The sequence below is a fragment of the Cyprinus carpio genome, chromosome B5 (genome assembly GCF_018340385.1).
Source record: "Cyprinus carpio isolate SPL01 chromosome B5, ASM1834038v1, whole genome shotgun sequence".
NCBI lineage: Eukaryota > Metazoa > Chordata > Actinopteri > Cypriniformes > Cyprinidae > Cyprinus > Cyprinus carpio.
In genome coordinates this window covers 11140477-11284655 of record NC_056601.1, presented here as the reverse complement: position 1 = coordinate 11284655, position 144179 = coordinate 11140477, and the positions used below count along the sequence as shown (strand labels likewise).

The window sequence follows — 144179 nt, the reverse complement described above, 5'->3', positions numbered from 1 at the left end:
CAAAACTATACAGGTATCCAAGGGCAGGCTTTAAGATGGTTTAGATCCTACCTGTCCGATCGCTACCACTTTGTTTATCTAAATGGGGAGTCATCTCATTTATCACCAGTAAAATATGGAGTGCCACAAGGATCTGTCCTAGGTCCTCTGCTATTTTCAATATACATGTTGCCCCTTGGTAATATCTTTAGAAAATACGGGATTAGTTTTTCCACTGTTATGCTGATGATACTCAACTATATATCTCAACAAGACCAGGTGAAACTTCTAAATTATCTAAGCTAACAGAGTGTGTTAAAAATGTAAAAGATTGGATGACCAATAATTTTCTCCTATTAAATTCAGATAAGACAGAGATATTACTTATTGGACCAGAAAACATTACACAGAATCTCGTAGATTACAATTTGCAACTAGACGGATGTACTGTTACTTCCTCTACTGTAAAAAATCTGGGTGTTATATTAGACAGTAACTTGTCTTTTGAAAATCATATTTCCCATGTTACAAAAACAGCATTCTTCCATCTTAGAAACATTGCCAAGCTACGAAACATGTTACCTGTTCCTGATGCAGAAAAGCTAGTTCATGCATTCATGACCTCTAGACTGGACTATTGTAATGCACTGCTAGGTGGTTGTCCTGCATCCTCAATAAACAAGCTACAGGTAGTCCAAAATGCAGCGGCTAGAGTCCTTACCAGGTCAAGAAAATATGATCATATTACCCCAATACTACAGTCTCTGCACTGGCTACCTATTAAGTTCCGTATCAGTTACAAAATATTATTACTTACTTATAAGGCCCTTAATGGCTTCGCTCCTGCGTACCTAACTAGTCTTCTACCACGCTACAACCCATCACGCACCCTAAGGTCACAAAACGCTGGACTTTTGATAGTACCTAGGATAGCAAAGTCCACTAAAGGAGGTAGAGCTTTTTCACATTTGGCTCCCAAACTCTGGAATAGCCTTCCTGATAATCTTCGGGGCTCAGACACACTCTCTCTGTTTAAATCTAGATTAAAAACACACCTCTTTGGCCAAGCATTCAAATAATGCATCTCATAATTTTGGACTGCAGTTATATCTGATCAAATGTGCATTATTATTCTTTAGCTTGGGTTAAACGAATTAATTTTACTTGGCTGGAACAGCAGCTACGCTAATTATGTCTCTATTTGTTTCTCTGCTTTGCCACGGGATTTACATCCCGTGGTAACTAGGATTTACACAAGCTCCAGTCTGGATCCAGAACACCTGAGAAGAGATGATGCCAGCCCCTCAGAGGACCTCAGATGATGCTAACCCAGAGACAACATACAGAACTACCACATTTTGCTATAAGTTTGATTGCATAATTGCTGTTAATAGTGTTAATCGTCTGTTTGTTTACGTCTTTTTATTGATTTTTCTGAAAATTTCTGCTATATGCACATGAAATGACAGTCACCACTGATAAGCTACTACTAAATATTGTAGAAACCTAATTTTCTGTAAAGTTGCTTTGTAATGATTTGTATCGTAAAAAGCGCTATACAAATAAACTTGAATTGAATTGAATTGAATTTAAGAGAGAGACTGGACAGTTTGCGAGCATGTCTGATTATACTAATTGAAAAAAGTAGTTTGTTACTGGAAAAACTGTCACATTACTGACAAATGCAGTTATAGAGTTAACAGCATCGCTGCCCCAACACTGTCTCACACACTACAAACATAGGATGCAAGTAATAATTCTACTGTACGAAACCTGTGATTGGAAATGATACATGATAATGCTTCACCTATGCTAAGAATATATTGTATGTGAATAACAAAACCGGTGCATGTATGTCTGTGCATGTATTTAGGCATAAACGTCTCCTCATGTCTATTGATTAAATCTGAGACCATAATTACCAGAGAAAGGTCCTCTTAAATCCATTGTGTGAAAATCACGAGGAACCTTCCAGAGCAGATGAACTAATGTAGCACTCCACCATCACTAGAGATCACATCTCGAGATTTGGAGACTGAACACACAAAACCGTCACATGGGCCCCATTACCATCCATATACACCGCTTTTAGAATTGCACGGTTGTTTGTCTTTATAGATTTCCAAGGCTAAATCTATTCCATCTTTGCTTTTCTCGTGAAAAATGAGTCGCTTTTGATGTCATCAATCAACAATTCTGCCTCTGACCCGCTTCAAAGGTCATTTGATATTTACAAAGGAATACTTCCTGTCTAATAACCCGCATCATTAAAAAAGGCTCACCCTGATGGCACATGCAATGGGAATGTTGGCGTCTTAATTACAATCATCAAATCTTGCATTTGAAAACAGTAGACGAGCACTCATTTTCTTTGTATTTAAATAGTAAAGATGAGCACTACCTGTAGCATAAGGGAAATCGCAGCTGGAAAACGTCACCTTTGGCCTAACGAGGAGAGAAGAAGACAATCACAAGCATGCAAGGGGAGAAAGTGACTCATGCGGATGAGAGACCAGGAGAGAAAAGAGAAGGAAAGAGTCAGTTTTCACAAGGCAGAGGGAGGCTGTGACGAGTTTAGGCCTGGTTTTGGAAACACTATAAAGACAAAGAGCCGTGCAACCCTAAAAATGCCTGTCTGTGACACGCACACTAAAGATTTTACACACACTCATGCATTTAGCAGATGCTGAAACTTTGTGGCCTGTGCAAGTCTGGAAGGGCAAGCATCTAAAGACTGATAGAGGTCACAAGGGTGAGTGCTTGTTGCTGATCTGAACCAATTTTCTCACATATTAAAGCCTTGAAGAGACAATCTTGACCCAAACCTCTGGATTCTGTTATGTGTTAAATAGCTGAACTTTGACTTGCTTCGTCTTATGAGGCAAAGTAAGTCTGGCTGTGTCCATCGGCAAAACAAATGACCTTGTAAGAACCCTGTCAAATACCTCAGACAACCTGAAGTTTGGAGAGTTCAGCTGGACTGGCTACACTGTAATAGTTTTTCATTTCATAACAAATATAAAACCACTGAACTGTTGAATATTGAGCAGGAACAGACAGAATCTGCAGACGGCTTTGGTTTAACATTTTCTGTATGGATTTTGCGGAAGAAATCATGGAATTCTGTGGAATGGATTTAAAAATGGTAAAATGTCTTATAACGCATGTACTGTAGGATCAATTTGTTATCTAGAACTAACAATAAACTACTTTTATGAACTATTTTTAACCTAGATTAAGATTGTTTATCCAACAAGGACACACTGAATTCAAAAGCAATAGAATATAAATGTATAATGTCACAAAATATCTTTTTTTGGGGGGGGGGGGGCCTTTCTATTCATCAAAGTATCCAAAAAAAACAGTTAGATTTTCCACAAAAATATTAAGCAGCACAGCTGTTTTCAACATTGATAACACTAAGAAATGTTACTTGAGTGCCAAATTAGCAACAATAAATCAAGTACTGAATACTAAATCAGTAGTAATGTTAAAATTTCAACTTTGCACTAATAAATAAATAGTATTAATGCCATTATATATTTTTATATATAATTTTGGTCAAATAAATTCAGCCTTGGTGAACAAAAGAGACTTGTTTCAATCATATCATTAACCCCTAATGATGACAGCAGTGTATACTTTTCATTGTTAATTCACGCTTTTTTTGTTGTACAATAAATGTTAATACTTAAAACGTTAAAAATGTATTTATGTAGAAATTAACATTTATTAATCTACTGTAGGTTATTGTTCATTGCTATTTCAAGATAATGCATTATTTAAATGAAGGGCCACTTGATTGTAGTGCAACTCAGAAAATATATACAGTACACATTTATTTATTTATTTATTTTTTGCCTCAGCAGCGAAATATTAGTCCAACAGACGTCCTTCACTCATGTTCCTGTTGGTGATCAAGGTCGGCATGACCCTGTTCTGTTCAGTGCTCTAAGTGCTCTATCAGACAAAGTCAGGTTGCTGAGGCACAGTCCAGAAATGCTCACAGCTGTTTTGAATCGGTTACAAAGCGAATTTCAGTCCAAAGTGAACTGCACCAATTCCCCCAAGAACAACCTGGAGTTAAGTGCCTTGCTAAAGGGCACAACAGCGATAGAGCTCTCTCAGCATCGCTGTGCTTTAGAGGTTCGCCCTGCCTGGAATTCAACTTGCCAGCCCAGAAGCTACTAACCTCTCACGTCAGAGGTGATCTCATTGGAAAGAGACTAAAAGATTTCACAGTGTTTCCTTATCCATGTGAGAGACAAACAATGACCCGGTATGTGTGCACTGGTGTGTGTATGTGACTGTTTATGTATATGCGGGAGGCTGCTCACGCTGAGGTAAATGGAGTGTGAAGACTTTTCCTCCCCAGACATTTGTGTCTGTCTCTATGAGATCTGATTACTCAGCTGCAATAGTTAAAAACACACATGCATACATGCATGCACACACAAACACACCCTTATAAACAGGAAGTCGGGTAGAGTTGTGGTGTCAGGGTGGATCTGTAGAGCCCAGGACACATGCATGTTTTTTTTTTGCATCCAGACCTCACACATACACACAGGACACCCTCAGAGTTTTTCCACTTCATTTGAAAGGTGCTCTGTTTAATCTGGTGGTCTGTTGCTTCAAAACTGACTTTGACTCTCTAAGAGCCCATCATTTCCAGCTAAACAGCCTGAACATATCCCACTGGAAAGACAGGAAGCATTCTACTGGAAACCCCCCGAAAAAATGAAATCAAAACATTTACTAACTCAGAGACTAAAGTATCCGTTCCACTCCCAAAAATCTCTCAACTTCAGGAATTTTGCATTTACACAATGGCAATATATCTTTAAGAAATTAAAACATTTATTCTGCTGGGTCAAACTCCAGCTGTTGGAACCGAGGACTGTTGAAGAAATTTGCAGTGGGGATCAGCGTGAACTCTTTTGTGCTAGCAAATGTTTTATAACAATGAATGCTGATTATAATTAGAATATTGATCCAATATTTGTTCTTCAAGTTTTACGCACCACGTTTTCTATTATACAACAGTTAGTTCCTGTCCACCAAGAGTGCTGATAGTGGTGGGGATTTCTCAGTAATTCTTTCTGCAAATTACATCATTACACCAGCAGGTAGATGTCTTTATGAATGAGTCAATGAATCATTCAGTCAAATGATTCGTTAAAATTCACTGACTCATTCAGGAATAAAACAAGCGTGAGTAATTGATAGATTCAGTCAAATGATTTATTCAAAAACACTGATTCTTTTAACAAAACAAGTAAATGTCTTTATGACTAAAACTATTTTTACTAAGGGAGCAAAAACCAATAAACTGAAAATTTTGTATTTCTAACGTAAATTACTATATATTAACTTCTTGGTTGAACTGTTGTATAAAAGCAATATCACACTTGCAATTAGGGCTGAATAAGGCAAACCCGTTTATATCGATATACAGTATGGTTCGATATTACGAGTACTTCTAAAAAAATAGCAGAGGACAGTGTGAGTTGCCTCGAGGAAAGTGTAAAATTGTCCTAAACATGAGACATAGTTTATATTAAGGGCTTCAAAAATCTTGTAACATAGTTGACGCGTACAGGTAAATATGCTATGTTTAATTCTTAAGACATCACAATATGAGTCACTTAGGTTCGAAAGCATCTGACAAGAAAAAAAAAAATCACACAGAATAATCTGAACCAGCAACACATCCCACAACATTTTAATTTATGCATTAGAATACTGGATAATACAGCAAATATGGAAGAGATTTGTAGAGAATAAATTTATAGACTGTTTTTGAGGGGAGTACAGGGTTTTATATATAGGGATGTAGACTGGACTATACAGGACTGTGAGAAAATCCATGTCAACTGTAAACCCTTAGAAACCTATTATGATATAGATCAATGTACTGAGACAGAGAGAACAGGAAAGAGAGCGAGAGCAACGGAGAAACAAATAGGACAGTTTGTTGCATTTTGTAGGTGAGACAAACACTATGGGGACACAAGAAAAATATGCAGTCAGCACAAACCTTACACGCACACACACACACCAGCAGACAGAATTGGGGCGAGAAAAAGGAGGAGGGAGCAAGCAGAACCGATAGGAGAAATGTCCTTATGAGGGAGGACACTATCTAGAGCAGTGTTCATTTCACCTTAACAAATTAAACTTGCCACACTTATCAGATTAAACCAATTGTGAGACCACATCAATAAATGAGACTACGTTGAACATTTTTTAAAACTATCTCTAAGGCTTTTCTTTTTTGGGTTAATCTGAACACTGGGCCAGAATCACTGACACACTCAAGCACACAGTGTCCGTTTGTCTGGATTATAACACTGTTGACACCCTGCTGTTTAATACAGGCCTAAGGTCTGTGATCCTGCAATTGACAGTGAACTCATGATTAGTGTTTATTTGCAGTCGGAGTACAGCTCTGCGGTCTGCATCCTGTGTTCACCTGCAGAACAAAAGCAACATCCTGAACCACTTTAGTGCAGTAGCACAAGCAATAAAAATACAGCTGAATCCATTACATTGTATGGACTGAACACAATTCAGAGTTTATAAACTGGCTCCCGTTTTATTTATGAGATGGAGGATGTTGAATTGGAATTTGAATTGGAGTGACAGGAAGATGAATTTTCTGAAATACTGAAAATTTAACACAATTTAGTAACATCATTTATTTGGGGATTAATATACACATTTGGGGAGTTGTTGTTTTTTCAGCATGGTTATTTAAATTCAAGTTAATTTAACTTAAAATATCAAATACTTATAGTTTGCCTTTCGTTTATTATTAATTTAATCTGTTTCTGGAAATACGCCATATATTGTGAATTTAATTAATGGAAATTAAAAAGCAATTCTTTCTTCAAATGTAAGTTTTATATTGATTTTACTTTATTCACTTGAAATTGTTTTCAATTTAATTCTGAATAGTCTGCAACAAAAACGTAAACATTAAAATTCTGTTATCATTTGACAAAGCTGTATGGAAGTGTTTCCACCACTGGATAAAAATAAATAAATAAATAAGGTAAAATAAACTCACAATTCTGACTTTTTTCCATTAGAATTGTGAGATATAAACTCGCAATTGTGACTTATAAAGTCCAATTCTGAGGGGGAAAAAGACTGATATTGATATAAGTTTATATCTCACAATTCTGAAAAAAATCACAATTGCGAGAGGTAAATTAGCATTTCTGAGAAAACAAAAAGTATTTTTGTGATTTTATATATATATATATATATATATATATATATATAGGGTTTGTGTGTATATATATATGTTTTGAACAAGATGAAGGTGAGTAAATGATGACAATTTAGAAACTAATTTACTATAAATGTAAATAAAAAAAATCTAAAGTAATATTTGCCACAACAGTTTATCATAACACAATTTTTTTTCAATAAAGAATGACATGAAATTTGCCATCTCAAGTTTAATCCAGCTAGCCAAAAGGCCACGAGTTAATATACTCAGTTGTACTTGAGGGATTCCAGGGTCCATGAAGGAGTAATTTGATTCACCGGTGAAGTTTAGCTCAAGATAAATGCAATTAATCAGCAGATTAAATGCAGTTGGCCCAATACTAATGCGGTTTAGCCCAAGACCACGTTTAATATGTCCAGAAAAACATCCAAACTTGAATCAGTGGAGCCTTGGAGCCAGTTGGTGTGTTAGCATGACAGGGGATTTGCATGATGATATGTGAGCTGGCATGCTAATGCTGTAGTGACAGGCTATGGTCAGTTAGCATTAGCCAGTGCTAATGATACCTCACTGATGTGTGAAATGTAATTATATCGCAAGCGCATAATTTGCAATATTGCTCCATATGGTACAGAATGCGTGTATGTGTGTGTGCATGTGTTTTAAGCAGGTCTACTTATGTTACTGTGGTGTATCAAGCATGTGTGTTTCATCTGGACTCTGAACTGGGACAAGCTCTTTCTGTCCCACGATGTATGATTGATTCATACCCTGAAGTGTTTAGGAGCCTGGACAACAAACCATATGTTCTACGCAAATGCAACAAATCCAAGCTCAAATTAAAGTAATTCTTGATCAAAAACATAAAGCCCCTAAGTATTCTGGACAAAACAATCCTTCGCCCTAATGAAGCTTTTGGCAAGCAGGACCTGACCCAAAAAATCTACTCACAAGTAATCAAGGTCCTCATGAATCCATTTGGATTTTGCATCATCTTATAGTAACATTAGCCATTCATACAGCCTGGTTTAAATGAATCTGGGTTAAATCAATCCAGCCCTACTGAAAACACAATGGGATGGCATGCTGGTGTTTTTGCCAGATTTTTAAACTAGCAAAGACTTCCTAGGTCCACTTTTTTGAAAGCGATTAATACTTTTTTTTTTCTTTTTTTTTTCAGCAAAAATGCATTAAACTGATCAAAAGTGACAGTAGACTATTTTACAATTTATTTATTTATTTTTTTTACATAAATTTCAACTTATGGGTGGCACGGTGGCACAGTGAGCAGCACTGCTGCCTCACAGCAAGATAGTCCCTTGAGTCCAGGAGCCAGGAGGCCTTTCTGTGGAGAATTTCCATGTTCTCCCCATGCACAATAATTAAAAGTAATAATAGAAAAATTTCTTGCTAAAACACATACAAAAGCAAATAATTAAAAAATAATCATATATTAGACTTTGGATATAAAATAATATGAAAACAAATAAATATCAAAATAAATGAATGAATGTATAAATTAATTAATTTTATGAAGAATAAAAAATAAGGAAAAAATAATAATAATAATAAAAAAGTATTTGCTTTAGCAAGCAATTTACTCCAGGTTTGTCCCTCCATGCATGTGAATGTGACACTGAAGCCTGGAATGATGTCTGATGAAAATTCAGATTTGCCATCACAGAAATAAATGACATTTTACAATAGATATCAATATAGTTATTTTAGTTTAGCTACTTTGAATGATACTAATACTACTACTACTAATAATAATAGGACTTCATTCAAAAACATTTTTAAAACTCTTAGTGACACTTTTGGATGGTTGTGTAGGTTAATGTTAATTTATAAATATACCATTGTTCACTGAATTTTGATTATTCTTAAGACATGAAAGTGCTAAATTTAGTGTATTTATGAATTAACATTACTGTAGATACAGTAAGTACTGTAAAAATATTAATTATTGATTTATAAAATACATCAACCAATTTTAAAGTATTAAACCAAATCACATATTTCGAAACAGTCAGCATAAGAAACACAATTAATGTATGAATATACTATAAAACTAATTATGAATTCTGAACAAAGACATGTCCTCTGTGTCTCTTTCATTGAGAAACAAGGTCCCTGTCTGCGCAAGTGTTTTTGGAGGGACTGCAGCCTGTTGAAAGCAGCTGGTGGTTAGGCTACCCTTGGCCCATAGCCCGAAGCGCGTTGAATAACACATATACATACATCCACACACACTCTGCATTCCATCACTGATCATCTCTGCACATGCAAAATATCCTCTAGACCCACTCACCAGAGCCTTAACCCAGCACCTGGCCTGCTATGTGTGTGTGTGTCAGGTCTTGGCCTTTTGCAGAGGCCTTAAACGTGAAGACTGCACATATCTTCTATATTATAACAGTCTGTGGCTATGGTTTTGGTCTCTGTCGAGAAGTTTGAGTTAAAACAGAAAAGATCTGGTCTGGTCCAGGTACTCGAACACAAACCATACTGCACATCTTTTTGAATTGACCTTTGAGCAATCTGATGTACAGTAAATGATGCTTAAAAAACGCTCAGCAGAAGTGTGCACAGTGCCTCGTTGTCCTCCTCCTTTCCCAGCACCTCCAGCCCATCAGGGTCACTCCATCAGCAAGCCACTTACAGCTCATTTTCCATCCATCCAAGCATATTTTTCTTCCCCTTCCTCCATTTATGTCTTTCATCCCTCAAACCATCTCTCCCTCACTTGCTTTCTATTATGCTCCTATCTTGTTCTGATAGTGCTCTATTCTTCCACTTTTTCCTTCTCTTTCTGTCTCTTACTCTCATTACATTGCCAGTAGCTGAAGATGATGTTTGCAGGCTTGTGATCTTGACCCTAATATGCTAAATGTCTGTGCCTGCGGGGTCTGTCTCATATCTCCCTTTTGCTCATGGAGAGAAGGCAGAATCCAGATCTCAGCTAAAGCACATATCCAGATTACAAACACATAATGTTCCATTTAAGCCAGAGAGGTTAGCACGTCAAAGAATCCTTGGAGATAAAAGATGTGGACTGAAAAATCGCTGTAGACACAGAGCCATATTTGGTCACTTTATGCATGACTTCCATTTTATTTTTTTTTTAGACATGAGAATGCTTTTAAGATTAGGCTACAACCCGAAATGACAATGCAAAAGCTCCTAACAGATGCCAGCATAAATATAACATTGACTTCTGGAGGCTTTTCATAGGCATGGGTAAGTGTGGCATTTATTTAAATTATTTTGTGTGATGTTTGTTACACCTTTCTTTAAAAGTTGTTAGATGTTTTCTATAATTTCGAAATGACAGCAATAAACAAAAATGTTATCATTTGCAGTTTAACCCGATTAAAAATACATAAAAATGGAAAAGCAGATTGGATAATATTTCAGAAATGACACAAATAATCACAAAATATTTTATTTTGATAATAAAGTTGAATTTTCAGCCATCATTACTCCAGTCTTCAATGTCACATGATGCTTCAGAAATCATCCTAATTATGCTTATTTGGTGCTCAAGAAACATTTCTTATTATCAATGTTGAAAACTTTTTTTTTTTTTGCTTCTTCTTTCATGCTTATCGTTGAATATATTGGAAAAAATATTATTAATCTCTTGCAAAGTACAGACAGACAGTCCAGACAGACTGGATGATGATAATGAGATAAGATCTGTTATTAGACTCCTTGTACAAACAAAATTCTCCCTGGATTATTATAATTAATAGCAATAGCACACTACAGCAAAAGATAGAAATAACTCACTTACAACCATTTCATTTTTTAGATGTTTAAAATACTAGTGTTATAATAATTTTGGCCACCACTGTGTGTATACAGTATATTAGTAATCTTGTGTATAAAAAAAAATTTCCAGACAGATCCTCAAAAATGCATATATACAAATATAATAATTACTAAATATAATAAATAAATAATCATAAATAAATATAAACCACCTACAGTATAAGAATGAATTTAATTATATAAATAAAACACACACACACACACACACACACACACAAACACACACAATTACTTATTACACAATATAATAATTACACAATATAAATATACAATATTTTTATCCTCATAGATCACAAAACCTGTTTCTGTTTAATAGAGGTATCAGTATCTGCTTTATTGGACAGTACTTGTTGTCGGATTCAAAAGAAATCAGTATGGCCCATTTTTTTGTAATCCAATTCATGTTTGCTCTTCTATGTTGTGCATCAAGTGGTCAGAAAACAGACTCCAATAATCAGTTTGGTAACAAACACTAATTGAGCGTTTCAAACTTTTGTGAAGGTTGTGTGTAGCAGTTTGACTTGAAAACACCGTGATGAGCAGAAATACACTAGAGACATGTAAATTCAGAGCTTTCCTACAGCATTACTTTAGAGAATTATATATGCTTTGAAACACTGACAACACGTCATTGTTATGTTCTCTTTTTGATCTGAGCAAAACACTCTGAAGTGCACTGATTTACAATGCTTCAGCTTTCAAATCCCCCCCATCAAATTCTACTCCAGAATCCCGACGTGTTCTCACATTCTACCACACACCCCCACATCCCTAAAACCGTGAGCTTGTAAAAATCAATAACATGAAAAACACTGTCAAAAGAATCCAGACAACTCATAAAAGAAGACATCTTACAAAATGAAAAACAAACACAAGCAGCTGTTCAGCTAGCATGTGCTCGTAAACATCACACGCCGGCCCCAGAAAAAAAAGTGTGTGTGCGTGTTGGGGGCTCCTAGCGATGAAATCCACTTCGCCAAAAAAAAAAAAAGTTATCAAGTGCTTGTTAAATACAAATCAGACATTCAATATCCCCGTATTTTCATTGCACTCTCTCTCTTTTATTTCTTTCTCCAACACAAAAACACACACAAAGTTGGCTATGATCCAGACATACTATTACGGGAAATGCGAAGAGGAAGAGGAAAAAGATCAATAGGCTAATCAATGAGACAGTGTGACAGAAAACGAGATGTGTGTGGGTGAGTGAAACACAAGAAGGGAGATTTAGAGGTGAATCCAACAAGCTTGTTAATGTTGTGTAGCTTTTAAAGGAACGAGCTGTTTTAGCCTAATAACAATCAAAGTAAAGATAAACAGAGCACTTAATTAAACAGCCATATCTCCCCAGTGCCAATGAGAAAGAGATAGCATTAGCGCTAGTTTGCTTGTTCATAAATTGATCTTCTGAACAACAGAACTCTGAAGTGATACTGCTTAATTATCATCTTATTTTAAAACTGCATACAAATCTAAAAAATGAGTGTAAAGCTCTACTGCATAATGATCAGTGCGCTGGAAAAATCACAGTAATTAATGCAGATTAAGGAGACCGCTTGTTTGGTTGTTAGTGGTGTATGAGATTTTAAACTGATACAATAAACTGAGATGTCTCAATAAACTGGTTATTAATTTGCAAATCCATCTAAATGATGGAGTAGACCGAGTAATGGTGTACTAATCAGGTAATCTCAGGTAACTACCGGGTTCTATTGTAGCTAGGAGAGACAATGACGCACAGGCTAAACATAGAACTCAGGTGTGCAAACTGTCTGCCCTACCTGTCAGTGGTTACCATGGAAACACCTAGAGATAAATCACCTAACTTCCTGAGTTGAATGAGGTCACTATTTAGCCACTTTTGAAAGGACGTTAATGGGACAACCTCTGGTCCCTCTGGTGTTGTATGTTCCCCAGTCAACCTCATACCTGATGACGCAGCATTTCTCGTTCAATATGGGAAAATTGTGCCTTTCTTCAGGAAATATAAGACACTGAGAAGTCAAAAAGTCAAATCAGTGGTGTGTATGTGTATGTAACACACTCAGTTGGATTTTCATTTCTCTGAAGTGTCTCCTAAACAGAAAAGAAACAGCATCTATATTATCTTATTTTTATATATTGTTATATTAAAAAATTTTATGTTTATATACATACACATATATATATATATATATATATATATATATATACACACACACACACACACACACACACACACCTATTTCAAAAATGTATATTTAAATTATTTAAAGTTAATCATTTATCATAAATCAAAGTAGCCAATCATTCATTTTTAATTATTAATTCAATTATTTTTATTAAATAAATTGTGAACAAACAGGAAGAATCTTTAAATGAATCATTAAACAAATCCATGAACAAATCATAAGATCTTTTTGAGAAAGAATTCAACTTGGGGTGTAATGCATATTCATACCAAAAATTTTGTTTGGTATGCATGTGTACCGAAAATAAATACAGTATTATTTTAACCACTGCATGAGTGGAACTTATAGTTTGACTATAAGTGGAAACTTATTTTCAGGAAATTCAAACAATAAATGTCATTTTGGCGCTCTTTGATGTGGCATGACAGATCGCTGTATAAATGTTTTCAGTTCAAACAGCAGCGCTGAGCGCGATCATCCCTTCTTTTTTACTAGTAGTTTTAACATGAAATACTGTAAATATAAATGAATATCCCATACCTCATGTAATCCCTTAATCAGTGTTTCAACCCGTCAATAAAACAGCTTGTAAACAAAATGTCACGTAGGATTTCATTCACCTCAGGCAAGTCATTAGTGTCACAGTTCATTAGTTTGCTAGAGAAAGGACGTCAGAAGACCATTTGGCAAAATATTAGACTATATACTCATATTTTACTTTACCTGTTAGTGATGTCTTATTTAATTAATGTTTAAATAAATCGGTTATGAAACAAGTTATAACAGTCACTGTGTAAATCAATATTTCTCAACAACAAATAGAAATTTTATAATTTAGAAGTTCATTTAAAAGCTACATTATGTGCAATTTACATGTTTGCATACAATAGTTTTTTTTTTTTTTTTTTTTTTTAGTTGAGTGTTGATTATTATATTTAAAAATAAATAGTAATTCAATTTAAGTTTGGGCTCTGTTGTTAATTGTAAACCTATGAATTTATTTAAAGAGAGCGATTTGTTTAGGAAACCACTGTTGAATAAAAAAAGAAGCAATTTTATGTTTTTTATGTTTTTTTTTTTCCCTGCTGTACCGGCATACCGTGAAGTCAAAACCGAGGTTCATACCAAACAGTCATGTTTGTGTACCGTTACACCCCTAAATTCAAAATATTTTGCTGACTGCAAAGTGTGTGTTTGTCTTTCCATATGTTTCTTTCAAAATGTGTCTGTCAGTTCACTGGGTGTTTGTGTGCGTTCTTTAGTTTTAGCGTTTCTGTGTGCCACATGGATATTACTGTTTGTGCTTATGTGTGTCTTAAGGGTATGTGAATCTGTTGGCACTGAAACTGCTAACAGAGAATGAATGCCAATGTGGACGTGTAGTCATTACCCTCTCCTGGCCTGGCAATGATGTGGTTAGTGTAGCGTAGCCTATAGCCTTGAGCTCTTACAGCATGGCCTAACCATCAGAGCACCTGCACAAGCCAGCATGTCTCATTGCCTGTAGCTCAAGCAGAACACTGAAGCTCTCATAATGCTCTTCTATCCTTCAGCTACTCTGCGCTCTCAAAGTGAATACTGCTTTGGTCATACCTTTACAAAAGATTGCCTTGATACAAATAATAATACTGCAAATATGATTATTATATTCATATATAATGTTTGTTACATGGTCTTTCAAAAGAATTCAGAGAATACCCTATATAGAATACCATATTATGGTACATGTTTAAAGAAACATGGAAGTAACAGGATCAAAACCACACAAAAATACTCACAAATGTGCTTTACATTTTCTTAAAGGGTTAGTTCACCCAAAAATGAAAATTAGCCTGTGTTTTACTCACCCTCGAGCCATCCTAGATGTATATGACTTTCTTCTTTCAGACAAATCCAATTGGAGTTTTATTAAAAATTGTCCTGGCTATTCAAGCTCTATCACTGCAGTGGGTGGATGTTTTTTCTTTAACAGTCCAAACTTCTAATTCACGACCGGCCTTTTGTTTTGTTCTCTCTCATTGTTCGACACCAATCACACAACGCCAGTGTCCTACGTCATCCGCCGTCACTGCTTCCTCATATGACAGATAGCAGAAGTGATAGAAAAGTGTTTTATTACGTTTGAAATATGGATATTTTTCTTACAAAAAATGCATGGATTCACTACAGGAGGCCTTTAATCATCCCCAGAAGCCATGTGAGGCACGTTTTATTATGGATGCGCACACTTTATTTAAAGTGTTTTGGACTATTGAATAGAAACACCTGCCCACTGCAATGATAGAGCTTAGAAGAGCCAGGACAATTTTTAATACAACTCCGATTGGGTTCGACTGAAAGAAGAAAGACATATACACCTAGGATGCATTTAGGGTGAGTAAAACACAGGCTAATTTTCATTTTTGGGTGAACTAACCCTTTAAGAGACACAAATGACGTGTTTTCTTTTGTAAGAACTGTCATTTGAATGAACTTGATGGAAAATATTTTTCACATAGTTCATTCATTGTATTGATATTCAAATAATTGCATTAAAAACTAATTTTTCTCACCAAAATTATAATGTTTTTCTGGTTCCCACATTATTGTAAAGTAAATCGATAAACAGTCACGCTTTACTTTAAGGTCCGTTCGTGTTATTAACAAACCATTAACTATGACTTTTGCCTAAATAAACTCCTAATTTGATGCTTATTAATAGCTAGTCAGGTAGTTGTTAAGTTTAGGTTAGGGTTAGATTAGGTTAAGATTAGGGATATAGAATATGTTTATGCATATGCAACTAGTTAATAGTGAGAATTAGTCTCTATACAAAAAGTATAGAGTCTATAAAGTGTTACCATGAAAACTATAAAAAAAAAAAAAATTGGGTTAAGACTTTATCATAGGGTCTAATTCTCAACATTAACTAATTGTTTATTAACATGCCTATTATTAACATATTGGCTGTTTATTAGTACTTATATAGAACATATTCTGCATGACCATATTCTAGATCCCTTACCCTACCCAATACCTAAACTTAACAACTACCTTACTAACTATAAATAAGTATCAAAATAAGGAGTTTATTGAGACAAATGTCATAGTTAATGGTTTGCTAACAGTGAGAATTGGACCTCAAAATAAAGTGTGACCAAAAATAGTTTTTGGTTATTGAAATTAGATGAAAAATTCAAAGAAAAAAGAAACATGTTTTATTCAGTTAGTTGCCAAGGTAACATTTTTAATTGGTTTAAGTTTAATTAATTACAAATAAAAACGAATAAATGGCAAAAGCACATAAAATGACTAAAACTTAAATAATATTAAAATGTTAAGTTAAAAGTTAATTAAAAATATTACTAAATACTAAAATTATATATAAATAAGACTAAAACAGTAGTGTGCAAACTTGTTAGTGCAAGATTTTCCCATCATAGACAATTTTGCATTCTGTAAAAATTAATTTACAGAAGTAATTTAAAATGATTTAACTTTATCGGTAACTTTAAATTAATATTTGGTTCTAAACTAGCTAACCACTACTGAATGAAGGCTTAATTAACGTTGTTATGTTCTGGTGCAACATATCCATGTTTGTTGTTTACAGCACTAAGTATTATTATACTGAATGTATCTGTGTTGACTGATTGAACATGAGTGGACATTTGTTGTCTGAACTCCTTACTTCTGACTATTAGCTATGCCACCAAAGTCCTCAGCCTTTAATCTCAACCCTGCACCTTGCTAATACTGCCTACAGCTGTACACCTAATCACACACACACACACACTGTCACTCTCACAAACACATGAAACAAACACTCTCTTTCTCTAGTGTCCGTCTTCATCTTCTTTCCACCTCACTTTCCTTCACACACACATACACACACGTCTGACCTGTAGAGATAAGCTATGTGGTAAAGGTAAAATATTCCTCTCTGAATGTTAAACAGTGGAGAGTTCCTCGGGAACATCATTTCCGAGACGGCCAATCGCACCTGCAGACGAGTGGACAGAGTTATCAGAACAGACGTCAACTCAATTTTCTCTCGCATCTCCAACATAAAACACGACCCTTTTCAAGGTTAACTTGCTACGGTGTAATAAGTGTAACTGTGAACTCCATCTTACGGTAAGTCTTAGTTGACTGACTGAATATTTAGCCTCTGTGTGAGACGGCAGACTGATTCAATAACGTGTGTCAAATATTTGAAGCACGCATTTGACTTGCTGATGCGTTTGACAGACTAATGTCTGGGGAACCGCTGCTGGATATAAACCTAAAGCAAAAGATTTAACAGATCCGAACTTGAATGAGTAAACCTAAAAAGTAGCAAAGAAGTGTTGACTCTAGAGCAGTTCAAAAGTTTAAAGCGCTGCCTCTAAAACGGAGGTCAACCACGTTAACAGATCTCAGATCAGTGTCAGTGACTTTCTTAGAATTTCAAATAGGAAACTTCCTTCCTTCAGTGTAAAACACTCGACACAATGGCAAATAATAACACTGTGGCTTCGACAGGAAATCTGAAATTGGGTTAGTTTACATGCTATCAATGCAGTGCATTTGTGTCATAAACAGAGCGAACTGCCAAAAGTGCATTTTAGCTGGTGTGTTGACAGCATATACATATAATGCTTCCTCCAAACCAAATATTTACAGACAAGTCTGCTATTTGGAAGCACTGATGGACTTCGCTAGGTTATCGTGACGTCTTGAACCTCCCCAGACATGAAACACATAGAGGACAAACATGCACACGCATACTGACAGTACAACACCAGATGGTTTCAGATGCTGTTTGTCCTTCATTTGGCCTCTGCAAGAGTTTACTGAATCTAAAACTGTTCGCAAATATTTAGAAAGGGTAGCTGGCTGAAAGGTCTTGGAAAGAAAAACGACATATTTATAATTATAAAAGTTCTATTAGTTTGCATAGGATCTGACCCAGCCCTCCTCAAACCCCTCTATCAGGCGTTTGTTTAAATAAAGCATGACAAATTGTAGAACAACAGATGTGCAGCACTGATAGCATAATGGAATCAGCCTATGACACAAAGGTTAAGACGAGACGTTCTTATCTGATGCCACATAAAGCCATTATTGATTTGATGTACGAACACGGAACTGCAGGGCTGTTGGATCATTCAAGCAGGAGCAGGTGTGGACTTTGGAAGGCGGAAAAAAAAAACACAATCAGCCAGACCAGGAGCTTTCATAATACATGAGAGTACAGTCTGGCAGTGTAGATTTCAGATAGATTGAGAGACACAGACGTATAGATAGATCGAAATAGAGGGCCAGACAAATGGAGGCATATATGATGCTGCTTAACAACCTCATGTGTCTGTCTGTTTCAGCGGGAATAGTGCCAGAAAATACCTCCATTACATATCATATCATATTTCATATGTAGGCGCTGACCTTTAACTACTTACTGTTTAGGAAAATCTTTTTTCTTTTTTTTTTCTGCCCAGAATATATTCAAATTTATGCTAAATATATGTTGTAAACAGCATAGCTTAAGGAAAAATATTTGTCAATTTGAAAATACAGTTTGTTTAAACCTTCAAATGTTTAAATATATTGCATTATATTGTGCAAGAAAATCCTTTTTTTTATACTGTATATGTTAAACAATATAGATATATTTAGTGGGGAAAATATATGGGCAGAAAATGTAGGTGAGTAAAACATATATTTACAGTATGTAAACATTTTAAAATGTATATGAGCAAAATCTATTTTGAAATATATTTAAGTAACAGTTTATTTTAAAGTGTCCTTGTTCGGTGTTGTCAAGTCCGCGGTTTTCCCGCTAAAACCGGGCTACTTTCACACTGTTGTCGTGGGTTGTTTTTCATGTCCACGGGTTGAAGTGACCCCAATAACGTGATATTTAGCCCCTGGAATGCAAATTAATTTAATTTGGGGCTAGTTTTGAGTAGCAATTGGGTGGGGTTTGTTGTGAAAACCTGGCAACCCATACATTAATAAAAGTTACTTGTACTTACTATTAGAATAACAATAAATTATAAATAAATAAATACAACTAACCACAACAAAAACCCTAATCCTAACCATATAGTAAGTACATGTAGTTAATTAATATTACTCAGTACTTCAATGTATAATTACACTGTAACAAGGACACCTTAAAATAAAGTGTAACCTATATTTACTTTGTTTGCAGTTTGAATACATAAGCACTGCATTCTACACAAGCATGTCTCATTTGCATTCTAAATGTTTCAGACCGTAATCCGTTATGCATCGCCAAACCCTGACCCATGGACATTCCTGTCCTTCACAGCACAGAGCCACACATTCATAGCCCAATGTTACCCATGACTTAGTTATTAATAATGACTTCTCAAAAATGAGTTTAACAATTCCACCTAATTCCTGTGCATATGAATACCGTTTGAAGATTGCAGCCCACAGCGACTATTATTACGTATTTCTAGCTATTACAGCATGTCTAGGACAGATCAAACACGCGACCTGTCAAACACACACGGCATGAGAGACATAAAGTGTGTGTGTGTGTGTCTGCACCGCTGCAAATTATCCTCCACAACCCTAGAACATTAGAGAACGTGCTTTGATATTGCTTCGAGCCTAATATAGTCAGCAAACTCTCTAACCACAATGAATGTATTATTTCTAAAGAGGAAAAAAGAATCCTCAAATGCAGAAATATTAGCTTATATAACAAGGCCGCTCTAAATCTCCGAGTCCCACCGCCATGACATTAATGACTTTCAGCTGAAGTTCAGGCCAGCACTGATCTATCGTTCCACCCCAAATGAAGACAGTGTTTTTGGCTGTCCAGGTTTCATTTCTAATAGAAAACTATTGATTTAGCAATAAGAGGCATTCTGCTGCCATACAGGTGGTCTATGTATGACAGCATGATTTACAGCAGAGCATTAAAACTGTATCAATATTTTAATGCTTTGGATTTTGATTCAGGACCATCATTTGGGCATTAATGTCTAAGAAACTAAAACAGACAGACAATAACGGTCACTGTTTTGTTAACTCTGTGTTCAAAGACAAAAACATTAAAGGTTGAAGAAAAAAGTATCATATTTCATAAATACGCTTTGCCTTACAAAAATCTCCTACACTCACACACAGAATAAACATGCCAGAAATTGAATTCATAAATAAGCTAACATATATACTCATGCACATACAGACACACACACACACACTTAGCCCAAAAAATAAGTCAAACTCAGTGCCAGTTATTGACAAGTGTCACTTATACACACAAACATACTTTGGCCCCTGAAGGCAAGAGTGAGAATCAGGCACTGATGAGACTCTGACAGGGCTTGTGGGGACTTCTGCCGGTGGCAATTACTTAATATAGCAAACTGACATCAAGATTATTAGAGCGGATATTAAACAAACACATGCTCTTTCTTTGTCTACCTTGTGCTATATTTCACTCGAGCCAGTTGATGCACAGAAGACATTTATTTAAAGGCAAATACATTACACGCAAAGATCTACATACATACAAAATATACTAACTTATATTAATAAAACAGTCACAAAGACTCTCTATCCCACATGCACAAATGTTTCAAAGACATTTGATACAAAAAACAGATCAAGGTCATTGTGTGTGTGTGTGTGTGTGTGTGTGTGTGTGTGTGTGTGTGTGTGTGTTGAAGATGATGTAAGTGTTTAAATAGGCAATTTCCTTCTCAAACAGTGGCTGTCCCATTTATTCAATGAGCTGCAGTCTCTCTCTCTGTCCTCTCGCTCCTCTATTAGGTTACAGTGCTGTGGCTTGTTGCTCTGTGTGCCTGTAATAATTGGGGAAGTAAATGTGTGATCATGCTCTCTTTACGGTCATCGTCCATTTCTCCATCACCGGACAGATAAACAAGTAATAGTATGCACACACACTGTTCCTGTGTTTAGTGGTGGCATGATCGACAGCTAGCCTTCATCATCATCTTCATCATGGCTTTTTGTTGAATGAAACTGACCACACAGGCCCCAAACATACTCAAACAAAAAACACATTTGTTTTTCTATCACGGTGGGGAATTTCCACTGACTTCTATGGTTTTTACTGAGATAAAATTATTTTATATTTTCAGATGGTCATTATTTATCAAGTTTATCATAATAAAGACCATAAAGTAAAATACATTTTAATTACTCCAAAACAGTCTACATTGAAATAAAAAATGTAATTGTTTTTAATACATGGTGTATTATACACTACTATTCAAAGTTTTTCTGTTTGTTTGTTTGGAAATAAATCAATGCTTTAATTCAGTAAGGATGCATTAAATTGATCAAACATGAATTCGGTTTCAAATAAATCCTGTCCTTTTGAACTTTTCTATTCAAAAAAGCCTGAAAAAAAAGCAGCACAATTGCTTTCAACATTCATAAGAAATGTAACTTAAGCATCAAATTGGTATATAACATATTTTTGACACTGAAGTCTCATTCCGCTGTCAAAGGAATAAATTACATTTCTAAATTTAAAATAAAATTTAAAAGAAAAATTAAAATATGAATTTTTAATTGTAATAATATTTCACAATATTACTCTTTATGTTTGAGTAAATAAATGCAGTCTTGGCAAGTATTAAAAATCTTCTCAACCCCAAACAGTAATGTAGAACTTGAAACCTTTACAATCAGCCACAATTAAATTAAATGCTATTAAACATTTTTACAAGGTACAGTTAAATGTATTAACTGTTTTTCAGTGCTAAAATACAAAAACTAAAAAAACATTTTAGTAATTTAAGGAATTTCAAACTATTTTATAATACGTTTAGTCCCCACAATGTTGGCAATACCTGACCATACACACGTTTGACTTGCTGAAGGTGATTACATTTTCTATAGCCTAACCCAACATCTACCTCTAAATATACACCTTACTGAAACTTTTTGTATTTTTAGATGTATTTGTTTTATAGTTAGTGACTTTATTAAGTTGTTTTCCTTGTCGGAACAGTGTAGGTGATGTCAGGTCTTACTGTCTTTGCTGGGACATTTGGTAGCTAGCAGACCCTCAGTCACACGCACATACATACAATACTGGTTGTTAGTGTGTGGGATTATGGGTAATGTCAGCTCTACTTTTTTAATATTTATAAGCAGGAAGGAGAGTAAATGTCCTGGTGTGTCATAAAGCAGAGTGTCCAGACACCTCATAGCTGTCTGATAACCTGCCAACACCACAGCAAAAAGCCCTCACTCACACGCCTCTCTTGTTGCTTCTGCCTCTATTCTTCCCTCTCTCTCACACGATCTCACCTGCAGCACACTGTCATTTTAACTCAGACTAAATTTACCTTAAAAAATCTTCAATAAAACTTTTACTTGCAAGAACTCCTACTTCCAACTCTCCCTTACTGATGTTTAAAGAACTCTCAATGTTTAATTGATGTCTAATGAACGCAAAAGAACAAGAGTTAACTAGTAAAATGAAGCTGTTATTTTCTGTACTTTAAAAGTGACTGATAACCATGACTGACCCGGACCTCATCCAATTTGACTGTATGACACAGAGCAGCACTCTGCTAATCTTTTGAGTTCAATACAGTAAAGTTATACAAGTTAGGAACGTCATGAGGGCAAGTAAAAAAAGAAAAAAGAAAAAAAAAAATCCTTTTTTGGGTGAACTTTCACGTCAGTGAAATCATATAAAATTTAATAAATGTCTAATGAGTTATATTAATATTAATAATGAATTATGAATTCATATTGAATCAAGATCAAGATCAGGCAGACACAACACTGATTCTCTCATTCGTATGTTATCTTATTAATAATGACATTATTATTAAGGGAATTTTATTTATTTACATTTTTTTTTTTCAAAATCATTTGATTGGAAATCATTTTCCAATTGCAATCAAATCATTTATATAATTTGATCTTTAGTCTATTGAAGCTTATGGAGGCAGGTTCTCTCAATGTCCCAAAGCCCCTGAAGTAAGTGCAGACAACCTGACTCGTTACACAACTCTCCTTATGGTTAAATATTCATAAAGCAGCATTTATGAATCAATAGATTATTTATAAAACCTGACTCAGAAAATTAATGTAGGTAAAGTAGTGAGTGGGTGTGTATGTGTGTGTTTATACAGTATGTCAGCATTATTTCCTTATATATGACAAAGCTTCATTTTGGGTACATACTCATCTGGAAAAATAATTCATAAATAAAATATATATTTTAAAATTATTACTATAAAAAATAGAAAATTAAATTAAAAAGTTATAAAAACAGTTTGGGATATCATGGTTAGTATATAGTACCTAACACACACACACACACACACACACACACACACACACACACACACACACACACACATATATATATATAAATAAGATGTGACCAAAAAGTTGTACAAGTATATGGCATGTCCTCATTTGGTTGGCTAAGTAAATTTTTTTAACAAACCAATAAAAAATCCATCAAGGTGGAGAGCCAGTGATCACCATGCAATTTAGTCTTGACATTTTGACATTTATATAAAACATCCTTGTGGTCCACAGGAGAAAAGGTCTTTTTAAAGCAACTCCACTGAGTGGTGCGGTGGTGAATGTTGATTTCTCTTATAGAATTTTTAGAAAAAAACACTTTTTAAACCTGTAGCTTTTATTTATTTATTTTTTTCTTGAAAGTTGTTTTCAAAAACCACTTGGCACAAAAACCTAGATGGTAATAATCACTTACATACATTGTGGGGACCATCCAAATGAATGACTAGGCTAGAATGCCAAAAGGTTTATGCGAGGGTTAGGTTTAGGAGTTGGGGGCAAGAAAATATCATTAACCTAGTATAACAAAAACAGAAACCCCATCATGATAGAAAACAAATCTGAATGTGTGTTTGTGTTTGAGAGAGGCAGAGGAAGAGGAAGAAAGAGAGAGATACAGATTTGAGATGACAAATTGCTCAGTGTGAGAAGTGAATGCTGGTGCGTCATGCTGTAAACCTCTCAGATAAGACAAAGCGAGTGAATTTGCAGAATTAACAATCCTGACAGAGAAGCTTGACTCCAGAGACACTGTCAGACTGACAGGACATCACCACAGCTCACCCTGCTGGCCACAGTAAAACCCTACAACCTCGCTGCACACAAAGCATCAGACTTTCACTATAACAGCTGACTGACACCCTCTGATATCCTAAAATCCAAAGTCACCCCAACTCTGTACAACTATTATTATTCAAATGACCATACTCTATAATTGGAGTTATTCAGAGTTCATTCCTCTTCAGCCAGTTTAAAATACAACATATCAAGCATATTTTAAGGAGTGAATAGAAATGAATCATCATCTCAAACACTACAGTATCACACTCACATATTCAACATGCTAGTATATTCATATCATATTGTAATGTCCAGCGTTGGTCAAGTTTTTATTATTGCACAAATAAGTACTTTGATATTAACACATAATTTAACTCAATACAAAAAGTTATTTCAAACATTCAGAATAACCTTTCATGTTATATCAAACACACACATGTCTATTGATTTAGTAACCCTAAACCTAACAGAAAACTTTCTGCATTTTTAGAATATAATTTTTTTTTTTTTTTTTTTTTTTTTTTATAATAATAATTAATGAGAACATCCCCGAAAGGAGGTCTTGTCAGATTTAGCTTACTTCTGGCTAATAATTTGATTTATGTCTTAAAATACGTTTTGTCAGATTTAGATCTTCTAGGGACAAATTTGTCCTCAAACTAAAGCTAAAATAAGTACATACATACACACAGCTCTGTGGTCTGGATATGATTTCCATGCTTTAGGAGTTTTGGAGGCCATGCCTATTTAATTTCCTCTGAGGAAACACAAACCCTGACTCTAATCACCCAAACACACACAAATAATACGTATAGAAACAAACACACACACACACACACACACACACACACACACACACAAACAAACACACACACACACACACACACACGTAATCACTACCTCACTGCACACAATATTATACTGTTTATTCCAAACAAACTACTAGAGAGCGTGTGAGTCTGAGCTGTGCCATAGGAGAGAAGAAAGACAAACAGAAAGAGTGATTACAAGCGAGTGAACAAGAAAGACAAAAGCAAAGAAAAAAGTAATATCCTGTTTGGCTGAGGGAAAAAAAAAACACATTAAAAAAAGAAGAAGACCGAAGAATATACACACATAGAGTTTCCACAGAAGAAAACAAGCCTTGATGACAGGCTTTTGTGCATTTATGATCTTTGGTAAGAATGTCTGTGTTTATATATTAATGTTTTCATTTTATAAATAAAGAAGGAGGTTGTATGTACGTGTATGTGGTTGTGTGAATGTATTTGTAGGGCAGCTAAAAGCAGGTACAAGGAGAAATTACCACACTCATTTATCACCCGTGTTATCTGCCCTAAAGGCCAGCACCTAAACACACACACATGTCCTCAACACAAACTAGTAACAGGAACATCCAAAAACTTTCACACCGAACTTCGAGCCTTGAGAACTCTCCATAAATCCTTGAGAGGCTTATGCATCAAGATTAACAAATTCTACAAATTTGGCTTTTCCCTCTGGAAAACATTCACAGTGACAAAGTATTAAACGTTTGGTATTAAGTATTAAGCTCAACTCATTTCTCTCTTACTTTCCTTCCTCGGCACAGGAAATGAGATATTTACTATTCATATTTCTACATACGATCAGGGCCAGATTGACTTCTTTTCGTGACATTGGCAAAACAAATTTTTGGGCTCCCCTCCCTATTAATATGATAGGCCTAATATTACCAAACAATCAAACAAAAAAAATTCTTAATTAGTGGAAACTGTAACAGTGTTTTCTATCACAGTAAGCGCTTATTCAGTCAATAAAAATCTAATGTAGTGCTTAATTTGTTTGAGAACTGAAAAAGACCATTCCATTAAAAGGCATGGCGTCATGGCGTCATGGCCAGTGGTCACATAACCACTTCGGGAGTGCATTATTTCTCTAATAATTGTAACAGCCTGGAGTCACAATCACACATATCAAGACATTGTTCAGATGATTTGTTTCATGACATTTGACATGTTTCTGTGGAGGCCCGTTTCCGCCACTGAATAAAAATCAAAAAAGGTTATTGCAACTTTTTATCTCACAATTCTGTTTTTTTTCTCAGAATTGTTAGATATAAACTCGCCGTTGCGAGTTACAAAGTCAGAATTGTGAGATAAACAGTCGCAATGTTTCCGTCCTTAAATCTCATGTGTGTTGAACTAATTTTTGAAAATGCCTATAAATAGAACTCCAAATAAAAATGAAAACTTCTGGTATTGATACGCAAAAATTAACTTTGGGGTTCATATGATGCGCACGTGTTTGGCGTGCATATAATATGCAGTTTTCACGTGCATATGATACAAAATTTGTTGCCGTGCATATGGCATGCAGTTTTCGCGTAGCCAACATATGATATAAGCATGTACCCCACAACCCTAATCCTACCCTACCCTACCCAAGTCAATTTTTGCTTATCAATACTAGGAGTTTTTGATTTTATTTGGCGTACTATTTATACGCACTTTCATGAGGTCGGGTTGAATTTTTTACATACCTCACCCCAAACCTTCCGTTACAAAATCCAAAACGTCATTTCAGAGCTAATAACAGAGGCTTGAGCCATTGATATGAGAGAGAGAGAGAGAGAGAGAGAGAGAGAGAGAGAGAGATTTAATGCGTGTGAATACCTGCGTCTGTGCGTCTCTCAGCAGTGTTCAGCAGCAGCGTGTACTAATAGCGAATCTTTAAGTTGAACTGCTTCAAGAGATTCGCTACAGCTGTGAAACTATTTTATTGATAAATTCGCGGGGCAGCTATGACAAGAAGTGTCTGTGCGCGTCTCTGCATGTGTGCACGAGTGGGTGTCTGTACTGTGTGTGCGTCTGTGAGAGAGAACGGGAGAAAGAAAGCGTGATTTCCGTGGAAGGTGGAAGACGTGGAAATAGTTTGTCATTTTTTACCCTATTGTGTGTTATTTTTAATTGCTCAATGTCTTCTGGGGTTTTGGTTCTTTTACTGTTGTAGATAGCCCATAGTATAACAAAAACATTACATAGCCTATCTGTTCATTTGCGAGCATAGGCATGTTCCTAGAATGCCTATGCGTAAATCCGGCTCTGCATACGATGCTTGATTAAAATCTTAGAAACCCTGCATAGTTTTAATTAAAAAATTATAACTATTAAATATATTTTTTAAATATATTATGATATCCATTTTGTGGATCCTCGCAGTCACAGTTTTTTGTAGTTTTGAGTTAGTTGCAAAGACTGTTCAATCAGGTTTAGTTAAGCCATATATGTTCACTTAAACCTAAATGAATCATTAATATGTTTAATCCACTTTTGACATAAAGCTAGGGCAACTCTGTAATTAACTAGTTAGACTGGTTAGGGAGGCTTGTATGCATAGTGGGATTACCTTAAGATAAAAACAGTGAATTATCTGGAGATCATCTAGACACCCCCGCCAAACCACATCTAATTTAATCCAAATGCACTGAATTTTAAGTCAGAGGTTGGAAAACACTGTCTATGTTCTCAGGCAAGGCCATGTCTGGGTCTCCAAAGCATTTTCTCTATTTATATTCATTTCTTACCAACATGGCCTGCATAATTATACTGACCAGTATATACTGCTTTATAATATCCTGAATAATAACTCATTTACATGTTTCATAATACTAAACAGATCAGTAATTGATACAATCAAATAAGACCTAAGGAGTGCACAATATATCATTACTACATCATTATAACATGTTTAATTCACAGGTAACAGTAGAGATTAGACATGCTCATCTGCATTATATTTACATTTAGTTGAAAAAATTGCTGTCATGTATTAAACAATTAATATTTAAAAACACTAATATTTTAATAACACTAATAAAAGCAATACCTAAATTCGCCTTCAATAGCACGAAGAAAATTAATTCAATAGCAAACAGAACAAATACTGCAAAATTAAACAACTTGGCAGAACCATTACTACATGCTGTAAACTAAATGCAAGTAAAGTCCCCTGCAGCAACCCGACTTGCTCAAGGGCAAAGTTTTGATCTCAGTTAAGTCTGCATCATGACTTACCTGAAATTAAATATCCTCCCTTTGTGTTAATACACCAGATCATTAACCATCCGGCCGTGATCTGAGCAGAGACTTTGAGGAGGAAATACTTGGGCACTATGCTGGAAGACTAAAAACACACTGGAGGAAATTTGATTTATCTAATCTTTTATGGTGATCAGTCAGTTTGGAGGGAAGCAGAGAGTCAAACAGTTTTGGTTGGTACAGTTCTGCGCACAAGATTTATTGATTCTTCACTTTCAGCGTACATTTAAGCCTCTGAGAAAATGTGTTCCTTCGAGTTATTTGAACCAAGTGAATTATAAAGCAAAACATGAAAACAAACTTGAGGTTGCCTTCCGTGAAAACACATGTTTTAATGTGTTCACTACAGTCATGAAAAGTATGTTTATATATTACTATGGCTTTGATGTGTGCTCCACATAATTTGCCAGCTATACTGTTGACACGATTAACATGCCGCACGCATCTTCAAATATTATTACGTATTATTAAAAATGTATCATGTGCCAGATGTTCAAATTAAGAGCATGACCACATTAAATACAAAGATTTCAGACTACAGACTCTATTCAGTATAGTTACTCTCTGTGAATACAAATGACTCTGCAGGTTATTTTAAGGTGTTATCTAAGAGTATTATCTAGTTATACACTTAACATATATACATATAGGCCTATACAGATTCAAATCCGTGTTTCCCCGGCCCGTCCTGAATACAGAGAGTCCATGAAGTGTACTTAGTCCCAGCAGACCCAACATCATCTGGGTCAAAGATTGAGTGGAAAACATGTGTTCCAAAGAGAAACACAGAAAGCGAGAGAAATGATGTTCAGATGTGAGCATACAAACCACTCACTGTGAGAGGACAGACAGATATGGATCAGCTGAAACTCAATCTGAACTGCATGTATTGAATTACATAAGAGATCTAAGAGACTATTGTTACCCCCACAGCAAAATACTTTTTCTTTCTTACACACACAAAACAGACAATTCACCAGTCAATACATTAGCACTGGGACCATTAGGAGTCATGTTAGATTGTCAGACGTGCTGTGATTCTAGAGCTTTTTAAAATAATAATAACTGTATAAATCAAAGAAAATAGACTCACTCACTTTGGATTGACATCTGATTCACACACACAAAGAAATATTACTGACTGCCTTTAACTCTATATTAAACACACACCCAGTCATCAATATTCTCTGTCAGACTAACATGAAATGAATCATTTACAGTCTAAACAGAGCCACCTCCTCGGTTCCAATGAGAAAGCTCAAATTCACACTTAATATTCAGTGCAGGTAATACGTGTGATGCATTTCTCTGAGGACTACGCTATTGTCTTTGTGCTTTCTGAGAACGTGTGGATCTGATGGTGGATCTGATGGAGGGAGAGAATGGGTCTTGAAGAAATTAAGCAGCAAAAAGTGGCAAGCCAAAATATGACATCCTAGTATGTCAAACATATGTTGTACACACCGACACACGCACAAATGCAACTCCTAAGCTTTGGTAAAGTTCGAGCATTTGAACATTTCTAAAAATACAAATATGCACCGTTGCTGGTTTCCTCATCTATTTTTTATATCGACAAAAAAAAAAAAGCACAAAGGGAAGAAGGGAGGTGTGAAAAAAGCTGTAATAGTGGCGGCAGGTTGAACTCTCCTGTGTACGCTCTAATACAGCAACATTTTCGCATATATTTTAACGCTGAAAATTGATCACTGGGGACCACAGTGTGCTGGAAAACAGGTCTACTGACCACACACACAACATAAAAATATGTTCAATAGCTATTGAATATATATATTTTTTTAAATGTAGTTAGTCTAAAGTTAACTCATTCATAGAGATCACCAGAGACCATATGAATGCTCACAATGCAATTCATGTTTATTTATTTATTTATTTATTTATTGGTTAAACTTTAGTATAGGGACCAATTCTCACTATTAACTAGTTGCTTATTAACATTCCTATTATTAACATGTTGGCTGTTTATTAGTGCTTATACGGCACAGCTTGTGCATGAACAAATTCTATATCATTTATCCTATCCAATACCTATTCTACTTAATGACTACTGCAGCTTATTAACTATTAATAAGAAGCAAATTAGGAGTTTATTGAAGCAAAAGTCGTAATGGTTTGTTAATAACGAGAATTAAAATACAGTGAAAAAACAAAGTTTGGATTACATTTATTTTATATTAGATGTAACTGTTTTTTTTTACAGCTGAAGTATTAAAGACACAATGGACTGATTTTCTTGATAAGGAATGATTCTCACAACAGTTATGGAAATTGGATTCTGAAATAATGTGTTTTGAGTTTGGAGGCCTGAATATTTTGGAAATGAAATGAGTTTTAAATTGAAAATATGAATTCTTTTGTGTGAAATCCGTTCAAACAATCAACAAATTTAAAGTACATCATTTACAGATGAAGGACTCACTAAACAGCCCTCTGTGTTCGTGGGTGCAGGGCTTTGTAGATTAGAGTGCGTATTGTCCCTTTAAGAGCACAACTAGGTCGGCGGTCGCTGTGGCGTCGGCTGTGTCTGCGAGGCTAGTGATCTGATTGGTTATGATTTGTGGGAGAGCTGATCTGATTGGTGGTGATGAGGTCTGTTTCACAGGGCCTGGCTCATGTGGGCCAGGTGTCAGAAAGCATCGTTTCCACGCCAACGAATTACAATGAGACTGGAACAAAAGGGCTGACAGCGCAACCTAGAGAGAGGGGGGGGGGGGGGTGTTGAGGGGACCGAGCGAAAGAATGGAGTTTAACTCCAGACTTGCCTGACATAATACTGAAAAAGCAGATTAACCCCTATTTTCAGAAGTGGAGCAGAACCACAAGAGGTCAAACTTGCCTCACCTTGAAACCAGACTAAACAACCAGATATCATCTACAGCTTCCTATCGAAAACACAGCAAATGTACGTTTAAGCTCTTTTACACAAGCAATTCTGTCACACACGGTCACAAACAAACAGCTAGGCCCAAACCCCACAGGAAAAAAGTAAGAAAACATCATACTTCTATCAACACTGATGCCCTAACAACAGCACTGTTGCTCCTTAATTCATTATCCACGCTAAAACGCTAAAAAGTATTTGGCTGTGTGTGTACACTTCCCATGAAGTATGAAGATGTCAGATAAGTCTTAACCATGAGGACAATTTCAGCCCACTATCACACTGAAATATTCTTGCACTGCCCCCTAATGGTTCACTCCCACAATGCAAGGCACATGGCACCTCTCCACAACAGATGGCAGAGCGTTCTTTGAAATATTCTTTAGATATCACACATCCCATCTATACGAACCGTCAGCTAATGCATGAAGTGATAGTGTTGAGGTAGGTGATAATGTCATTATCACTTAAGAGATGTCATTGACAGGGTGAAGTTTATTTACTGTACAGTGATCAAGCAGAAGAACAATATGTGTGTGCGGTTGGGCACATTCACACAGCGAGAGGATGGTCTAATTATCTAATCGTTTCTGTTGAACGATCGCTCATCCCCAGCGTGGCATTTGGAAGACAGGCATCAGAAACTCATTTTAATGCCTATTATTAGTGCACACAATACTGGGAGTAGGAGTGCAGAAGTGAGGAAAGGAGAAGGGTGGGCGGCTCTGTGAATGTCAGATTCTCTTTTATTAATGCCGGAATTTTGTAAATCTAATTGAATGTTTTCTCAGGTTGGGCTGAGGTGCTTACCTCAGTCAGCACAAACACACACACACACACACACACACACACACACACACACACACACACACACACACACACACACACACACACCACAAACACACACACACACACACACACACACACACACACACACACACACAAACACACACATTCAATGCCGTTCAAAAGTTTGGGATCAGTAAGATTTTTAATGTTTATAAAAAAATAAGTTACTTTTGCTCATCAAGACTGCATTTATATGATCAAATAAACAGAAAAAAAAATAATAATTGTGAAATGTTGCAATTTAAAATAACAGTTTTCTATTTTAATATACTTTAAAATATAATTTATTCCTATGAAGCAAAGCTGATTTTTCAGCATCACTACTCCAGTCTTCAGTGTCACATGTTCCTTCAGGAATCATTCCAATATGCTGAATAATTATCAATATTGGAAACAGTTGTGCTGCTTATATATAATTATTTAATTTTTTTAGATCTGTGATACATTTACATTACTTTGATAAATAAAAAGTTAAAAAGAACTATTTATTCATAATAGAAATTTTGTATTTTAACAAAAATTTTGTTAAAATATACACTATTCAAAAGTCTGGGGTCAGAATTTTTTTAAAGAAATTAATACTTTAATTCAGGAAGGATATATTAAATGGATAAAAAGTGATAGTAAAGACTTATATTGTTAGAAAATACTTTTATTTTGAATAAATGCTGTTCACTTTAACATTTTATTTTTTCAAAGAATCAAAGAAAATGTATCACAGGTTCCAAAAAATGTTAAGCAGCACAACAGTTTCAACACTGATAATAAATCAGCATATAAGAATGATTTCTGAAAGATAATGTGACACTGAAGACTGGAGTAACGGCTGATGAAAATTCAGTGCTGCAACACAGAAATATATTCTATTTTAAGTATATTAAAATGTATAAATTTATAAAAACATTACAAATTGCAATAATATTTTGCAAAATATTTTTTTCTGTACATTTGATCAAATAAATACAGCCTTGACAAGTATAAGAGACTCCATTAAAAACATTAAAAATCTTACTGATCCCAAACTTTTGAACGGCAGTGTATATATAAATTAACTTTACTTAATTACTTGATTATCTTTATTTTTATACAGTTTTTACGAATGAAGACGTCCTCAAAAAGAGGTTTTAGCAGGTTTAGCTCACTTCTGGCTAAATGTTATGTATTTTCTTTTTAATTATTGGTATTGGTCGGCATTGAGATTACCTTTGAAGTCATCCAACAATTAAAGTTATTTAAAAGACAGTAATAATTAAATATTTTAAATGTATTTTTTTTTCAAACTGTACATTATAAGGATGAAATGCTTAAATTCATTTGTTACATTTAAAACAACTTATTTTAGTTTTTATGTTTGCATTTTTAATATATTTAGACTAAATAAAATACATTTCAATATCAGCCATAACATGAAAATAATGATCAGATTATCAGTACCGGATAGAATTTTTATTATCAGTGCATAATAACAGTAATAAATACTGATTCAAAATTAAATACTACTATTAACAGAAACTGTAACACGAACAACCACTTTCTTCCCTTAGTAATATCAATGCAACATGTTCAGATCAGTTACTGCTTATCTGACACCCCGTACTGCATTGATTTGCTCATATCTGCATTGATTTTCTCCTCTATTCAACTCAATACCCATGTCAGGAACAGAAGCTCAAGGCATCTGATCATCATTTAGCACGCTGGGACGATTCCCATCTCCCAGAACAGTGAAAGATCCAGCACTCATATTGAACTGAAACATTCAGAGCACTTGAGTTCCCTCTTTTAATTGGTTCAAAAGGGTCTTTGGTTCAGGAAAAACGTCTCTCAGCAGTAGTTCTCCAGTTTCAAATATAAAACTAACAGCCTACTAACATAAATCAACACACACACACACATACACACGCACGCAGACCAACTGACATACGCTTGGGACCACTGATCTCAACTACAACCGTTTAGTACTCATTCAGGGAGGATCTGCAAAACATTAAACCTTAATATAACCCTAATATTAATCTTAATGAAAACAGTTTCATTTCTCGGCAATAATGAAAGATCTCTAGTAGAATAAACAAATAAACCAACCCTCAAATATGCCAGAGGCTGTTTTTCTTCATAAGCGAGAGCATGAAAACAGTCCTGAACGGTAAGCTCTTTCATCTTGAAGAGAATGAAGAGTTTCTTCTCCACGGATGCTTAAGCACCAAATATAAACTGAGACAGACACTGCGACAACATTATTGTGCTGCCTTCATGACTGCTTTTTTTAATATATAATAAAATAACCTTTTTGCTTAAGATTTCAATATTCAGGTTTTAACTTTCAGCCCTCAGATTATTCAATGCATATCCACACAAGTTTAAAAATAATGAATCTGTAATGACCTCTCGGTGCAACCCAGATCATCAGATCAATTCACAAATATGTGTGTGTGTGTGTGTGTGTGTGTGTGTGTTGATTTGTACAGTAGCCTGATTGTTGAATCTGGGGAGTGGAAAACCGATGATCATTCAATTAAACGTGCTGGTTACCGTGTGTACACTTATGTGTGTGTGTATGAAATGGGAATCAGAAGGAGTGTGTGTATGTGTGTGTGTGTGTGTGTGTGTGTGTGTGTGTGTGTGTGTGTGTGTGTGTGTGTGTGTGTGTGTGTGTGTGTGTGAATAATCATATCATGGTTGGATGCCTGTTCACTCACTGTGCAGCCAATGATGAGCTGATTAACAAGGATTTTAATTATTCATCAAAACAAGGTGCCCTTTCACACACACACTCAAACACAACAGTAGCAGACAGACGGTGGCATCCTCTGGCGCCACGGTTCTCTGCAGGCACTGAGATGTTCATTGTGCCCACCATTTTCTGTCTGGATTTATCAAATCACTGCAAGAAAATATTATGTAGGCTGCACGATTAATCGAACACGATTAATCGCGATTGTATTGTCAGTAAAGAGGGGCTACTTGTGAAAAAAAAAGAGGAGGAAGTCGTGGCCCAATGGTTAGAGAGTCGGACTCGTAACTGAAAGGTTCGGGTTCGAGTCTCATATTGGCGGGGATTGTTGGTGGGGGGAGTGAATGTACAGCACTCTCTCCCACCTTCAATACCACGACTGAGGTGCCCTTGAGCAAGGCACCGAAACCCCCAATTGACCCCCAACTCCCCCCAGCTTCTGCCCACTGCTCCGGGTGTGTGTTCACAGTGTGTGTGTGTTCACTGCTGTGCGTGTGCACTTTGGATGGGAAAAATGCAGAGCACTTATTCCGAGTATGGGTCACCATACTTGGCCACATGTCATGTCACTAAAGCCGGTTCTGTGATCAGTAGTAAATCTACACAGAGCCGTAGTTCTCTGACAAGCTATGCAAAATCACGTTCATAAGCGCAGACGATATAATCGTAGGATGACGAAATCGTTCACGATAATGACAGCTCTTTGTGTATCTTCTCAGTGACATGTCATGCCTATGGCTCTGTGTAGTAAATGCTGCTCCATCTGAGAGCACACGAAAATACCACATTTAATAATGTTTTTACTCAAAACTCACTTCATAACATCAGTTGAATGTTTGAAATAAATCCTTCTGTGAGATGATGTGGCTTCTTAAACAGAATAATTAAGGCACACGATATTTCACTGTATTCTAAGCAGTGGTAATGTCGATTAGCAGTTCATTATAGATATACTTTATTATGATGAAAATTATAATAATAAGAAGAACTCAGATAAACCATATATTGCCGTAGTCGTGTGTTTATTAGTCATGTTGAATCAATGAAAGCAGTTAAGTCTTCTGTTTATTTAGCGATAGGCATTTCCTGGATTTCTTCTTCGGGGCATATTTGGATTTTCAGCGTGAGAGCGCCTTCTGGCCTTTGGATGGAGATTTACTACTGATCACAGAACTGTGCTTGACTGAAAGATAAGCATAACAATCACTAATCGCGATTTATTGCCTTTGCAATTTAATTTCGATTAATTGTGCAGACCTTATATGATGAATGCATGCGCAAAACTGAACACATATGCACACACACATACTAAAGCGCAAGGGAACGCAGCTGGCAAATCCTCTGGTGTAACATCTGATGTAATTCGATTTTAGATAGGCTGCTGTATGGTAAAAAAAAAAATCATTTCTGTATATCTACATGAACAATTCACTCACTCGATACCCATCTGGGAAGTGTTGAGTAGAGATGGACTGGAGCAAATTTGTTTGTGAGAGACAACCAAATGAAATGAGCTTTGCTGAATGCTCGACTGCACATCATGACACTACAGAGGCTGAAATCATGATCTGGTGAAGACGTCAGCAGACAAATTTTTGAGTGCAATTGTGCAGCGAGAGCAAATGCTTAGGCGGTATTCTGGTAGCGGTGAGTTTTATTAAATGAGGTCTTGCTGAGCTCATCTGTTAGAAAAGATGTGCGAGTCTAAATGTGACTGAAGAGCTTCCTAAAGAGTTGTGTGAAGTTTTGGGGTGTCCAATTCTGTGGCTGTGGTTTTTGCTTCAAAGCAATGTGAATGACTGGAATATAGATTTGCTAGAACAGCAGAGTTCAGTGAAACTGCTTTCAGCAGCTTTTGTAACCCATGTCTAAAACTGGATGGATGACAGTTCAGTTCATGAATATATTATTTAAGGCAGATGTGATGTGAATGAAATGAAAAATAAAAACAATGTTTTCATGAATTAATCTAATTTAACATATTTAGATCATATTCACACTTTTCTCAGGGTGGGCAGAGTGGAACCAGAAACAAAAACTGCTGCTGTGATCAATTTGTTGCAGCCCTAGACAGGGTCATAACGTTTTTAATTATAAATTACATTTTTAGGATAACAATCCAAGTGAAAATTTGAATTGACAGATTTTTTAAAAGAAAAACTTTTTTTTTTTTTTTTTTTTTTAATGGCCAATCAAAAATATGATTGAAAAATTGATTTGTGACCTGGAAATATTATAATTTTTTCTTGGTTTTAAACAGAAATGAACTGTCTATGGTTATGGAAATTTGGATCAAACTAAAAGGCCAGTTCTTCTAATGGAGAATTCCTGAAATTCATTAAATCAATGCAGAAGAGTGCATGCATGCCACTTTAACTGCCCTTCAACAAAGACATGGTGATTAGCAATTTTCAGTGTCTTAATGAATTAATCTAATTACATCTATTTTTAGATCAAGCTAAAATAATGACTCTTAAATATACTTACATTTGATTTGTGACCTAGAAATAGTATTAATTTTACATTGTTTTAAACATTAAAAAGACTGATTACATTTATGTGGTTTCAAAATGTCTATGGAAATTTGAATCAAACTGAAATTGAGTAATTCTGTGATTAGTTGAGGTGAACCCTGAGTGAACCAAACCCATAATTAGTTGGGACCACCCTGCCCCAGATATAATTGTAATGGATGGTATTGTGGAGGTCAGAATAGGTGGGATGGAGCAGAGCAACCAGGCATGTCTGCTGGCATGCATAGTCACTCAACGAAAGAAAACAAGAGGAACGCGGAATGGAGCTGGTTCTTCTAAATATATGTTACTAACTCCCTGAGTCCCTGATCTTAATGGCAGAAAGAGCTCAGGGCTGTAAGTCTGAAGACAGCAGACTCGCAGATTAGTCAAGACGTTCAGCCAAACACTAAAACAGATGTTACAGTGCAGGGTTTCCCAAAAGGTGGCCCATGGCCTTCATCAGGACAAAGTCAAACTGCTGGCATGTTGTTGACTACAACTAAAATTAATCAGACTAGACTACCGTACTGTATATCAACCACAAACACCACAATTATATAGCAGTTTTACTGTAGGTTTGTTGACTGCAGTACAGTTTAAATTTGTAGAACTTACTTTCAAATGAACAGGAAGCCATGTGGTGTATGTATTTATGTATGTATGTATGTATGTATGTATGTATGTATGTATGTGCATATACATATTTATATATATATTTATATATACACACACACACACGCACATACATATACACACTCAAACACAAAATCTTTGTGTACTATAGAAGTAAATTCTTATGGAGGCTTGTATGACATTACAGTGAGCAAATAAATGATAGAATTTAAATCACTTGGCCTTGGAAAAGTCATAACTGTTATTGATGGAGCTCTGTGGGTGGACAACACAAGGGTCTGTTAAGCAGACTAACTGCTGCACTCCCAGCACTAATAGCATTTCACTGCATTATTGATAAAGCAGTGTAGTGTGCCAAACTGTGCGAGAAAATAAAAGACACCATATACACTGACACATCTCACAAAAAATCCACCACACAACAACACCACTTCAAAACCTCTCCACACTCTCTCCACAAAAAACAAAAAATTAAAAACAAACTCATCATAAATAACAATGCGTGCTGGCTTATGAGCCGAATGTCGGTGAAAGAGTGTGAACTCAGAGAGACCTTTGTTCTTTTTAGGCAGCCTACTGAGCATAAAGCCATAATTCTTTCACAGTGATTCACTGCCCTCATCTCAGTGTATCTGAATGTGAATGTCTCACCTCAATCATCTTAATTTGCAATTGGAACACAAGAACCACAAAGTATGAAGCCGACGAAGCTTTCCAATTCCAGCTCGCCTTTCCTGTAGTTCAAACAATGGAGTACTCTTCAACAGTACATTGGTTCAATTCCCAGGGAACGCATGAACTGATAAATTGTGTACCTTGAATGCAATTTAAGTCTATTTGGATAAGAGGATCTGCCAAATGCATAAAAGTAAAGCTGGCGTGTTAGAATCAGATCCAGACAGAATCTGAAGCACTGTGTGAGCACTGAAAAAAAGAACAAAACACGGGACACACACTAATGCATATGTTCATGACAAGACTGACAGAGGATTTCAAGGAGAATCAATCTCTTAAGTGAAATCCTCTGGTCTATGCAAACAGACGTTTTCCATTTCCATGGCCTGTAGACTGCTGAGGCCAAAAAGCCTGGAGGAAACATCTCTTATTCTGGAGAATTCTTGGAATTCATTAAATCAAAGCAGAAGAGTGAGCCTGGGTGCAACTTTCACTGTCCTTTAACAAAGAGGGGGTTTTACAGGTGTTTTGAATGGACAGCTAGGGTTAAGAGGGTCTTTTAGGCCTGCCCTTCTCCATTTGTCAGAGATTATAAAGCTTTATGCACTCTAGACTGATGATTCAGGTACCAGTTGCGCTGTCCTGATCTCAACCATGCCAAAAACTGGACGTAATAAAAATAAACTGCATGGTCATGGAGACCCTTGTTATAAAACTGGCACACTACAAGCTATAGAATTACCTGCTGGGTCACTGTTTCTACATTAATAACAATGTCCTCGAAGCCAAGAAATAAAACGCAAGGTAACCCACAGCTTCTATGAGATTCAGTAGATTTTATCACATTCTGACAAACCTGAACAGGGAAGGCAAAAGGGAATGCAAATTGCCTTTTGCCTCATGACTGTGAGGAGAGAGGGCTTATTCTGGTATAACCCATAAACCATTATGTTATTGGCAATAACCATTAAACTAAAGATTTTACTCTGATTTCATTGTCTAAAACGCTAAAATGCATGTTCATTCTGAGAAGAGCTAAAAATTACATTTGCTGGTGTTAAATTATTAGTGTTTTACAAATTTTAAGAACTTTAAATAATGGCAAAGGTAATCTAAATGTAAAAATAAGGGTTTAATGAGTATGCACAATGAAACATCGAACATTTAATTAAAACCATTGACCATTATGGTACAGACTGATATAATGGACATCATGCAGTTTAAAACAAATACTAAAAACCAGTAAGTTCTGCTCTTTTCTTAATCATTTATGGGTTCTCATGCTGCCAAGATGGTGCTATTTTTATGATTCACAAAAACACACACAGATCCAGCTTCCATCATCCATTTTTAGTATCTCCCCTTCATTGTATTTCAGGAGGATTGATCTGCAGTGTCAGCAGTGACTCACATTTCATTCTCTCAGATGGGTAAAATATGATCAACGGGAGGGAGAATATAATACGGCCAAGAAGATACTCTACTGAGTAGACAATGAAATTAATTGCAGTGTGATCGAAGCTAAAATTAAGTTCTAAAGACGACAAAAACTGACAAGAAGATTGAAAAGAGGAGTTGATTACTTTTCATTTAATACCTGCTTTCTTTCTTAAGTGCCTTACAATACCTCAATTGTCAGGCAGGCTTCAGGAGCAACGCTGGGTTAAATGAGTTGCTCAAATGCACAACAGTGTCATCCATACCTGGGATCAAACTTTGACCTTTGTGTTTCCAGCTCAGATCCTTGATTGCTAGGCAAAAACCATAGAAAGCCTTTGAAAAGAGCCTGAAACAAAGAGAGGCATTTATATATTGACCAGTAAATGCATGGTTTTGCATTAAATCAGTTGAATATTATAAGAAATTATTTAGAAAATGTTATAATGTGTAAATGTATCAGCTCAAACAAGCAGTCTCAGTCTGTACTGTTGATCATCTTAAAAGTGTGAGCTGCAAAGAAGCTGAAAATGTCATTCCCCCTTAGGTGAAGGTTACAAAGATGAAGATGCTGTGCTTCTTTTTTGGAGTGATAATGATCTCATATAAAGGAACATAAATCGGCTGTATTGACTCTTAACACATGGGACTTCTAATAGACTTAACATGAATGCCTGATCATTACACCTGAGTGTGAGAGAGACAGAGAGAGGTGAAGGTGAACAGAAGGACTGAGAGATGGAATGTGATCTTAATAACATGAGAGACGATGAGAAATATTATCTAAAGGGCCTTCAAAAAGTGTTCAGGAGTGTCATACAATAGCCCAAAATAATGTTTTTAGATTTTTTTTTTTCAGAATAAATTAAATAATCAAGTACATGTTTTTGATTTAATTATGTTCTTGATATCTTTTTGTAATCCACATATGGCAAATTTACTAAATTAAACATAAATAGCAGCATATATACATACTTTTTTATTGTTATAAGATGGTAAAACTTTAAACCACTAATACACCTAGCATTTTTGTATTTTTTATTTTAATTAAAAAGAAAAAAAAGTGTATTCAAGTCCCAATATGCCCAAATCCAACAGAAAATGGAGGAGAAGTCAAGATTGAGACAAAAAGCAAATGCAAAGAGTCCTTAAAAGGATACAGTAGTCTTCATTTTCTCATCCTCATGTCATTTCAAAACTGTACAAATTTTTTAATAATGTGCTAGTCACTGCTTTCCATGCAATTGCTATGAATTCAAGCTCGTAAAACGTCCTATCAATTATCATCAGTTATCATTTCATAAAAGTAGTTCATACAACTCATGCACTACAGAGTCTTCTGAATCTGAAGTCATTTTTTGGTGAACTAATTCCTTTAGAGAAAACCTAAACAACTGAATAGTGTAATCTGAGTTTAAGAGAAACAATTTTGCTAAATTATCTTACGCAGCTCAGCCAAAAAACGAAAAGGCTGTAAACTACAGCACATACAGTAGATGCCCTCAATTCAATCCGACCGCACTATAAAGAGGGTCTGATAGTAATAAGAACAAAAATTGCTAACTCAACAGAACTCAAAGTTGCAATTATTACCAAAAGATAATTAAAAAAAAAAAAAAAAATTACATGTTCTCAACCAAGAGGAAAAATGTGCCAATGGATGGCAAAAACATAAGTATAATCCAAGTAAGTGTGTTTGTGTATTAAGTTGTGAAACAAAGAACAAGGCCAAAAACACAGATGATGAAGATAAAATAGGATGGGTTTCCTAAAAATTGGAAAGAGGGGGGTAGTCTGGGAGATGAGTGTGGTGAGATGAAAGGTCAACATCACTTCAAATGTCAGACAAACAAGGAATATTTTTAGAGGAGATATTCAGGCAGACAGATACTGAAACAGAGATTATGATGCATCCACTCTGTATATTTTGATGCCACCGGTGCCAGTTTCAGCTATGATGTTCAGTGATTTGATGGAGACGAACATTCTAAAGGTCGTTTAGTGCAATCTGAATACAGTGGTGTTTATCTGAGCAACATCCATTTGAATGCAAGATCTAGGCTGTCTTTCCTGTTTATGAATGAAAACAGCAGCAAGCAGAGGATGTTTTTTCTCTCGTTCGGCTCATGTAATCAAGTCCATTTATGAGAGAGAATGAATCTGAGAAATGAAAGCAGCAATGTTATGACTTTCATCTCTCTCTCTCTCTCTCTCTCTCTCTCTCTCTCTCTCTCTCTCTCTCTCTCTCTCACACACACACACACACACACACACACACACAAGCTCAGAGGGTTGCAGACAGGCTAATCTTAGCAGATTTCCTTCCAAAAAAAAAAAAAAAGAGAGACAGAAACATAATCGTGATTGCTGCCACAATTGTTCCTTTAAGGCAGATTGTCTCTCCTCTCATCCTTTGAATAAAGTTTACTGTCATTTACTCTGCCTCTTTCTGTGTCCTCTCAAGTTATTATCTGCTTAGACCTATCTTATGGTAATACTAGAAATCTCAGTTTCACACGCACAAACACAACAAGCAGCCTTTCCTTGGCTTGCAGACCATTCAAAAAGAAATAAAACTCCTAAAAGGCCTGTAAATGTTCCTTCAGTTCTTCGGTATCCAGATAGTTTACCGACTGTTGCAACAGAACTGTCACAGATGAAATAGCGCTGCCACCTAGTGATCAGTCAAATGAACTACACCTCTGCGATCCAATGCATAACATTAATGGCTTCTCACGGTAACTTAATATGTCTTAAATATTTTTTAAAGTAAATTTACGAGCTACGTTTATGGAGAAACTGTCATCATGGAGCCAATACTCCAAAGAGTCAAAATTGCTTGGTTGTGGCAGGTCACAATGAGATTTTTCCTTATTAATTGATTATTGTTTATAAATTAGTGCTGTCAAATGATTAATCACACCCAAAATAAGAGTTTTTGTTTACATAATATATGTGTGTATACTGTGTATATTTCTTATGTATATATAAATACAAACACATGCATATATATATTCATGAAAAATATGTTATGTTTACATGTTAAATATATTTATATAAAATTTAAAATATAAGAATATAAATATATGCATGTAAATAAATGTAAATATTTTCAAAATATTTACTGTATGTGTGTGTATTTTTATATACATAATAAATATGCACAGTATGCACACATATATTGTGTAAACAATTTTTTTTATTTTGGATGCGATTAATTGTTTGACAGCACTAGTTTATATAATAAATATATTTATATAGAATATAGAATATAAGAATTTAAATGTATATACATGTAAATATTTTCAAAATATATAATGTATGTGAGTTTATTTATATATACATAATAAGGATGTGATTAATCACGATTAATCGTTTGACAGCACTGTTATAAATCAATAATAAATGTAGAAAAATAGCATTTTATCAACAATAAATGGTAAAAAAATACATTTACACCTCAGCTCATACTGATAAATAAAATATTGAGAAATTTGGCAGTATTATATTATATAATTATTGTCAGAAATAGATTACTCCGGCATATATGTTCAAAATACAATTACACTGGCACTAGACTTTTAAATGGTAAGAAAGAAAGAAAGAAAGAAAGAAAGAAAGAAAGAGAGAGAGGGAAAGAAAGTCATCTGATTTCACTGACTGATTTTAAAATAACTTTTATGCAGTTCTTTGCCATATAAAAAGAGTTCATAGTGACCACTGCTGTCAAACAGTACAGAAAGGAACTTGTGTACTATAATCTTCCGAAGCCATAATCTAACTGTGTGCAGAACAGACAGATATGTGGGTCGTTTTTCATGGAAAATCTTACCCTACATTTTAAATTGGCCAGGGCTCACTGAGCCCAGAGGTGGAGCTGCACAATAAGGCCCAGAGGTGGAGCTGTACATCAGGACTCATTTTAAGCTAAGGAAGAGCTGCACCACAGGACCCACTGATCTCAGAGGTAAAACTACACCATGGGACCTACAGAGCCCAGAGGTTGAAAAAGCACTAAACCCACAATGCCCAGAAGCAAAAGTTGCACCATTGGGCATACTGAGCCCAGATGTGGCACTGTAGCAATGGACCCACAGAGCCCTGAGGTGGAGCTGCACCATGGGGCCCATTAAACCTGGAGGTGGAGCTGCACACAAAGCCCAGTGTGTCTGTATAATCATAACTAACTTCCTTACCAGACTGTACTCCAGAAGGTTTTGTGGAAGAGTGTCCCAAAAATTTCTGCATTTTCATAGGATTCAGTACAGAGTCTGTCCATTTTCACTAGCTTGACTTGATAGCAGACTTTTTCACCAAGTATATTCAAAATACCAAATATAATATAACTAATCATGATGCTGTCTTCAGAAAACATATATTTATGTGATACAGTCATGTAAAATAAATATTTATATGATTATATTTTAGAATTGGAAGGACACAAAAATAAAATTACATAAGAAGCTTGTGTTAATATTTGATGAAACTTATGGGAGTTGACTGCCTTGGTAAGCAGACGCTAGTGTTGAGGAAAGATCCTCTCTAGATGTGTTTACATTAGATTAAATTAGAGTAGATTAGATTAGATTCAACTTTATACAAGTACAGAGCCAATGAAATGCAGTTAGCATCTAACCAGAAGTGCAAATAACAGAGTATATAAATAAATATAGAATATGTGTGTATACATTAAGCTTTATGACATATAGTGCACGTTATGAGGTAGGAGGGCAGGGACCAGCTCAATGCAAATGACTGTACATACAACATACGGTGCAAAGAAAGTATAAACAGAAGGTGCATTATACAGTGAGGTATGTAAATAGCATATGTTTATATATGCCCAATGACCATAACCATAGTGCAAACGGCATCTGGAGGTAGAAGTGTGCAAGGGAATGTGCAAAATACCAGAGAAATGTGCAAAATAACAGAGGGAATAATAAGAACATTGTGAGGTTAGTGTTCAGTGGATTTTTTTTTTCTATCTGGTCAAAGTGAATCAGCTTTCTTCAACTTTCATCTGGAAAACCTCCCAAACATTAGCAGCCAATCAAATTCCTCCTGAGTATGTAGGTTTGTTTATATATTGAGCAAGGATTCAATAACAGGCAGATCGACAAGTTCTTCACAAAGAGAATTTCTGATGAAAATCAGACTCACAAAATGATCCCATGCATTAAGACACCTACTCACTACTACTCAGAACAATACAGAGAACATTCACATCCTTCTATTACAAAAAGAAACAAGAATCAAAGCTTTTGTGAGTTTAAAGGTTTTTTTGATATCACTGAAAACTCTGAGAACACACAACTGTGCAGTAAAAAAGACCCTGGACTTGAAATAAACCAATTGTACTGCTCACCTTAACGAAACCATTCATTATGGAAGGAAATCCAGAGATATGTCAATTCAGATGCATGTACTGGACATAAAGTCTCATCACCATCGTTGTTTACTCTGATGCTGATTTTGCTGATGTCCTAAAGAGGTCTTGGACGAGTTCAACCTAAAGATTTGAAAACATTACCAAGCAGACTACATGAGATTAGGGCCAACAGTGACAGTTTTAGATTAATTTAGTAAAAAGAAAAAGAGTCAGAAAGACAGTATGACCTACACTGCCTTTTAATTGCTTTCAATTATTTTCTTGTTTATTCAAACTTTTAAAAAGGGTGTCGAAATGTACACAGGGGTGCAACTGCACATTTGCTGAGGGGTATGCAAGATCATTGTTGATGCCCCCTGTGCATTGTATCCCCTAACACTAGCCTTCACAGGAAACTTGAGGTGATTTACTCACACATCCAGTTGTTTCTGATAACATGTTTGACTGCAAACCACAAGACATAACATGCCTGTCTACATTAGCATTAACCTTATCAAGGATGGGGAAAAAAAGTGACAAAGCTGCGACCCTCTGCCCATTTTTGAAAGTGTGCTGTACAACACCCCCAATTACTGCTGAGCCCTGGCAGCAAAACACATTTTAAAATGTTTTTTTTTTTTTTTTACTTCACAAATACACAAATATGTATAATTCACTTTCTCTGAAGAAGATCTGCATTTATATATATATATATATATATATATATATATATATATATATATATATATATATATATATATATATGGAGACAATTCATAGCAAATGTGCCATACTTAGGTGTAAGATTTATGCCACCTGGTGGAAAACAAACACTTTTAAAATTAAAATTACATATTACTACTACAACCAGTATAGCTGCAGAGGATCACTCATTTGCTCATCTTGCCACTCTCTGATGTAGGTTTTTTGTTTTTTCACATTTTGTTTCTGGATTTATACTTAGACATCATAAAATCACTATTATAACATTTTTAAAAAATTCCCAAAGTTCAGCGCTGTTTTGTACTGATTATTAAGTAGAAAAAGTTTCAAAAACTCATTTCATCTGCATGAATCACACAAATGACATATTTTGAATTAAAAATTGTGATTTTGCGGCGAGGTGACTAATTTTCATCCTTGTTAACAATCTCCTCAGTTTCTCTTGAATGGAATTCGAAAGGAAGTGATATTAACCTGAATAACTTAGCCCTCTCAGACAACGTTAAATGTTGATTAATTTAATTGATTACAATTAGTAAAATTATAGATTTAGTCTACCAATCTTTGTTTGTTCACTTGGACATTGCTGTCCTCATTTTAATGCATTGCTTTTCTTTTTCACTTTATTTTCTGTTCTGCGAATAACAACTTTTCCCTCCTCTGTTAATTTTGGTCACGTGACTGTACCTCGAAAGGTGAGCAGCTAATATGTGCTCATTTGATTTTAAATTACATATTTGAACTCATGCTGTACCAACAATAGACAAGTGGTTTGGAAAATGGAGGGATGGATAAATTAGTTGCAGGCGCCATCTTCTGGCGAGCTGATATTCTGGAAAATAACACTCCTGCTTGTGTGAAATTTGTTTAATTGTATTCTAAACAAGAACTCGTACCGGGACAATTCATAGTGATGCTCGATTCTTGAACAAATCGTTCTTTTGAGCCAGTTCTCAGGAAGTAACCAGTCGAGCCGGTTCACAAAACCAAACTGAATCAAACTTTAGTTCTGGGTTGATGATGCAAACTCAAAAAGAACCAAATAAGCCGTTTTAACCAACTGTTGAAGTTTGCCGAGGATTACCGAGGTGATGATGAATGAGAGAGATGTAAATAAATGTTACTATAGTTTTTTGTGCATGCAGATATTTTTAGGTTTTTTTAAGCAAAATCAAGGAATTTATAGGTTTATTTTTACTTTATACATGTAGGACATACCCGCGTTTGTGTTTCAATGTCTGTAATGTGTGCTGTAGGAACAAAACTTTGAGGTATTATCTTATCCAAGCTCTAGGCTAGTTGATATTGGTCTGTCTTATTAGACAAAAAGGATCAGCAAATGAAACTGTGACCACAAACACAGTTAACTTACGTGGTTTCATTTCACATCAGTGACAAACAGTGCTGATGTTTAGGGTAAACTGTTACCTGGCTGTCACCATGAATAAAGGCAGGTCGAGGAGACGTGGATACTCGATTTTTGCGTGCGCGCAGCACTGGCTTCTATCTGTAACGGTCTTCGCGAGACGTGTTATGGAGAATGTGATAACCTTATTGAATTAAATCAACACTTTTGTTGTTGTTGTTGTTGTTGTTGTTGTTGTTGTTGTTGTTGTTGTTGTTGTTAAGTTTATGGAGCAAATACTGTAGTTCAGTCCACATGTTGACAGTGAAAACATAAAATGTTAAGTTGAATGAACAAATTCAGAAATTGTAAGTTGTGTCAACTTTTTAAAATATTGATTGAAACAACTAAACTGCGATATATATATATATATATATATATATATATATATATATATATATATATATATATATTATTTACAGTGTAGCAGTGCATGGTGTCTATGAAAATCATCAAAAGAAGGAGAGAGGCTCGTGCTGTCTCGCAGAATTATGATTTAAATGCAGTTGTCAGGCACACAAGAATTAATGCCATGGTCCAAACTTATAGGCTATTAAAACTAAAATAAAATAAAAAATAAAAAATGTTGAAAAGGGGGCACATAAGCCATCTAGTCATAGACCAGGGCAGGTGCTTGGGCATCACTTGGGGTCTATCTGTGTGCATTCCTGATGATGTCCTTTTAATGATGAATATGAAATAAAAAGACACTTGCTTATACAAGACACATTCATGCTCACTGATTTATAAATGACATTACAGCTAATAAAAAGAAATGTACAAATGAAAATAAATAAATAAATAAATAAATATGCATAATTTATTTAATTGATCATATAAAGCAATTATTCCTGCAGCTAAATCATTCCTAATCTTATTAGGGTAGGTAGGCTATGGAATATGTGTGTCAGCTTTAAAGGCTTAGGTTTATACTTTTTCAGTTCAAATATCACTAGTCTCATAGTCTTTCTTTGCTGATGTTTGTCTGGCTGCAGTGACAAAGATAGGCTCTTCCCAGTCTATGATCAAACAGGAGACTCACTAATTAAAGCTGCTTTAGACAGAACCATCCAAATTGCAAACATGAAGAAACTCATGTATGTTGGGCAGTAAAAATCCTCTTATCCCATGTGTGTTTGTTTATGGATGGTATACAGAGCATTTGTTTTCAACCATAAATTCACAATGTAAAAGTTAAAGTAGGGAGCAACTCCTCTAAGACTCAAGGGAAATTAAAAACAAGTCCGCATGCAACACAAATCAGTTCTGCTAGTGAGTTTGTGTTTGTGTCTGAGGAAGAACGAGTCGACTGAGAGAGTTTATTTGTGTTTGGACAGACAGGAAGAGGTTATAGGCCTAAATTGTTTCTGTGAGGTTTTATTTGATGTCTGATATATTGTGATGTTCTTGTTGTTTTATATAATAAATCTATTAATTGTGTATCAGAGAAGCACAGTGTGACTGTGTGTTTGAGCATGGATGTCAGATCACAACTCTCGAGGTGTCTTTGAGGTGCCTGCACCAGCAGAGTATAGGCCTGACAGTCAATGAGAAGAATGTGAATGCTAACAGATACATTTCTACAGCTATTGCTGACTGTAACATGCCGTTTCTTACCTCTCGCTTTTTGTGTAAATTTCTTAATTCTGATTCGCTTTAAAACACTCTTCATTATAGGCTACATTGCTAGACACAGACATTATGATCTTCCTTAGGCTTTCTCCAAATGTTAAACCCATTAAAATGGAAGACTGAGAGTGAAAGCCATTAGAATGTTTTATCTTTCCACGTTATGCAGAAATCTGGCTTCAGTACTAACACTGGAATACAGCTAATCCCTTAATTGTAATCATGTGTTTTTCATTATGATGGCCACTAGAGGGCATGTTGAGATCATAATTTCTAAAGTCTCCACTGATGGTTCAGACATCAAAGGATACAGCTGCTAAATGTCATACAATCTGATAAAATGTAATTAAATGAACTGGCACTGACTTTTCCCTTTCAAATGAAAGCGTAATATTCAGTTACAGAGCTTTTCCTGAGCTCTAAATTCCCAAAGATCATTGCAAATTTCTGTCAAAATGTCCTCAAGCTGCAGGAGCAAAGATCAGAGAGTTTGTTGTTGTTGTTGCGTGAATAGCCGTGGTAACTGCTTATATAGAAAAAATCAGTGTAAATGTTCTAAATTTGTGATGCCTGAAGAAGATAACAGTTTGGGATCGGAACAATAAAATGGTAGGCTTAGGTAGAAAATGATAGAATTGGTATTTTGACCTGAAATAAAATCTTTAGAGGGATCCATCCTCCTCTCTTCTGTGTGTCCGTCATACACATCTGACTGTGCTCAGTCTCTACCGGGAATTTCATCTTTATCTGTTACTGACAGTCTCCACACACATACACACACACACACACCAGGAAACAGATTACTGCATTAATGTTACTGCCCAAGGAAAAGAAAATCAGGTTAAACTTAAATAAACACATAGTACAGCAGCTAGACTGAAGTAACTGATCCAGCACACACCTCAACACTGACTATAAAAATGAAACATATACAATGAAATTTACACTTTTGTTTAGCAAAGATGCATTACATTGATCAAAAGTGACTTGACACTAAAGAATTTTATATATCAAATAAAAAAAAAAATTCTTAGAACATTAAGAAAAAAATGTTTCCACAAAGATGTTAAGCAACACAATTGTTTTCAACATTATAATAATACAATAATTATAACAAATGTTTCTTCAGCACCAGATCAAATTATTAGAATGATTTCTTAAGGATCATGTGACACTGAAGACTGGAGTAATTGCTGCTGAAAATTCTGCTCTGCATCATGGGGAATACATTACTTTTTAAAATATGTTGAAATAGAAACTGAATTGTAATTATATTTTACAATATTACTGTATTTTTATCAAATAAATGCAGCCTTGATAAATGTAGGAGACATCTTTCAAAAACATAAAAAAATTATAAAATACATTATTTTGAAATTAAAAATTTTAATTAAAGAAATGTACATTTGCTCAGAATTAAAGCAATATACGTATATATTGACCTTCTAGCTCGCAGAAACACACCTTTCCCTCAAACCAAAGAACAATTTCTCGCCCCGTCAACACCCATACCGTCCCACATCAACATGCTTATATCTGCACTAACACCTACAACCCCCATCAATAACACACACATCACTGTCAGAGTGAACTTGAGGACTTCCTTTAAACTTTTAAAAATCCCTTGATATTCATGAAGACACTCATACTCCACATCTCTAAACCCTCACACATATAGCCCGTACTTCAATGATTCATGTCACATGCTGTGATAAGTCCACAACTGCGTTCACTATAGAGAACCCTTTAGGAACTTAAATTACTAGCTGGTTGTTAATTAAAAGTTAACAGGGCAAAGTCAATAAGACACACTCTGACTGGAAGAGCCATGGGACACCAGGAGCGAGTGTGTATTAATCTGACTCGCAGCAGCGTCCACTACTGAAAAAGTTCTTGTGGCTTCCTTCTGTCTTGTGTTGGCAGCTCTCCCGAGCCCATGAGGAGAGACAGGCTGGACCGATCCGTGCTCTGCAGTGTGATGTGGAATGTTTGAGCGTGAGATTGTCTTGAGCAGCCATGTGTCAAATTTATTAAACATATCAAGGGCACAAATGAAACACCGGCCCACCGAAGCTGCTGCAGTCTGTTTAAAATGTAGTTCCTTGGAGTTTGTAATTTATTGCGGGATCTTTGCAAGACACCCTTGAAACTGATTAAAATGATCACACATTAACCTTTACCCAAACGCAGGCCTGTAGAACTCTCCTACAGGGAGATTATCCTGTTATATTCATGTCGCATGTCCCGCTGGGTTAAGGCTTGGAAAAATTTGAATATAGGCCTGTGTATTGTTTACTAGCACAGGAAGTGTACACACACTCTCTCATATAAGTGATTCTTTCCTATTTGTGAACAGAATTCACACCTGACGACATGACAAGTCAAGTAATTACTCAAGATCTACTAAATTAAATATCACATCACATCAAAATGCCATCATGGTTTAGCTGTCATTAACAACATACAAACATAATTTGTCTCAAATTATGTACTGTAGAAATTGCATTTTGAACATTTTTGGAATAAAATGGCTGACTCACAAGGCTAATTTTATAACTGCCTTTTGTGTCATAAATACACACAATTAAAAATGTTCACTCTCTTTGCATAAATTGACAAAATTACTGCTTAACTGGAAATGATGTAGAAAAATATTGTTCACAAGTGACATTTACCTCAATTTCTTTTTGTTTTCTTCACGTCATGTCATATTTCATTCTAAGCACACTCTTTATGGACACTTTTCTATAATCAAACACACTGAAATATTTTGATAAAATAACACAAAAATAAAAAGAAATTATACATAAATATATAAATAATAGATAAATAATTTAAAGACAAAAAGTATTTAAATGATTTATTAAGTTTGCCCTCTCTGCTGGATAAAGGTTTACAATGTATAAATGACTTTTGATATAATTCCTATTCCTATTATTATTATTAATATATTTCAAGATGTTATTAATGTAAAATACTAAATCAAGCATTCTATTTAAAATTAAATTTGAACAATTTTAATTTAATAACTGGTGACAAAACAGACAAAGTAGAATCCCAGTGAAAGAGATTTATCTGAAACGTAGACATATACAGGTATATGAATATTTACATATTTAATTGACTATGTTTTAATTAAAGATATGTCATAATAGCAACACTATGAATGACAGGTTAGCCTATAGGTTTTAATGAAAGCAAAGATGTCTTAAATGTACCCTTCCCCCAAGAGTCTAATTTTATCATTTTACTTCAAAATAATAAAATAACTGCAATTTTTACTTCACAATCTAAACACTTTTCTGTCCATAAATCCCTCATTAATAAATAAGGGGGCAGTCGTGGCCTAATGAAAATAGTGTGTATGTGTGTACTACTCACTGCTGTGTGTGTGCACTTGGATGGGTTAGATGCAGAGCACAAGTTCCAAGTATTGGACACCATAGTTAGCCACTTCACGCACTTTCCTTTCCTTAAATATACATTAAAACTTTAATATTCAATACAATGATATAGACTGCTATTTTCCAGAGACATAAGATATGATCAATTAACCTTAAAGCTGTTTCAACTGACTAAATCTTGCAAATTTTGACATTCAAATGAAATGACAAAATGAAACTTAGCGTAAGCATTCATCAGAAGAGCTGAGATTTTGTGTTGTCTGTGATCAAAAGAAGAATTAAAGGGGGGTAGGTGTGTCATCTTACCCTATAAAATGTCTGAAGTTGAAAAAAACGGTCAAGTATGCAGCTGCCTAAAAGCTGCTCACCACCAAAAACTCTTAAGCAACCTGTTTATAAATCAAATAGTGCTAGCTATTTTCTATTACAATTTACAATTTATCAAACTTTTAACACATTTTCTCACTTAAAATAAACAATTTATTCTTCAGCGAGGCATTCACAGCAGAACTGCATGCCTAATTTTTCTCATTACACCCCCAAACAACTGCCAACGCAACCTTTTTACCTAAAAATAGCATCTCTAATTACAGGACAGAAATTTTAAAAAGCATCTAATGAAGACATTTAAAAACAAGCCTTCATTTGCATCTGTTTTTTTTTTTTTGTCCAATTTACAACACCTTTAAAATAATTAGCACTGATGTTCTTGTGTAACTGCTACACTGATTATATTATAAAAATACAAAGATGTCATATGTAGCGTGTAACCCGACACAGAGAATAATCCAGCCTTCCATTCTCCAAACCGCTTATTTATCCTATTTTCCTATATATATATATATATATATATATATATATATATATATATATATATATATATATATATATATATATATATATATATATAAATATATAACAAAAAAAAACAATCCTAATCTAGTCATATTTCAGCAGCAGCTGAGCCCTCGATCTGTTTATTACAGATGGTTTGGTATGATGGCTGTCTAGTATGAGGGGGCGATTAACTGCACCTGTGCAGGTACAATGTCTCACTGGGGTCTGTGCAGGTGTGAAGTAATGCTCATGTACTGTTCACTGATCCAGAATCTGATCATTAATCACGGACCGCACAGGACTGAGAAACACTGGCCCAGCCATACAGATACACACATCTTTCTTCCTGCAGGTGCACATCATCACTCTTCAGAGGTTCTCTAAGAGGTTCTGTCCACATGGCACTTCCAGTGATTTGCTTGATCGATCTTGCTCACAAAACTGAACAGAACAACTGAACTGAACATGTGTGAATGTGGCCATGACACATGCTGGGTTGAAGGACAGTTACACAAAAACGCTACTGCAAACATTACACAAACACAGTAGCCTTGAAATTAAATGTCTGGGAAGCTTAATTCCCACAAACTCGGTAAATGTCTGTATCTAATACAAGATTAAAAAAAAGATGACAGCTGACATAATGAAATTCATTTGTTTTTATTGAATGAAAAATAGCATGAAAATGATTTTTACCATTTAAACATTTTAATAAATCTGTTAAAAAAAACAAAAAAAAACCTTCCCTTCCTTCAACTGCACAAATTCACACACTCTCCAGTAGCTACATGCAGACAACTCATTCATTTGCTCTGTCTCTCTCATTTATACACAATCTTCATTTGAACTGGTTGTCAATGAGAGTTCCCTTCATCTTGGCTTTCTTCGCCTCAAGCTCCGCCTGTGTGGAGAGAAGCAGCATTCAGATTACAAATGAAATGTGATTAAACCTGTTAAAATCAATACCACATTATCATTTAAGTCAGTCACTGATACCACATCCTCTAATTGAACTTTTCTCTGTGGGTTTCAAAAATGGTATATGATAGCCTTACCAGTCACATATTATTCACACATTATTATAAGCAACTGTCATTATTTTTCTTTCAAAAGAATGTCATTCATGTACAAATCACATTAACAGAGTCTGTGTGAGTGTGTGCAATAGCTAAAACTAACTGCAAAAAGAAACTCAGCATATCCCGCAGTCTTACTCTTGCCTAGATCTGCAAAACTCACTCTATTCCTCTCAGCTGCAGTTTTAATATCATGTCCAGAAATTCCCAGAGTGAAGTTCTATAGCTCAAATGGACTTGAGTTATGGGTTTTGTGTGTCTGCACAGCAAGTGTTTCAAACTAAATGGGAACAAGGAAGTTCTCTGTCCGTCCCCTGCAATCCATATATACATATGTATATGTATGTGTGTGTGTGTGTGTGTGTGTATATTTGATTTGATATGTTTGATAACTGGCCGCACTTGAAAATAAAGCCCACAGTGACCATGTGCTGAATGCATCTCTCACATACTGGCAAAGGAGTATACTTTAAAGGCTTGTGCACTCAACTGTTTGTGAAATGGAACTTTTTGCTTGCGTATCCTACCCCTCTCATTCGGCACAAGTCCATGAGCGCTGATGTTTGGTTCACTGTATTTTATTTTGATAAAGTACCAACTGTGCTGTCAAAATAGCAATGCTGGAACTGATGTGTTTTGTGTGTGTGTGTGTGCACACGCCGGTTGCAACAACTGTTTCCTTATACCAGCAGAATCAACTTTAAACACTTATTGCCTTATTAATAATGCATCACCGTATAAAGGTCTGCTTTTATTTGTGTAGACTCACAATGAAAACAAAACATTGTGCTTTTGTAAAATAAAGAAATCAAATAGGATGTCGCTTTCTGCCATTTGAGTTTCCTTTCTGTGAACAAATTAAGCGTGTCAAAAAAATAAACTGGAACTCAGCATATATAGGCTATGTTACGTGTCACACTTTTTTATCCCCTTGTTTATCTGTAAACTAAATCAAATATATTTCAAGAATTTATTCCTTGTATGTATACATGCACTGCAGATTATATATATTTAACATAATATAATAATATTTAGTATTTTCACATCTAGGTGGAACAATTTGTAATTTGTACTACTGTCTGTTCAAAATAAATGAAAAGAAACCGAGCATAGTAAAAAAAAATTTTCTGTTATACTGAAATCGTATCGAACTGTGACCCCCAAACCAAGGTACGTACCTAACCTTAGTTAACCTTATAATAAATATATATATATATATATATATATATATATATATATATATATATATATATATATTTAAAATATAAGGGCTGATAAGCGATTAAAATGTTTAATCTAATTAATCGCAAAATTATCAGACATTACTCCCAAAAGATAATTTAAAGTCATTGTTGTGTAAAGCATCAAACAGACATTACAAAAAGTAGCTTCAGCAAGAAATATTTTGTGTGATTGAACATAAAAATGTATTACATATACTCTTTTGGACCATGAGGGTGAGTAAATGATGACAAAATGTTCATTTTTGGGTGGATGAACCCTTTAATAATTATTATTATTATTATTATTATTATTATTATTATTACTATGGAAATATGAAATTATTTCTTTAATGAAATGATACCCTAAATAAGAAACTAAAACTGGCAGTTGGTAACAGTAAATGTCTTAATGATTAAGTCATGGAGTCATTCATTCATTCATTCATTCATGTGATTGGTTCAAATGGCTGATTCATTCAGGAGTGAAGTAAATGGTTCTCTTTGTGAATGGTCCATTGAATCATTAGGCTTGTTCGACTTGAAGCGGATAGTAACCATCAGACGGATCGGTGTGTGACATCAAAGTACCGCGAGAGCAATTAGAGAGCAGACGACTCTGCATGCTTTTTAATCGCTCTCACGGTACTTTGATGTCATACACCAATCTGTCTTTGCAGCGCCACTTCATATCCAATGAGCCTAATGGTTCCCCCAATTCGTTCAAAACGTGCATTAAGAAGTGAAATCCCGCTGTGTGTTGCTCGAAGACGAACAGTTCTGCTTTGTCTTTATATTTTCATTGGGAAAATTGAGCAAAACAGACAACATTGTGTCTAAAATAACAGAATATTTACTTCTTACTTACTGAACTGTTGTATAAGATCTGTATCACATTTGCACTCGTGGGATATTACACTTATTGCACATGTGATATTGCTTAACAATATGATGTAAACATGAGACAAAAACTCAAACGGACATTTTGTCCCATATCTTGAATTTTAGGGACATTCTAACTATGTTCTCTAGGCTCCATCGCGCAGTGAGTTGTTGCCCTGCCTCATGTTTGTAATCAAGCAACTGTATGAAATGTCAGATGACACACATAGGTCTGGGGCGGGGCAAGTTTTTTTAAATGATTTTAACACGTTATTTTTCACCATAATTAGTTTCAACAAAAAAATGTAAGCTGGAAACTGCTTTTGAATTGTAATAACTTTTCACATAAAAAACGTAATTTTAAACAAAATAAACAAAAACCATGTTGTGATTATCATATGAAGTTAATTTAGCAAACAATCTGTCTGACTGAATCAAAACGAAAACTTTTGAGCTTATTGTTCATGAATCAAATCACACTATTCAAGTTGATATTAACTATGTTTGATATTGAGTGCAGCTAAAAAAGACAACACAATTTAAACAAGTTTTCTTGCTGTTTTACAGGACACAGTTTTTAACAACAAGTAAAAAAGGGCCTCAATCTGTGTTCATGACCTGGCTTCAGACTGGCCTGATGTGTGTTTACAGTGTGACTCAAGAACTTGTGTGTGCTTATCTCCACACTTTTTAAATAATCAAATACAAGCCCTCAGCTGCTTAACCAACCCACTTTAAAGAGCTGCCAAGGTAAATAAGATTAAGAGTTTGTGTGTGTGTGAGGGGTCTCTGTCATCTTGAACTCTAAATTCATTAGCTGTTGCAGACTATATTAAAGTTTCAATCTGCCTGAAGCATGAATGCACATTGCCTTTTCTTTCATCTTCCTGTGTGTGCTCTTACCAGTTCCTGAAGTCGTCTCTTGCTCATTCCTTTCCTCTCCAGCTGTTTCTCAATCACTTTGGCATTCTGGGCATAGGAATCCGCCACCTCCCGCTGTAGGATAAATCAATCACAATCAATCACAGCTCTTCGACAATGAGAGATAATGTAAGGGATGAGTCAGGCCAGATAGGCAGCTGATGAACTTAAACTCACCGCTTCAATCTCTTCCTCTTCTTCATCGATCGTTGAAACCGTAACAGAGCTGAACTTGCCCATGTCTTTGGTGCGTTTTGTCATCATAACCTACAATGCATACAAATGCATATTACACAAACTTGTTCACCTCATATTCTGCAATTCTCTCACATCTTTTCGAATGAAAACGTGGTGTCTTACCCTGACTTTCTTCGGCGTCTCTTGTTTCTGGCTGTATACGCTTGTGTTGCCAAATCCCTGGCCGAACTTCACCAGTGCTCCATCCACGATGAACGTCACTGGAGTGCTTTTCATCTGATGCTGATAGAACAAGAGCAGACCACACCTACACAGAACAAAAAAAAAATTATTTTTCAAAAAACACATTAAAAAACAGCTGATTTCTCAAACTTGAGACACTTTCAGTGTTGATTTATGAGAAAAGACAGATTAGCTGATTTATGCCCTGCTCACACTGTGCGATTTTGGCCCCGATTTTGGTCGTCTGAGACAAATTTTGAAAATCCTAAAAGATTCCTATAATCCTAGGCTAAAATCTGTAGTCTTTGATCATTAGTTTGACATGTTCTCTGACAGCCGATTAATGGCCGTTGCGATCAAATTTGACCTCCGACAAACTTCTGGCAGTGTCAGAAGATTTGGCGCACAGTCCTGCAGTGTGACATCTCCTACGACGAACGTCAAACTGTCTTTGTAGTTCAAGACAAGCCATGATCAGAATTACTGCTAGAGATTTCTTCTAACCACATAAACTCCGGCGCTCCCGTCCTCCGCTCACTGAATTCATAGGATAAATAGTCTTTGCTATGATAAACACCAGTTGCACTGCTGTTTTCATGTGGGTGTGTAGTGCTGCTTGCACTATTCTTCTTAAATACGCCGGTATTACCGCCATTCATATACTTTTAATGATAGCCAATATTATCGCAATCACTGAACGTGTATGAGTTGATCATGTAGAGCTATGGACAAGTTTTCTTGCGCGCACCCGTTTTTAACGCATCTTGACTGTCGTACAGACTGACATTAATGACAACTGAGATTCCACAGTGTGACATGATCATCATGTTCGTACAGTCTGACAAGTACAATCCTAAAGGACTTTAAAAAAAAAAAAAAAAAAATCGCACAGTGTGAGCCCGGCTTTAGACAGTAATCAAACTTGCTAAAAATTCTGAGATCACACATAATTAGCATATTTCACAAGCAAACAGCCACTGCTGCCACTTAGCTTCTCTAAGCCTTGACGTTAGCCTCATGGCACAGCATGACAGAGTCGTCATGGTGACACTGGAAACTTGGGACTGACTGTTGTGCATGCTTATTTAAGGGCAGGAGATAAGATGACTGGAAAAGACCACGGTTTTCATGACTGAGTCATAAATTGAGAGATTAAGGACAGTTATGCATCATCCTGAAGGGGATTATTCATGACTACATTATATAGTATATTACAAACCTGCTAACCAAATAAATAAATAAATGGACATGGAATATTCATTCAATCATTTTATTACACTTCTGTTCAAAAGTTTGGGGTGCTGAGATTTTTTAATATTTTAAAAGAAGCCTCCTATGTTCACCAAGGCTGCATTTACCAAAAATACAGTAAAAACAAAACTATTGTGAAAATTACTATTTAAAGTAATTATATTACTACAATGTAAAATAAATGTCTATTATTTTAATATACTTTTAAAAAAAAAATCCTGTAATGGCAAAATAGAATTTTCTTTAGTGTAACATGATTCTTCAGAAATCATTCCAATATGCGGATTTGGTGCAAACATTTATTATTATTATCAGTGGTTTTTGATCAATTTTATGCATCCTTGCTGAATAAAAACACTAATTTAAAAAAATAAATAGATCTTAATGAACCAAACTTTTGAATGATACTGTATGGTGAAGTTTGACCATTAGCCAATATGAAATACTGGCCACAGAATGGTCCGACGGACTAATCAAATTCAAGTATTCCAGAGAGTCATAGCTTGTAATAACTTATTACTCAATAAACTGTATGCAATAACCAAGTGATGTATAATTGTGTTTGTATGTAACATGTAGCATGGTGTAGAGTTTAATATCACATATTCTGTATGCCTGCTGTATCTTCTGTGCATCGTGAAATGAGTATGCAGGCTTACTTACTTCCCACATTTTTTCCGAAACTGTCTTTCGATGCCCTCTGACCTGCAAAGAGACATACAGCGGTTAGTGAATCTTAATCAATGTCTCAATGAACAACACAAACCTACAGAAAAACACACACCTTTTCAAGTACACCGACTCATCTTCCTCCACGTTGCAGAACTTGTGGGCGTGTTTTGCTGCATCAATCACTCTGGCTTTGTCCCGTGGTCTCATGGGTAATTTTTCTATCTGACAGTCTAAAAAAGAACACATGAGCTTTATTATCTCTCTCTTTACTTCTAACACAAAGCACACACACTGCAGAGCCAACAGACAAAACCTACTCTTGTAAAGCAGAAAGGTGATGCCTTATTGACCAGTATGATCTCATTGACCTTTCCTTGTAGATATCATCCAGTACATTAAGATGTCTGCAATATTAGTCTTTACTGATTGTACATAATGCTGTATTATGCCATACCATACACTATCCTTAAAAAATTGTGTTTCATTAAGCCTAGACTAAACCATAATATAATATTTATATTAAACCAAGTGTATATCTGCTGAATGAAAAATTTTGACATTTAGACAGATTCTGGAACAGGACTCAGATGACACAGATGCTCCTGTGCTTTGGAATGGCCAAAAAACCTAAGCATCTCATATCACGTCCACGGGCCAAAGTAGAGGACAACACATTTGGAAGCGCCAGGCGTATAAAATGACACCTATCCTACAATATTCACAGCATAAGGGAGGCTGAGTGGGACAAAGCCCTGTTGTGTGAAATATCAGTTTGCCTGCTCTAAAAGCATTTCCCTGTTCACAGTCACACAGTCAACTGAGTTCAGGTGCAGACACATAATGTGTGAGGATAACACAGTGAGGTTAGAGAACAAATCTGAACAGTGTTAAGGATTTGATTCAAACTAGGGATGAACCGGATGTTCGACAACCGAAATTATTCGGCCGAATCAGCGAAAAGGCCGAATAAATTGTACAGAACAATGACGTGACGCGGAGAGCTCCTGGAGAGCTACCATCCTGCAGACTTCAGTTCCAACCCTGCTCCAACACACCTGTCTGTAATTATCAAAAAATTACACACACACACACACACACACACACACACACACACACATATATATAATGGAAATAATTATTACAACAGTTCTATTAATGCATTTATTGTAACATTTACACATACTGTTCAGACTGGGATCTATAATATTTTCTAATGTTTTAAAAGAAGTCTCTTCTGCTCAGCAAGGCTGCATTTATTTGTACAGTAAAAAATACATGCCTGATTCAAGAAAGGGGTCTAAAAAATGGCCAAAAAATAATATTTTACTAACTTATTCAATGTAAGTTAAGTTGTGTTTTATTGGTATAATGTTTGCTAGAATGTTAAAAAAAAAAAAATTCATGTTAAGTAAATATTTTTAAATTGTTGTTTTGTAAATATTTTTTTTTCTTTGAAAAGCAAGACAAAACATTGAAAATCACATTTTGACTTTTAAATTTTTGCAATGGTGAAAAAAATTGGCAAAACTGTAAAAAAAAAAAAAAAAAAAAAAAAAAAAAAAACTAACAAAAAAAACATGAAAACCGTGTTCGGCCCAGTGTTTCATTTTATTCAGCTTCGGCCAAGTATTTTCATTTCGGTACATCCCTAATTCAAACCATTTATTTGAATCATCTAAATCAGTAAAAAAAATTGCTTTCAGTGTCCCTTTCAACTGTCACAATCTTATGCCAGTAGGTGGTGACAAGTGACTGTCTTTATGAATGAGCCATTGAATCATTTACTGAGACAAAAAAAAAAAAAAAAAGAGTCATTTAGATTTGAAAGCAGCAATATGATAATATACTGATTTATAATACAGCTGCATGATTAGTCATTAAAAGGTCACAGTCTTGATTCAAACACCCACACGATATTATTTTTATAATGAATTAAAAAAATTTAGAACAAAAAAGGTCACATAAAAGAAATAGTGCAATCAGTTGGATGTAGCACAGTACTCATTTAGTAAATGTACAGCTAAACAGATGTGTTTTGAGTCTGCATTTAAAGTGCCCTATATGGGTAATGAAAGGTTCATATTTTGGTTTTGGGAGTCCCCAACAACAGGTTGACATGCATGCAAGGTCAAAAAACACTTTCATTGTCTTTAAATATGCATTTATTTTTTTCATTTTTTGCTCAATAACTCCCAAACGATTTGTTTAACGATTCAATTTTTCCAAACTCCTCATATTTGAGTGACACTAAACTGCTGTGATTGGTCTCATGACCCAGTCTGACGTGATTGGTCTACTGCGTGCAGGCATGTCAATAACAGAGCACCCATCACCATAACTCCACAGGAATCTGCTACTGTGTTTGAGGGAGGAGAGGTTCAAGTTTTCCCGGGTCTGTGCGCACAACAAGTGGGCGGGCATAAATATGCTAATGTTTCAGTTTGACGTCACCTTGAAACAGCTAAAGAGACATTTTAAAAACGACTCGTTTTCTTGACTCGGAGTCGACTCTTTCTTTTGAAAGACAATAACTTTATACACTTTCATATTTAAAACTTTGCAGGATGTTTTTCATTGACTTAGAGCTGTGTTACACACTGCATGAAAGGTAATTTTCAAAAATCCATAATAGGGGCACTTTAAATGATACTGTTTCAACGCATCTGATCTCTTCTGGAAGCTGGTTCCAACTCAGAGTGCCATAATAGCTTAAAGCAGACTTCACTTATTTTGAGCGCACCCTTTGTATTTCTAACTGACTTGATCCTAATGATCTGAATGGTCTGTTTTATATTCAGTAAGCATATCTGCAATGTATTGAGGCCCTACACCATTGAGTGATTTATAAAGGAGCAATAATATTCAATTCTAAATAAAACTGGAAGCCAAAGTAAAGACCTGAGGACAGGTGATATTATGTTCACATTTTCTGGTTCTAGTCAGATTACTGAAAGCAGCTTTCATCGGCTGTCTAATGGTCTTTTTGGTAAGTCTGGTGAGGAGTCCATTGCAATAGTCCCCACTTCTGGTGATAAAGGCATGAACAAGTTTCTCAATACTTGCAGTACTTTTGAGATGATCTGTTCAAAAGCCCTGACTCGTTTTTAACTGAAACACCAACAAATCTGCACTCCGGGCCTAAACAACCCTAAACTTTCCATAAACTCCTATTACTTTTGTTTGTTTGTTTGTTTGTTTGTTTGTGTGTGTGTGTGTGTGAGTGAGAGAGAGAGAGAGAGAGAGAGAGAGAGAGAGAGAGAGAGAGAGAGATCCTGATCCTGTTATAATCGGTGACGGAACATGGGACGAGATTATATTAAGCACTGGAAACACGTTGATTAAACTTAAGTTAGTCTGATAGCTGGTGACTGTTCGCTCAATGTAAACAGTGAATTACTGGAGGGCTGCGACCATGACTGTTGAAACTTGGGCTACTCACCCAGAACAAGGACCATCTGGCCACAAAGGCAGTAATACACGTGCAGAGGTTTCTCCCCGTCGTCATACTCCTCCCTGTCACGGGTGTCCGAGCACACCACACTCCGAGAAACCACTTTGGGCATATTTAATCTTCGTTTACTTTCTTTTTAAATACAGAGCGTGTTTTCAGGCTTGTTTACTCCCCTGTTGTCGCCCGGTGATGACGTCGCACGGTTCTGTGACGTTAGGGAGACCCGCGCATCTTTGGCCTGGTTTCCTCTGGATGGCGCTGTAGATGTTAAAAAAAGTGCTAGAATCGTGCGCGGAAAATCTTCTGTCTGTAAACTGGATATGAGTAATGACATAACAATAAAACACAGATTAAAGTGAGTTCTAACGATGAGAGAAGGCGTTTTCGCTGATATTGTGAATTATTTATTATTTGTTATTATTACTACTACTACGAATAGCTATATATTCAAATTTATATTATAAAAGAGCTTTTCTCACACTCAAAGCATTTAATAATTTATTGAAACAACTTAAGGTGAGGCATTCCTTGAAAGCTATAGGCAGAGCATTCCATAATCTAAGGCCATGATACAGGGGTGTCCAAACTCAGTCCTGGAGGGCCGGTGTCCTGCAGAGTTTAGCTCCAACCAACACACCTGAACCAGCGAATCAAGGTCTTTCTAGGCATACTAGAAACTTCCAGGCAGGTGTGTTGAGGCAAGTTGGTGTTAAGGCTAGATGGCATACAGCAAAAACTACTGGGCATGCGCACATCAATATAGCAAATTTTTTTCTCACACTGTACAACAATAATTAGCCTACTAGCTACTTTTGCATTATTGTAAGGGGTAGGTTTAGGGTTGGGGTAGGTGTAAACATTAATAAAACACAATCTAATAGGTAGAAAATTCAATTTATTGTTAGCTTCCGGTTTTTGTTGTATCCTTTCTATCCACAACCACAAGTTGGCGCTAAACTCTGCAGGACACTGGCCCTCCAGGACCGAGTTTGGACACCCCTGCTATAATAGAAATAATATGGCCTCTGTGAAGACACATCTCTGTATTGCATGGCTATATTGTAGGTTGCCCATTAGTCCAGCTACTTGGAAGTTATGTTTACTTTATCCTTGAAACAAGTGACTTTTTAATTTGGTAACGATGTCTTATCCTCATCTTGAGAGAATCACTCAACTTAATTCATTACCCATCTAATTTTATTCCTCATTTTTACTTTATCTCGCTTAATTGCGTAATTAACGTTATATTACTTATTTATTATTTGACCATTTCTTTTTTTATTTAGCACTCCTAATTTATGTTATTTTATTTTTTTATTATTTGTATTTCTTTTTGTAATTTTGCTTAAGTACGTTGCATGATTTCTCTTCACACACAGCTAACATTGACAGTGCAAATTTTCTGGATTTTCTGTCAGTGATTCCTGCTAATTTAGAGAGATCTTCACCATATAGTAGTTTTTGTAATTTATAATGAATAAAAGACAACCTTAGTGTTTCTGCCTCTTACAACAGACAAATATACCCATGCATATTTCTGTTGTCAACATTAAAAAGACTCCCTACCTTACAAAGTCTTAACAGCAAAGTAGCAACAGGACACCTTAAATAATAGACAGAGCATAGTTTTCCTTACGCAAGCACACAAGTGTGTGTTAGGAATCATGTTTGTTGGAGACAAGAGTATGTCTCCATGTCCAAGTGCTATCTCTGTAATATAGATGTGAGTTTCTCCCTCTCTCTCTCTCTCTCTCTCTCTCTCTCTCTCTCTCTCTCTCTCTCTCTCTCTCTCCGTGTGTGTGTGTCTCCATGCTCAGATCAGCAACTAGCAGCCTAGGAGATACACACTCTCTTGTCTCTCAGAGCACCACGCATCATGCTACCTCCTCTCCTCCTTTCCTCTCTCTCCTTTTCCCTTGCTTTTCTTTCAGGTAAGACCCACTTCTGTTTTTTTACCCTGTCTCTTCATCCCTAACTGTATCTCACATGGCTTCCTCATTCTGAACACAGGTAACCACAGCTATATCTGTGGTCTCAGGAGATACTCTCAAGCATTGCTGTCCTCTGCTTGCTATTTTCTCCCTTTCATTCCATAAATATAGTGTTTGTGGTGGACTTAATACTGCTTGAAGAATATGTAAATGATTACCTGTGCAGATGAATGAGAGAATGAATCATCTGTTGAATGAGCCGCTCTGTTAGTTAATGAGTTGCACTTTTCAAAGAAGCTTTATCAGTATGAGTCAAGAATGGTTTTATAAATGTAAAAGAATGAATATAAATGCTTTTTACAATGTAAATGAGCTTCAGTCAGTTGGATCTGCCTTTCGGGATCAGACCTTTTAATTAATGTAATTAGAGGTTTTATATTAATGCCTGTCAGAATTATGCTGGTAAGATCTTGTGAAATACTGATGGAATGCTGGTTCTCCATTTATCTGGCACTTTTGTGAAGGAATAGTCTGCAAAAATGACTTGCACATATGCATTTTTAATTTTAGTTTTAGTGTTTGTAAAGAAGTGTTTGATGATCCGGTACAGTATGTGCATCCTGTGAGTTTTCCATGTCGCTTTTATAGATATGCTGAAATTGTTTGGTCTTTTTTCATTATGAGAAACTCAACCTGTTTTAGATCAGATGGTGAATATAAGAGTATCTCCTAAGACAGGTGAAAATGTGTGTGTGTGTGTGTGTGTGTGTGTGTTTGTGTGTTTGTGTGTGTGTGTGTGTGTGTGAGTGTGTGTGTGTGTGTGTGAAAGAGAGAGAGAGAGAGAGAGAGAGAGAGAGAGAGAGAATGAGAGGGTGTGTTGAATTATTAAGGAGAAGAAGATTGATGGACGCAGACACACACATGCAAGAACACACTCTGTGCAAAATTCCCCAAGGTGCCTGAAAGCAACACCATATTTATTCACTTGTCAGGAGATTTTATATTCTGTAATATGACCTTTAGCATCTCTCATGATCCATAATCTATAGTCTTTTGGGTCATGGACAGACACAAGTATGAATCAAGAATTCAGTGTTCTCTCAAGGAATGGAGGATGTACGTATCAGTGCTTATATTGGGCAGAATTTTATTATCGGTTTAGCCCTATGTTTATACATAGTTATCTTGTTCATTTTTCTTTTTGGAAGATTACATATGTTAATAAATGCTAAATACATCTGTAGATGTTTCACTTTTCTTTTGGGGTTTAACATGACCTTCTAAAACCATTAATCAGTTGCGGAGTCTCTGCTTAGAGAACAGCAGATTATGTTCTTTGGTATTTAGAAATCTTGTTTGATGAGGTCATTTCTTATACCTGTCTCCAGAAGAGCACATAGAGTTTATGTTTGTATTTTGAAGAAGGTTTTTTTTTTTTATGGTAGCATCTGACTTTAAATTACTTCATAACAGTTAATTAGCCTTGAAGGTAGGATGAATTCTTAATAGATGCCTGTACTAGGGCAAAGAGTAATGAGTCATACATGGTAGAGGAGCATGAAGTGTGTGTCCATGAGCAGAATGTGGTCGTTTGAAAATAATCTCATTCATACAATTAAATGGCAAAAGAAACTGATAAACAAGTAGTTTCCATGTTGAACTCAGCCTCAACCCAGAAATACGCTGAATTGAGCAATTTAAAATTGATCATACTCTAAGGTCATAATATGAACATTTTAGATGTAGATATAGGTACAAGGTTGTCTCTTTGTTGGATACTGCCCCCATGGCAAACACATTTTTTCCACATTTTTTATGACTGTGGGTCAAAACAGTTGAACTGAATTACATGTATCTCCCTTAAGGGGATAAACTAGAGAGAGTTAGCTTCTGGACTGCATGAGTGTGTGTGATATAGAGAGAGCGTGGCAAACACACCTTTCAGTTTCAGAGTCACACATCAAGTTGAATTTCTTTTTCTTGTCTCACACATCTTCTTAGTTATGGTGAAAAGTTGATCATGCAGAACATCTGTGCATGTGCAAGCAGATGTGTTTTAATTTGTGCCTGCCTGTGTTTGAGAGATTTCAAGAAGGAAACACCAGAGTGTGAAGGTTACAGTGCTGGAGAGGTGAGCTAATTGGGTAGTGCGCAGTTCAGGGTAGATGGACTTATCGTATACATGACTGACTTACTGTCTGATAATGATGGCAGAGCTGTGAGTATATTGGCAAGGTATTCAAGAGGATTATTCAAGTGTTTACGTGTGTGTGAATGATGGAGAGAGGCCCTTAGATTTGATGGGGATGTGTAGAGGTGTCTGTGCTACATGACAGCAGCTCCCCGGAGCTTTCACATAGACCAACCACTGCTTTATATTCATCCTGCAGACAGAGAGAGAGAGAGTCCATTGACTAGAACATAGCGTAGATGAAAAGCAGAATGAGGAATGTGGGATGGACAGTGACTAAAGGTTTCTGTCAAAGAGTCGAAGAATGAAAGCAAATGAAATACCACTGTTTTCTATGATGTCATCAAGACTATTGTCAGGGGGAGACTAAATTGTCTTGTTCCGGGCCGTGATGAGAAGGACTCACGAAGACTCTATGGTATATCATACTCACTCTGGGCTAAAGGAATCTTACCCATAAATATTTTATCCCAGACTGTATGTATTTTAACGGTGACCCAGCACCAGAAATGAGTTACAAAGAAGTGAATTAATAAATGAAGAGATCAATAGAACACACTACACGCACTCTAAATGTTTTTGCAACATTGGAAAGTAGTGTACAGTTAAAATTAATGAAATAAATACTGCATAAATAAATATGAAGAAAGTGGCATAGATTAGTGGTTCTCAACTGCTTTAGAAGTTCTCAACTGCTTTAGAAGTTTTTCTCAGATTATAAGATATATATTCATAGTTTTATAACTATTTCATAATGAAGTGCTCATAAGTTCATTTAAAAACAGTAATTAAAAAAAAGAATTGCCTTACATCCTGATGTATACAATAATATAAACACGATCATGTTCTTCAGTCACGTATCGGCAGATATTATCCTCCAGATGTCTCACGCTGTTATTCAATTTAAAAATTTTAGATAAACCTGAAGCAATGGAAACTTCTCCTAAGTCCAAATGCAAATGCAAAAAAAAAAAAAAAACCTGTCTGAGTACCCCGCTGAGTTTTGAGAGCTTAGAGAGCTTTTACTTTAAGAGCTTTATAGAAATACTAAATTTATTTTCCTCGCATGATTCCAGTTCAATAACTTTTTTTTTCAATATATTGTAATCCTGGCTGGTAGACATTTGTTGTGTTACTTTAATAGGATCTTTTATTGAAAGTAGCAGATACAACTGGTTTGAAGCCTGTTCATTGGTAGGGGTTGCATATCTCAGGTTTGAATATAAAGATTTACATATTAAAAACTGATTATAAGGTAAGATTTCACGCTTGTTCAGAACCTTACATTTCTGAGGTGTTACATCACAGCTGCAGTGTCCTTTAATGTCATCGGTTTGAGACATACAATGTGATGCTGTCATGAGGCTGAGAGGTCACGCGAGTGGTGGCAGGGTTACCACTAACCAACCTAAGTCTTCCATCAGTCACGTGACCTACCTGCATCGTGAACTCTGACCTCCAGAAGTGCAACGAAAGGGACGACAACGGCATCATTTCTAAGCAGCAAATACACTGCAACAAGACATGTTTGGCCAGGGATCTGATCTTTTATACATGTTTATTTGCCATTTAAAGATGTGTATGTACTTATGTATCTCTCATATACCACATCCACAAAAAAGACAGCTGGAAGGTGAACACTGAACAAACAACATGTACAATGCTGCAAAACAGGCAAGATTAAAAAAAAAAAAACAAGGTCAGGGACAGGGACTCATTCAGTGTAATGTGATAAATAAATCTATTTTGCTGCTTGATTGATTAAGTCAGGACTGTTTGAAATGCGGCTGGATTTTATTAATTCTGGTAAACATATTCACAAATTTGCATGGCAATTGTATTTATTTATGAGTTATTCTGGGTTTCTTCCTGACAGAAATAAAAATGTACTTCACTTAGTCAAAACCTAAAGCCATATCTGAGCAGATGTTGGCATTACCTTGTTTCTGTTAATGGATGTGTTTGTGTGTATATGTAGATTCTTCAGGTTCTGATATGTGTCCATTGGGTCAGTTTCCGTGTGGGAATCTGTCAGTGTGTTTGCCTCAACCACAGCACTGCAACGGGCAGCAGGACTGTCCTAATGGAGCAGATGAAGAAAACTGCGGTAAGACTGAGGGCAATACATACGGACAATAGATTGTATAGAAATGCATGCACACTAATGCAAGTGTGCAGAAATTTCCACATTATGTTGTCATTAACACACACACACATGCTCAGCTATGTGTGTGTAACATAATACATTACATTATACATTTTAGCTAATGTAATCAGACTACTTTTTGATTTAAATAGGATAATCTCATACATTATTGATATAAAAATACAGAGAGTAAGAAAATATATTCCATTCGTTGTAATTAATAACATGAAGTGTTTTAAACATTACGTTACTTCAAGGTTTCCCAAACTGGAGTTTGTAAATGAACTGTTTGGGCTTCATGAGTTTAATGAAAAGCTAATAAATAATTAAATCATAAAAATGGGAAATTAAAAAAAAGTGATTTTAGAATAACTTAAAAATAAAATGTCTAATTTGCCATGTGACCATTAACCAACAGAGAACCATGAACATGCAAATGTGATACTTAATTATAAACATATTTATTTTAAAATCAAAGCAAGCAAATATATTAGGTGAAAGATGTTCAGATGACAGAAACGTTTGGTAATGCCTACATTACATGTAAACAAGAAAAAACGTGAATTTGAGTATTTTCAAATGTGAATGACTGAATGTGAATATACTGAATGTATATAAGCGGTAGGCTATTTTAAAAAGGAACATTTAAAAAATTAAAAAGAGGAATTAGGGAGAATCAATAAATTATGAATAATTTATTCCTATTGTGTGATATGTATTCATGTAATCAAAAAAAGTAACTGTAGTCTGATTATGATACATGTAATCAGTTACTACCCAGCTCTGCACACATGCACACAGAAATATGAATATTCAAAATACATAAGTGACAATATCAGAATATGTGTGTGTGTGTGTGTGTGTGTGTGGGTTGCAGTGGATAACAGTGGTTGGCCCCATCTGTTTGATGCCTTCATGAAAACAAGGGTCCAGGAGTCGAAGGAGTGCAGTAAGTATTCTCACTTGTCCTCCCTCTTTTCCTCTTCGCTTGTTGTATCTTTCTCTGTCTGTATTGCTTTGAATGTATCTGTGAAATTTTTAAGGATAAACATGCAAAAAGACTAGATACACAATCATTAAAGGCTGATTATGTTGTGTTGAGTCCTGCAGCACAGTGCTTCTCTGCCATACAAAAAATGACAGTGAGGTGTGAGCGTGGCTTTCTGTTCACAGTTTTCATTTGCTTTCAACATAAATAGTATAATACTCCTCTTAGAAACAAAGGTATGTAAACCCATGAATGTGAGATGGGTTTAATACTTAACAACTCTCGGTTAGATGGAAAAGATCTTTTGAATGTTATCACTGGGTATTATCAATAGGTGTTATAAACTGACGCTAACACTATAGATGTTATTGTGTGGCTTTATCATTGGGTGTTATTTGGTATCAGAATTAGGTTTATTTCTTTATTTTCTTTTTCTTATTTGCCTATTGAACAGGACAGTTAAAAATGAGTTAAGAACGTAAAGTGCACCTGATTTTAAATCATATTTCATTGAACTGTTTAAAAGGAAAAAGTGTATTTTTATTCCCTTGAGAACTGCTAGAAATTCTAGCAAACACTTCAAATTTATGCTTTTATTCCTTTAGCTAATCTTTTAAATTTGTAGAAATTTCTTTCTAAAATCACCCTATATGACACTTCTCAGTTGATATAAATATGCCTCTTACAGTGCAGCTTCAAGAACTCATTGAGTTGTTTGTCCCTTTTTCATCTTTGAGTGCCAGAAAGAAGGACACGGACAGGCAGTGTTTAGTTTGGTGAATTTATTGGACACGCTTCATTGTCTCACTTCTGAAGATCAATTTGTTTTAGAAAAAATGCAAACAACAAACTGTTTCAAACTCTGCAACAAACCAATCTGTCACACTTCTGATTTGATTATAAAAACTTCTAAGCAAATTGGCCTAAATTAAAAACTCACCAAAAAGAGATACATTTGCCTGGATGAAAGGGAAGGGAAAGAAGGAGAAAGAAATTGAAACTTGACAACATACACAATATTTTTTAATGAGTTTTGCTGGCTACAAATAAACTGCAGAGAGAGTGCAAAAATGAAAATGTGTTAAACAGAACTGCAATAACTAAAGCTAATGTTAAAGAAGCTCAGGTTCAAGTTCAGCTAAATGTTTCATTGTCCCTGTAACTGTGAAATTAAAATGTAGCGATGCATCAGTAATGGCTTTTTAAATTTGATTTTTTACATATGTAAATATAGGCGAGGCTTAAAATGTACACCAGAGCATGGCTGTTTGCCAGCTGTCTGACTGTGAGCGGGGAGCAAAAGTGATGAACTGTATTCAGTCAAGACCTGCCACAGTTCTCTGCAAAATGCAAACGCTCATTTTGAGAATCTACTCTTAATGCAAGAGGTGTTACAACAGTGTAGCTTATGGAAAAGGACAGGGCCCGAGGGTAGAAGAGTCAGGTTCAGGTTTTATTGAGGGAGCAATTCAGAAGTTTTGCTTGGGGACAGTTATCTTGGAGTCTGATGATCCGACACGCTTTCTCAACAGACTGCAAACAGATTGGGCTAAATGAAGTCACCAGGAAGGTCATACATACTGATTTGAGCTTTTGTGTTTACGCCAGCTCCATTATGGATGAGAATTAAAACATTCCTGCAAAACTTTCTTCCTTCAAACTCAGTCTTTCTTTCTGTTGACCAAGTGAAGCCATTTAACTGAAAGGTTATTGGCCCACCTAAGCTGTATGAAGTTAGCAAAGCAGTTGGTTTCCACCAATTACTTTCGGTTGGCGAGAGGGCTAGTGCAGTGTTAATAGACTGACCATAGTGGCATGAACTCAAATTCAGATAATCTGAACATTATTACACAGCAACACCAGGGTAGGAGTGAGAGAAAAACTATAAGAAAGCTTTTAGAGATCGATAGGAGAAAAGGGTGATGGTGGTGATGTCTAATTCCAAGGGAAATATACTTTTTATTAGCTTGGTGCCTGCCCTCTACCATCACCTATCACTAAAGACACCAGCTCTTAAAGGCAACACAGACAACTGATTAAATTTTATAGAACATGTGTCAAACTCAGCTCCATGATGGCCACTGTCCTGCAGAGTTTAGCTTCAAACCTAATTAAACATACCTGATCCAGCTAAACAAGTCTTTAGGAGTGGCAGAAACTTCCAGGCAGGCATGCTGGAGTTGGTTGGACACGTGTTTGACACGTGTTCTAGAAAAGTGAATTCCCAAATATGACAATTCCCCTGCAAGGACCCCGTATCTAATAAAAACGGAATTCTTGTGATTTCATTTAATTTCATTACATTAAAAAAATACATCTAACATTTGCATTTTCATACCATTTTTCTTTGAACATTTCCACACACCCCTGTTTGAAAATCCCTTGTTAATACAGTCATTCAGTAGTACAGCAAAACTGTCACATACTGTACTGTCGGTGGATAGCAGATTGGACCTATCAGAGATGGACTTTCTAACTGCAGATGTTATGCAGCACTTGGGGTTTCCTCCGTGTTATGGATGTCTCTCCAGAGCTTTGGGTTTAATGGCAAGCAATAGACTGCTGCTGCATTCTGAAAGAAACTGTCCTATGTGGGCTAAGATGGGATCCCAGCCAGGGGGTTGATATTGCTCACAACACTATACTGTAAAACCTAAGTGGAAAAAAGGCAGAGTTCTGCAGAGGTTGATCATGGTGGTACAGCTAATTTTACGTGTACAGACTTAATGATCTTACAAGAAGGGTCCAGTTTATTTATTTTTTTGTTGCATCCTTTTTGCAGAATGATTTGTATTTTTGAGGTATACTGCAGCATAACTGACTGAAAAAAAAAGAAAAAAAAAATCCTCTGTACTTTTAAGTTTCAACCACAGATGGCGATAAAGAGACCCAAGTTCTGTAGTGCAGCCATCATTAAAAAGCACTCTATATTTTAGCACTTAGCTCTGCTTGTCTCATGTGTTCTACATGCAGATTGATTTCCAATAGATAATGTTTCTTTAAAACCAAGTACACTGTTTAAACTGATCAATGACAAATACGGTCCTATTCAATATTATAACACTCCAGGGTTAAGGAGATTGTCTTCATTTACTCACTCTCACGGCATTCCAAACCTGTATGACTTCTGCAGAACACAACATTTAAACATATATTTAAAATAATGTTTCAACTGTTTATATGTAGAATCAAAGTCAGTGATGTTTAAAACAACACTGGACTCCATTTACTTTTTTATTCTTTTCCAGGGCAGAAAAGAAAAGAGTTATTTATAGTAGCACAATGTTGCAAACAATAAATACACACGGGACAATAAATATAGACTGTACAGTGCACATTAGACAAAGCAGCTAATGTAACATGATGACAGATCAAATAAGTACAGTAAGTGTCACAATATGAGTGAGGAAGAGCTTTGTGGTAGATTATTAATTATTAAATGGTTTGTGGTATAAATGACACAATTTATGTGCAATATATGGAATCTGTGCAGGCATGGCATGCAGGGTTGATAAATTCTGACTGCCTGTGGAAAGAAAATGCTCACATAGATGTTCCTTAGCCTCGGGTCTGACAGATAAATGGGGTCCTTCCGTAGAGTGGAAAGCGGGTCACAGTGATGTACTGGCCAATATTTACTATCCGTTACAAGGTTTTCCTGTCATCACCAACACAACTTCCATAGGCCAGAGAGTGAGTCTGTCAGAAAAAAAACTCTCTCTGTACAAGCCCCGTGAAGCACCAGCGGGAAAAGGTTCTGTGTGGAGTCTGCTGATTAGGGTCTGAGGTAAGATTGTGTTGAAAGCTGAATTGAAATCAGTGCATCCTATTTATTTTCCGGGTGACCGAATGTGAGATGGATAGCGGTTGTTACGGCATTCTCGGTTGAGTGGTTATAGGCATTCTAGTGAGGGTTCAGAAGAGCTGGGATGGAGGCTTTGATGTATGCCCTGACCTGCTGCTCTAAGCAGTTCATAGCAATGGAAGTGAGCGCAACAGGGGGATATTCATTCAGGAACCTTTCACTGGAATAATGATGGTAGATTTGAAGCAGTGGAGGATGAAGTACACAAATCCTGTATACACCAGTTGAAATGTCTGCTTACAATAAGTACATTTTAAAAGTGTATTAAAGACTTTGTATATTGTACAAGTACTTGTATATAAGGAATACTATTTAGTTAGTCAATAAAGGTGAATGTCGGTGATGCAGCTCAGTTCAACATTATTATGAGTCAGAACCACTGACCTATATACATATATATATATGTATTTATGTATATATGTATATATATATATATATATATATATATACATATATATATATGTATTTATGTATATATGTATTTATGTATGATCTATTATAAATCAGTGGCCAGTGGCACACTCTAAAAACATTTGATCTCTAAAAAATATTTTAATTAATTTCCTCTAGTTCATTTTGAAATGGACAAGTCCAAACAGCAGTTTGTTCAATTGAGAGTCGTTCAAAGGATCACTAAATCAGTGTTAACTGCTGCATTCAGATCAATTAAATTCACTGATAAATCATTAAATGCGATTTGTGAATTTATCCAATCGTTTCATTAAAATAGAATGCTTAATTCATGAATTGGACATTGCTTTCGCATCTTCAATCGGGTCATGATTTCTTCAGTTCTGAGTAACAGTGGATGGTATGTTTTATTCCAATGTTACCCAAGATAATCTTATAATAATAAAATCCACAGGAAATAATGCTTTTCCGACTGTTGAGGTTAGGTGAAACAGACACAGCTGTCTCAAGAGCCCGAATGTGTTGAAAAATGATTGTTTCAGTCTCGCTGGGGGGATTAAGCTGTCGATGTCTCAAATGTGTCAAATCTGTCAAAACTCTTAAACTCTGGCAAAACTCTATGAGCCATAATGGACAAACACTATGTGGGGCAACCAACTATAACAGTGTTTTTGTAATGAATGCTTCAAAATTCTGAATCATATTATATATAGATTTTTCTCTTTTCTTTGACACATTTTTTGATGATAGGTGTAGTTTCTTCTTTCAACTTTTTTATTTATTTATTTTTTTTATTCAGGCTTAAGAATCAAAACTAGTTAATGTTTAATTTTTTTTACAGAATAAACCATACGTTTAACAAGAATAAAAAGTTAAAATGAGTGTGATGCACTTTTTATTTTATGAACTGGACAAGAATAAAACTGGAGCAGTTTAATGTATTAATGAGGAACATGAAAGAGTTTAAAGGTATTACAGGACACTTTCCACAGTAAACAGGGATTTATCATTTAAGTCATCCTCTCTCTCTATGTTTTATTTTCAGTCTCTCTGATTTCAGCTTAACATCAGTACACATTGTTTATGCAATTTAACTGGTGCAAGCATGAAGCATAGCAGTTTATTTAACCAGGATACAAAAGCTTTCAGATGATCATGGTTGTGATGCCCTGCTGTTTTTAAATTGATTGAGCAAGGCATAAAAAGAACTGAGGCATAGATTTTATACAATAATGGGTAACACAAAAAGGGTTTGAAAGAGTCTGCGACAAAAGCGTGTTTTGTCATGTTAATGGCAGGAGTTTGTCTTTTTGGGAAGACATAAGGTAATCTGTCTCTGTCTCTTTCATGCATTCTGTATTTAGCAAATGATTTCTGAAGTATAATGTCAATACTCAATAGCACAGAGCCTGTAGATGTAACATTATAGCCTGTCTCATAATAGCAGATAAATACACACACAGACACACACGCTGTCAATGAATTCTAATTATACACTTAGTAACTTTACAAGTACACATTACCCTTCTTATCTAAAGCGAAATGAAATTGCCTAGCCAACCATATTTATTATTTAATTGGAAATACTTGCTTGACAAATAGTACCATTCAGAATTTATTTTCAATGAGCAACATTCCTGTGGGAGTTTTAATGGCCTGTTTCTGTCTGTTTGTTTTTAGTGTTAGACGTCTATCCAGATGTGTGTCATTGTGAGGGTCGGAAGGTGAACTGTAATGGCAAAAACCTCCTCCATGTACCTGTTGTATCCTCTAATGTAACTGCACTGTAAGTATAACAGAGAGCGAGAGACCTTCTCTTCCATCATATATAAAAGCCAGACTCTCTGAGATGTCAGGTTTACTGGTTCCAGAGGGCATTTAGGTACTGACTGGGTGACCAGTGGAACCCACTAGGACCAGCAACTTTTTTTTAATCAACAGGGAACAAAACACAAATCACTATATTAGTTTTCCAAATGTAATATCTGCTGTTTTCCTCCCATGCTGCCTTCAGAGAGCTGAACAGTAACAGGATCGAATCTCTCTCTCGTGATCTGTTCATCCGCTATAGACACCTGGAGAGACTGTGAGTGACACTTCATCCTTTCATCTCATCTTCTCCTCCCCTAATCCTTCTTTCTGTTATCTCTTCTAAGCTTTTCACATTTCTGAGTCTCCTTGCCTTGAGCTCAATTCATGATTTATAAATAACTTTGCAATGATTAGTTTTTCATTTTTTATAAAAACACCAAACAGAGAGGTTTCAGAATATGTACCGTATGTATGTGTTTACTTAAGGGTTCAAAACAACACCCCAACTATGAAATTGGCCAGTTGGATTATAACTTTAAAAGGAACTGCAAAATTGTAGTGGAAACTGTAAGAATAATAGTCTCTCCCTGATGTAAGCAAAACAAGCAATTCAAATTGAAGAGTTTTCCTGGCCAACAATATACTTGTCATTGTCAGATGTGGAAATAAAATCATTTCAGACCCTCTCATGTGCATGATTATGTTTGTGTGTGTCAGAGCTCCATGCATGGACATAATAGCACCTGATTTTTTTCATTACCTTACATCTTTTCTTTCTGTCACTAAGTGCAGTGGAGGTTTTAAAGCTCAACTTCCTTTGTAGAGTACAGACAGGATGACATTTTTATTGGCCATCAAAATTCAACTGTGAAGCTCTCAATATAGCCAGACAACATTTACTCTTAGACAGATGAAGAAAGACCTCACAAGACATCCTATCAATTAATCATAATAAATGATAGACATTGCATAGAACAGAATAGATAACCAGTATACGTTCATAGTTTGGTCTAAACAAACAAACAAACAAAAAAATATATCTTTGAAAGGTTTAGATATGTACACCACAGCAACTACAGATTAATAACAGATAGTATGTTTTGCATTTGATCGGCATGCCATATCTGTTAGTTCATTAATTGTATAGGCATAGTTGTATTTTATATCTGATATGCTATGTTAAGGGAATTATTTGTTTCCAATAAAGAGTTTATAAGTATACTAATATGTACACCACCATTCAAAAGTTTGAGGTTGGTTTTGATGTTTTTGAAAGAAGTCTCTAATGTTCACTAAGGCATCATTCATTTGATCAAAAAGAAGAGTAAAAATATTATTACAATTTAAAATAGCTGTTTTGTATTTGAATATATTTTTAATATGTAATGGATTCCTATGATGGCAAAGATGAATTTTCAGCAGTGGACTGTTTTTTCAAATCGTTCTAATATGCTGATTTAGTGCTCAAGAAACATTAAAACATTTAAAACGTTTGCTATTTATTTTTATCAAATAAAGTCATTGATTAATGAAACTTTCATCAAATGATCAGCATTTACTTTAAACAAAAATATTTTGTAACATTGTAAATATCTTTACTGTAACTGTCAAAAAAAAAGGGATAATTTGCACGAAATGACTGGCTGACTGAACATATACCAGTTATTACACAATTACTTAGCATTTAAATTAACAAATATAATATTGATTTAATTTAAGTAGAAACTATTTTATTATCTGAGAAGAACCATGAAACCTTCACACTGTTGAATTGGTTTCCAGGCACATACAAATGATACATTATTCAAAACTTTTATACAACAATATTTGACCGCAGGATGCTGCGATTGACTATTCATTTCTTTAGGGTTAAAACTTTTTTAATGAGGCGAAAAATACAGAGCGCACTTAGAGCGCCACTTCGAACTTCAGTGAATATTCTCTCTCTCTCCACAGACATTTGGAAACTAACAGTATAGAAATGATCTCCAAGAGGGCATTTTCAGGACTGATCTCTTTGCGTAAACTGTGAGTAATGTGTAAATGAATGGAACAACTATGTGTGTGAATGTGCACAATTATATCAGTGACACATCATGCATAATGTGACATTGATCATTCCCTGAGCTCCTGTTTAAATCATTGTGTAACTGTACATCATTGACTATCTGTCTACGTAATTGTGAGCGTCCCATCTGTTTCTTCCTATCAGTCAGCCTGAGGCTTTCATCATCCACCCATTCATTTAAAAGAAAAAGAAGGGAAAGAAGGATGTAACAATGAGGATGGTGGATTAGGCTTGATTCAAGCAGAACAGATCCATGATCTAAGAATTAATTTTAATGCATCCTAATGCTGTTGTGTGTTTATGTATGCTTCAATGTGTTCCTGGGCTCTTACTTTCAGAGTTATGCTTCAATACATACATAACTAATCAACAATAAACTGACACTATTTAGACAGCTAGTTAGGGAGAAGAGACAGAAAGGAAGGAAGGAGACAGTAGAGGAAGGAGCAATAGCAGTGATTCATACAGTAGATGGTTTTTGTAATAATGACCCATTTAACAAAACCCATTTAAACATCAGACCTCCATTAATGTGGCCTTCTCTTTCTCTTTGTCTCATTCTGTGTCTCTCTTGTTTTTTTTTTTTGTTTTTTTTTTGTTTTTGCAGTTTTTTGAGTCAGAACAGAATTGCATCTCTGAAAGCAGGAATATTTAGTGACCTCAGCAGTCTGGAGTGGCTGTAAGTAGAAAAACACAGACACATACTCACTCATATAGTTGATTAAATATTATGATAGGTGTGATTCGGCTGGGAATTTCAATTTCTCTCCCTTTCTTTGTCTCATTCAATTTTTTTTCTATTTGTTTCTCAAGCGCTTTTCCTCTCTTTTTGCTTGTTTTTTTTCCCTTCTCTTTTTTCAGTCAGACATAATTGATGGATTGTGTTCATTCTCAGTGAGAATGAATTTGCAGAATCATTAAAATGAATCTCTGCCCTTTCAGGGCTCAGACTTGGGGTTTCTGAGGAGATGGTTATTTTCAGATGGTTCAGGGTCACTTTTTTTTAAAAATGTATTTTCTAATCTGTAATATTCATTATTTGATGTCTTTTTTTGTCTGTGTGTAGGATTCTGGATGAAAACAGACTTTCATCCCTGCGTCAGAAGTCTTTTGAAGGCCTGAAATCTTTATTTTTCCTGTAAGGATGACCTGCTAATTCACCTTGACAGATCAACCTTGATATCAAAAAGATTAAAGCTGATATGTGCAAAGCTATTGTGCATAGGCCTATGAAAGTGTATGCCTGTTTTTCATTTATTGTAAAGTGATTTCTTTGTTGATTTTATTGTATCGCTCAACAGTTATGTATATCTATGTATTTTGCAGGTCTTTATTAAATAACTCTGTCGAACAATTTCCTAAAACTTCGATTTGCCTTGAGATGCCCCGTCTCAACTGGCTGTGAGTTACAAACATAATACTTAATTGTCAAAATCTTTATATTTCATAAAGAATAATGTATTTACATCACCCACTCTACACACTCATCTGAAGTTGTTTCTTTCTGCAGGGAAATGGAGGGGAATAGAATTTCATCTCTCTGGGCATCTAGTTTTAAGAATTGCTCCTCTCTTACTGTCTTGTGAGTATCCACAAACCATACATACACATTAACATACAAAGTAAACTGCAGTGAGTGTTATGGGATCCAGGGCATTTATATTATAGACTGTTTATTTGTCACAGCTGAGTGTGGGGGAAGGGGACAGAAGTGGGACTCATCTACAGCTTCTCCTGGGTTTCTCAGCTCGGCTGAAAACACTTACAAATAAATGCAGATTTAGGTTGAACTGAATAATTTAAGATTCGAGTAGATTAAAGACATCAGAAGTGAATAAATGAAAATAATTACTCATGTTTTAGATGTACAGTACATGTTGATATGCATCACGAATATCTGGTGCAGTGGTGTAAGGCCTTTGATTTGATCTATCAGTGACATTTGAAGGACAGTCTGTCCTTGGGACCGAGCCTGCAGCATCAAGACCACGTTATTTATTTTCACTGTTGTTTTTTTATTTCCTTTGAATTATTAATTTGTCTGTTTTGCCCCAGGCACAGGAGTTCAATCTTAAACTATGATAATCTAGAAAATTATCATAATGAATTAAAACAAAGTAAGACCTGTGTGCAATCAAAATTATATAAAAAGTGTGAAAATGCTACTGTGTTCCTCAAAATAATTTCATTTCCACCACAGAATGCATGTTGAACTTTTATTAGTTGCCAAATAAATTAATGGGTGTGTTTGCCACAAGCCCAAAATTTCTTATACAGTAGTTAAAGAAACACTCAGGATGAAAATATACATTTCACTGAAGTGTAAATTAATATTCCAGCATCTGAGAGGCTGAATTCTCTCTTCTACTCTCATACGGTATGTTACTGAATCTTAAATCAACTGAAGTGACAGTGTGTTTGTTGTGATATCTGATCCAGTTCAGTCACTCTGCTTCTCAATTCAAAGCTGTTTTAGTTATCAACACAGGCCAGGTTTCTTCAAATATGTAAATATTTAATGTCTTTTGATATATCCAGTGCTTTTCAGACCTAATCTGGGACTGTCAGTGTGTCCTTGTGTACTCAAGCATTATGGAAAATGTTTGCGATGGTTCCTGGAAGCATGAACCAGATGAGTAGTTCTTAAGTGTGATCTTAAGACCCAGCAAACAGGAAGAGCTGATTTACATATAGATGTACAGTATATGACTTCGTTCTGCGGCACTGAAGGCCTTGGTGAACTGAAGTATATTTTTGAGGCAGTGCTACAATACATATGTCTTGTTCTGGTTTAGAGCATTGAGGAGAAATCGCATTGGCACCATTGAGGAGGGAACATTTGCTGACATGCAAAGATTGATAGACCTGTGAGTATACACACAAACACATGCACACAAGTAAATGGAGGCATTCATTTTTATGGAGTCCCTAGATTACATTTTTTGTCATCTTTTTTTAGTTCATTGCTATAAAAAATGTGTGCGCTGGAGAGAAAGAAAGAGATTGTATTTATGAGCCTTTTAAGGGTTAGTTCACCTTCAAATGAAAAGTCTGGCTCTCGTTCTCGTTTCCTCACCCTCATGTTGTTCCAAACCCGTATTTCTTTCTTTCTTCTCCGGAACAGAAAAAAGGGATAAAAAATGTTTACATGGCTTTCTCCTATTTTCAAAAGTGTATAGAAATGAAAAGCAGAAAGGGGCAGAAGTTTGTATATATTCACAGCTAAAGTCGAAGCCAAGAGTTAGAGTTAATAAGTTAAGTTTGGCTCTTTCTTACAAAGCATTCATTTGGCTTTGGAAGACTTGGAATATAGTGCACATGTTTCGTCTGTGAAGTACTTTTCACCTTCATTTTCCCTGGTCATGTGTTTTAAATAGAAAAAAAACAACTACATTCTTCGGCACATCTTTTCCTGTCTTCTACGAAAGAAAGAAAGTCATACAGATTTGAAACAAGAATAATGGAAACAAGACACAACACAATGAAATTAGCACAACACAATGAAAACAAACCACAACGCATTAAAAACAAGCTGCAATACAACGGAAACAAGTCACAACACAACGAAATTAGCACAACACACAGGAAACAAACCGCAACACAACGGAAACAAGACACAACACAATAAAATTAGCCCAGTAGTGCACAACATAACTAAATCTCCATGACACAACAAACAAAATGAAATTAGCACAAAACAATGGAAACAAGACACAACACAATGAAATTAGCACAACACAAAGAAAACAAGCCACAAGACATTGAAAACAAGCTGCAACACAATGGAAACAAGCCGCAATACAACGGAAACAAGTCACAACACAACAAAATTAGCACAACACACAGGAAACAAACAAGCTGCAATACAAAAGAAACAAGTCACAACACAAAGGAAACAAGCCGCAACACAACAAAATTAGCGCAACACAAAGGAAACAAGCCGCAACACAACGAAATTAGCACAACACAAAGGAAACAAGCCGCAACACAACAAAATTAGCGCAACACAAAAGAAACAAGCCGCAAAACAACAAAACTAGCACAACACAAAGGAAACAAGCCGCAACACAACAAAACTAGCACAACACAAAGGAAACAAGCCGCAACACAACAAAATTAGCACAACACAACAAAATAAGTCCTATATGTTGTGTTGTGTGTTGTGCTCTACTAGGCCACCATAGATCTATCCCTTTTAACAAATCTCTGCTGAGATTTATGAGACAAGAAGAGAGACACCTGCTCAAACAATCTCTGCCTGATAAGCACAAACCTTGGAACAGAGCTTCTATTTGTAGATATTCTTTTTAGTTTTATTTATTTCATGAACGATTAAGTTGAAAAATGAGCCGCTGAACTTGCTTTGACTTGATTTACAGAGACGTGTCTATGAACCAGATCAAAGACCTGCCTCCATCTCTGTTCCAGAACCTCCAGAACCTCAAACAGCTGTGAGAGCCACATTCTGCACTTTTTTTTATTTCTGTTGCAAATGGTGTTGTTTATAAGTTCTTGTTCCAAGCTTAAATGTTAAACCATATTTTTATAGAGATTTCACAGTGGCACAATACTTCAGTGTTATTCGTTTGTATTTGTGCTGATCTGCCCAGTGATTCATTATTTGGTTGAAAGCCTCTTCAGACGAAGTGACAGGCCTTATGAATCACAGAAGCAAAGTATGGACTTCATCAATAACTATTTTACTATTTGTGTGTCTCTGTGTTTTTGTTTCAGAAATATTTCCAACAATCCCCTGACACACATATATGCAACGCTATCTCACGACCAATTCGTACGTATTTTACGAGGTGGCTAATTCGTACGAATTTTTACGACCTCACTCGTACGATTTCATACGATTTGCCTAGACCCCCGTGACGGGTAGGTTTAGGGGCGGGGTTTGAGTGTAGGTAATTCGTACAAATTCATACGAATGTGCAACTCGTAAAATACGTACGATTTGGCAAAAATCGTATGAATTTGTACGAGTGTGGTCGTACGAATTCGTACGAATTAGCCACCTCGTAAAATATGTACGAATTGCCGTGAGATCGGGCTGCATATATGACAATCAGTTTGACAGTCTGGTGAATCTGCAGTCACTGTGAGTAAACACAACATAATTTAAGTTATTATACTGATGCTGTGTAGTAGGGGAGATCTTGTATTTATTCATGCGGTGCACAATGTACGTAGAAATCCATATCATATTTACATGCCCTTCACATTTGATACATGACTACTGGTCTCAGCATGTGATCAAGCACAGACTGTTAATCAGAGAATAATGAAATATCTATATATAATAAAATAAATATAAAAGCTAATTATCTTGACTTTAGCCAAACCCTAGAATCGCAGTAAATTTTTTTTTGCAGTCCAGAGATGTAGATGAGCTGTTTTGTAAAAATCATGTCCAGGTTGGTAATCACCAGCCTTTTTGTTTGTTCCTGTATCTGCATTCATTGATATTTTTCTGGGAATTATGCCAGTAATTATTCAGCTGGCTTTACTGGCCTACCATTCTTTGTTTTATTGGCTTTGAAAATGTACTTTTATGTTGGATAAAAAACATTCTATTTTGTGTGCAGGAGTATGGAAGAGGTAGAAATTCCCAACATCAACATCAGGATGTTCCGACCCCTAACTAACCTCACTCACATGTAAGCATACTAAAATTTACAATTACGTATATATTGTTAAATATATAATATATACATTTATAATTTTATCTTTTGTACTTTCTTTGTCTACCTTTGCCTGCTCCGTATTTTTATTTTTATATATGTTGATGCGCTTGTGTGCCCTCTGTGGAGAGTTATCAGTATGTTCCAGACTTTCACATTTGTGCTCAAATTCCTCGTACTTCATAGTCTCTCATGAGTCAAGACAAAAACAACAAAAACCTCCATTAAGCCAGTGAGTCACACAGCACACCCTCTAAGCGAGATACAGAGAGAGGTCATTACTGTTAGTGTGCGCTGGATGGTAGCTGTCCATCGCAGGGTGAAATATGATTACTGCATTTGAAAAGTCAAACCCGCTGGTAAATACAGCTCAACTTGAACTCTTGATTTTTTCACAGGCGACAAGATTACTATGCTTTCCTCAGCTTGAGAATTATCTTTAACTTTTCTTCAATCAAATGTAATGTCTCCAGAACAGATGTGAAATGAAAATTAAATAAAAAAAGTAGTGGAGTGGAGGCCTCAGAGAGATTCTTAAATGGAATGCCATCATTTCTTTATGAGGAATCAGTCCCATCCGCACCAGCACTGAACAAAAGAGCCGCCGCGTGCCGAGGAGAGATGCTGTACTGAAGTCTTTAGAGCTCTGAACCTCACGCTGAACCTTTCTGCACTTTGATGTGGAGATGAGGTTTTCGGGATTGTTATTTTGCAGATATCAGCTGCACTAGAAATTCACTTTTGATCTGAGACAGGCCCACTCTAGCAGACTGTGACAGTAACAGAAGGTTAGCTCTGCATTTTACAAACCTGTTGATGAGGGTAAATGTGAACAGAACTGTTTGGGTGTGCTGTAGTGACACATGTGTTTTAAAGGGGTCATATGATGCTGCTAAAAATAACATTATTTTGTGTATTTGGTGTAATGAAACGTGATTATGCGGTTTAAGGTTAAAAAAACACATTATTTTCCACAGATTGTACATTATTGTTTCTCCTCTATGCCCCGCCTTATGAAACGAGACGATTTTCACAAGGCTCATCTCTCTGAAAAGAGAGGTGTGCTGTGATTGGCCAGCTATCCAGCACATTGTGATTGGCCGAATGCCTCAAGCGTGTGACGGAAATGTTACGCCTCTTAACACATTGTGATGCCTTGTCCAGCCGAAGCGACGAGACATAAACATAAAACCGAGCGGCAACCTCCCGCTCTCTCTCGTGAAGCCAAAAATAAATCAACTAAAACCCAAATTAAGCTGGCTGCAAAAGGGAGCCAACCCCAAAAACTACCCAATCCAAAATACCCAAAATTACAAAATAAAAAACCTTACACAACAAAAAAAAAAAAAAGACTGGTTCAAAAAGTGGTTTTGGTCTATATTGCTAATTTTGCCCTTCATGACAACTGTGAGGGGCGTGAATTTTTTTTATAACACATCCGTTTAAATTATATTAAGCCTTAAATTTCTGCATAATTAAGGGCGTGGCCACTTGAGTGACAGGTGGATTGCCACTGTTGAGAATGCCGTCGCGCTAGGTGCCTTTTTGCCCATTTTCGATTATCCGGGAGTGACACACGGTGACGCGCTGCCAAGATGGCGACGGCCCGCTCTGCACATTTTGAACTTCAAAACCACTCTTCAGGAGTTTATGGGTGACGTCACGGACACTACGTCCATGTTTTTATACAGTCTATGAATAAAACACATTATAAACATGATATAAACATGATTTCTAGTCGTGTTTTCTTTTGGAAGGCAAAAACAAAGTAGTTTCGCTTTCTCAACAAAACAGCATCACATGCCTTGAGTGAGCAGAGGCTGGAGGCCTAGAGTGAGCCACGGTCTAGAGTGAGCCGCAGCTGGCTTGAGTGAGCAGAGGTGGGCAGCTTGAGAACGGTGTGGCAGGCGGATTCTATGAAGGAGTGTACCTTGGTCTTGTAGCAACCACATGTGACGACCCCGGGCTGGACACCGCTTCATCCACGGTGAAAGCCAATTCGGCGATCCACAGTCCAAAGTTAATGTATTTCCTCAGCGACCAGCACGGATCAGCCCCAGGCATGACGAAGCGGATATCGTCCTCTTTTGGAAGGCCAAACAAAGTAGCCATTTCAGGGGGGAGTGGACGAGTGTTAACTTTTATAAAGAATATCTTTTTGGATTTGAGACTTTAGTCTTTGCAACTTCACAGATCTTCTTTATTCACCAAGAGCTTGTAACACTCCAAAGAGAAAGGAAAATTTGAAAATCGCATCATATGACCCCTTTAAGAACTGACAGAGGAACAGATACTCTGCTTGGGCTGAAGTGTTTGATTGTGCAGCAGGGTAAGGTTCAGGTATAAGGATTAGGTAAAGGTTTTTATTTAAAGTGTTCAAGCATGTTATATGTTTTTTTAACGGATTCTGTTATAATTTACTCATGCTCATTCTAAATTATTTTATTTAATCTGTGGAGAACACACACACAAAATGAATTTGTAGGTGTGTGATGATTATGAATAATAATAAAAGTGGTTCATATGACTTGTGTGATATTTTCCAAGTTCTCTGAATCCCAATGAACACTGAAATCTCAGCCATAAAAAGAGTTAAACAAAAAATCAGTGTTCACTGTTTAACAAACAATTAGTCTTTTTTTAATTGGGTATTTCCTAAGAAATATTTGTTCAATTGTTTATGAATCAGACTAATCAGTTTTTTTTTTTAATATTGTCTCAGTGTTCACTGGTTATTTTCAAAACTTTAGAAGTTGCACTGACTATTTATTTTATCATTTTTTGTCATGACACAACCCCAGTCCTTAGTCAACTTATTATACTGAGAAAAAAGAAAAAAAAGAAAAAAGAGAAAAAAAAGAAAAAAAAAAAAAAGTAGCCAGGATACCTTTCTGGTTCCACAGAAGTCATACAGGTTTGGAAAGACACGAGACATGAGTAAATGATGAAAATTTTCATTTTTTGAGTGAAAAATTTCCATTAACCATTTTTCAACCACACATATGCAATTATGTGTAAAATAACTTGGCTTTTTCTCTTTTTATGTCCTTTATGTGTTGGACCATTTCAGTTATTTTAAGCGTTTTGAATTCTGTGGATATTCTCCCAATGTGCGGAGCTGCAAACCAAACACAGATGGAATCTCATCCTTCGAGAATCTGCTGGCAAACATCATTCTGCGCGTATTTGTCTGGGTCGTCGCCTTCATTATTTGCTTCGGAAACATCTTCGTCATCTGTCTGCGTTCCTGTTTTGCTTCAGAGAATCAACATCACACAATGGCTATCAAATCCCTTTGCTGTGAGTCCATTATGCATCAAACATGAGTGTGTCACAACCAATATGCAGCTCCTACTCAACCCCAGTCATGCTCAAATGATCAATCAGTCAAAATTTATTTCATGCATTAAAAAGTGAGACAAAAACTTGCGAACTCAAAGAAGTTGTCTAAACACCTAAAGTCAACATAAAATAGCATTCACATGCCATTTTAATTCTGTAATACCTTAAAATTCAAACAAAGTGTTCAGCTAGAAAATAGATGTTGACTATATTTTATCCATTAGTAATTGATTTGATTATGAAAGACTTTCTATACCAGAATGAAGCCAGTAGATTTAAGATTTTTCAATATTTTTGAAAGAAATCTTCAATGCTCTCCAAGGCTTTATTTATTTGATTAAAAACAAAACAGTCAAACCAATAATATTGTGAAATATCATTACAATTTCAATTTTGTTTTGTTTATTCATGTAATACAGTATTTTTTTATTTAATTTATTCATCAAGCTGAATTTTCAGCAGCCATTATTCCAGTCATCACAGTCAATGATCCTTCAGAAATCTTTCTAATATACTTATTTGTGGTTAAAGAAATATTTATTTACATTATTAAATATTTTTTATGTTGCAAACAGTTGTGCTGCCTTTTCAGGACTCTTTGATAAATAGAAAGCTCAAAAGAAAGCTCATTATTTAAATGAAAATTGTAACAAACAAAAAGTCTTTATTGTCCCTTAATAAATTTCATGCATCCTTTCTGTGTAACGGTTGCAGCCCACAAAATAGTTAACAGGACAGACAGGATTAAGCGTGACAAACACAAATAAAGTAAAAACCCCAAGATGACTCAAAGGAAAAACCTTCACTTATAATGATAATGATAATGATAATGATAATGATAATAATAACAAGTGTTTTTTCCCCCCAAAAGTGATTTAATTGAATACAAAAGTTTTCTTCTAATTAAGAGTCACAACAAGAGAGTTCAGATTCAATATATTCATAAAAATTATGGGGAGAAAAAGTTATTTTCACACAACAAAAGTGGCCAAAAAATTTGATTTTGTGTTGACATATATAATCATCTACTTATGTAAAAAGAATCAAAGTTTGTAATGAAAAGGTCATTTGTTTGTTTTTTGAAATGGCAGCGTGTGAATGCAGGGTCTAATTTTGGAAGTTCACAGGCGTCAGACAAACAGGCTTAAAGGGTCGTCGTTCCCTCTAATTGCAGCATTTACACACACACGTGCCATTATACACACTCAGCTAATTATACACATCAACACATTGCTCTGAAACTCACTAAATTATACATCTATGCAGAATCACAAGCTTTTAATAAACATCAAAACACACACACTCTTTCCCGCCCGCTAGGCAGATAAATAATTACAACAGTTGGTATCTTTAGACACACACACAGAGAGAGCTTGCTGACTTGTGTACGACCTCGCTGACACATGACGCACACTGCAAAAACACAACTCATACCTGGACACACACATACCTTCATTCAACTACAGAAATGGAAAGTGTTATTAGAAAAGGTTGGATCAGCTTGCGATATCTAGAGCTGTTCAGCTGAGGATCAGAGTCTGAGGACTAATCTGTGTCTCAGTGATGGAGAGAGATAGCAGGCAGGGGGCTGAAAAGAGATGGATAGATGAACAGATGGCTGGAGAGGTGCAGTTTTTTTAACCCACATAGACTTGAAAGGACACGTCTCTCTCTTAAATTATCAAAACCTGCCGCCCCCTCAGATGAGAGACATGCAGAGAGAGGTAAGAGTTTGCGATGTGGCTCTCCAGCTCTGGAGTTTCCCACTGGCTGACATTGGCTAGAATATGTTTAGTAGTGGTGGTGGAAGTTGGAGGGGGAGGGTTTAGCTGTCTCTGTCGAACTACTACTCATTCAGCTATGACTAGAATAACACAGTATCATTGCTTACTTGCAAAAACCCATTCACAGTGTGTGAAACGTCTCACCTCGGAGGGCTCTGATTTTGATGAATGAAAACCGAAGTGGGGAGAGACATCTGTGAGGGAAAGAAAATGATTTGGATGCAGTGCAGTGAATGAAAGAGTGCGGGTGATTTGGTGCTTCTTAATTATAAGCTGAATCAACTGCTCAGCAGGTTTCTGGGACACACAAATAGAGAGAACTGCAAAAAAAAAAAAAAAAAAAAAAAAAGCGAGACACACACTGGCCTGACCATGCACACACCACCAGAAGTATATATAGCACAAAGAAATAGAACATGACTGACTGATGGAATATAAATAAACAGATGGATCTACATTATTTTAGTATTATTTATTTATTATTATAATATTTAGTAATAATTTGAATTAGTGTATATTTATTTTACTTTTCATTTCAATTTTAGTTTACATTTTAGTGATTTTTGTGTGCTTTTGTCATTTGTATTTTTTTAAGGTGCCCCTATTATGCCATTTGTGGGCGAGGTCAAGTTGTTCGTGGCTGGCCAACACAGAACATAGGCGGGAATTATGGAAATGTCTTACCCTGTGACATGTAGCCGTCACGAAAGTGGGATTCGAATTACTTAGGCTGTAGAGAGTCTATTCTTTATTTTGGGAGACAATAGCTTTATTTATTGTGCACTTTCGGCTTTACAACTTTGCTGATCGTTTACATTCACATACAGCTACATTACACACTGCATGAAAGGCAATATTGGAAATTGCATAATAGGGGCACTTTAAATATATTTTTCTCTTTTTTTATTTCAGATATATACATTTTAGTACTTCGACTTACGTCTTCATCAATATTTAGATTTTATTTTATTTCAGCTTTATTTAAATTACCCCCCCCCCCCCAATTTTTTGTTATTATTATTTTATTTTAGTTAACAATAACAACATCTCAATGTATGTGCTGAATGTAGGGCCCTATGAAATCTGTTTTTTTTTTTTTTTTTTCAAATTCTGTTTTTCCATTTAAATTTTTCTGGATTCCATTTTTTTTTCTGTTTACATTTTTTGGACTCTGTTTTAATGGTTACATTTAAATTTTATTAACCAAAAAGCATGTCTAATTAATTGAAATCATAAGGCTTGCACGATTTAACATGAATTTATTGAAAGTTTAAAAAAAAAAAAAAATCTATTTTAGAGCCCTACAAATTTTTTTTAAATTCAGTTAGATTCATTAATTAATTAATTACAAATTCTGTGTTAGTTATTTTAATTTTCAAATATGTAATTTTATTATTAAATTTTATGAAGTTCATTCCTTAAAAAATAATGTTTTATCATTGGTAGTAGTAGTACTATCATTACAATAAGTAATGTAGGCTATTTCTGTCACAGTTTCTTCAAGTTAAACCGAACTTTTTGTTCCTTTTTTTTTTTAATGGATTGCCGTGAGGAACTTTAAGTTTCTTAGTATATGATATGATGATAGTTGTTCTCAGAAGAAACTTTAAAATTCTCATGAAGTGACTCTTAAGAGTTTTTGCGGCTTAATATTCACAGAAACTAGTCCATATCGCATTTTAATTTAAGTGTACTGACTTTTGATTTATTCATTCAAAATTTTGTAAATTATGCCTTATACAGTAAATTCGAATTTTATGACTGGATTCCGTGATTTAGTCCATGTTTTCCTAATTTTCATAGGGCCCTACAAATAGATGCATGGACAGGTTAATGGATAGGTGGTTAGACAAGATTGTATGGCAAATGGGCTAATGGATAGAGGATGAATGAATGGGAATTGATATATAGATTGATGAATGGGTGTTAAATCATATATTAAGATGTATTTGTTTACCTCTAATAGGTGCAGACTGTCTCATGGGCGTGTATCTGCTTTTCATCGGTGCCTTTGACATCAAGTATTGCGGCGAGTACAACCGTCATGCTCAGATATGGATGGAGAGTCTGTCTTGCCAGCTGATCGGCTCTCTGGCAATGTTGTCCACAGAGGTATCCGTCATGATGTTGACCTACATGACACTTGAGAAGTACCTGTGCATCGTCTTCCCATTCCAGCATTACCGTGCTGGACGAAAACAGACCCTGTGCTCACTGACCTTCATCTGGTTGCTAGGATTTATCATTGCCGTTATTCCCTTCTGGGATAAACAGACATTTGGGAATTTTTATGGGCGGAATGGAGTATGCTTCCCTCTTCACTCAGACCAGACAGAGAAACCTGGTGCCAGATGCTATTCTACAGCTATTTTTCTCGGTGAGGGCAGAGGGCATCGAAGTGTGTAAATTTTGTACTGTGTATGTTTGAGACCTGGATAAGCCTGTGTGTGTATTTGTGTCATTCTCTAGAGGTGACACAAATACAAATATCTGAGTTGGGCTTTTCCAGAGTTATCTAATAATTTTACTGCATTTCCCCAGAGATTCAACCATGCTCTTTTTTAATAAAGTAAACTCAGAAAAACTCCCTGGTAGCAACTTCACTACAAAACTGAACTAAAAAAAGTTTTTTTCTAGTTTTCCAACAAAAGTATCTAAACATCCTTAAGACATGATAAATCTCTTTGGAAAAAATTTTTTAAAATAGGATTTGTCTTCAGAGAATACATAATAAATTAAATTGAATTAGCCTAAGAATTTTTAATTTCCCCATCATCATTTATTAGTTTTTAAATGGAGTAAGATATATAAATATATAATACAAAATTCCTTCCCAAGCAAATGTCTTATTTTGAGTATGTTTAAAGGATTTTTTTTTTTAAACTGGAAATCAAGACAAAAATACTGTCATTAGCCCAAAGACAAAATAAATAAATAAATAAATAAATAAATAAATAAACAAAAATATGTGGCTAATGTAAAACAAAATACTAAATTGGTGAAATGAGTCAAATTCACATTTATTGAATAGCTTATTTAGTTCAACACAATGAACTTGATGTTGCTAAAGATTTATGTGTGTATTTCTCTGTCAGGTCTGAATCTGCTGGCTTTCGTGGTGATTGTATTCTCCTACTCCAGTATGTTTTACTCAGTCCAGAAGACAGCGAAGACAGCGCGTCAAACAGTATTTGATCGAGAAGTCACTATCGCAAAGCGTTTTTTCTTCATTGTGTTCACTGATGCCATGTGCTGGATCCCCATCTTCCTCTTGAAGATACTATCACTACTAAGAGTACATATCGCTGGTAAGCAAACAAGTGTGATCACATATTACAAGCAGAAGCTAATATGTGTGAAAGAACACACCGACAGGATATTATTCATAAGTGTGTCACTTAACTCATAATTGCTGTGACCGCAGTCTGGCTGCACATTAGCTAATGATCTGAGTGAGGCAGCTCATTAATATTATACCATGGTGAAATGAGACCTGTGTATTGCAAAGCCTAGGCTGATTTCCAGTTAGTAAAACTGCAATTCCCCTGGTTTGTTCTTGTGGATGTTTGATAGATATAGAAGGATTTTTTAGAGATTTACATTCTCTGATCTGGCCTCTCCACTAAATATTGATTTTATTTTTTACTTTGTGAAAGTCGACACATTGCACAAACACATTTACACAATTACTATAAATAAAAATAAATTGTGTCACATGGACAGACAACTAAACACACATACATCCACAAAAAAGAAATATTAAACATTAAAATAAAATATATTTGCACTATGCATTTTTAGGGGTGAATATAATGCACAAAGATGTCCCTTTAAGTGACAAGCTGTTGTACCCCTAGGAAAATGTATTTATTTTAAATCAATATAAGTTGCACAATTTGAAATGTTTTGTTTTTAACTAGTATGCTGTCTTTTCTAGGGGGTTATGATTGTTAAACAGTTGACTTCATCAAGTCCCAATGAGCCAGTTTCATTGTTTTCCTTTATCCTGATAGTTTACTCCTTGTAAAAATCTGAAGTAAACATGTGAGATATGCAAGTGGCCAGTCTAAGCCGAGAGGCGCATTTTGATTAGTAGATGGCTGAGGAGCCGAAGCCCTGGGCGCAGCGAGGATTAGACATTCAACAGCCATAAGCACCCATGAACACTTATCAGCTAGAATGGCTTTGCAGTTCTTCCCTTGGATAATACAGTTTAATCTGCACTTTCTTTTCTCTCTCCCTCTGTCTCCTCCAGGTACCCTCATTCTGTGGGTGGTGATTTTTATCCTTCCCATAAACAGCGCCCTGAACCCCATCCTGTACACTATCACTACCAGCGCCTTTCAGCAGAGACTCAAACAGTGTTTGAAATATCGCTGCCAGCAGACTAACTGACACACACACACACACACACACACTATGCACATGCTCTAAGATTAATATTCCATGTGGAATAAAAGGTTAATAGATGACAGGATAATGACCACACACACAAGATGCTCTCATCCTCAGCACAAGCAAATAAGGCTTATAAGAGCCTGTAGGGTTGAAGTAATGAGAGCACACAGCAACATTAACCAGCAGACCATCATAAACAATATATGCTTATGCAAGTAAAACCAAGCCTTATATGAAAAACAAAGAAATGACATACATGCAAATCCAAGAGTCTTCAACTGCCATAAAGACCTAGAGCAGTGTGTGTACATGCAGGGTAAGCCAAACTGGCTGTCAGAGAATGCAGGGAGAAACAGTTCAGGACAGACCCCGGCGGGCTGAGGATTGGAACCCTTCTGACTGATTTAATTGCGTTTTGTGTGCTTGTGCGGATGTGTTTGGAAAACAAAGAGGCAGTTGCATACAGTCAGGATAGAAAATGACCAAAAACTCTATGGTGGAGGGGAAGAAATGGATATAAAAAGATTTCACAAAGATCACACTAAAACCAATCCTAGCATCTGTAAAATTAATACAAAAATTACAGATCATTATAGTGTTCATGTTGGCATCAAAGGACAAATTTATTCCAGATTGCTGTTTTTAAGATTACATTAAATTATTGTACAAGTCTTTTATTTATGGAATTCACGGCTTTCATTTTGTCTGCTGTAATTTGTCAGTTGTCTACAATATGTTAAATGAATGTAACATCCAAATAATTGCAATGAATAAATTAAAAAATATTTCATTACATTTCATTGCACCATTTTGGCAGCACTGTCTTCTGTTCCTTTGCTCAGACATATACATCTTACCACTAAATCAGCTTTTAAGAAAGATTTAGGATAGACTTCATTACCAGAGAGCAGCTTTACTGAATAAAGACATTCATTGAGCTCCCTGGACTGCTCAGTCCTAAACAGCATCCTGGATAAAGGTTTGGGGTTAGACTTTGTTTAGTTTCTAAACACTAAAGTCAGACAGCATAAAGCCTGATGCAGATTTCAGTGTATTCTGTTTAAAAGCTGTTTACACAGGACATAGTCTTAATTTGAAAAATTGATTGTTAGTTTGCATGCATCAGACAAGTGTTCTTCTTCTGGTCCTTCAGCACTGTTCTGCAGAGTTGAGCTCCAATTCTTCAGCATTCTTCGGTATTATTTGAAAATTATAAGCAGGTGTGTTTGATCAGGGTTGGATTATTTCACAGACATCAAAACTCAAAAACAAACTGGAATATACAGCTCCATCTATCCATTTCATCAGTGGTTCCCAATCCTGGTCCTGGAGAACCCCAAACACTGCACGTTTTTGGTGTCTCTCTTATCTGACACACACATTTGAGGTCTTGGAGTCTTCACTAATGAGCTGATGAGTTGAATCAGGTGTGTTTGAATAGGGAGACATCTAAAATGTGCAATGTTGGGGGTTCTCTAGGACCAGGATTGGGAAGCACTGCATTTCATCAAACCACGGGGATGCTGAAGCCCATTTCAGAGTCACCCTGGATGAATGGCCAGTCTATCGCAGGTTACATTCACACTCACATCTGAGTGTTTCCAGTTCACCTGACATGCATGTCTTTAGATTGTGGGGAAATCTCTTACCTGCTACAAAATACCTTTAAACAAGAATTTGACTGCGGAAATATGGAAAATCCAGTGACAATTTGATGCTCTTTGCTTCAACCCAGTACTTTATAAGCACATTTTTGTTTCCATGCACTGAAATTACCTAAATGTCAACCTATCATATTTGTCTGCTATATGGATCAGACTATGGGCATGCCATGTGAGGCTGAGACTAGGCTTTGTTTTGATCTCCCAGCTATTATTTTCAATGGGTCCTCAAATCAGCAGCGGAGGCTCATTTCAATAATGCATCTGTATAATGACCTTAGACTGATTTAAATGCTTATAATGATGCATCAGGAACATCTAATGCTACATTTGATCCAGTTACAAAAATTGATTCAAGTATATTCTGACATAAACAGAATGTTACAAGAAATAATTTCTAACGAGCCTGAAATGTGGTCTCAATTATTTTTTTTCTGTCACCTAAAACAGCCAAGCTATCAGACAATCTATTTATCTAATCGATACAACAGATGAGACACAATCAAGACAGAAGAGAGAAAAGGAGAGCAAGAGCAAGAAAGAGAGCGAGAGGGAGAGTGAAAACATCGCTGTAAATCAAAAACCAACCTCATCTGTGACCCTATGAATAGTGCATCAAGTGCTGCAGGGAATTTTTTAAAGGGAGTCAAATAAATCTACAGTAGTCAACATTTGAAGTGGATCAAAAAAAGTTCCTCCAAGTTTGCATTTTGGTTTTATGTTTAGGACAACTTTGATGAAAGGTTTTGATTCACTTCAAATGTTAACTAGTGTATATTCTTTCTATGCTGTAATCTGTAGCAGGAGATAACACAGAGGAAGCACAAAAGAACAAGGAAATTAATTACTCTTCAAAAGACCATTGGCCTGTGAATAGCTTTGAGACAAGCTGCTTGAAAGAACAGGAAACCACTTTGGTTTCTAGGCAGGTGATCAACAGGATGTTACATTACATTATTCCTAATTTAGGACATGCTACATTATCCAAAGCCACTTTAAATTGGGAAGCCTGCATCTGGGGTATCCTGACTTTAGTGCCTTGCTTAAACAGACATTGGTCCTCATGAATTTAACTTCTCAAGTATATACCTTGTTTAATAGATTTATTAAATTTTTTAAACTGAAGAAAAAAAAAGCTTTTAGGTTATTTATAAAATTATCCTGGTTAAAGCAGAGCTGCTGGAAAAATAAGTTGCAACAAGCAACTTACTGGTAAGCTGAGGAAATGACAACATTTTGGGGGGGGGGGGGGGGGGGGGTGTCATTTATAGCATTAGATGATCTCTCATGAATAGCTATTAGTGGGACTTTATGTAGTAGTGGTTATTTTATCACTATAAGCTATTCCAGTTGCACACAATATTTGGTTATTTTAGCATTATCCTTCAACACATTGGATTTGAAACAATAAAATGCAGACTTTCAGCTTACGAGGGCATTATTTACATTTACATTTAGTCATTTAGCAGACGCTTTTATCCAAAGCGACTTACAAATGAGGACAATGGAAGCAATCAAAAACAACAAAAGAGCAATGATATATAAGTGCTATAACAAGTCTCAGTTAGCCTAAACACAGTATACGTAGCAAGGGCTTTTAAATAATATAATAAATAACAAGAAAACAGATAGAATAGAAAAAGAATAGAGCAAGCTAGTGTTAGAGGTCTTTTTTTTATAATTGTATAATAAATGAAAACAAAATAGATAGAATACAAAAAGATTAGAAAGGGAAAATCTGCAACCAAACCTAAATATGATTATTTTATTTAGATGAAGAACTTGTGCAATGAATGTTGGGTCTCTGAAAAAGACAGTTTGTCAGTTGGCTATAATTACCACATGGTTCACTTGATACATCTGGAAATACTCACAAACTTAAGAAAAATTAAGCTCTTATTTTTCTAATCTTTACCTCAACAGCCTCGACTAAACTCATAAGCCGTTTCTACACGGGGCCGTTTTCAGTGGTGGAATGTAAAGTACATTCACTCATACTGTACTAATTTGAGGTACTTGTAATTGAGTACTTTAAAGTTAGAATGATTTTGCTACCATTGTATGAATCAGATTTTCATTCTGTGCTTCTTGTATGAGTGTCTGAGGATGTTTTGAGCATTCAGTCGTCATCCAGTAAAGTTTATCAAGCACTCATGACCAGGTGTCCAGCTGTCCTTTTCTGGCTACTGTTGCGTTGAAATCAATAAAGCAATGATTATTTTTGAACACATTTAGGCCTTTCTTGGCCTGCTTCTTTCTCTGTTGGAGGTCAAATGAGTTTCTATGAAGACTGCCCATTTAAGGACTAACTCATCTACCCATTCCCTGAACTATTGACCAAATTTTATTTCTTGGGTTAAATCGAGCAGTTGTTTTACATGTTAATGCTTATGTAAATGTTTAAGATAACATTAGAACGTTAGCAGTTATGACCACAGAAGCAAAAGAAATCTATTAATACATATGTAAGTGTAAGTGCATTCTACACTAATGCATTCCCTCCAAAACCAACATAGAAAAACTGATTAGCTAAAGCAGTCTCTCATAATTCCCCAAAACGCTACTATACATGTAGTCAACATAATCAGTGCACATTCACATTAACAGAAAATTGTTAGGGTTAGGGCTAAATATGTAGTTGCTCCTGTTAGTCCCACCTAAACCCATTCAAGGAGGGTTTCATTTTCTATATTTACAGAAACGAGAGGTGTCACAGTTCGACATGACAGTTATTTCAGTGATAACTTTCAGGGAATATAATTAAAAAAAGAAAAATAATAATAATAAAAAAAACAAATCACTAACAGCACCTGTAATGATAAAATTGTCTGCTAATGACATAAAAAAACACCTTTCTGCAGTTGACAGAGCTTGAAATGTCTCTGTGAACAAACTAAATTTCCTTTAAAACCCCAAACCACTGTGTATTGTATTTCTGGCCATTCCAAAAACATTTCACTCTCATGTAACATTAAAAGGTGCTTAGGAACTGTCTCCTGTTAGGCCGTCTGCACAGCATAATTGGCCAATTTTAGACACTTTAATAATTAACGAGGCAAAAAATAAGGAGCACTTTATCTCCCCAGAGAAATGACAGCTCACAAGGAGTTTTCACTGCGACAGGGCAGACTGTCAGCCCACAGACTGTGACTCAGATGCAGTAATTACTCCGTATCAATCAAACAAATTTGGAATGAATACTGTAGAAAAGCAGCTTGTATAAATGGGAGTTCTCCATCACTTTCCCTAAAATACATTTACCGACATGTTTGCCAACTAAACCGGTGTCCTTAGGTGTCCTACAACACCTTGAGCCAGCAGGACACCAACGTGGTCTAAATGGATTGCTGCACACCGTAAGACACCTGTTAGTGGAATTAAATTTTGTTTTCAGGCTTAACACCTTGGATTGTATAAAAGGCAAACAGAAACACCAAAACTGTTTTTTGGAAAAGCTCCTTTATTCTAATTGCACCGGAGGCTAAATTGGCACGATACACACGAGAGTATGACTGAAAATGTATCAGATCAACATTATTAGAAAATGACACCTGTGTTTAACACTGAATTATCTTAAAAAAAAAAAAAAAAAAAAAAAAGAGAGACTTGAAACAATCACATAAACAATGTAAATTGATTTCTGCACATCACAAAAAGCATACATAACCACATTGTGGCACTTTGAGGCATAAAACAACTTAACTTTTAACTTTTGATGCTTAAAACAACATACATGCAGTTATACTTTTAAATAAATAAAATATTAATATTACATAATGCCCTGGTGAAACAGCACAGATTTAATGACAAATATAAGATGAAAGACAAACTCAACTATCTCTTTAGTTGCTCAAAGGCACAATTAAGAACAGTAATAAAGCGAATTATTTAATTATATATATAAAAAAAAAATTAGCTCTAGAGAAGATAGAAAGGTAAAAGTAAAAAATTAAAGGTGTATTAAAGTCTTTTGTATATCATTCCCATGCATTCCATGCAGACTTTAAGCTATTAAAACTTCACAAATGAAGTTTGCCACATGCAAATGGCTGATGCAAATAAATAAAAAGGGGGGTAGGAGAAAAGGAAAAAAGGGATTGAGGTCACAAATATAACTATACTGTATCAGTGGAGAGGGTGTCATATTTGCTCAACAGCACCAGTCTCTATGAGTCTGTTTGGCTGATGATGTACAGAATGCAAAGTACACAGGGAGCTTATAACAACAGACCTCGTGTCTTATAATGTTATACATGATTGCCAGTTTCTCTTTGACAGCTGGTCATTATCAGTGCCACATGGCAAAATTCCTGTGCAATTAAAAAAGCAAAACTTGTTTACATTTACCCTGAGAATGAATGAGCTGTCTGACAGACCACACCGGATTATTAGACAAAGAATTTAAGGCATAACATGTCTACCGAGACACATTGCTTAACACAAACAGATATAAACACTCACAAACAAAACACACACACAAGATTAGACGCAATGTCAACAGTATGATTGTGAGCTTGAGCTTTTTCACATTAATCACTCAAGGCTTTTAAAACCACAATGGGTTTGTTTTTTGCATAGTCCATCTACTATACTACACAGTACTGTCTTCTTTTTCATTCATTCCCGAACTGATTAATAAACCAGTTAAAAAAACATTCTCTACTACTCTTAACTCTTCCACCTTCTGACTTGCGAGGCCATCTTGGTTTTGCACCTGTGCTCTCATAATTTTCATTCTTTATCATACAAAATAGTCTTAGATTTAAGTGGGTTCAGATCTTGGTCTCAGGTCCTTGTGCCGACAGAACAGGGAAAGAACTGCGTATTCTTGCAACCTCCATTGCACACAGATGACCGAACACTTTGTTATACCAATCAGGAGAGCGCCCCCTGTTGGAGAGAAATACATAAGGTTAAAATTAATGACATTATTGTAAACAAGCCTGTTATTTTTTTTTTTTTTTTTAGTATATTGTAGAGACTCAAAACAAAAGCATGCTGTACTGTGCCTGAGTGATGTAGCAAACCATCGTGTCTTACCGTAGATCAGCTCTGTAGTAATGTGTGAGCCGGGACCGCCCCATTCCACATGGCTCAATAAAGATGCGTGATGTCAAAAGCACAGCCCGTAATCCTGCCTCCAGCTGGACATTATCATGGTCCACAGAGGATGACACTAGAACACACACCCCTTTTGGTAGATCACACCAACGTCTGCAACACAAAATGCTACATTTAGGGTGCTTTCACACCAGTAGATCAATTGTTTCGGTCCAAAACAGGGATTCAGATTATTACAATATTGCTTTTTATTTTTGGTGCGGTTCGCTTTCACATGGCAAAGTTTCTAAATGGACCGAAATTGTTAATACAAGTCACTGCGAGTAAACTGTCCTCTCATTGGTTAAAGTTCCACAATTTATTTAACTGTCATGTGTCAGGATGGAACGACAACAACTTCGAGGGCTTATTGTTGGGTTTTTGTAGCCGTCGTTATATTAATTTATAATTTTGAGCATGATGAATTCACGTTAACGTGTTATCGCGCTAATTTTGATAGATCTAGTAATTACCCATTATACACTGAGATATAGCCTGGTTCGTTGGATCGGATTGCTTTCTCACTACAAACGAACTGCTCCAGAGTTCCGCTCTAGTACTTTTCCACCAGAATAGTTCACATTCTGGAGCCAGACCCAATTCTTGGGCCGGTGAACCAAAGCCAACTGCAAACTGGCTGTGTGTTTCCACAGACTTGAGAAACAAATGGTGTATCTGACAACAACCAGTCAAAAAAACAAACATTGCATGTCCTGGTGTTTTTTTCCAGCAGCTTGGTACTTATGTACTACTTTTCACAGCACTGGGATTCTAGATACAAACAGCTCTCATAACTGCCGGTACCCTCTTCTTTCCTTGCTGGAGAGATATTGAAACTGAAACTGCTGATTCAACTGCTCTCTTGCCAGGTGTCTCTCTCAAACAGTGGCACAGCACAAATCCGTGCCCCCCTGAGGTACAGCCCAGAACTCCCTTTCATGCAGTGGAAATGTGCAGAACTGTTCAAGAACTGGCACTGGCCTGGAACCCACACCCAGTGGATAAACGCTATAGGAGGACTCAGCAACACGGATGAGAAGAATTGTTGAATAAAGTCAATTATTTTAGTTTTCTATGTGCACAAAAAGCATTCTTGTAGATTCATAAAATTACAGATGAACCACTGATGTCACATGGACTATTTTCATGATGTCTTTACCACTTTTCTGGGCCTCGAACATGGTATTTCCATTGCTGTCTATGCAGGGTCAGAAAGCTCTCGGATTTTATCAAAAATAGCTCAATTTGTGTTCCGAAGATGAACGAAGGTCTTATGTGTTTGGAACAACATAAGGACGAGTAATTAATGACAGAATTTTTATTTTGGGGTGAACTATCCCTTTAATATAGTAGAAAACAATGAACATTAAAAAAAAACCCTTCAATAACTTAAATTAAAGGACATATAGTTCTGAAATCACTAAATTAATTGTGGTTTCTTTATAACAAGTGCACAGGAATATATAGGATTTCTAATGGATTTTCTATCATAATTCAATCCTAATGGGATTCCAAAACAACCTGCATAGAAATCGTGATCTTAGTCTTATTCAAGAAGATTCTGTCTTTTTTATGGATGTAGCACAATAAAGTACTAAACAGATTACACACAAAAAAAAGTTTCCTGCAGCTGTGTACCTGAGCACTATGAAGTTTCTACGAGGATGTGGAGCCATGCTGTCTGTGATGTAATGGAAAACCTCTGTGTTGTTTTCCAAAGTTTCAATGACTCGACTGTGCAGAAGGTCTTCATCCCACAGGTGGCGCTCTCGCAGAACTCGCTGTAGCACCACAGTCGGCGGGGCCTCTATCTCCACCGAAACTCGCCATAGACGCATCGGGTGCCCATCTCCTACCTGCAAACAACCAATCATTAAAATGATGAGGGTCATGCCAGAACTACAATGATGAACGTATAGCACGGATGGCTTTGAAAGTTCTAGAGGTGGTTCTTTAGCAACTGAAAAATGAGTTGAGGCCTAGTGGTTAGAGAGTTTGACTCCTAACCCTAAGGTTGTGGGTTCGAGTCTTGGGCCGGCAATACCATGGACTGAGGTGCCCTTGAGCAAGGCACCCAACCCCCAACTGCTCCCCGGGCACTGCAGCATAAATGGCTGCCCACTGCTCCGGGTGTGTGTTCACGGTGTGTGTGTGTGTTCACTGCTGTGTGTGTGCACTTTGGATGGGTTAAATGCAGAGCACGAATTCTGATTATGGGTCACCATACTTGGCTGTATGTCATTTCACTCAATGAGCTCCATTAAAATGATCCACAGGCTGACCATTTCAGCAGGTGTGCTGATGGCAAATGCTATCCTCAGTGACCTTATTTGTATCTCTACTGAAAGTGCCGAATATGACTGAAATTTGATGAGTTAATTGCACAAATTAACACCTTTTCTTGTTATTCTGACACATTTTGACTTCAATCAGAAGGCTGGGCTGGGAATCTTTCCCGAGAGCACATAAAAACTGGAATTATCAGGAAAAAGATAAAAACATCAGGGTTTCTAAGAGTTTTCAAAACTCTTACGTAACATAATAATACTAAAATGTAATTTGCTTTTGTTGTTCTGCAAAGTCTCCCTGTTGCTGTAATCTGCTCTAAAACTATATAACTGAAAATAACATTCAGAGTGAACACTTATTATTAAGAAAGCTTATTAAAAACAGGCCCATACAGATGTTTAATGGATGTGTTTTTTAATGATTCAGACATCTGAGGTCATTTCTGAATGTTCATTAGAACAGCCAAAATCCATTAAGTCATTTACTGTCTTGTAGTTTATAGTTTTGCATGCCTGTCAAAATAAAAATATCTGAACCTCACAAACAACATTCACATCAAAAGCAATTAAGACCTTATTATGTTGTTTGTGAGAAAAAGAGAAGCTGTCATGCATGGCGGTTGAGGGAATTAAACCACACACCTTCCAAGTTTTTTTTAATGGAAATTTAAGAATTCAAGACACCGTGTTAAGAAAAGGGGAAAAAATGTTATAATATTATATATATATACATATATACATACATACATACATTCTTCATGCTTGTTTTTCAGATTCCTTCTGGCAAACTGTAAATGTAATATGACTTTTTCCTCCTCCAGTGCCACTCTAAAGCTGTGACTGATGAAAAACTGTTCAAGCAGTTGCATGCACTGTCTTTCCAGTCCCAGCCACTGAAACCTGTAACCTTCATGCACAGTCACTGTGTTGAGGACAGCCTCCTGTAGGTAGATTTACAGCTGTGCCACGCTCCTCTCCATTTCTTAATCATTTCTAAATTGATTTAACCACACTTTGATAGATATTCACTGACTTGGAAATGTGCTTGAAACCATCCTGTGCTCCTTTTTTTCTTCACGGTCCAAGTGCTGCCACAATATTGACTCACCAAACAGTTGCAGAGATGCATTTATACTACAAACAACTGAAATCCCTTGACAGTTTTTTTTTATATAGAAAATTCTTTTGATCATTTTTATAGAGGTCTAATTAAGGATTATTCCTCTACCGCAAAAACTTTTTTTAATCCACTGTGAATCAATGCTGTAACAGCATACCATGCAAGAGTCCAAGGGGGATAAAAACTGTTTATAAGCAACGTTTCCCTCTAAAGGATCTCAATGTCAGAAATGTAAACTAAAGTCTAGGCTGATCTTAAAGGGTTAGTTCACCCAAAAATGAAAATTTTGTCATTAATTCCTCACCTTGACCGCAAGGCCTTCGTTCATCTTCGGAAGACAAATTAAGATATTTTTGATGAAATCCGAGAGCTTTCTGGCCCTACATAGACAACAACAGAACTTCCACATTTAAGGCAAAGAAAGGTAGTAAGGACATCTTTAAAATAGTCCATCAGAAATAGACATCAGCGGTTCAATTGTAATTTGTATGAAGCTACGAGAAAACTTTTTGTCCGCAAAGAAAACAAAATTAACTACTTTATTCAGCGATTTCAAGTCTCTGTCTTGAAAGAGAATTTGTATCTTAATTTGTGTTCTGAAGATGAACGAAGGTCTTATGGGTGTGGAACGACATGAGGGTGAGCAATTAATGACAAAATGTTCGTTTTTGGGAGAACTATCCCTTTAAAGTTGACATGAAATGAAAATTCACACTATTTCCTAAACACCATGTTATTGATATTATTGTGAATGATTAATCTATGCTTGTTTTTTTTAATTATTTGTTATGACATCTTAATTATTCATCTTTAATAACTCCACATTCCTAACAACAGTCTTCTCTCTGATGACAAATGCCTGATTTCTCTAAACATTTAGTTTGGTTAAATTCCACCCGTCTTGCATTCAACCTTGTAGTTAAACTTACTTCAGAGAGTATGTGTGTATCTCTACCTTTTTATAAGCCAGCTCAGTGTTGTCCGGTCCGTGGGCATGGTGCCAGCCTTTACTGCGCTCAGATGCTTCTCTGAGAACACACTGAATGTTGTCTTCTAGGTACGCCCGATAATCCACAGGCTCACCCAGGGCATTCACCCCGAGCCCATGGAGAGGCAGCGGCTGAGCATCAGCAGCCACATAAGAATTCCTAGACTGAAGCATCATTTCATGTGGGATCTGCATGAAGAAACAGTGACAGAAAGCTGATCAGTGGAAAAATGAGCTGCTCCCTGTTCCCACAAATGAATGGTTTGCCTGCAATGCGTGACATCAGAACTCAAACATCAGAAATTTAAAAAGTGGTTACCTGGAATAGCTTCTTGCATTCTGCGATCATGTGACTTAGGCAGTGTGTGGCAGCCATGTTCTCACTCAGGTCCTTGTGGTCTGGTTTGGCTCCACCCTTCCTGCTCATGAGCCTGTAACAAAACCAAACATAAGTAAAAATGAACAAAGAGAAGCTGACAAGAATACAGGCAATGAGAGATGGGTAAGCATTTTGGACTATGAGTTGTTCTTGAAGATTAAGAATTATTTTCTAATTTAATTCTATTTCCTTTGACTTCTTATTATGCAAAGTCACTTTTCTTGTAAGGGACCTTGGTTGATCCCCTAATAAAGGCAAAACTTGACCCACACACACCTTGGTGAAGCTCCATCTTTCTTGGTGGCATTCAGGTGAAGTATGGAGGGTGCGAGACAGACAGCCAGACTATCCGCAGTCATCTGGTTTTCCTGTGCAGATGCAATGTCACTGAGGAAATAGAGCAACGTCTGTAGAACCTCTCTGTTCTCATCTGGCAGCAGGATCACAGCTGCCTGCACGGCCTGTAAACGCTGCTCTGCTGGAACGACTACACACACACACACCGGGGAGAGAGCTGTAGAGCTGACTGAAGCAATGATTCATTTGGCACATAAAATGTGAACTTCTCTAAACATTAATAATATGTGTCACTTACACTGGTATACATGTAAAAAAGTGTCTGTAAGTTTGGAGGTGAGAACGGGTTCAGGCAGATCCCTAAAGTACTGTTTAATCAGGTCAGCCACATCATAAGCTGATTGGCCCTGGTAGGTCACATGATCGGGGGAATTCTCATTGAGCTGCCTGAGGGCCTGGATTCGAGATTTAACCCCCGATTTCCGGAATATTCCCACCTGTAGAGAAGAATTAGAGATAAGAAGCTGAAAGGGAAAAAAAAACAGTGTGGATTTGTGCTTTTGCTTACACACCTTCTCTAGACACTGGCTGCGTAGGTATCTCATCGCCTGCTGGATGCTCTGAGGCAGAGGCTGACCAGTTCGCTGGACGTTTACGATCGGTGGAACTCCAAACACATGTTTATCTTTGTAATCTGGAACTTTGGAACGCTTCATAAACTTTGGAACCACCCTGACCAATGACAAAAAAAAAAGAATTTTTAATTATTTAAGTATATACTGATATTATTATGTATCATAATCATGCATAGCTGAGAAAATGAGGTTTAAAAAACACAAAAGTACAATAATCCAATATATTGATGTCCACAAGGAAACTGCAAGGTCAAATCATTCAAAATCACAGTGGCAGCCGCAGGATGTAGTGTGTGAGCAAGACCAAATGGAATTGCAGTAAGTATAAACCCTGTGAAAATTGAATCTGTTTGCTGCTTATGACACTGACGCCAGCCTTTGACTGTGGGGTGTGTGAGAATGGACAAAAGAGGAAAGATAATGCCTCCTCGGTCATTGGTGCAGAATGAAGTGAATCATCTTTTAGATCTGCGAGCCACGACAGTGTCTAATAGACCTATAAGCTTCTCATCAGAAGTCCTTTCCTGCAGCTGAAGTTTAAAATGGACAACTGCAAAAATTATAAACCAATTTACACTCCGTTTCTGCAATGCCAAACAGAAAATTCAGAGTGTGTGTGTGTGTTTGTGTGCGTGCATGCATCTGTGTGTGTGTACATAAATAGAACTGTAATTTTAGCCCTTTTGGCAGAGGTAGATATGGAATGTAATTTTCATAAGCAATAAAAAGCCAGCGGGGGAACAGATAGAGAGAGAGAGAATGATGCTGTCATTAACGCATCTATTAGAGCTGTTTTACTCAACCGATTGTGCCATTAAAAAACACTTTTGGCAGAAATTAGATTTCTTGCCTCAGACATAAGAGAGCATTAATGCCACAACTGACCTCATGAGACACATCAATATGTGTACACAATAACTCATTTTTTAGGAGGGGAACATGCCTTGAGCTACAATCTTGTGGGTTATTTAGAAAATGTGTGACAATGTATGAGTTTGTGTGAATGAGAATATGCTTTCTCACCAGTTCCAGCCGTGTTTGGTGGTGTCTGTGTGTTTCTCCAGAATGGCGGTCAGTCGTAAAAGGCTGAATTTCTGCAGAAGATTTAGCTGAGCAGCTGACTGCCTGTTGATTTCTAAAGATGCCGAGGTCACGCTCGGACGGTGAGAGTTCTGGAAACTGTGCCAGCGCAACTTTCTGAGGATAGAGAAATGGGCGGAAGAAAGAAAAAAAAAAAAAGACAACAATAAAAGAAAAACAGATGGATATAAGTATGAAAGCAGGCACAATTACTTGGATGTAAGGGACACATGTAAAGTCTCAGGTGAAACAAAATATCTCAGGTGAATGATACCCCAAACTGTAGAAACGTACTTGATCATTATTTAATTTTAAGAAAACATACATTTGCTTAAACAAAATTGCAGTGTGCCTCCCCCTCTAATACTGTCTCTATTTTGTGCATTGATCTCTGTGTTAAAATGTCAATTTATAAACAAATGAATAGAATTGTTAATTTGCAATTTTCACAGAGCCCACTTCTCTAACAGCAGGTTAGCTTGCATGAACCCTACTTTTGACCTGGTTCAAATTCAGCCACTTTTATTCATATGTTATAGACCTGTCCTCCAGAACTATGTTTGTCAAGCTCTGGCAACCCCTTCTTTCCTTTCATTTTTTTTGTATTTTTTTTATTTCTAAAAAAAAAAAAAAAAAACATTATGTTTGCTCACTATCAATGTTTTTATTTAAGTGTATATTACCTTATTATATTACACAATTTCGCTCTATACAATGATAAATCAATCTTATTTTAAGAATGTTTAAATACTTTTAATGGAAAACAAGACTGATTAAGACAGAAATTTTATTTTTCCAGTAAACAAATGTGGTGTACCCCAGGGTTCCACTCTAGGTTGTTTAATCTTCATCAGTGATGAGTTTGCATGAAGTGGAATTATGTTTTTAATATGGAGGAGAAAAAAAAACGATTCAATCCGAAACACAGATGAGCTGCAAGTAGGCTTTCAAGGTACACACAGCTGTCACAGTCTCCAGACAGTTTACCAAAAGACAAATTGAGTATCTCTCACTCTCTATCACATTATGTCACAGCACTAGAAGATAAGTGCTAACTTCACTCAGTGCAGTGTGGTCAGGCCAGAATTTCCTATAAACTCTAACCACCAGTTTTACTCACCTGCTGGGTCTTGTGAGTGATGCCCCCACACCCCATTACCCCCTCCCTCCCATCACCCCCCCCTCCCCCACACACACAGATTCCCCTACAATAACAAAATCTCACACTTTTGTCCCAACATCACACAGATTACTCATCATCATAGTTCAGACTGCTGGGTAATGTTGTGTCAGCAGTGGATTCAGTCTCAACATTTGATTGGTCCTGCGGTTGAATGCCGAGTGACCGTGACCATTTGTCGATGTTGTGCTGTAGCCCATGTACGTGCTGTAGAATGTCATCCAGATGCTGGAAGGCTTTCTCTTTTCCAGGGTCAAATATGTCACATGGACTGCCTGGTGTCTCAGAAACATTGTCGTAAATGCTTCCAACTGAGCTCAGAGAGTTCCTCCTTCTTCCAAAACCTGAGAGAAAGTCTTGCGACCCACTGCGACTAATGCTTCCATCCAAGGACAGGTCTCCATCTTCTCCTGTCCAGTCAATATGGTCAGGACCTTGAGAAACAGAAAGCGGACAGAGACTTTCGATTGAGAGGGACTTGGGGAAAGTTCCAGGCTTGTGGTCAAAGGGGAGGTGGACCACATGATCCTCTTTCCTCAGACAGTTGTTTTGATTGGTTAACTTGGGTATCTCCCAAGTTAACTGGTAGTCTTCAAGGTAAAGGCACGCTCTGTGAGGCTTGTGCTGAGTGGATTTCTGGCTAACATTACTGCGGCATTTTGTATGTGACCTCCATGCCACATCTTTGGCAATTCTGCACTTATTTGTGATTTGGCCGGGCAAACTTGCATCAGATGTACAGTGCAGACCTGAGGGTGGCTGGTGTTGAGTTACTGTTGAAATGTTCCTTGGGACCATCTCAGTCTCGCAATCTTGCTTCTTTATTGATTCTTTCCTCCATAAAAACGATCTAGAAGGACGCTTTGGCTTCTCTCTTACAGACGGCAAGGAAGAGGAGGATCCGGTGTCATCGTTCTCATCTTGGCCGGTTGAGAGACAAACTGACGATGCACCCTCACCCACTGTGACATCACTGAAAGCTGCAACTTCTGGAAAAGTTGTTTCCCGGGCACTTTCTAAGCTCAAGCTGCTAGCACTGAGGTCGGAGGTCAGTGAGGTGACTTCTAGACTATTGTCACTCAGCACACTATCGCTACTGCCTGAGGGTCGTAAGGTGGAGGACCGGTTGGCAGCAGGGGCAGGGGGCGGTGAGAGAGTGCGGAGACGGGACCAAGTTTTACTTTCACGCTGAAACGCCCAGCGAGAGCTAAGGGCGCATGCGTCATCCTCTTCTGAGTCCTCACTCTGCTGATGGTAACACACAAATGCGCACACTTAGATAATGAAAAGCTTTTTCGATTAAAAGTATTCTTGAAGAAGCAAAGTAGCTAAAAAAAGTACCAGATTTCACTCTACTAAAAACAGTAAGAACACAAGGGCAAAGATTAGACTTAAAAGGATTGTTACAGTTAAGTGTACAAGCTACCATCCAGTGGAAGTAAAAACAAATTAAAACAGACAAGCAAAGAGCAGTTGTCGGCAGACTATCAGATCACATAACTGAATTAGAAGTGGATGGCATGCTTGTTTGTTTACCTGTTTAACCTGGAAATGAACCTCTAAGCTCATCGCAGCACATTTGTTCAGGGTTGTTAGCCTCCTAAAACACACACACACAGACACAAGGAAAAGCGTATTTGAGTGATGTATGATTTAAATTCACATTCACTTGGTCGGTGGGGCGTGTTGGCTTAGAGTTTAAAAATCATGATCGGTAAATAAAAAAAAAAGTGGTAGGCTGAATTTTAAACATGAAAATAACCTTTCAAAATTTGGAAAAATGTACAAAAACACAAAACGTCACAAATAATCTTCAGCATCCACACTCAAATACTGGGGAAGATTCAGATTATTGTAAAACATATGCCAAGTAAATACAAAAGCATGGTCACAAAACCAAAGAAATTATGAAATTCATTGACAAGTGGTGATCTGATATAGTAATACTAGGTGTAAATGGACTCTCCCTTTAATTGTGAAAATCATTAATTTAACAAACAATATTTAGCTATATTTAGCCATATTTCATATCCCTAACGTTACACTAGTTTTGTATTAGCTGCTCAGTACATCACACATTTATAATGACTGAAAATACAGCATGTTAAATTTAAATTATGTGCAGACATGCTTTCCGATCAATGATCTCTCTATCTATATAGATTATCTATATTATGGCTCTGTGTTTCCACTGTTTCACATCGGCACGCAACTTGTGGCATCACTCACAACTTGTGGTAACTCGCATGTAATCTAGAACTCAGACTTTCACACTTGTAAATGTGACTTTGCTTGGTCATTCGTGGTTTTGGAAATTGTAATTATGATAGTTCCTCATTTGAAAGGGCACATTAATATCAGCGGTGTATTCCAGAAAGCAGGGTTAACTTACCGTGAACTAAACCCTGAACTCTCGGTTGATTAACCCCAAACCTTGCTTACTCGAGGTATGTGGTTCCAAAAATGCGTCCGGTAGTAAGTTCATTCAACTCAGAGTATGTTCCTGGTTAAGACTCAAGACATTCTCAACAGAGCGACGAATCGACGAGTCACTATGGAAACAGACACTAAGAAAAAGCGCGCCAAGCTGTTTCTTTCTTCTTCTTTTGTTCATTAGTTGTTTACATGCTTAGTGCATATCGCCACCTAATTGATAACCGTGATTTTTTTTCCATGTAATCTTTAATCCTTGAGAATGTGAATTATATTTTTTGTTTTATGCTAATTATATATTAAGTCATATCAGATATGTATTTTGATTTAGAATTTAGACATTATAGAAAAATCCATGTGTGAGATAATATAAACATGTAATAAATAAAATAAATAAATATTTATAAGTTAAACATTACCTTGTCATAGTGTTTTATAATTTATACAGATAACTCTTATATATGGCAATAAAAGAAATAATCATATTAGAATAATGCTACCTTATTTATTACTTATATTAGTGCTTCCTCATTAACATATAAAAAAAAAAAATTAAAACAATAATAATAATAATAATAATAATAATAATAATAAATAATAATAATAATAATAATAATAAATATATATATATATATATATATATATATATATATATATATATATATATATATATATATATATAATAAGCTATATTACATATTGTAATATTATATAATGCTGTGTGCTATCTGTCGCTGAAGTGAACTAACCCTGGAACATAACCTGCTCCGGAGCAGGTTAAGTTCAGAGAGTGAGTTGCTATGACTACTAACATACCCTGAAAGTTACCTCCATTTTTGGAACCGAAAGTTGAGGTTATCCACTTACTTACTCTTAAACATACCCGGGTATGTCACATAACCTGCTTTCTGGAATACCCCCCAGGTGTAAATGAGGCCAATGTGTGCTTGAGCAAGACATTTAACCTCAGTTTGCTTCAAGGGGACTGTCCCTTTAATTATTGAATACAAATTATATCTTCTTGTTGTTAAGACAAAACCACAAAGTAAATCAGCAATGCAAATATGGACATATTAACTGTTAACAGCAATTGCCAGAGCACTAGCTAGCTTTATTATTCTTATTCTCTCAGCAATTTATCCAAGCCACAAAGATCAACACATTCAGTAAGTGTGCTTGTGTGTGTTTTTCTAGATGTTGACTGAGCCCTGACGATGCTCCCAACTGAATTGCATTAATGCCACACTTGACAGAGTGATGAATCTATCAGCCCATGTATCTTTTCTAGAATGGTTTGAACTCGACTCTGCTGCTCCCTCCCTCTGTGCCCGATCGGCTATGACATGACAGCAGTTTTGTTAGAGGTAGAGAGGTATTCATCACCATGTCATTATCGGATTATCAATATGTTTACAGTTGATGTGAGGGGCCTCGTAAGCGATGCGTTCATGAGCATTTGGCCCTTTCAGTTAATTAGTGTGCTGCGTGATATCATTCCGCCTCTTATGTGTTTGTATACTGTACGTAAGATGATGAATGATTTTCATGTATGTGAATGTCTCCTTATGTTTCAGCTGAGAAAATCATTACAGCTGAAGTATAGATAATGTGAGACAAAGATAAGTATAGTCCACATCAGCCAGAATGAACAACTACAAGCATAAATGACTCTCCATTTTTGACTGATGGAGTCGATTTGCACCAATGCTCACAGTAGTAACACATATAGTCACACTATAGTGTTTGGCACGAGTGGCCACAAGATTTCTGTTCGACATATTGCTTTTTCTGCATGATAGACCAAAACCAATCCTACAAAACACAAAGACATAAGAGGGGAGTGTGTTCGGTGTGACATTTGAGATACAGTTAATAAAAGAGTCTGTGAGTTTGTGCTAATCAAATTATTAAACTAATTACTCTTGGTGAATAATAATCAATAGGAAGACAATAAGGATAAAGAGTGCTAATAATAGCCTGGCAAGAAGCTCAAAAGAACACAAACACTCACAAAGACTTTAGCTGTGTGCATCATTAGCTGTTTTCGCTCGTGTGCTTGTCTGCCTTTTCTTTTTTCCCATATGAATTAGCTAATTTGTTGGCTTGCTTGTCTTCTTCTGCTTTCTTTTTTGAAAGAATTAGAAAATTCAGATTATTAAGAACAGGGACCAAACCAAAACTCCACAATAGAATATAAATAAAACATTTGACTGTGTCTCGAGCATTGATGGTGCTAGCAACACCAAGGTCATGGGTTCGATTCCCAGAGAATGTATGCAACTGCTAAAATGTAGGACTTGAATGCAATCTAAACGCAACTGCCATATGTAAAAAAAAAATAAAAATTTAAATGGTCATTATGAATCAGCAGAATTCAAAAATATCTAAATGTGGTCCTTCTGTTTTTTTTTAAAGGCTTTTTTAGGACTGTTTTAAGAGGAAATGCAAAATTTAACAGGAAATTCTTGGGGGCAAAGAACCATAATATATACTGCTCTCTACTTGATTTTTCTAAAATCTTAATCTTAAAAAAATAAATTTATGAAATATATGGCTTATTTTTTCTGTTTTAGAAGCAATCTTGTTTTAAGCCCTGGTTAATTTATAACACTGATCTGAACCAAATCTTTTAATCAACACAATCACAACATAAGACTAACCACAAGGCTACAGCTCCATTGTAAACATGTTTTCTACATTCACAGCCACTGCCTTAGCAGTGTAGATATTTAGTGAAGGAAAATACATTGCAAAAATACACTTAAAGTACCAGATGAATAAAGCTCATAGTGGTTTCCAGTAGACAGCTGACTGACAGCATGAAATCTCACCTCTGCATTTTTGATCAAGTATACTTGGCAGACTAGATCATCTTAACGCTATTTGCTACATGGCCACACTTACATATTCACTCAAGCAGTGAGACAGGCTCTGCACGGAGCAAATTCACAGAGAGACAGTCAGGGATTTTTAAGTGCACTAGTAACCTGCTGTGACTAAAAGACTAACAAATGAGCTCATTATCTCACTAATGCAAGAGGGTCATCAGGTGTGAGACGGCCAGAATATATTTAGAGCAAAACAAGTGGTTTTGCACAGGGTGACTGATTTTTATAGATGTTGCAAGAGTGAATACCTTAACCAGGCAAAACTTTGATTTAACATACTAATACAGACTAGGGTTGTGAGTTAAGACTGTTTGTCTGTAAAAAACAAACATATACAATATCAAAATCATGGATCTCAGATACTTTTACTTTATTAAAAAGACTGGGGCACAGTCTCAAGACATGTTTTAGTCAATATATACACATGTGTATTAAAATTGGTTTATGTACTGATAAATCAATAAATGCTCATTTTAGGTTGAGTGACACTAGATTTTGCTGATGCGATACTGTGTTTAAACAAAAGCACTTAGTCAAATATATATATTTAATGTGCAAAATAATGGTCTTAGCCTTTTCTTCCAGTGGCAGGGTAACCCAGATGCTACAAGAGTTTGTATTAAATTAATTAATAATGATACTGCATAACTACAATACCAATAATATCCAGAGCAAAAAATATTTTATGCATAATGCAAGATTTGTAAACAAGCCAGAAATATACCTCAACATTTTAAAAGCTTTACTACTTCCAGCTGCTTGTTCAAAAACATGGTTATAAGAGTGCATATTGTATCTCCATCTACAATATATTACATAAAAACCATAAAATAAACATGGTCATAATTTATCAATGATAGATCACAAATGCATGCTATTCATTGATTGTGACCTGCTCTGAAACGCAAGACTGTAGAATGTGCAACGGCGGCACATTTTCACTTTGAAATGTGCAGCGCTCACATGTATTTAATTAAATCATTGCCTTTTGAAGTTTAATAATCACATTAGGCTGTATTGTGATTCCCCTTTTTCTGGCCCCAAGTTCAAAATCTCTTAAAATTATAATTTATACTTTTTCTGAGACATCTGAAGACAAGAACCCTGCACCGTAATGGGTGAGGTACTTATAAATTGTATACCCTGCCTGAATGTTAGTTGCTTTGGATAAAAGTGTCTGCCAAAAAACACAACAGATGCTTTTGCAGCTGTCATTCGATGCTTTTTTACATTAAAAAGGCATGATGAATTTAATTCCAATTATGGAAGTTGAATTATTTAATCTATTAAAATATTCTTCCATCGGGCGCCCAAGGCTGTTTATAAGTTGAAGATATGAGTTTAGCATTGAATCCAACATTTTGGAAACAATCCAGCACTAGGAGACACACATATAGCTTCATTTTCTTCACAGCTTTAAATGTAGATAACTAAGCACATGCATATAATTCAGAGTTCTATTATTTCACATTTTGCTGCGTGTGTGTGTGTGTTTCAGTTCTCTTAATTTATCGAGCCACCCTGACGTTTTTTTTATCAGTAGCTAGCAGCCAAGCATACAGTGTTGTAACAAGCCACTGTGGGACAAATGGTATATTCAATCTCCATCTCTCTCTTCTTCTATCGCCTTAGGACCAGTGAAACCAGTTGCACCCTGGGAAATATAATTTCCTCCTCTCTGTTTATTCCTTATCTTTTAGAAAAGGCCATTCACTCCAATGTGACTTCGGCAGGTGTGACCGGTCACATAATCACGTATTCCAGATTGAGGGGTGAAGAGAAAAAGAATTAAGTTAAGAATAAAAAGAAGGAAACATACAGAACAATGAAGCACAGCAAGGTCTGCTGACACAAACGGCCTGTCGCCATGGTGATTAGAAATGGATATTGAAAGACTATAGAAAATGACAGATGCCCCCTCATGACACGTGACTCATATTATTAAACGTATGTCATAAACACATTATTATTAGTATACTTTATGAATTTTTATCATGTGTTATTCCACCTTGAATGCCATAGTGCAGTCAGGTACAGAGGAAGTAATACGCAGACCAGAGAGGATTATTGGGTAGGATGGAATATTTTTAAAGTGCTGTAATTAATATTTAAGTGAATATGCAATGGTTTCTCACCTGCATAATGCCTTGAGAGAGTCCTGATCCAGAAACTCATGGTCTCTCCTCACAGCAGAGATCTCAATGGGGAACAGAGAGGCTGAAGGCACACAGAAACGCACCAATTAATTCATTCATTCAACTGCATAACAGGGGTAATTAAAACCTACTGAGACCAATTGTAACATTTAATCCAGTGGTCAGTAAAAGGGACAAAAAGAGAGAGAGGAAGGAAGATGAATCACACAAACATCACAGGACATTGTCAACTTTAACCCTTACATGAGGAAGCAGAAAAAAAAAAAAAAAAAAATTGCATGTGGTTGTGAGCATGCATAAATCTTAAGATTGAGTTCAAGTTGTCTGGCAGTATGTTCAGTGACAAAACACAAATAAACACAGTTATTAGCATATGCACATCAACATTTATAAAATTGATATTCATGCATTTCTGTGCTATTCCTCTATATAATATATGCTATAATGTTTAATTTGCCGTACTTTTAACCGTAGCATTATGGAAGGCACTAATAAAATGCATTATTATTATTATTATTATTATTATTATTATTATTATTATTATTGTTTGGGATCCAAAAAAAAACTGAAAAGTGGTTTGAGTTCATTTAAAATGTACAAAAAAAAATTTCGGGGGAAAGAGGTTAACCCTAATAACTTTTGGGAAACACTGTACACTGTACAGTACAGTATATATTTATAGTTTTATGACTAAAGACATATGTTTATTTTGGTTTTATTTTGGTAGAGGACAATAGAGAGGAGACAGGAAAGTGGAGAGAGGGTGTGGTGGGATGAGATTAAGACAAAGGTCAGATTTGAACATGTCCCTGTTACAACAATAGATAATGGGCCTCATTTATAAAGTGTGTGTACGCACAAATTTGATCTTAGAGTGTGCGTATGCTTAAATCCATGCTGATGCACATATTTGTAAAAACTGCCTCTGACGAGAAAAAAAAAGTGCTTAGCGTCACGTCAGGGTCTGAGCAGACATACACGTTGAAGACTATTGACGTGACATACAGCCAAGTATGGTGACCCATACTCAGAATTCGTGCTCTGCATTTAACCCATCCAAAGTACACACACAGCAGTGAACACACACTGTGAACACACACCCAGAGCAGTGGGCAGCCATTTATGCTGCGGCGGCCGGGGAGCAGTTGGGGGTTCAGTGCCTTCCTCAATGGGCACCTCAGTCGTGGTATTGCCGGCCCGAGACTCGAACCCACAACCTTAGGGTTAGGAGTCAAACTCTCTAACCATTAGGCCACGACTTCCCCCTCTTGCTCTAAAATATAGAAATGCATACACTATGACGGCAATTATGTCTTACAGCACTTTTTTAGATGGAACAGAGAGACAGAATGTGAGTGTGTGTACACCTGTGTATTGTGTGTGTGTGTGTGTGTGTGTGTGTGTGTGTGTGTGTGTGTGTGTGTGTGTGTGTGTGTGTGTGTGTGTGTGTCAGCATTGCTGAGGTGTCCCATTTCCAGCTTTTGTTTCAACCTCCTTCCTCTCTGAATTCCAGGTCCAACTAATGACAGTAGTGCAGGAAGTAGTGCCAGAAAGCATTCAGCTCACACCACAAGAACATAAGAAAAAGAAATCAACCTGCTGCCAATCAAAGTTGCACTTAAGTCAAGCTAGGCTTTTCTACGGTATGCAATACAGCATGACAAATAGAGTGTCAGTGTGAACTTTAGAAGCTGCCATTTCTTTTGTTTATCAGTGAACGAGAAGTTCTTCGTGTCTCTTTCTCTCAAAATGTCTCGGTTTTGAGTGTCCTTATCACAGGAGTTCAAAGAACACCAACAAGTTTTCTTGTACACATATACACAAACAGACAAACACTTTTTAAGTTTTTCTATTTCATACTCTGTTTGGAGGAAATCATGTTGGTTGCTCAAATTCAGAAGGCGAATTCCAGACACGACTGAACAAACAACAAATAAAGCGTCCAGACCAGTCTACCAAATTTAATGTTTTATATTCCTAAAAAACACAAGCATACCTATAGAGGAGTATAAAATCATAATTTTCCTCATTTGAAACCCAGTTATTTTCTTGGTGGCTTGGGGAAGCCCAACCGATCTGTTTGTTGATGCTCCAGTTTAGCCTCAAAACACAAGTGACATCAATTGTCCTCATTTATTATTTCCAATAAATAAATTTTTATTGCCGTAAGCTCAATTTTCAAAGGTGTTATCACACATGGGCCTGTTTTCAACACCTGCAAAGAGACAAAACACACACCAGCATCCCTGCTGTTTTAAAAGATAGCGGCGACTATTAAGTTTTTAATAGAGCATCAGGGGATGATGCAGAGATAAAAGTCGGAAACCGCTGACTGTTACACTGAAACTGGATATCAATACACAACAGAGATTAGACGATGCCACAGCACTGACACAGGACTGACACAGGAATTTTATATATACACAGGACCTAGGCAGAGAACAGCCGGAACATCCCACCAACCAGCATATCATTAATTCAGCACATCTCTGTTTCTGTCACAGCCAACGCAGGGCTTAGTCTGTGACATGCAGCAGGAAAATACACTGCATTCAGTTTTTAAATTTTCATCAGTGTGCAGGTGGCAGAGTTTTGAAGGCAAGAAAACATTGATAGTTATTTGTTTTAGAGAAACAAATTAATTCATTAGTGTCATTAGCTATAAAAATGTCAATTATTTCAGATCTAACACAGAAAATCAAGCACTCTGACTATTGCATGAAAAAAATCTGTAATAAGGAACAGTCTTTGAGGCAGACACGAAAACTCCAGGTGCTACTGCAGGCAATGCGTCTCACTGGACCACACTTACCAAGAGCTCAGAACACTAATAGTAAAGATCTGTTATTACGAACAAATGGTGCCTAAAACACATTTTTCTAAGTAATTACTAGCAATGGTCCAATATTACAATTCTGGCTGAAACACATAAGCTGATAATTATTCTTATCACTAATAACCGATTAAAGACCAATATTAAAATTCTAGAAATAAGGTCACATTTAACAGTGTTTATATTATTAAAGATTATTATTGCTGATAATTTATATGGTACCATGTTAATACTGTGCAACCCAAGTTACTGCTTTTCACTTGACACAGCATCTTAAAAACGCAGCACTCCTTTTGAGAAATGAAATGCAAATGACGCAGTGAGGGACAGAAGTACAGCATGTTCAATGGATTGTGCTGTTGTTTAACAACATACTTTACCAATCGTTCAGCTGACCAAACATCTTTCATCTTTCTGAAAGACTTTCAGTAAACAACTGTTTGAAAACTGTTTTGAAAGTTGGAGTTTTGGAATGACGCGATCAGAAAACTTTATACAGTGCATTGCATTGTTAAACTGTTCTCACAGCCTTGTTTTCATCCATCAACCTGTTTTCATCTTTAATTACCATTTTAAATGCAAAAGCATCGGAAGGCTTAATTAGGAAGGTGACAAAAAAGTTTTTAGATTAAGAAACATAAGAAAAAACAGACCTGACAGAATCATGGCTTACTAATGAACAGAGAACCATAATTTCAACAACAACAACAACAAGACACTCTTTTATTATTAAAAAAAAGCATAATTTTTTTTTTTTTTTTTTTTTTACAGAGACATTTTGGTCCTTATTTCATATTCATAAGTGTAAAGCCTACTCAGGCATGATGTTAAAAAAAATTGGATTTATCTGTTTTCAGGTGCAGGTTCAGACCTCCCAGTGAAATCTGAGTAGGCTAATATTAGAACTTGTCTGTGGATTCGTCATTGTCTGGGTCACAGGTACGCCTGCTTCACACAGCGCACAGCCTCACTAACAGAATCCTGCAGGTGCTGCACCAGTAAAAACATCAGGAAGTAAAAAAACATAATAGTGTGGCCTTTTGAGACAACACATCACTTAAAAAGAAAAAACGTTAGTGTGATGTGGGCTGTCCAGGCCTCAAATAAGTTTTAAAAATAGATAGAAAAGAGTTTCTGTGTTCCCGGATTAAAAAATAGCTCATCCAAAAATGAAAATTCTCTATAATTACCTCAAATCGTTCCACAACTGGAGATTTTTTTTATTAAAGAGTATTCTTGTGCATAAATAGGCTGAGTGCATCAGACTCAAAAAATTTAGACTTTTATGTTTGAAATCATAACATTTGATCACAGAACAATGAAAAACATTCAATGTGTTTCATGACATCAAGTTTGATTTAAAAGCTACAGCACAGATGATTTTTAGTGATTAGCGACAAAAATGCAGTTCTGTTTTGTGATGCATTTATGACAAAAGTTAATTTTGCTAAATAAAAGCATTGTGTAAATATAAATTCAAGTATGAAAATTTTATTGAGCTTTGCTAAAATAAATTGCATTTAACAGTTATTAAAATATTAATATCAGTAAAATATTAACATCAATATAAGTGAGTGTAAGATGATGTCAAAAGTAATCTAAATGTCAAAATAGATCTAAATGTTTCTATTGTGCATCCCTAGTTCTGTTCGGCTTAACCGTTGGCTGAGCGTCTGATGCATATCGCACACAAAATTGGAAACACTTAGTTTCGAAGTCTTCATTTCCACACCCCTAAACATGATGCGGCCCAAAGCGAAATGTGATTGGTTGCTTTGCCTGTCAGTCATATATCCTCTTGGCCATTCAAAGCGGCTAAGGGTCCCAGACCTTCTGAGATCTAAGATCAAATTTCGTCTCTGTCTCTCTGTCTCTCTCTCACACACTCTCACACTCTCACACTCACACACACAGAGCTATCGCACAGCATCAGAAGACCTGAATATGAATCACTTTTATCTTCCTTTGTGCTTTTTTGTAATTGTGGAACTTGACAGCACCTGTCCTCATTTAATGTCATTACTTGGAAAATACGTGACCAGGAAATACTTTTATGTTTTGCAGTCAGAGGGTTTGGACTGACATGAGGGTGAGTAAATGATGACAGAATTTTCCTTTTTTTGGGCAAATCTGCCAATTATTTTATTTTAAATGAATTTCCTCAAAATTTATTCCAATCCACATGTGAATTGAGCCTGCATGGGCTTTCCAGATTTCAGTGTAGAATTCAGTGTGTGTGAAATGGTCTAAATCAATCTCTTAGGGCCAGCAGGACTAAAACACACTCTGAATATCTGCAGAACCTGTGTTGGTTGCCATGGAACTCTTACTGGTTCAGCATGGCTTTACACCCTCAACCCAAAAGGGATCTAAACCAAAACTAAAACCAAATGCCATCTGGTCTCACATGTTTTTCCCCAATCACTAAGCCTGAAACAAAATAATACCGATGCTTTCTGCAGTGGAGCGCTTCCGTCCATTCAGTCATGGACATAAACAGAGCATCTCTGCACCTTTCTGAAGGGATGATATGGAGGGAAACCAGAAGAAAAGAAAATGGGAAAATAACACTGCGTCCCACAAAGGAGCAGAGCTAAGGTGCAAATGAAAGAGACAGATAATAGTGTGGAAAATAAAGGGATGAGTGGACTTTTGTGGGATGAGTTCTGGATTACCTTCATAGAGCTGAGCATACTGAGGAAACCCCGCCGCTCGAAGCCACTCACAGGCCTCCTTCGCCTCCAGCTCTGGGGGGAAAAAAAGATGAATGAATGAAATCAGTAAGATAATATACTCTTTCAGTAGGGTTGATTTAAATGAAGGAAAATGAACAAAATGACACCATAAACGTTGAGCTCTTTCTTACACAAAGACATTTTTCATGTTATTAATCATTATCACTTAATTAAAATAAGACACCCAGAATACATCATACTTGATTTGACTACTCATTTCACCATGAATAAGAGCTGTTTAAGGTTATTTAGATAATCTGTGGTCACATTATTAGGTCTGTCTGTGTTCAGCATGGCAGTAAGACTGGAACTGGAACATTTAGCTGGTTTTACATGAGATTACTGTAATCCAACAAACTTTGCAACAAGTAAATACATATATAAGTATATTCTACTTCAATAACTGGGACATCAGTCTTCATCCAGCAGTACCATATGCTTCAACTTGTCACCTGTCATCAAGAACATGGCACATGTGATGGACAATGCCTTTAGACTGATATGAAATGTGCAAGATCACCATGGAAGATTGACAGTTTATCAGTCATTTGACTAGAAAGTATTGAGATACAGTTTAATGTACATTTGGAGAAGAGCGAAGGAGTTTTTTAAATTGAATATAGTGATTTGGAATTGCATGGGATAAAATGGGGATGTATTATGCTGAAACACATAATCCCAAAAGAATGCGAAATATATTTGAATGGCATATCAGAATATGCATTTGATGAAACCATGATTAACTGCGACTGTGTCCTCTGAATGCCAAAAACATTTTCTCTTTGTGCAGCACAAATAACAATAAGATGATTTCATAAGCGGGTCACATTAGCATAAAAATTCTGAGCATAAACCATTTTCATTTGGGAAACTACCCAATCAGATCCATACATACGCTGACTAGCCAATGACATTACTACGTGAGGCAAGAATTGGGAAACTAACATTTTCAATAGAATAACCGTCAATCAAAACAATAGCTGTGGCACAAACCTGAAATTATGATTAAACATGAAAAAGCAACAATTTAAAGGAGTTAAATGTGTGTGAACCGAATCCAAAACAATCATACACCGCTTGCAAATGTTGTCAGTAACAGTCTTTGTATTCATAAGCAGGCTGGGCTGATATGGCTGTCAGGGTTGGGATCTGAAATTCTGGCCTATTTATAAGGCAGCCACTGTCTGCTGAAAGCCCTTAAAGACGATCTCTGGCACGCTGAAGCAAAATTGTGTTTAAATGAACAGATGCGGGACAACCAACACATTATATCATATTAGGAACAGACTTTAGAGCTTATTTAAATATGGATGTGAGTGTCTAATGCACTGTCTAATGCACATTTAACCCATTAATATGCTGCTGATCTAAAATACGTAAAATTAACATATAATCTTACACATTTATGCATATAATTTTCTATCACATATAAAATGCTGAATACCTTTTGTAATAATTTTCAAGTTTTCAAATTCATTTATTTTTATGACCTCGTAAAATTAGTGTGCAGGCACTGCATTCTGAAAAAGATCCAAATATTTTATATGCTAAAACAGAAAAATACAATCGTATTATGGGCAAATGAACAAGTCTATTCAAGCTATTCTAAAAAGATCAATTCTGTTTGCCAAAAGCCATAACCAAAAAACAAAAGGAAATGAAAGTTAAAGGTGAAGAGTAAAACAAAAGAGCTTTTTCCTCACTGGATTCCAAATTATAATTTCAGATTCCAAGAGAACTAAAGATATGAAAATGTATGTGTAAATATTCATGTGCACATGAACACAAATGGTCACGTACACACACTTTTCATTCCTATGATCAGATCAGCTTTGTCCATTTCCTGCCTACATGCTCTGCCCCTTCAGAATTCCAGAGCTCCCTGACTCCCAGCAGTGCTCCGGGATTTCCCGCCCAGACGCCCACATTTCTGCTGCCTCTAGATCACACACAAAGTCAAACATATCTGACAATCCATTCAAATGCTGCTTTCTATCTACAAATATGATATGTGGCTAGAGTAGGGTTGCAATAGCGTGAGATTTTCACAGTACGATAACCCGAATGTTTCAGGCACAAAATCGAAAGCACAAAGCTTATTGAGACTACTGGATGGGATCATGAATCAACTGAAAATAAAATAAAATAAACAATCTTCAGATTTTCAATATCAAGATCATTAAATTTAGATGTGAATGTTTTTGGGATATTCAAAATAACCATACGCTGCTGATTTAATATATATATATATTTTTTTTTTTAGTGAGGGATGGTGCTATCAGCCTCACTTCTCTCTGACATATTCTCCACTGCATACTTTTGTCTACCGAAAGTTGACAAGTCTGACAGACATTGGAGGGAAAGGATTTATGTACATGCACTTGACATTTTCCATCCGGATGATTTTTTCAATACCATAAATAAGCAAATGCACATGGTGTGAAAAGCAGGAATTTTCAGACCATGATATACTAAGAAACCGGTATAACCTCTGCAACCCTAGACAAGAGTCCACCAACATTACTGTACATTTTTCTTCATGTCATTCATCATTGCAACTGTTATTATTGTTATTCAGTTCAGCAATCATTGATGGTATAATAAGAGATTCACATTCATAAGAAGGCCCAGATAGGAATAAAACGAACATTCCTGTAGCCGCTTCTTATCTCAGGAAAGGTGGAAACCCCCTTACTAAAGTGTTTCTTTTTCCCTCTCCTTCTCCACTACCCCTCCCTCTCTCTTCCTTTTCCCGCCCCATCCCTCTTTCTTTGGTCAATAAACAGGAAGTCTAAAGAGTTATGGTAATAAAAGTGGCTGTCACTAATATCCGTTTGTGAGGCTGATTATATAACACAATCATTTTCTACTGCTGATGTAAAATTCATGGATTCTCAAAGATCTGAGAAATTTTCACCAGTTCATCAAGTGTATGATGCACTTGATTTCTAGTGATTTCAATACTAAAAGAGAACCATGACAAAATACATTATATTTTATTGGAGTTGCGAATGTGAGGTCAGTCTGCACTGAATGTGCAATAAAAAGACACAAAATAATGGCAAAAAATTTATTTCTACTAAGTTGTCCTTCCCAGCTGCAAACAAAAACAAACATATAGTGTTACCAGTGTGACTTGATTCACAAAATAAGACACTTATGAGCCATTTCAAGGGAGTGTTTTTGCTCAACAGTTCAAAAGTAGTCAAATAAAGCTCGCGCATCAATAATAATAATAATAAAGGTCTCCTGCCTAATGGCAGCTGTAGTGACTTTTGGCTCATTTATTTAGTGGAAATTTTCCACCTTTTTGCAACCTTAGCCATTTTAGGACACAACATCAAGTAACTAACTTTAACGAATGTTACAGTATTCACTGTAGTTGTCTGCTATTAAATACATCGTTTTATCAGTCATTATCCACTTATGCCATTGTTCCAGGTTTACTAGAGTTCAGTGGATCAGGAGACTTGATCCTTTGTTCACTTCATACCACGGATTCATTTACAAGCAAGGCACAAGTCAACACAGGATTTTCACAAAGACTGAAACTAAAAGACAATGCTGTGCTATAGTATACTATGTCACACCACAAAAGTGTGAGTAACTGTTATTACGTGATAACTATTGCTTTGTCTGTCATTACAGATCGTTTGATATGTACTGAGTATTTATAAGTTTTAACCTAAAACATAGCAGCGTCCATCTGTGAAGGATTCAGGTTGTCAAACATACACAAATGTTAGCCAATCATAGCAGTGGGTGTTTACTTCCGAGTCTACAATCCACCGAGCCCATGTGTTCTAAGTGGTTTCAGAAAATAGCCTATTAATTCAATTTTTTTTTTTTTTTTATGTAAAAATCTTGATAACATTAGAAGTGGACCTCAGAGAACAGTAAAAAATAAAAAAAACAAAGGTAGTTCATGACCCCTTTAAAAGAACCCAAATTAATCAGAAAAGGATCAAACTGAATTAAAGTCAGAATTAAATCAACAGCTTGTGAATTAGATTTAAATCTGGAAATCTGAATTGATATCCAGCCCTAGAGGTCTGAGTAATCACATCATTACCAGCCATTACAAACCCTACAGCAAAACTAGTCTCCACATACAACAAACACATTCCTGTAAATGCCTCAAGGGCATCTGCTTCACTTGGGTCTTATCAGACATTTCTGCTGTGTCCTCATTTTGAGTGTGAACAGGATGTCTTATACTTGCAGATCAATATAGTCTGTCAAACTGTGTGAACTGCTTGATGTATTATAAAACAAGGATGTGATAAAAACACTCTTTATTAAATTTTTCTGTAGAATGCATACGGAGTTACTTCTGACAAATAGTTTAAAAATCAACAAATGCTCAGCATTTTTCCCAACATTACCATTGGTTTGACTGACTGCACTACATCTATAACATCTACAGCCCAAAGACATGTCAGCCACAGCTCTGAGCTAAATAAAGCTCTTGTGATACAGGGAGTGTTCGGTGTGTATCAGCATTCCTCTCACAGCTGTTTCAAAAACATGCTTTGAGGTTTTACAGCATTTGTAAGTGTCTCTATGTGTTGATATGTGACCTGAATAACACAGAGCACTATAATCTGCCTCTTTTGACACAGCTAGCTCTACATACAACTATTTGAGTGCCTACAACATGGTCATGCAGTTAAGGAATAAAATAAATTCTCTCATGGAAAATTTCAAGAGAATTTGTATTCAAAAAAGCACACAGACTAATAATAATAATTAAAAAAAATTATGAGAAGTCTGTAACGTCACACAAAATTTCGACCGCATATCTATACCATTTTAATGGTATCGACGTTTAAGTGACTCTGTGGTTTACAAATGTAATCGACTGAATTCATATTACAATTCTGGCACCAAACGCATCAATGACCAACCAATGCAGACATCAATGCAAGCAGCAAATCAACAAAGTTTTGATAGCTTAAAAAAAAAAAAAAAAAAAAAAAGAAGAAGAAGTTGTTCTTTTTCTTTACAGCGTAGTCGGTAACTTGATTTGACATGCATGCTAGAGCGCTACACAATTTCTCGCCCTATGCAATCTCTCTTTCTCCGTTACTGATATTTTGAAATGTTTCAAAACTATCACTTGTGTTCTAAAATAATTCATGTTGACAGCCGCTGTAACCTCCTGCCACTGAGCATCTGTCTTGTTAGACCGGCAAAGAAACCAGCAAAGGATATTTTTAGACCTTCTACTTTTCCCATAGAAATGCATCGCTTTGTTTCTCTGTATAAAAATTCAGTGAAAATATATTCATATAAGCTCGTTTGGAGTTAGTAAGATTTTTTTTTAAAGAAATTATTAATTTCATTTATTGATCAAAAGTGAAAGTAGATTTCTAATAAATACTGTTCATTTGAATTTCCTATTCATTAAAGAATTCTGAAAAAGTATCACTTTCCACAAAAATATTAAGTAGCACAACTGTTTTCAAAATTGACAATACTAAGAAGCACCAAATCAACATTAGAATGATTTCTGAAGGCTCATGACACTGAAGACTGAACTAGTAGCTGTTAAAAATTCAGTTGAAAATTCAGATTCATTCAGTTGAAAAAACAAAAAAACAAATGTACTGAAATGGAAAAATGTTAAGTTAAATTGTAATACTATTTTATAATATTACAGTTTTTACTGTACTATTGAACAAATAAATTTAATCTTGGCAAACATTAAACCAAAAATTAAAAAAATCTTTTAAAAACTTAGACCCCAAACTTTTTATTTTCACTAAGTGCATGTGCATTTGGTGAAAATATAAACACTACGCCCAATATAAATTATAAATGAACATTACATAACTCATCACCGCTCGCCATCACACTCACCGCTTAGAAACTGAGGAAGAGATCAACTGAACAGTCTCACTGACTTCTCACTGACTTCTCACTGACTTCTCACTGACTTCTCACTGACTTCTCACTGACTTCTCACTGACTTCTCACTGATTCCCTTCCCTGTCATATTTTGCCTGCATTACTCCCTCAATTTTGTTAGCAAATCAATGTAAAGTTCACCAAAATGAGAACAAGAGCACTGGGGGAGGCAGGTGATTGCAACACAGTGAATCAGGATGTTTTACACTGTGAATTTGTGTGATGTGTATTTGCACCTTCAGGGCATGCTGTAGAAAGTACATGTTCATGTCATCAGGCACTTGAAAGCTTTAGTTAAAACCAAGATTTTACACTCATCAAATACAGACTGTTCTGCCTCCAAAAAGGGTTCTTCTGCATTTTGACTTGGGCTGGTTTAACCAAAAGTGAAAATTCATCATTTCGTGTCATTCCAAACATTACTTCTGTGGAGATTCTGAAGAATGTTTTAAGCAGTTTTTGTCCATACAGTGAAAGTCAGAAGAATTCAAAACAACTCTGGAGCCCGCTGACTTTCATTGTATGGTCACAAAAAAAAGAAAGAAAAGAATGCACGTCATAGAGGTTTGGAACAATGGAGCAAACAAGTCTATGTAAATGAGACTCAGTATAGATTGCTCTTCATTCACAAAACTCAGCACTATTTGTCTTGTACAATTAAGGTCACATTATTACTGCAGGTGAAAGCAGGTGGACAATGTACTTTAATTCAAAAGATGTTTGTGTACTTTTTTTTTTTACTGATCAAGACAGCAGTTATTTATCAAATGATGAAGCATTATAACCCAGCATGTATCCAGACTGCACTTTCAGCATTTTAAAGAGATGATTCAGGTTCCTGTATCACAGTGTGTTTGCGATGCTACCTGATCTGCATAATTCCTTTAGGGATAACACTACCAGTGTCCAAACTTCATTATAGTGAGTCCCCCCCACACCACTGTCAAAAAAACTGGAGAACACCCAACTTCAAATACTCACCTGAATGTTAAGTTATCAAAAGTAAAGAAACATCCGATTTCTTTTTTGTCTACTTTGCCAAATTCCTCTCTCTACTAGCACATCATGCATACTTATGTGGCATAAGCTGCAGCATTATTTTATGTTGCATACCAACTAAAATGTTCAGACCAAGTGCAGACACAGAATTTCTACAGCTATTTTAGGACCACATTTTATAAGCGATGGCAACCTGGATTAGTGAAAAATAACTTCAGTAACTAACAACTGAAATATACACAGCATGATTAATAAGATACCCGCCCACTCACTCAGTCTCAGCTCCAAACCGCACACAGACAGCGCTGAGCGGTTGAGAGTGATTTGTAGTAAGCCGGGGTAATCCCTGCTGCATGAACAAAACAAACCAGAATTAGACTGAGAGGCATTTAAAGCACTGAAAACCCTAAAGCAGCAGAGAAAAACACTACTAAATGCTCCCATGAGTGCTGACTGAGTGAGAATAAGGAAAGTGCTTCATCTCATTTTGAATCTACTTTAAAAGCCTGTTGGCATCCCACATGTGTGATATCTGTATATGTATGTATGTGTGTGTGTGTGTGTGTGTGAGATGGGGGACTTGGGGAGTGACCTTTGGTAAACTGAATGTAGTGTGAACCTGCTGTGTGTCGGGAGGGAGCCTTACTTCTTTCTCTGCATGTGTGAGACTGTGTGCTTCTTGAGTGGATGCACCACGAGCAGATGGTTTTAAGATGACAAAACTTATGTTGTGTGAAACAGTGTAACTTATGTTAAGTTGTGTGACAGAGCCAAAAGGACTGAGTGAGAATAGAAAAAAAGCTAAAGAATGAGAGAGATGCAATCAAATTACGCCCCCATTTGGAAGTATTTTATCCATAGGAGGAGTTTGCACCCCCATGGTCAGAGGTGAAATAGTTTCATCAGTGCTTGCATGATTATATAAATATTTTAAAATTATTATTAAAATCATTTTTGCATTATTGTTGGTGGTAATGTTGTCGTATGAATGTATTACTGTTTGGTCTGTTGGTACAGACATAAAAATGAAGCATGCAACAAGCAATGCCAAGGTTATGGGAATTCATGACCTATAATAAAAAAAAATTTTGGACTGTGTAAAAATCACAGGGTGTTAAACACTCCAGCCTACAGGAAGTGCTGATCAACAGCAAATTATTTTTGTACACTTTTGTACAGTTATGGTTACAAAATGTATCTGCCTCCCTACACTCCCCCAAAGTGAACAGTTAATCTAATATGAACAGATATAAATTAACAATAAACAGTATATTTATAAATTAATATAAACCTAGATGAATAAAAGTTGTAAAAAATGTTTAAGGTTAGTTAATGATATTTAATGCATTAACTATTGCAAAATTATAAATAAAAAAATATAAATTGCATCTTTTAATTCTGCATCAACTTCCAAGTGAACAAAAATCAAATTCCACTGACTAGATCTTTAATAAAGCCTCTTTGTGTCTTCAGTGTTTCTGAAGTGGTTTAGGCTGAAAGCAAACGAGGCCACTCCATTGACTATTTCAAGAGGTCTTCTGGCATATTTCTCAATGTGCTAGGGTACATTTTTGATAATTCTATGACATCTTTGTATCACTGATGAAAGTGAAAGGTCACAGACATATCCAGAGGCTCATCAGGAAAACAATGCGACTGTTGAGAAATGGACTAAGGAGCCTCTGTGTGTGTTTCTGAAAAGTCTCAGTGTTGCGAAAGGCCACATTTCGAAGAGTGCCTGTGTTCTTCAGAGGAGCTTCTGAAGAGTCTCCACCCTTTCCACAGAGTATCACTATGTCCCTGAAGAACATAAGTGCATTTGTGAACAAACTGCTTGTGGATATTTATGGTACATGTACAGTACACGACTGATTCTTCATGAATTTAAACATCTGTTTAAAGAGAAACGGATCACGCCCACACATGCTGTTAAAGGAACAGTACACCCTAAAATTATGTAACTTATTCACCTCATTCCATGCAATGTGCAAGAAGATATTTTGAGAAAGGTTTCAGTTTTTTTTTTCTTTTTCCAATTCTATGGATGTCAATGATAACCAAAGCTGCTTGATTACCAATATTCTTTAAAATATCTTCTTTTGTCTTCTGAAGAAGAAAGTCATACAGGTTTGGAGTAACATGAAGGTGAGCAGATGACAGAATTTTTATTTTTAGGTGAACTATGATTTAACATTATGTTTTAACAGCTTTGTTTTAATCTTAAATCATTTAGTTTAAGATATTCAGATCTATGTAGTAAAAAGCCTTTAGATAGAAGCATCTGCTGTATGAATAAATAGCATCTGTCAAGTGTGTGTGTGTGTGGGGGGAAGGAAATGTTTTCTGTGCTCTAGCTGTGTGTGTTTGGCTGAATACAGCTTATTGTTCTTAGCGGTTCTTTGGCTTCTACCCACAATCCCACAGTCCACCTCCACTTACCCCAATTACACTTCTTCTCTTCTTCTACCAATCCTGTTTATGCCTCTCTTTCTCCTCTTACACTTTTCATCTCATTCACTCAACAAATAAACAAATGTATGATTAACATTCCTCACAGACTGACATTAGTTTCAGGGTTCAAATTCTCACTAAACCCTTCATGTCATAAGCAGCGCTGCACTTCCGTACCAGCTAGTTCAGCAGCCAGTAGTCTCACGTAGCCATACCTCCAGACTGACGGCTGAAGGTCTGGAATCCATGGCAGCTTTCATTGGCCAAAGCCCGACCATGAAAAACCGACATGTCAAACAACAAATCACAGTTCGTTTCGTTTCAGCATCACGTTTCGGGGCATAGAAATGTCACCACAATAACAGACTGTAAAAGTCTGAAAAACAGTGTAAAACGTATTTTAATGATTCTATGCCGCGAACTTTAAATATGTCACACACTTTTGAGAATCCAGCGTTAAGTTGATCCTGATAAGCGCTCGTCGTCACAGCTGTAAACATGACGCTTTCTTCTTTCGTGAGAGGGTTTGGCGACACGGTATCTTTGTTTCCAGGCGGAGCATTAAAGAATGCGATACACAGGTCTCCCGGAAATCCTGTATAATTCAACCAATCCGATTACGACTTCGAAACTCCTGAAGTGTTTCCACTTTTGTGTTCCATATGCATCAGACACTCAGCCTACGGTCCGTGGGCGTGAAGTCTGAGGCTGAGACTACGCAGCCAGCTATTAAACACATTAGTCTCAATCCACACTCAAGTATGTACACACATTCAGTCTTATATGTTTGAACTGTGCTGTATATCTTGAGATTGCAGTGTCCATCCACAGCAAGGGTTTTCAAAATGGGGTCCGGGGACCTCCAGGGGCCACAAAGGGGACTATGGGGTCCATGGGAAGGTCCAGAGAAAAATAGTGTATAAATAAAATAAATAAATATACATAAAAAATAAATGTAAGATCTATTATCTGTTATTATTGTTTCTTCTAAAGACTGATAGTGAAAATTATTTTATCCTACATCAAACAATTTGTGTTTCTTTTCATGTTTATACATCTAAAAGTACTTTGATGGAAAAAAAAAAACTTTATGTAAGAAAGAAACTAAATATATGCTAGGTAATATTTCACACATTTTTTATATTTTTACTTGACTTGAAACTTATACATGAAAACATATAGCTGTCTTTAAGCAGGCTCCTCGCAAGGGGACCATCACATTCGGAGATTCATAAAATCTGTGCTATTGGGTCCATCAGAAAGAATAAATAAACATCCGACATTAGTACCATAAGGTTTCATTATGTTTTACCCCTATTTACTTATTTTTCACTGAATATTCTCAGAGGGGGGTTGATTGCAAGAAGGTCATCATATTTGGTGAATTATGGCAGCAAAGTTCGAAAAACCCTGATATACAGAATCTAATGCACATCAATATGAATGATTTAAATCACTCTTCACATTTCTGAATTAAATCACACAGCTACAGAAAACTAGCCAACAACCCAGAGGCACTTAGTATGGAGAACACCGCCAGATCCACTGAAGAATAAAGTGAGGTTAAAACTCACCGCGACCCTTTCGATGCTGTGGGGACGACCTCTCCATCCTAGTCACATAAACTCCAGTATTCCAACATTACGTGTTAACCATCAGAGGCCACAGAAAAGTGCCTGCAACAGCCATTCAAACACCTAAAGCCTGTTTTAGACCAACATACACTTACACATTTCCAAACAGAAAAGTATTTTTTATCCAAACAAGGCCATAGCGAAGAGTCACGTTTAACCAAATCGTCTCTGAGAAGTAGAGTGGGATCTGATTTACTGTGGCGGCAGTATCCTGAGGGGGAGTGAGGGGGGTTCAGCCCTTCCTGCCCACGCCATTTACACCATCTGGTTCCTGAGACCAAATGTTCGGCCCTCAAAAACTCCTCCTCCACGTACCACACTACAGTCTGTGTGTGCTTGTGTGCCTCAACATGCTAAACAAGCTCAAGCGCTGTAATCCAGACGGCCTGTCATTAGCCTTATTAGGGTTGTGTGTTAGGCCCTGAGGGATTGTTAGGTGCTTCATAAAGTTATTAAATTTGGTGAAGTATAACATAACAACCAGCCAAACTGCACACCTGCGACTCTCAGATAAGGTGTGTGCACGTGTGTTTCTCTGAGTTATTGTGCTGAACATCGCACTGTGCAATACTGACAAACAATTTGTGGGATTTCTGGAATTTCGACAGTAATTATAATTAGATTTTTTTTTTTTTTGAATGCGTGTTTGTGTTTGACTTGAAAAAAAAAAAAATTAAATGTTACTTTAAAACTAAATAAACAGTAGGTGGTGGCAATTCACTTAATGAGTTAGTAACTGGCTGCATCTACATACTTCCCGAATAGAAAGCAGATTATTCTGCTATGTGAAGAGAATAGTCTGAATTCACCACAGGCAAAATGTGCCTGGATAACCTACGACTTCCAGTGAGATTCTGAAGTGCACAACCAATGGACGCTTTACTATCCCATGAAACTACAAGAGAGAATTTGTGAATGGCAGCATAGCAATGCAATGTAGTACACCATGATTTGCTGTTTTAAACTGAAAATTAAATGAACCATATTGATACAAACAAAGCAAAGAGAAAGAAAATATTTAACTTTTCGATATCAACATCATAAACTGCATTAAAAACTACATTAAATCAAGGGTTTCCAAAACTGGGCTTAATGTAAGAACTACAGTGGGTTTGTGATTTGAGGCTATTTAAATACTTAAACACACTAAAAACAGAAAAAAATGTTTACAAGATCGCACAAAACATATATCGCCCATCCATAGCTGAACAGTGCTGAAAAGTACTCTGATTTGGTATGATGTTAAAAAGAAATTTAGCATTTGAAATTTTACAATAGTTTTGAAAAACGACTGAGAGGAGTAGTTAAACATAGCAAGTGTCTCCTTATGGCACTGTGTTAATTCTGATCAGAACAAAGTTCAGACAGTCTGTAGTTCCCTGGGATTTTCTGTCATTCCTTGGGTTCTGTGAGAGTGAGGGGAAAGGAAAGGAGTGGTAAAGAAGAGGGGGAAGAACAGACAGTTCAGGAAATAAGGGATCAGACAGGAAAGCACAAAGGAAAATGTCACAGCATGAAAAGGGTGTGGCGCCGTCATACACGCATCACTTCCTTTTCGATGGGCCTCTTTGATGTCTATCAGCAACAGACGGGCAACACACAAACAAACATATACTACTCACTAACCCCAGATACAAAAAGACAGGGAACAGGACAAAAGCGAAACAGGCCATGAGACTCAGGAGTTTTAGACAGACAGACGATGTAATCTAAAAGAGCAAATGAATGACAGGGAGTGACTCAGCTTTGACCTCACATTCCCAAAAAATGATGGACACTAAAATACTCTGAAGCCAATCATTGTACGCTAAAGGTCGCATCAGCTCAAAAACTGAGACAAACTGGTTTCAGAAGAACTGAAGCCATGACAAATTCCCCCTCTTTCAAATACACACACTTTACATATGCACGCCTTTACATACACAGAGAATTATCAGCCACACGGATCTACTGCGACACACAGCATTTCCACTTCAAACCCAAACACAGCATGACAAACATGCGTGCGAACACACAATCTAACAAGAGAACTAGGAAAAAGTCAAAAGCCACTTCAAACGCTTTAGATTTCTGCAAAAGCGCGCACTTTCTCTTCTGTGCATTTTTAAGCAGTTTGTACTTTTGGCTGCTAACCAAAAATATTTACTGTTGGTAAAATGATTCAACATGACAAAGAGATTTATTCAATTTTTTATAAACAAGCAAAGCAAATGCAATCAATTTTGCAACTTGCATAAAACACTATTAGAGTTCAGGTTAGATTTCCACATGCATTATGTAAGTTCAGAACAACAGGATGAATGAAAAAGCAAACACACACCTTTATAGAAAAGCAGCAAGTTCAAGTTTGCATTTCCATCACTTAGCAAAAAAAAAAAGTCTGTTCAATTCGTAGGATGTAACCAAAAAGGTGAATCTTAGGGTGCTTTCACATCTCTAGTTCGCTTCATTTGGTCCGAACCAAGGGCAAACAATTAAACATTGTAGCATTTTTTCAGCTTTTTTGGTTCCTTTTCACACCGAACTGATTGCTTTGGTCCGAACCAGTTGAAACGAACCAAAATGCAGTCACATGACAACATCCACATCACTCATTGGCCATGACGTATTTCCTAAACTGCTTTTCGATTGGTCAGAATTTGCGTGCGGGAAAATTCCAACATAAGAGGAAAAGCCAGCAAACAACACGGAGACAACACAACTATGGAGAGACGACTGCGCGGACTGGTTTTGTCCCTGGCCATAATCTATTACATTGTTTGTATACATCACAATATGCAAACAATACATTTCTATAATTGAAAACAACGTTCTAATGCACTGCAAACGGCAGGCGGGCATCGCTCGTAACGTCAAACGGAGGCGTGCATTAATCCACGAGCTGCCATGCTAAAGCGCAAACTGTCAACAAACACAAAAAAAAAAAAAAACTGTCAACAAACACTTTCTCATCCCATAATGCACAGCGCAGCTGACTACGGCAGCTGGTTTAGTCCAAAAATGATCGGTACTTTTTGCAGTTGGGTCTGTTCGAGGTCGGATCACGTTCTCACCACAAACATACTGCTCCAGAGTTCGTTTGAAAGCGTACCGAGACCACCTCTTCAAGCAGGTCTCGGTACGCTTGTTTGGTCCGCCTTTGGTGCGCACCCGAGTGCGATTGCTGCTTTCACACCTGCCCAAATGAACCGCACCAAAGGGGGAAACGAACTCTGGTACGATTCAACCGAACTAAATGAGGCAGGTGTGAAAGCACCCTTACTGGTTGGCCAGTTTTCTTGCAAAACAATTAAAAACAGGTTAGAACCGATTTTTGTAAAATAAATAAATAAATAAATGAAAAAATGAACAGATGCCTTCAAATTAAACTATTTATCGTAACAAATTTTTTACACCCAACATTCATCTTGGTGTGGACGTGCCATTACGGTTGGGATCAGAGAACCGGTTTTTATTCCAAACACTAATGGTAAAGAGTAACTGAACTAATGACTTACTTATTGAACCACACATTATTATAATAATACGTATTTGAAATTCGAAATGACCTTCTCATTTGTCAACAGGCTGCTGAGGACAGAACATGTTAAACAAAGTGCATTTCTCGATTTCTTTTTCAAATGTCCAAAAAAAGAGAAAGAAATCAACTAATCAGAATCATGAAGAGAAATCAGAATTATTAAATTTCCTCACTGGAAATCAACTGGAATGAAGGAAGGAATCACTCAAAGCATGTAAATATGAAACAATGCATAAATCACTGAAACAATGAATCTATAAATACAGCCGTCAGTTCCAATCTTCAATCATTTATTTAAAGAATTACAGACCAGACAAAAGGAAAACATTACACGTTCCAGTTACATCTGTAAAAAGAAAATAACACAGAAAATACTTAGGACCATTTCACTGAACTCTCCCCAGTCAAAATCACTATGATCAGCCAAGATCAGCAGGCTAAAGCACAAGGTAACATCAAACATGCAGCGAGTGGCCCGTCTAGTCACCAGTCTATTTGGTCTAGAGCTCAGAGACTGAGAACATTTGTTACTTAAGTATTTCCCTTATACATACACTCAAACCCCACACTTACAAGCACAAGCACTTACACACACAAGATGTTTCTGCATGGCTGTAACTGGAGTGAACTTTCTTAAACAAGGCCTCCAAAATTCAGCACACACACACACATATTACAGTAACGAGAAAAAGAAAAATAATGAAACAGAATGTGAGACTCATGATCAACTTCCTCTTGCAGAGGTTTGTGGGCTGTTTGCATGTTACTGTTTGTTTGCTTTGTACTTTCATTCCCTTTTGTATGTGTATGTGTGTGCAGGCCTCTAGAGTGCGACCAATTTGGTCACACATGCGACCTAATTTCTCAATGGTGCGACTGAAAAAAATCAGAGGTTGCACCGGTGTGACCAGCCGCTCGAGAAAAAAAAAAAAAAGTCTCCGCGACTCTGAAAGTCTCCCTGTTGTTAAACAACAGACACTAGAGCCCTGCATTTCAGCCCGAGCCCGACCGTCCCCGACTTTTTTACGCCCCTTGAGCCGGACTTCAGGCCAATTTTTCACGTCATAGTTCAGATGGAGGCCGGGCTTCCCGCCTGTTTTAGACTTCTCCTTACTTTTATATTTTAGACATCCATAAATTAGTGATGAAACAAAATTGCCGCGCTGGTGGAAACAACACGAGACCGTGCTACCATGACTGTCAAGAGCGGCTCGAAGGTGTTAAGTGTCCCGCAGTATGGTGTGTGCCGTCAGCGCAGCTGAACAGTTCTGCGTTCAAATACATGCAATAGGCTTAAGCTTGCCGCAAAGAACCGGTAAAAGTAATTCCCATAAATGTGACGGGGGAAATAGTAAGGAGATATTTGAATTATTTACTAATAAACTAGTGTTTTCTGAGTCTGTGTCGCAAGGATGAAGTTGTAGAGCCTGATTCGTCATCTCCTCATTAGACGCGCCTTTAGAGAGAAGTGCATCTTTACGGATTATTATTATAATAAAAGAGATTTTGTTTTCGATTTGTTTTATTTCATTAAATAATCATTTAAAGCTTTCTATAGATATATTTATCATGTCTATAGATATATTTAACATTTAGGCATGTTTTCACTGAGTGTCGGTTCATTTTTGTACTCCTGTTAAAGACGACACGGCAGAATATGCAACGTTTTGTTGATATTGTGAGTGCACACAAATAAAAGTAGACCCTTTGCAGTTACGAATGATGTATTACTCTTACCTTTATGAGCAAAAATGAAAAATCTACTGAAAAAATGCAAGTGATCATGCTCCATGTCCTGAAGCGTCTCCGCACAAACTATTGGATATAGCGCACATTTATCTGGGTCTTATGTTTAAACATTGTTATATGCTTAAACTGTTTTATATCTATAGATTTTAATTTAGGCAGGTCGTAATGATTTGAGAAGGCTAAATTGATCAAACATAGGCTCACTGTCTAACGCTGGCTGCTTAGTCGTTACTTAAAAAAAAAAAAAAAAACGTATATTTAACAAACAAAAAATTCTACCTAACGTTTTTCTAAATTAACTTAAAAAAAATAAACAAAATATACTCACTTTGATATTACATACAAAACTATTTTAATAGCTGAAACATAAGTATAAGCTGTTTAGGGACTGTTTAGCTGTTCAAATCAGACACTAGAGCATCCCTTCATTCAGACACAGTGGAAGATCTGATCAGAATCAGTGTAGAGGGGCCAAGTCTGGAAGATTTTGATACTAGAGAGAGTGTGGCCAGCTGGTTTAGCCAAGGCCAAAGATCAAGAAGGCCAAACTACATGAGTTGGCCATCCGAGGGGCATGTGACTGCAATGGAGTATAGATACATTGAGCCATGAGATTTTCAGTTTAAAGCCCTTAAAACACTTAATTTAGATTTTCTTTTTATTTCATTTAACTTGAGATGTTTTAGGTTTAAATTTCAGCTCAGTGAAGCACTTAAAGCACCAAAACTTTTTCAGTAAGTTACCTTTCTTGTAGAATTGTGCTTCAAATGAAGAACTTTATGTTGACCAGATTGTTAGTTAATCATTTAGGCTACAAGCCAATATTGCCTATATGGACATCGATTTTTAAAAAAAAGTGAACTTGAATAAGGCAGTGTTAAATGTGATGAGGTCGAAAATTTGGGTGCACCTAACTTTTGTAACTTTTTTCTAACCTAACCAAAAAAGTTAGGCGCACCAGTTCAACCAGTGCAAAAAGTTAGTCTAGAGCCCTGGAGTGTCTGTTGTGTTATGATATGTAGCTCTCACTGAGTTTCTTGCAGCAGGGGTTGAAAAACAGTGGTTTCCTCTGTGGCATTTTACAGCTGTCTGGATAAATATGACAAACACAGGAGCAGAAATCAACTTCATCAAACACATGTTATTTGCAGATGCACACACCAGAGAAGATCAGAGTGTCAATTTCATTTAAGGTTAATCTTGCCGGACCACCGAGACCTCATCAGATCATTTGCCTGACCAAATATTGACCCAACAGGTCAAGATGCAACTGAGATCTCATCCACACAATCTTGCATGTCACTGTTTGACTTCACCCCAGCCCCACCCTACATCCTCTGACAGAAGCACAGATGCAGTATTTGTTCCTGTGCAGACTGGATGTCAAATCATATACATAAAAAACAAGTATTTTTAAAAGCAACACTTGTGAAGTGGAGAGGTCAAAATAATCAGAAAGTCAAAGTGAAAAGGACAATACTAAAAAATACATCATCTACCAATCACATAACATCAGATATACACATTCGGAGAAGTTTTAACTATGCATATGCCAGAACCTGTGCAAAAATCCCTTCATAAATCCCAGTCAGAGGAAGATTGTGCGTGCGTGCATCTCCACCCGGTCTCCTCCCCGAAATAACTATATATGGAGCATACAATGCTTAGTTTGTAATTTCAGTGTTTATCTCCATTAATGAGAGTGGAATATTTAATGTAAATAAATGCGTATATCGAAATGAAAACAGAGTTTAAAATCCTTGTTTACTTCATTACTTTTCTCACTCCAGGAAAAATAATGTGTATGCAGACAAGAGCATCTATATGTTTTTTTTTTTTTATATAAATCTAGAAATGTGCGTGGAAAACAGCGCATGCACATTTCTATGCCCATTTTGTGCGTATGCAACATTTATACATGAGCCCCCTGGACATCTCAAATTAGGACTTTTTCAATGAACCACACAAAACTTTTTGCTGCAAAACTGGATTTCTATGCTTGCTTCCTCTCAGCTGACATTCTGAATAAGTTTACTACTTAACGTCAATCAACATAAGACAAGTGAAAGAAACCTCAAAAGAGACGGACCATGCACAAGCTCAAACCATAAAGCCACAGCAGCACTGCTGTATGACACGCTCACAGCCTCCATTCAAAAGTCATATCATATCTTCTGCTCTGCATATCCTTCTGAAGGATCCCAATATTTAAAACTAGTGGCTGAAGTTTATTTTATACAAGACCCTTGATCATTTCAATCTAATCTTAAAAGTTTGTAAATTGCAAATATGGCATTATGTAGGACTCTTAAAGGCACAGCGATCAAAAAAAAAAAATTATTATTACAAAAGTTAGAGGCAAGGTAGTATTTATTTCAAAATAAACTAAATTATAAGTTATATAACTGAGGTACTGATTTTAAGTAAAAATATATTAAAATTGTCCTCAAGAGGCCTTTAGCTTCAAAGTCACCCAACACTGCTAAAAAAATTCTAAGTTATTCATGTATTTGAAATACTTTGGTCAAGGATAAACCTGCTCATCATCATAAGCTCATCCAACAAATCACATGAAAGAGGAAATGCAAATTCTCTGTAAAAGCAGTCGACTTTTTAAACTACTCCTTTTAATGTCAAAAAACCCTTTCACGATGACAAACACCCCCGTAATCTGGGGCAAAACAGTTCAACATGATAAAAGTCCACTGGCACAAGCATTTCTAGGTAGGAAGGGCATTATGATTTGAGACACAGCCAGTGAACAGACTCAAGGAGAGTAGTGTAAACCTCACTCACAAAATTTGATTTGATTCTTACATCATTTTACCATGGTAAACATAGCTTTAGCCAAAATGTGATAGTTACTATGCATACAGTTACTGAAAAAAAAAACTCTACACAGTCTAGTAAGACTGTAAAAAATAACTTTGTATTAGCCTGCTTTTTGTATTAGCCTCATTAAAAAGAAATAAATTCATATATTTGATTATATAGAAGTAATCTCATCAATAACTTTACTAATTTGGCTGAAACCATGGTCACCACGGTAAATTTTCGAGGGTTCAGCAATGCCTGAAGGGAATCTCAAGGGTCTTTTTCGCTAATGCAATCATATTAATGCACAAGATTTCATTATATATATTTTATAATGTACCAAACATATCTGGTTTATCATTAAATGAAACATACAGAAAGCAATCTTGGACACACTTTCGAGCTCCGTTGAAAGTTTTAATAGATTGACTCGTTGCAGTCTCACTCGATGCCTTAAGAAAATCTCACTATCTTTATGAAAAAAATAAAAAATAAACGATTTTCTGTATAACTTACCCGCTATCTGCCTCTGTTTCGCCTTCCTCCGCAGTAAAGTCAGGGCTCTGTAAGTAGATTCTCTGAACTGTGAAGTTAGAGATCGCGCTTGTTGTCCATTGCAGCTTTTATCCATTTCCAAACTCCTTCGCCAACTCTCTCCTGACTTCTGAACTCAACTTTTAACCCTGCGCTTTTTCTTTGTGAGACTCTTCTTGATGCGTAAGTCCTGAGACGAAGCAGTCATTATACATGCTGCTCCATCATTAGATGTTAGCGTTATCGTTTCATTTCTTTAAAAAAAAAAAAAAAAAAAAAACTCTCATTAATAAGACTTTCCGTAGACGCTACCCTGTAACCATTCAAAAACCGCTAAGCATCACGGGACATGAAGTTTCTTCACGTGTGCGCCTTTTGACTGTAATAGTTTCCCTAATGACGCCCAGCGGACTTTTTAAACTGTCCAAAGCAAGCCGTAATCAAAAGGACGACACTGGTATGGACAGATAGGTATATGACATATTTTAAAATATACAATTTAAAATTATTAAATTGAACTTTTTGCATATCAAGACCCCAAATCTTTTCTTCATGTGATCCCAAATCTTATAGGCTATGTGACATAATAATAGTGATAATTTGTGTTTAATTTTAAATATATTTTTTTCTACATAACGTGTATTTTTTCTTTAAAAAATAATTATTTCACATAATAAACTCCAGCATAAAAGGGTGGTTACAGCCATAACATGGATATAACACAACAAATTAACAAATTATTTGAAGTTGTTTAAATAACATTTCATTTCGGATGGGTTGGCCTGATGCCCCGAGGCTTCTGATGCTGCTGCCATTGTGGACTGATACTTCCCAGACTTTGATCTGAATGAAACTGTAAATATGCAAAGTAAATATCACACACTTGTGTTACAGTGCTTGACCAATATATGTGACTAAATAGATATCTAATCTGAAGTTAAATCACAATGACTGCTGGGAAAAACATTTTGTTTGTTCACATGTCAGAGAACAGTGACAACATGAAACAATCAAAGTGAATAAGCATTAAGAGACCCTGACAGTAAAGAACCAAGCTATCATCCATGTGGCCTAAAGATTGCTCGTCTGTGCATTGGATTTACACCAAAAACAACCACACACATTAGTCTGTTTGCTGAGCTTGTTCATTTGCATAGTTTGTGGAGACCTCTGCAAACTAGGATAAACTACAAACATTCTAATCAGAGTCAAATAAACCATATACCCATAAAGTCTCAGCAGAAACTGAGAACGGTGTGCCTAAAATATGCTCCCAAAAGGGACTGAATCCTATTTGTTATTTTAAAACTAGAACAAGAATGTACTTCTAGTCTTATTTTAATGTTCATGCAAAGATCAGTAGGTAATCATCCACATAAAACATACACATATAAAATAAAAGCTATACATTCTACTTTTTATTTGTGCTTTTTTTATAGCGTGCACTTCCAGAGAGCGGCTCCTAAAATGGCACACATAAGGACCCCTGTCCCTCACAGTCTGTGGTGAATAATTATGCATTAGATATCTACCGTGCCATCTGAGGTGTGTTAAAAATAGTATGATCTACTTTCTGTGTCACGTGATCCAATGACTGGAGACTACCATGACTTTCCTAAAATGCAACTGGGTGACAACTACAGTAGATCACTGCACAGAGAGGAGAACAGCTCAAACTGCAGATCAGAAAACATCAACAAAGTAGTGTCAGAGTGTAAAATAGAACCATGGGATATTGCCTCCAATCTACATTGTTTACATACATTTTCATTAAAAGTGATAGTAGAGAGACTTTTATAGTAACATTTTATTATGTTGTTTAAGGCTGAATTGCGTCCACTTCATTGCCTGCAATTTACACTCACAGTCTTTTTCTAGGTGCTCTAGCAGCTGCCGTGGTAATGTTGTTAGTGGCAAAGCCATTCAGCTGTAATAGAATCTCACATCCTTACCTGAGCTCTGGACACGACAGCAGGTCAGCTTCTGAAACATCAGGAAGAAATGTCATATTTGTCATATTTGATGTAATATAAGAACATCCCTGTGTCTGTTTTTATCTGGGCGCTCTCACTTTGCTTCAGCATCACCTTGATAAAATAAAACCTTAATAACAAGAATACCTGAAATGCAATTTTTAATGAGAGGCTGTACAGGCTTTTCTTCACATTAAATTCAATGTCAAACAGCTTAAATAGCTTATGCATGTAGCCTGTATGGGGTCAGAAAGATATTTTTTAGAAGAAAAGAATACATCTATTCAGCAAGGACATATTAAATTAATCAACAGTGACAATGAAGACCTTTATGATGTTACAACAGATTTATTTTCTATCAAAGCTGTTCTTTTGAACTTTCAATTCATTAAATATTCCTGGAAGGATTTTTTTTATCGCTGTTTCCACAAAATAAGCAGCACAACTGTTTTCAACATTAAGCTTTTCCCTTACAGGAATAAATTACATTTTAAAATAATTTAAAAAATCAAAAACATTTATTAAATTGCAATTATTATTTCCCAAATCAAATAATTTAGTCTTGGTGAACATAAACTTACAGTATTTACAGAATTTTTTTATCTCTGAAAAACTACCCAACAAATCATTTTTTCAGTAACAGAGATTGTTGAGTTTGTGTATGTGTATGTGTGTGTGTGTAATTTCAGTTAAACAGACGTTCTACTGTATCCTAAGTCTGCAACGGAAAAAAACTAAATATATCAGGATCTCTCACTAAGGAACGCTGTGATGTCATAAAGTTTGCAGTGTAGCCTATTGGCTGA

The 144179-nt window shown here is 36.2% G+C and overlaps 3 protein-coding genes across 3 annotated transcripts; 1 reads left to right on the top strand and 2 right to left on the bottom strand.

Annotated features, from left to right (window-relative positions):
• Window positions 1-54144: 54144 nt before the first annotated feature.
• Window positions 54145-63610, bottom strand: LOC109098031 (STING ER exit protein). The gene is made up of 7 exons (XM_019111666.2): window positions 63382-63610; window positions 60055-60172; window positions 59934-59975; window positions 57960-58104; window positions 57777-57866; window positions 57582-57674; window positions 54145-54401 (listed from the first exon to the last, which is right to left on the bottom strand). Exons 1-7 carry the CDS (start codon window positions 63503-63505, stop codon window positions 54339-54341), a joined length of 675 nt encoding a protein of 224 aa, XP_018967211.1. The 5' UTR covers window positions 63506-63610; the 3' UTR covers window positions 54145-54338.
• Window positions 63611-65196: 1586 nt separating this feature from the next.
• On the top strand, window positions 65197-94905 carry LOC109098192 (relaxin receptor 1-like). The gene is made up of 19 exons (XM_042724286.1): window positions 65197-65324; window positions 69494-69622; window positions 70539-70610; window positions 76606-76711; window positions 76940-77011; window positions 78694-78765; window positions 79413-79484; window positions 79872-79943; window positions 80132-80206; window positions 80316-80387; window positions 81601-81672; window positions 83185-83256; window positions 83540-83575; window positions 83874-83909; window positions 84397-84468; window positions 87563-87792; window positions 91585-91995; window positions 92714-92926; window positions 93874-94905. The coding sequence occupies exons 1-19, from the start codon at window positions 65270-65272 to the stop codon at window positions 94011-94013; spliced, it is 2079 nt and encodes a 692-aa protein (XP_042580220.1). The 5' UTR covers window positions 65197-65269; the 3' UTR covers window positions 94014-94905.
• Window positions 94906-99295: 4390 nt separating this feature from the next.
• On the bottom strand, window positions 99296-141752 carry LOC109058818 (stAR-related lipid transfer protein 13-like). The gene is given in 15 exon segments (XM_019076009.2): window positions 99296-100567; window positions 100718-100891; window positions 102416-102633; window positions 105141-105362; window positions 105493-105604; window positions 105829-106039; window positions 106148-106346; window positions 106422-106581; window positions 107508-107681; window positions 108685-108815; window positions 108817-109992; window positions 110281-110344; window positions 116201-116282; window positions 121730-121801; window positions 141383-141752. Coding segments are annotated over 15 exon segments (3228 nt in total). The 5' UTR covers window positions 141498-141752; the 3' UTR covers window positions 99296-100449.
• Window positions 141753-144179: the final 2427 nt, after the last annotated feature.

Bases quoted from the DNA above. Each gene is read 5' to 3' on its own strand.
- LOC109098031 (XM_019111666.2), bottom strand. From the start codon at position 63,505: ATGCCCAAAGTGGTTTCTCGGAGTGTGGTGTGCTCGGACACCCGTGAC. The intron at 59,976-60,054 runs GTGTGTGTTTTT...GTCTCTTTGCAG, and splicing joins GAGTCGGTGTACTTGAAAAG to GTCAGAGGGCATCGAAAGAC. The intron at 54,402-57,581 runs GTAAGAGCACAC...CTCTCCACACAG, and splicing joins AGAGACGACTTCAGGAACTG to GCGGAGCTTGAGGCGAAGAA.
- LOC109098192 (XM_042724286.1), top strand. From the start codon at position 65,270: ATGCTACCTCCTCTCCTCCTTTCCTCTCTCTCCTTTTCCCTTGCTTTT. The intron at 79,485-79,871 runs GTAAGTAGAAAA...GTCTGTGTGTAG, and splicing joins CTCAGCAGTCTGGAGTGGCT to GATTCTGGATGAAAACAGAC. The intron at 87,793-91,584 runs GTGAGTCCATTA...TACCTCTAATAG, and splicing joins GGCTATCAAATCCCTTTGCT to GTGCAGACTGTCTCATGGGC.